General features: G+C 36.8%; 2 protein-coding genes and 1 long non-coding RNA gene across 25 annotated transcripts; 2 read left to right on the forward strand and 1 right to left on the reverse strand.

Moving 5' to 3' along the window:
* Positions 1-66,935: 66,935 nt before the first annotated feature.
* On the reverse strand, positions 66,936-107,161 carry Fam133a (family with sequence similarity 133 member A). Of its 22 annotated transcripts, none has more exons than XM_035449911.1 (6): positions 106,752-106,843; positions 105,907-105,957; positions 104,191-104,298; positions 102,183-102,218; positions 90,892-90,972; positions 66,936-69,880 (listed from the first exon to the last, which is right to left on the reverse strand). In XM_035449911.1, the coding sequence occupies exon 6, from the start codon at positions 69,808-69,810 to the stop codon at positions 69,064-69,066; it is 747 nt and encodes a 248-aa protein (XP_035305802.1). In that variant the 5' UTR covers positions 69,811-69,880; positions 90,892-90,972; positions 102,183-102,218; positions 104,191-104,298; positions 105,907-105,957; positions 106,752-106,843; the 3' UTR covers positions 66,936-69,063. The 22 variants fall into 22 exon arrangements, with proteins under 22 accessions (XP_035305802.1, XP_035305800.1, XP_035305804.1 ...); XM_035449909.1 differs by lacking the exon at positions 106,752-106,843 and adding an exon at positions 106,370-106,506; XM_035449913.1 differs by lacking the exon at positions 106,752-106,843 and adding an exon at positions 106,390-106,475.
* A 66-nt stretch (positions 107,162-107,227) lies between these two features.
* On the forward strand, positions 107,228-114,014 carry LOC113837685. The gene is made up of 4 exons (XR_003488384.2): positions 107,228-107,365; positions 110,532-110,651; positions 110,871-110,911; positions 113,356-114,014. It is a non-coding gene; the product is annotated as an uncharacterized LOC113837685 (long non-coding RNA).
* Nap1l3 (nucleosome assembly protein 1 like 3) lies at positions 107,364-109,968 on the forward strand. Of its 2 annotated transcripts, XM_035449908.1 has the most exons (2): positions 107,364-108,707; positions 108,750-109,968. In XM_035449908.1, the coding sequence occupies exons 1-2, from the start codon at positions 107,448-107,450 to the stop codon at positions 109,611-109,613; spliced, it is 2,124 nt and encodes a 707-aa protein (XP_035305799.1). In that variant the 5' UTR covers positions 107,364-107,447; the 3' UTR covers positions 109,614-109,968. The 2 variants fall into 2 exon arrangements, with proteins under 2 accessions (XP_035305799.1, XP_027288688.1); XM_027432887.2 differs by having other exon boundaries at positions 107,364-109,968.
* Positions 114,015-144,179: the final 30,165 nt, after the last annotated feature.

A 144,179-nucleotide genomic window follows, 5' to 3' on the forward strand; every position in this document is an offset into this window, starting at 1 on the left:
ATGCCCGTCTGCCAACATCCAGTTATGCCAGCACTAATGACCCAAAAAACTATACCAGGGAACTCCTACAGCTGATAAATACCTTCAGCAAAGTGGAAGTATACAAGATTATTACAAAAAAGTATCAGTAGCCCTAATATACACAGAAAATAAATGGACTGAGAAAGAAATCAGAGAAACATCACACTTTACAACAGCCACAAACAACATAAAATATCTTGGGGAAACAGTAACCAAATAAGTGAAAGACCTATATAGCAAGGACTTTGATTCGTTAAAGAAAGAAACTAAAGGGTCTGTACCAGGTTGGAGAAACCCACAGAAACAGTTGGCCTGAAAAAGGGAAAGCATATCAACCACAGACGCTCTTTGGGAGGCCAGTACAGGACTAATCCAGCCCCCCAATCATGGATGCCAATGGGGAGGCCCCTGCACTCCTGGGAGCCTCCAGGAGTGGACTGGCGTTTTGCCCTGGTGTGTGTGTGGGGGACTATGAGAGCCCAACCCACTTGAAGGGATGCGCTCTGTCTCTGGACACATGGGGAAGGGCCTAGGCCCAGCACAGGAAGATTTGGTGGACTTGGTGGAACCCCGGTTTGGGGCCCCACCCTGCCTGGGGAGTGGTGGGTGGATGGGGTGGGGGTAGGTTGGAGGTGGGGGAGAAGGAATGGGGGTGAGGGGAGGGAGAGGGAGAGGGGAATTACATGTGAAACAAGCCTGTTCCCTAACTTGAATTAATAATAATAATAATAATAATAATAATAATAATAATAATAATAATAATAAGAAGAAGAAGAAGAAGAAGAAGAAGAAGAAGAAGAAGAAGAAGAAGAAGAAGAAGAAGAAGTAGAAGAAGAAGAAGAAAAAAAAGAAAGAAACTAAAGAAGATACTAGAAAATGGAAAGATCTACCATGCTCTTGGATAGGTAGGATCAACAGAATAAAAATGGCAATCTTGCCGAAAGCAATCTACAGATTCAATGCAACCCCCATCAAAATACAGGCACAATTCTTCACAGACCTTAAAAAAGAACAATAAACAACTTTATATGAAAAAACAAAAGGCCCAAGATAGCCAAAACAACCACGTACAATAAAGGAACTTCCGGATGCACCACCATCCCTGACTTCAAGCTTTATTATAGAGCTATAGTCCTATAAACAGCTTGGTATTGGCACAAAAATAGACAAGTAGACCAATGGAATCAAATTGAAAAACCATGATATTATCCCACACACCTATGAACCCCTGATTTTTGACAAGGAGGCTAAAGTTAAACAATGGAAAAAACTAAATAATTAAAGAATTCTAATAAAGCTTTACAATCTATGGGTATCTTGCTGCTCTGTGTGATATTAGGGATATAAGAGGTATTAACAAGTATATTTTTTGAACACCAAATCGCTTCTGGTAAAATAATTTTCAGGTTTATGTCACTACAGACTAACTAGGTCAGTCTGTAGAACATCCTCTTTGATAGAATTCTTTACTGTTACTTCTTACAATGCAAACAAAAGGGTCTCCATCTTCTTTCTATGTAACAATGAATCGTATGTGTCACACATGACTAGGATGCTTGTGTGAGATATTCATGAACTATTTGAATGACTTGTACTAAATTAAATAGCATTTCTGGGCCTTGTGTCCATCTGTGAAATGAAAGTGTTATTAAATAATGTTGTTGTGTTATAAAAGCTATTAAAGATTAATAAAAAAGAATTACCTTAGTATACTAGTATAGGTGAATATAAACCACAATATGGCCACTATGGGATTATTACAAAAAGGCATATATTATCCCTGATTACTCACAATTTACTCTCAGTGTGTAAGAAGATATAAGACATTTATCTTCCAAATGACATTTTACCAATTTAATGAGTTTTAAATGGAATAATTCAGACATGATGCCATAAGGCACAGTAGTGCATGCTCATAATGTCCACAGTCAGAAAGTGGAGGAAGGGATAGCTAGTTCAAGGCAAGAGGAATGGAGATACAGCTCAGTGGAAAAGAACACTAACAGAAGCATGAAAACCTGAGTTCAAATCTTAAGACCCATGTAAAAACTAGGCATGGCTTAGAACATGACTATATAATACCATTGAAATAGAAAACAGACACAGGAGGACCATTGAGGCTTGCTGACAACCAGCTGCTTCATTAATTCCTGTCTGGTGAGATAGACTATCTAAAGAGAGCAAGTAGAATATTATGATAGAGTATGAAGCCGAAGTTCCTCTGCTAATATTTGTGTAGGCATATAAGCACAGACATTCACACACATGTTTTAATTATAGTAAAAAGCATCTTCCAAATGTAACAGGTACAGTGAGAGACAAGTGGTACAGAAACTCACCTGAGGAAACTTGCTCATTTGTGTAGGCATAAGTTACCCAGTGAGCCCCGATGACTCCTTGATTGTGAAAAATTAGCTGACCACGTCATTTTCATAACACTCACTTTTATTCCAACTTAACTCATCTTTTTTTTTGCTTTGTATGTTACGGTAAATTGATGATTTCAGAAGTTAAAAGGAAGGGAAAATGATATAACTGGTACTATTTACTTTTACTAACATTGGTCATTATTGCTGAAGAGACAAATTTAAAATGTTGGTGAAAACTAAAATGTTTGTTAACTTATAATGATGTTACCTAATTTCTTCGTGGCTTTTACTTGTACACATTCCTTTCTTCCAAGTATTAAATTGAATGAAAAATCACCCCCTAGGGGTCTTATATTTGAGTGCTTAATCACCAGGGTGTGGAAATATTTGGGGCATAAATAGGAAGTGTGTCCTTGTTGGAGAGGTGAGACCTTGTTGGAGGAAGTGTTGCCTTGTTGGAGGAGATATATTACTCAGGGTAGGCTTTGAGGTTTCGAAAGCCCACATCAGATCCCTCTTTTTCCTGCTGCCTAGAGATGAAGATATACAGCTTACAACTACTCATCTAGTTCTTTGCATGTCTGATTTCTGTCATGATGTTCATGTACTAACTCTCTAAAACTGTAAGCAAGTACTCTAATAAATGATTACTTTTTGTAAGTGTTACCTTGGTCATGGTGTCTTTTCACGAAAATAAAACAGCAATTAAGAGAGAATTTCCATGTATTATGGCCATCAATATTTTTTACTGGAATGCTCCTCATTTGTATAAAAACAATCATATAAGAAACCATGAAAAGTCGCTGCATTGACAGGAAAATTGAATGAATATTTAATGTACATATTTCATATAATTTTCCAATGCTTACCAAATTGAAAATAATCTCTTTTAGCTCTTTGTTGTTTGATATGAATGAGCAAATATGTGAGTGTATATATTTGAGTGTTTGTGGTGTGTTGGGCTATTTGCTGAGGGGTGTGCTGAATGAAGTGACAAGGCTGAGATATGCTTGCTGAACTTTTGAATGCATACAAGTCACTTTCTAATTTAACTTAAATACAATTTGCTGTTAAACTTTGGGTATTCATCATGTTTCACACACACACGTCATCCCTTCCTATCTTCTTCAAAATAGCACTTCTACATCTTTAGAGCATCAGTAGATCTAATGAAATAAATATGCAAACTGAATCTGAGAAATCTTGTTGACCAAAAAGCAAGGACACCTGTGGTCTTTTAAAGTCAAATTCAAAAGATTTTCACAGACAAGAATGAAATAGTATAAGCACTCATAACATTAATAAATACAATTTGCATACAAAAATAAGTTAAAAGTTGATGGCTTGATAATATATTATGATACAATGTATATATTTAAGCATGTAAATTTAAGCTAACTTTAACTGTTCAATCTAGTCTAGATTTATCTTCTTACTTAAAATTAAATATACACACAAACAAAACATATGAAATGATAGATTTCAAGATACTGAACATCAAGAAACAATATTATGTAATAAGCATTGAGAGACAGATAGCCTGTTTATCACAACAATTTCTTTCATGAGTTTTTAGGGCATAATGCAAGGAAGGTTGCTGTTAGCATTTAGTCATCTGTACTGGCCAGTCTTTGGGGTTCTGACAGGATAAGGCCCCAGCTGCAGCCACTAAGAGCACCACCTGTGCATATTCACCGTGTTCCCTTTAAAAAGGGCCCTGCCCACCTCCCATCCTTCCCTCTCTTTTTCTTTCTTCCCCTCTCTTTATTCCACTCTCCCTCCCCCTCTCTTTCCTCTCTCTTCCAATCTTTCCTCTTTCCTCTCTCCTGGTGTTCCTGCCTCTGGAGGCCATTCTACACCCTCCCCTTTTCCATTTTTTATTATCCCTTTCCCTAATAAAAAAAAGAAACCTCTGCTTGAATTCTGTCTCATAGCAACTTTCTTGTGAGTGCTGCTTCTCTTGAATTACAATATTTGCCACATACAGCTTGCCCAACTTTATTAGTTGAATCAATAAAATTTATAGGTAATTCCAGAAGGAAATAATATACAGCTAACTTCTAATGAATTGACTAAATTCTATGAAATAAGAACCTGGAAAGGTAAGAGTGACACAAACAAAACTCAAGACATATGCAAAGGGCTTCAGTGGACTATTTACATGTGTACCCATCACGCATATAAGGAAACAATTCAGTCTTGAGGAAGAGCATTCTACCTACTTAAAGGCACAATTCTTAATGCTAGCATATACAAGGGAATGATTTTTCCTCTTAATATTCAGATTGCAAAAAACCTCAAAATATTGAGGCATTGAACATCCGTAAATTATTTCCATAATAGTGAAATAATAGTAAATTAACTGACCTAAAAATTTAAAGACATGATAATCAGAATATCTACAAGAATGATGCTCACCTTCCATATATTAGATACACAAAATGCATATTTATATAAATATAGTGAACTTAGTGATATTCAATATTCTCACAAGATTATCAAAGAAACAAGACTTTGTTTACAATAACAAGGAGAAAATATCACTTGAAACTATGCCAGAACTAACACAGGCCTAACAGTTAACAGACAAAGGTATTAAAAATAGTTATTGTAACTATGTTCTATATATTTAGGTTGCTAAAGACATGGAAGATATTAAAGACACAATCCAATTTCCTAAACATAAATTTTACAATGTTTTATATTAAATATATATGTATATATTAAGATATAATATGTTACTAATAACATGTTTAATGTTGCAGAAATCATATTAAGGAACTTGAAAGTTTAGCTGGTTAGCTATTTGCTTGGTTTTGCTTGTTTCTCAATGTAACAAAGCTAGAGACATCTGAGAAGAAAGAAACTCAATTGAAAAGAAGACTCCAACAGATTGCATCAAAATAAGTCTGTGAAGTCATTTTCTTGATTAATGACTGATGTGGAATGTGGAAGTTCCAAGCCCAAGGACAGTGCTACCCCTGGGCAGGTGGTCTTGGGGTATATAAGAAAGAAAGATGGGGAAGCCAAGACTATAATCCAATAATCAGTGTTTTCCATAGTCTCTGCTTCAGTACGAGTCTTCAGGTTCTTCTAATACTATCCTCTTAGCATCCACATTATGGTTCACAGCAATCTGTAATATCAACTCTGGGGTAACTGATTCCCTATTCTGACTTCTGCAGGAACTGTACTCATGTACTTACATGCAAGTCAAACACGCATACACATAATTCTTATAAATGTAATAAAATAGTACTACTTTTAAATGTTTCAAAGGACAGTTAATAAATGAATAACTGTAGGTTGAAAACATCAACAAATTCAACTTTAGTTATCCATTAAAATGGTAAAACTCCAGGGCAAAATCATTTTTTGATAAGCTTATGTAAGAGTATCAAATTGCAATAGTTTTATTGAAAATAATTTTTCATATATTATATTTTGATCATAAATTCCATTTTCTCATTTTCTTGCACAGTCTGCCCTACCCATCCAACTCCATATATTCTTCCTCTGCCACTTTAGAAAGCAAACAGGCAAATAACAACAAATATCCCTAAGAAACCAGAATTTAAAGAGAAGGTTTGAAAAACTTATATTGTGCGGCCACGAACACACACACACACACACACCACAAATACACACACTCCATAAAAACACAAAATCAGAAATCATAATATATGAGCAAAGGACCAGTAAGAGTAAAATTTCCCAAGCAAAACAATGAGACAAACAACAACAAATGCCTCCAGAAATGACATTGAATTCACTGTGTGTTGTTCATCTGTGGATGGGTATGGAGCCTGTCCTTACTTGTGGTTTGTATACTCAGTGAGACACCCTTGGAGAAAACTAACTTTTTCTTTGCAAGCAGTTGTCTATTGGAGATAGCTTCTTTGTTATGGATGGGAGTTCACGCTCAGTTCCCCATCTCTGCACTGGGGTCCTATCTGGCTTGAACATGTGCACAGCTTTTTAGTACTTCCATAGGCTCTGTGAGTTCATATTGTACATCAGTCCTGTTGTGTCTGGAAAACAGTTTTCTTGGGGCCATTCTTGTCCTGTTGCTCTATTTTTATCATTACTAATATAATGAACTACTGAGAACTTATGACTTTAAAGTTTAATCATTACATGACTGAAATTGGGGTCATGGGAAGTTAGAGACTCGCTGATATAATGCAATAAAAAGTTAAAATGTCAATTAACACTCTTTAAGAAAAGGTCTGATAAATTTAAATCTGACGAACCTTCTAGATTAATCTGTCATTTTACATGCAGTGCAGAGTATACAAATCCACATTTTGAAAAATCCTATTGCGAAGTTGTACTGGCTAGTTTTATGTCATTGTGACTCAGGCTAGTTTTATGTCAGTGTGACTCAAGCTAGAGTCATCCCATTGCAAGTAGCCTTAACTAAGAAAATGCCCTCATTCGACAGGGATATAAGGCATTTTCTCAAATAGTGATCATTGGAAGAGAGCCCAGCCCATTGTGGGTTGAGCTATCCTTGGACTGGTGGTCCTGTGCTCTATAAGAAAGCAGGCAGAGGAAGCCATGAGGAGCAAGTCAATAAGCAGCACCCCTCCATAGGCTCTGTATCAACTCCTGTCTCCAGTTCTTGCCCTGTGTGAGTTCCTGCTTTCACTGTTTTTGGTAATGAGCTGTTATATTGAACTGTGAGTGAAATAAACCCTTTCCTGCCCAAGTTGCTTGGGTCACAGTGTTTTATCACAGCAATAGTAACCCTAACTATAACAGATGTGATCAATAAAATCTAGAAAATCTATTTTGTGTTGTTGTGTTTCTTTTGTTGTTTTTTGTGTTTTTAGAAAACTATAAGAAAAACATAATTTAAATGTATGAAGTAAATAGGTTTAAGAAACATGTAAAATTAATTTAATATTTGGATATAGTAATTTGAATATGGACTTCAACAAGCAATTGTAATAAAACGCCTAGTTGAAGAGAGGGAGGAATGAAGAACGAAGGGGTCTGTACCAGGTTGGAGAAACCCACAGAAACAGTTGTCCTGAAAAAGGGAAAGCATATCGATCCCAGCCACTCTTTGGGAGGCCAGTAAGGGACTGATCCAGTCCCCTGATCATGGATGCCAATGGGGAGGCCCCTGCACTCCGGGAGCCTCCGGAGGTGGATTGGCGTTTTGTGCTGGTGTGTTGGGGGGACTTTGAGAGCCCATCCCACTTGAAGGGATGCACTCTGTCTCTGAACACATGGGTAGGGCCTAGGCCCAGCACAGGAAGATTTGGTGGACTTGGTGGAGCCCCGGTTGGGGGCCCTACCCTGCCTGGGGAGTGGTGGGTGGATGGGGTGGGGGGTAGGTTGGAGTTGGGGGAGAAGGAATGGGGGTGAGGGGAGGGAGAGAGAGAGGGGAATTACATGTGAAACAAGCCATTTCCCTAACTTGAATTAATAATAATAATAATAATAAAAAGAGAAAATAAAATAAAAAGATAGAGAAAAAAAAGAAATAAGAATGTAAACCATATATTTAATATAGATTAATTTATTTTCACTTTTGCCTTGACAATTATACTTTATTTTTTAATTTATTCATTTTATTATTTTATCATTTATTATATCTATAAATAAATGTATACTATTCTTTGATTAAATTTCCTCAGATTATTCTCTCTGCTCACTTCCATGTCCCACCAAACCTCTTCTTTCCAAGTGCTAACTAGTACTGCTATATCTTTTTTTTTTTTTTTGACCCAAGGTATTTATTTGAGGCTGCTTGCAAGACTCTGGATGGGAGTTGTTTGCGGGGCAGAAATTTACCACTAGATACACTAATGAGGAGTATGACTCCCACTCCGGCAATGTTTAACTTTAGCTCTCCTGAGAAGAGTGGGGCCTTATGACACTTTCTCTCTTCCATAGTGGAATGCTGATGGACTCAATAATATGATAGTATTATGCAAACTGCTGTGAGTTAGTGGGTACATCATTCCATGTCTAGTAGATAACATTTTATAGTATTATCTGAAAAATTTTGTATGATATTTAGGGCTTTCTTTAAAATAGTCCAAACAGACTGAGTCAAGATGAGTTCTCAATCAATAATAGCTACTTAGTTGATTTCTGCTAAGGAGTTCATTATATTATATTATATTATATTATATTATATTATCTGCTTTTATAATCTTTAATGTTTTAAATCATTAAAAACATGTCCTTTTTAAAGTTTCATCACTAGATCATAGGCTTCTGAGGGCATTGAAGATAAGAAATGAGCAGCTTGGTATTCATATAGAAAATAGACTTTATTTACAAACAGAAAGAGAGAGAGAGAGAGAGAGAGAGAGAGAGAGAGAGAGAGAGAGAGATTAAAGCAGAATACCCTCAAAGCCCTTTAGCTTAGTTTTAAACTATTACTTTGGCAATAATTTTAAAAAGATTAGATCACAACACATTTAGGGTTTGATGAGAAATGCAGTATTGCCTACGCATAAATCAGTCACCAGCTTAAACAATTCATTTCTGAAAGTCCGTAAAGATACTTCTAAGGTTCAAGGATTATAATTGAAATGGCATTATTTGATATAGTATAGCTATGAAAAGAATAAATGAACAATCTATAATGTTTTGCCATTATATGAAAATTGGGTTATTTTTAACTGAATGCATGTCTTTTCATATTGCTTATTTTTCCTCTTTTGTTTTAATTAATCATCTTTTTCTGGAAATTTCAATATACTTCTGTGATACATGCCAATACCACAGAATATGGCATAATGAACAATATTAAGAACTGAAATAAGTAGGAACATATTACTTAAATCTTAGACCAATTACCAGATTTTCTAATTTCCAAATGTGTCCCTATTTAGTTTCTTTAATTCCCGGTTATATTTGGTGAAAATACAAAGCCAGGCAACAACAAAAACTAGGAAACGTCTGTCATTGTTTGATATATGGTGTATTAGAATTGATTTGAAACCTGGGTGTATTAATGTCAACCTGAGCAGCCAGCAGCATTTGGCCTATGGTGATAAGGAAATAAGTGCTCTACAGCAGAGGAGGGCAGTATATACCAAGACTAACTTACATCTGGCCAAAATTCCAAATAAGCAGAGCAAAAATGAAATCCACTGGGGTCTCACAGTGAGAAACATTCAGATATTTCAAACTCTCTGCAATTTTCACTTTGCAGGAGGATATTAGGTTTACTCAGCTATAACAATATGATTCTATAGATAAGTTCATGTGTCTATGATTTCATGCAATTTGTTTAGCTGTCATGACATGTATCTAAGTGACAGTTTTTATCACTAGAAATGGCTGTTGCCCATGATTATCTTTTGAAAGCAATGGAGCTTAGCAGGGTTTTAAAAAGAAGTAAATGGCATCTTTCAAAAAATGTGGACTTGGAACATAGAGTAGGAGAAAGAACAATGAAATGGCCATTTAGACATTTGGAATTTCACTATAATTCTACTATTTGTTAGCTATATGACCAAGGGCAGGTCACTTAACCTCTTAATCCATGTTAACACCTTCTTAATAATCTCCTTAAATTAGATTACTTGTACGATATTTCCAATTCTAATCATTCATTGAGTACATAATTATTAAATACTTATTTTAAAGGTACAACATAAAGCTAAGTTTTTGCTTCTGCAATTATACTTAGCTTTTAAGTTACCTTTTTACTTACTATATTTGTGTGCCAGTAGAGTACATATTTAACTTCTCAATGCTTCAGCGACCTTAAATATTTATTTTTTATTTTTATTGAAAATGAATTCTTATCTCATACAATATATCCCTACTACAGTTTCCCCTCTCTCCGCTCATACCAGTCCCACCACCACCACCTCTTCTCTCCCTCAGATACACTCCTCCATTTCTTCTTCAGAAGGAGCAGGCCTCCGTGAGAGGACAGCAAAACACAGCAAAACAACATACAGTTAGAAAAGACAAATGCCCTCCTATCAAGGATGGGCAAGGTAATCCAATAGGGCAAAAGTAATCTCAAGAGCAGGCAAGACATTCACAGCCAGACATACAGGGAAAGAGTTTAAATTGGATGTTTCCCCTGGGACCCTCCGCTAGGATATCAGGGAACTTCACGGAAGAGGGAGAGGAAATACTGTAGGAGTCCAAGGGGATGGAGGACACCAGGAGAAGCTGGACTTAATCAACTAAGCAGGGTTCACAATGGCTCATAGATATTTAAAGCAGCAAACACAGGCCTGTTTGGATGGGTACCAGGTCCTTTGTTTATACGTTAGGGCTGTTAGTGGGCATTTTTGTGGGATTCCTAAAAGTGACAACAGGTGTTTATCTAACTCTTTTGCCTACTCAGGGTTCGTGTTTATAAGGGTAGCTAATATTAGTACATAACTCAGAGACTTGTCTGAATCAAAAGAAACAATACATTTAATGAATTTAGAAAACTACCTGGTACTTAATGAATTTTAAATAGTATTATCATAAACTAAGCGATAGAGTCACAATAGAGGCTGGCTGTTTGAATGAAAGTGGCATAGGCTCTTGTGTAAATATTTGGTATCTTGCTGGTGAAACTTTTTGGAAAGGATTATGAGGTATGGCCTTTTCAGATGACATATGTCACTATGGGTGGGATTTCAGGATTCACAAAACTTGTATAAGCCCAGTGTTCTTTCTTGCTGGATCCTGCTTGTGGATCAATATATGTGCTCTCAGCTGTTCTGGGCTTCATGGATTCTAACTGTATGAAACTGTAAGCCTGATTAAATTTTGCTTCTTTTATAAGTTCTATTGCTCATAGCATGTTGTCCCAGCAATATAAATGTAAATAAGACCTAAGTTGTTTCCAGTAGTGAGAGATTGTTCTGATAGCCCAGGCAGTGCTGTTTTAGAAGGAATGTGGAAGACTTTGGGACTTGGACAAAGAGAATGCCTCAACATTGTAATCAGAGCTTTAAAAGCCACCCTATTAGGAGTTTGGAAGTTAATACTGCTGGAGAGCTATGTCAACTGTGGAATCCCAGCTCAAGAAATTTCAGAAGAGAACAGTGCTGAGACTGAAAGACCATGGGATTTTTAAAGTTCTACTAACTGTATTTTATATTATGATATAACCATGAGTTTATAGAGGGCAGAGGGTGGATCATGGTGATTTTGATGACAATTAAACCCTTTTGCTCTAATGTTAAATACTTGGTCCCTAGTGGGTGGAATTGTTCAAGAAGGATTTAAGTATGGCCTTGTTGGAAGAGATGTGTCATTGAGAATGGGTTTTGAGATTTAAAAAGTTTTGTGCCATTCCCAGTGTGTTCCCTGTCTCTCTTCCTCCTGTTTTTGGAACAAGATGTGAAATGGACTGCTTTTGCTATCACACATTTGCTATTCTGTCAAGAATTTTACCCCTCTGAAATGGTTAGCCCAATTAAACACTTAATTTTATTGTGTTGGTCATGATGTTTTCTCATAGTATTATTTGAGTTTCTGGGACAGAGACTAAGAAGGAAGTAATCTTTTTTGTCAGGGAACATCCAATGAAGAACAGAAAATGAAACAGCAGGGTAGAAGAAATCATATTAGAAGGAGTATCTCTCGATATAACAGAAAAATAAGCTAGGTTGCAAGCGGGCTGCAATATAATTTGTGAAGAATGCACAAACCAGGAGAAGAAAGATACATTCATACTACTTAAAGGAGAGAGGATTGATAAGTTTCAAGCAAAAGCTGAGTTTATCAATTCTGTAGAATAAAACATGGTATATCAATGAAACACAATCCATATGGAAACCTTCATATATGAATTCTGCAAACTTTACCATGAAAGTAACAGAAAGGTAAACAACTAAATTAGAAAAGTATATACCATGATACATTTAATCTATCATGGAACTTCTCAGATTATAAAGGGAAAAATATGTTCCTATTTATTAAAAAAATGTTTAGAAGATTTGAAAACATACCAAATAAAAAAGCTGTATGAATGGTACATAAAAAAGAAAAATCCACAATTTCCCAGTCTCTAGAATAATATAAATTAAATTACCTTTCATCAGTGAGAGATAAAGCATAGCATATTAAAATTACAAAATACTATGTAGCAACGATGATAGATTTTCACACAAGTATACATCAGAAAAACTCAGGCTTACACACATATTATGAAATTCCATTTATAAAATCTTAAAATCTAAAAATAATAGTCTATGCTATTAGAATTGGGGTTAGAATTTTCACTGAAAGGTTAGAAGTTACAGAAAAGGAGTGAGTAGTGAGTAAAAGAGAGTATATATTTATGGCCAACAGGTTGCTGTTAATATTCCGTAATCCAATGTGCTTGCTTTAAAGTACATTGAGAATCATGTTCATAGCAGCATTATATGTAATAGCCAGAAACTGTAAGCAACCTAGATGCCCCTCAAGTGAATAATGGATGGAGAAATTGTGGTACATTTACGAAATGGAGTACTACACAGCGGAGGGGGGGGGCAATGGATTCTTGAAATTTGCAGGAAAATGGATGGAACTAGACGAAACCATCCTGAGTGAGGAAATCCAGACACAAAAAGACAAAAAGGTATGTACTCATTCATATATGGATTTTAGACATAGATCAAATGAATACAAGCCTATAAGCCACACTGCCAGAGAAGCTAGGAAACAAGGAGGACCTTAAGAGGGATATACATGGTCCCCCAGGGAAAGGGAAAAAGACAAGATCTCCTGAGCTAATTGCAAGCATGGCAGGGAGGGGAAAGAGATCTAGAAAAAAGAGAAGGGGAGAAGAGGAGGGGAGAGGAGGACATGAGAGAGCAGGAAGATTTAGTCAGGGGAAGAATTGAGGAGAGCAAAAAAAGAGATACCATAATAGAGGGAGCAGGTTTAAAGAGAATCCTGACACTAGGGAAATGTCCAGATATCTACAAGTTTGATGCCAACTAACAATCTAAACAATAGTTGAGAGGCTACTTTAAATGCCCTATTCCATTAATGAGACTGAAGACTACCTTATATGCCTTCCTAGAGCCTTCATCCAGTAGCTGATGGAGTCAGAAACAGACACCCACAGCTAAACACTGAGCTGAACTCCTAGAATCCAGTTGCAGAGAGGGAGGAATGATGAGCAAAAGGGTCAAAACCAGGCTGGAGAAACACACAGAAACACCTGACCTGAACAATGGCTTGCTCATGGACCACAGACTGATGGCTGGGAAACCAGCATAGGACTGTTCCAGAACCCATGAAGGAAGATGTCAGTTTGGAGGGCTGGGTAATCTATGGGGCCTCTGGTAGTGGATCAATATTTATTCCTAGTACACAGTTGGACTTTGGGAGCCCATTCCACATAGAGGTATACTCTCTCAGCCTAGACACACAGGGAGGGCATAGATCCTGCTGCAAATGATATGACAGACATTGAAGATGCCCCATTGGAGGCCTCATTTTCCTTGGGGAGCAGACAAGGAATGGGATAGGAGGTCAGCGGGGGACAGGGAAGGTGGAAGGGGGGGGAACTGGGATTGACATGTAAAAGAAGCTTGTTTATAATTTAAAATTGGTCTAATTACAATTATATATATATATATATATATATATATATATATATATATAAGAAAGGGCTTTCGAAGAGGAACGGAAGGAGAGAAATTATATAATTAAAATTTAATCTTAAAACATAAAAGAATTTTTTAAACGTAAAAAAAGAATCATACTTGAGCCTTCTATTTCAAAGGGGAGCCATAATATTTGTTAATTGTAGACAAAATTGATGTTCTTCTTATAAGACTTTTAAAACAGAAGAGATGATCACAGCAAGTTCAAAAAATTCATAAATTTGTATTGCCGTCTCATTTATGACTATAGGAAGATTATGGTTTCAAATCTAGAACCATAACTAAAAGGCAATGAAATGTGGAGGGACCACTGATCATGTGTGTAATTTGCAATAACAAATATAATACAACAAGGTGACAGCTGATATATCAGGTGTTGTTAATAATAAATAAGCAGTTTCCCTTATGAATAAAATTGTGTTTTATATATAATATAACAATGTTGGTGACATATCCTTTTTATAACCCTATAAGTATAGTCTTTTAAATATGCATAATTTTTTGATTTCCCATTATTCTTTTTGTGCTCACCTGTCAGGACACACTGTGTATACCACACAGCCCAGCACACCCTAAGCCATTTGGGTCAGCAACCTTGTTTACAGGGATGACAGGAATCCTCTCATTGTCTATAGGGCAAATAAATTAATCAAGACATATTTCTTATACTTAAGTTTAAGGCTATGTCTCTTACAGAAACTATTTTTGGTCATAAATTTTCAACCAATTTAAGATCACAATTTAGTATACTGAGATTCTGCAAGTAACCATGTCACAATGCCTAGGGCCCATGAATGTTACATTATAGTTACTGGGATTTTGCAGAAATTTTGAATATTTTAACATAACAAGATTATTTTGAATTATTCAAATGGTTCCTTAATCCAGTTACATGTGCTTCACAGGAGGAAGATTTAAAAAAATCACCGATTATAAGATTGTATGAAGAGAGCTCAATATAAAGTAATGTAACCACTCACATGAATGAAATTCTGCAGGATGCTGGCAGCTAGAGGTAAAAGAAGAGTTAAGAAAGGACCACTACGCTTAGAGTCTACAGAGAATGTATCCTTTAGTGGTTCACATTTAATTAAACATTCCCTCTTGGTGAAAGACTTCAATGTTTAGGAAGTAAAAAAAAAGTACATGTATCAAGAAATTCCTGAAAATTAGAAGATTTACAAGTGCCCTCCCAAAGTTATATAAGAAATAATAACTGCTAGAAACCAATCGACTCTCCATCCAATCAAAGTTCCTAAAGTCATACAAGGTGTTTCAGGGACACAGCTTTCATGGGTTTTCATGCAAGATAAAGGAAATGTGCCTTAGGGTCATGGAGAGGATTGAGTCACCCTTACTCCTCTAAGGAGCCTCTTACTAACATTTTTCTGCACATAACCTCAATAAAATCAGTTTCACCAAGCTGGGTTTTGGCAGAATCATTATTTTGATCTGTTGCTAGTTCCTTGTCTGGGGTTGCTAGATATGTTTCACCTCTTTCTAGGAAAAGTTGCATAGTCAGTAAATTTGGCTCTGCAAAATTTGCTTCACACTTTTCATCTCCAAAACAGTGAGGGAATGAAGTTCTCAAGTCTAGCTCTAGCTGTATAATTTATGCTAATTTGTTATAGTAGTCACCAAAAGTCAATATACCACCTATATCCCAAAATGGGAAAATATACCATAAGTATGTGTGCATGTGAATGAGATAGACAGAGATTTAGTGTGGGTATATGGCTCACCTTTATTTTCTACCATACATGAAAGCTATCAGCCATTGTCTAGTGATGATGGGATTCTAAACACCACCAACTTCTCTGAAAACCAATGCCTAAAACAATGCTTTATATAAACCAAATGTTTTTGGAGTGAGTGAATGACCAAAATGATGTTTTTTTCTGACATTTAAAGCACATTGGTCTCTAATCTCTAATGTTAGAACTGTATTCTCACGTATGCAGCTTGAAGAAGTTTTTAAACCTAATTTTTGTCAACATTTAGGATGCAGACTAGAACATTGGCAACAATTGGGAATTTCTAAAAAATACAACATTATAGACTTCACCTTGTATCTCCTGAGTCTGAATCTCTTAAGAAAGTTTAATGATTCCTAGGCACATTAGATTTGAGAAGCAATGGAATATGATATAGTGAGGAATTCTGAACTTATTATTTGATGACATTAGGGACTTAATTTTGACATTTTAGTATTAGTGATGGCTTGGGCAGAGTTCTTTTAAAGATACATACAGAAATATTTATGAAGAAAATTAATGTATTGAATTTTCATCAAGCCACTCTAATATTAATAACAGGAAGCAAGAATATGCAAAGAACAATTTTGTCCATGGAATAATAACTTATTGAGGATGAATAATATGCACATGGAAGTTAATTATATTATTCATTCTATTGTTAGATATAGTTGAAGTTTGTAATAGGAAGTTTTTCTAAAAGTTCAAGTATAAAGAATGTTACTTATACTGCATGTCTTATATATGTGCATTAGTAACCTTACCTAGCGAAAGTAAATAAATGAATGTGATCGTTATATGGAGTAGAAAGGCATAATTCTAAACCTATACAATTTTTTTCTTCTACTACAACCATGATTTTTCTAGAACAGAGAATTTGGGAGTGAAATGTGTAAAACTGACCTAAAAGAAAGTCTTCATACAGGATTCCTGAGAATTTTGTGGCCTTCCTGATTTTAAGAACAGAGTTTTTCCGATGGTTATGCTGGCCGTCTGGACAGAATTCCCAAATGCATTAGGTGCTCAGAATGCTTGATTAGTGAGTGGAGTGCATTAATTGCACTATCATCATAAAATGACAAGAATGGATAGGTGTCTCAAAAGGTGACTTTCTAGTATCCCTTTAAGGAACAGTGAGAATGAAATCAAAGCATGTCAAACAGGAACAAGACATTCATTTTTGTATCCTTAGCATTATTTGTGTCCTTAGCATTATTACAGAGAAGTATTTTATTGATAAATGTGTTTCATTAACTGCTTCCCAGGCAGGATTCTAAAAGTGTGTGTTTCCAGGTTATTTGCTTCCATTTCTATGTTGAGGATTTTCAACAGTGCTTACCATTGTTCTCTTTGAAAGTCTACCTCTGTTGCTACTGTAGCAATGCTGTAGCACTAGTTTCTCCAGCAGTGCTTGGTAATCAGAAACACTGGTATTCTATCCTGAAACAGCACACTACTAATCTCTCTTTTACTGGGCAACAATGGACTCATCGTTGCTGAGGCTTTGGTTTATCTTTCAGTTATGATTCAAAATTTCACTGAATTATAATAAGCTTGCCTGCAGAAAAAACATAAGATTTGATTCCTCTCCTCACCTCTTCTTCCTTAATCCTATATACAGGCATATTGAGGAGGCATAGTTATGACAATGCTTTCAAAAGTGCTCTGAGGGTTTTGTGCTTGTTCAGGCCTAACTATTATTTATAACTTTTCAGGTCACACATAGATTGGAATTCTAAAAAAATAAATGAATAAATAAATAAATAAATAAATAGTTTTCAGCAATAATATTGACATAATTTGCATTCTTTTAGCTACTTTGGTCGCTTAGAAGTAGATGGGTACAGTGAGACATATATACCTTTTAAAAATAAGGTAATCATGTCATATAATTTAAAATTCAATTACACTCATTTTGAGATCAATTTAATGATACCAACTTTGTAGTCCTTTGAATGTCAAATCCCCTTCTCTCTAAAAGGCATTATAGATACTAATCTTTTAACTCAGCATATGAGAACTTCAGATTTTAACTCTATCTTTCTTATGTTAATCTCCAGCTAAAGATAGAGATCAGTTACTATGGAAGGAGATATTTGGGTCCAAAGATTGATGTCAGGCACATCTCTTATAATGTGAGGATTTCAGTTTCAGACAAAATTAATATTGTTGCCAGAAGCTTTGTATTATCTGTTACTGCCTAGAAGCTAATGGATCCTTATGGTAATTTTCACCCCCAGCCCCCAAACCCCAGGTCATTCCAATTCCCACAACAAAGATTTTGAGTTCAGCTTAAGTATCCAGAACACAGGACTAGATAAAGAAAATATGGAGTATATATGCACAACAGAATGGTTAAATCAATGTAAAAGAGCAATGCCATCTGCAGTAAAAATCTATTCAACTGTAGATAAGTATATTAAGTGACTTAAGTCAGTCTCAGAAAGACAAATGTTTCTTCCCATGTGTTTGTTAGTTTTATAGAGATATATAATTTCACTTATTTATATGAAAAACTAAAGGAGGTGCTGTATTCATTTTAAAGATCATGAAATTAAACTAGAAACATTGATAAGCAAATACCTTTAAAATCTTATATTCTTATCTATTCTGTTAGGACTTTCTGTGAATTCAATCTGGTTTTACTTCAAACTGGAGTGTATACAGCCCTGACAACATAAGTACATTCCAAGAGTATAGATACAATTTTTAATAATTGCCACAGTTTACTCTTTCCAGTGTATCTCTAACTTCTCCCCCAACTTTTATAAAGAAAAGAAATGGCTTCTCCTCATGTAGAAGTTGCCTCATGATGCTGTTCTAGAGTATACACCTACAAAGCAAGAAAAAAAGAATGAATTTCAAAAGGATTTAACATATTTAATAGTTGGTATAAACAATCCTAATTATTGTATGCTTACATTAACATGTAATTTCTAAAAATTTTCCCAAAAAGAAGTAGAATAAATGTTTCTGTTGACCTGGGGTAAGTAGGAATAACTGATGGCAAGCATAAAATGTGCCAAAAAATTTGGAGATGATGGAAGTGTTCTAAAATAGATTCTTCTAATGTTTTCATGAATGATAGGCATTTTTAAAGGTAGGTCATATATATTAGTTATCTCAGTGCTGTGACAAAATACTGGACATTATGAAACCTAAGGACTATTTTGCTTCAAGTCAAGGCATATTTTCCACCATCATAGGCACAGCAGGGTAGCATGGCCAGTTTCTGTCTGTTGCCATGGAAAATAATTTGCATACATCTTCATGGATCTGGATGTAGAAGAAAAAAGTGTTGCTACTTAGTCTGTCTTTCTTCTTTCTCTTCAGAGTTGGTGCAGGGTCACAGACCTTGGGATGATGCTTCCCATGCTCATAGTTCAGGGTGATTTTTTTGAAAAACACAAAAATAAAGACATGGTTCCCTAAAGTGCTTGGTCTTCCTTAAACCAATGAAGTTTCTGATTAAAATTGACAGTGTCATATTAAACAAATTATCATAAATGTACGTTAGTCTGATGATTCTTAACAGCAACTGTTTATACCAGATTAAAATGCAAATGTGTTTTATCTTTTTAATTATTATTACTATTATTTTCTCATATATTATATCCCGATTGCAGTTTCCCCTCTTTTTTCTCCACCCAGTCTCTCCCACCCAACTCCTCTCTCCCACAGATCCAACCCTACTATGCCTCTCCCTATGTGTATTTGCAGAAATTATAGTGGGAGGTTAAATATATTTATAAGATATTGGAGAGATATATGATTTATTTGAAAGCCATAATTGGTAGTGATTAGTGGGAAGAAAGCCCATGTTTTAAAGTAAGAATTTCCAACTTTCTGTCAAATGTGTCCAGACAATGTGTGCCTAACTATTTCTATCATGCTTGGCAGAGCTGTGCCACCAATTTTTTATTGATTTTTATTTAAATTAAAAACAATCCATTTTACATACCAGTCCCAGATCTCTCTCCCTCATGTCCTCCCATTCCCCCTACCATCTCCCCATACCACCACACACCCACTCCTCAGAGAGGGTGAGGTCTCACATGGGGTGGTCATCAAAATCTGTTACATAATTTGGAGCAGGGCCTAAGCCCTCCACCCTGTATCTAGCCTAAGAGAGTATCTCTACATAGGGAATGGGCTCAAAAAAAAAAAACCCTATTCATGTACCAGGGATAATACTGGTTCCACTTTCAGTGTCCCCATGGACTGCCCAAGCTCCCCAACTGACACCCATGTTCAAGGGGTCTGCTTCAGTCTTATGCAAGTACCCCAGCTGTCAGTCTGGAGTCCATGGGCTCCCACTTGCTCAGGCCAGCTGTTTCTGTGTGTTTCGCCAGCATGGTCTTGACCCCTTTGTTCATCACTCCTCCCTCTCACTAATTTAAAAATTGTGGTAATGTTTTCCACAAAACAGAACAGTAATAACTTCTCAATTTTTATTCTCTCTCTATACTACATTGGGAAATGAGAAGTACTGCAAAAAGATGCAGAAGAAAATGAACCTAACATTTATTGGGCATCTACTGCATACAATGCCATTAGGAAAATTATATGAATTACATACTTTGATTCTACACAAACTCTTTCATACAAATATGGGAACATAAGTCTCTATGAAGTAAAGGGTATTTATAATGTTTACTTTTAATTTTTATGTTGATTCAAATAAAACATGGCTAGATATTTTTGAAATATACTTCTGGGTGTGTCTATGATAAACTATACAGAGATAAGTAGATTATGATGTCTCTGAACTCACCAGCAGTTTAATCAGCAGCACTGTTATGTTCATAATATGATGACATTTTAGGGAAGTGGTGAAAAGATGGTGAAGTTTAACTGGAGGACATGTGTCACTGACAACATGCCCTTAAGGCCTCGATCTTTTTTTTTTTTTAATTTTATTAGTTCTAGTTAGGGAACAAGCTTATTTCAAGTCCCTTCTCCCTCTCCCTCCCCTCACCCCCAACCCTCCTCCCCCACCCCCAGTCTACCCCCCACCCCATCCACCCACCACTCCCCAGGCAGGGTAGGGCCCTCAACTGGGGCTCTGCAAAGTCCACCAAGTCTTCCTATGCTGGTCCTGGGCCCTTCCCCATGTGTCCAGGGCCAGAGTGTAACCCTTCATATGGGATGGGCTCTCAAAGTCCCTTCTTGCACCAGGAAAAAATACTAATCCACCACCAGAGGCTCCCTGGAGTGCAGAGGCCTCCTTATTGACATCCATGTTCAGGGGTCTGGATCAGTCTTGTACGGGCCTTCCGGACAGCATCTGGGGACAGCAACTGGAGGACATGTGTCACTGAGAACATGCCCTTAAGGCCTCGATCTTGCCCTGAACCCTTACTCTATCCCCATTTTTTCCTGTCCATTTAGATGCAAACAGACCTGCTGAGACACTCCTTGCCCATCAGAATAGATTGATACTTCTGTAACTATGATCAAAATAATTCCCAGGTATTTCGGACATGGTTAGGAGGTAAGTAATTAATGCAGTATCAAAAGTTTCATCATTTCTATATTGTAGAAAAATATCCAATCTCAGGTCATAGAAGAAAGTCATGCCTTCTTCCCCTTTTTAGTCTTTTCAAAGATAGGTTTATAAGATTGGACATGCTAACTTACTTGTATGTCAGTTTCTTTAGAATGAAAAGGAGAGAATTAGAGTACATATCTGCATTGAGTAGAGATGTTGAAATTATTTACACCATGTAATTATTTGTGTCCAATGCACAGTTAATATCAGCATTATTATTAATATTATAAACTAACAAATGTGTGAAAAGTTACTGCCTTTGGTTTACTTAAAATATTTGTCATTGCTACAGAGGTTGTGTAGTTCTTAACAGCATTTTTAAAAATAAATATAAATAACTTTTATTATGTCTCAACACAATTATAGACAGACATTGTTGATGAAGACATGAAAAAGAAATGAATGGGGTAGAGATAATTTACCTAACCTAGTAATTACAATACATTAGTAACATATAAATGTTATGTGAAATAATTACCCTAATGACAGTACCATATTCTCACTTGAATATTTCTAAATAGCACATGAACTAAGAATTTCTATTTTCCACTTCCACTTAGTAACAATTGTTTATTCACACATTTTAAATATTTCATTATCTATTGCCTAATGAAATGTTCATTCAAATGCTTTCATTTCCCAAATGGGAAATTGAGATTACTTGTGAATTTTTTTCTCTAAAATGAAGTGATATTAATTAGTTTCATCATGTATTTTTTGTTTGTTTGTTTGTATGTTTTCTTCATGAACTGGCTTACAAGAATATATCTTATGGGCATGAGAAATTTAGCTTTGCATTTCAGTTTTAATTATTAGTGCTTATTAATAAGAAAACAAAGGAAGAGCTCATGCAAAAGCTTTAATGCCAATCAATCATGAAAAACAACAGATAAATCTGTAATACGTTGTAAAATGAGTGAGTTCCACATGAAGAATGAGAAATCTAATTGCCCTGTTAATAATTAAAGTGGTACCCAGGGAAGTCTTGAACATTCCCTTTCCCTAAGTTTGATTTCAGTGCTCCCCTATGATCACTATTAAATAACACCTCTTAAAGGAGTACCAAATTATAGTATTTATGGAATTACTGTGCTCCTTTTTACTTCCATATAGATACTTATTTTTGAAAACTCAGTCATTTAGAACTTTCCTTATAAGAAATGAATTTGACTCTTTGGAAATTTCATCATTTGCATAGTTTGAAATTTTTTTTATTACCATCTGTGAAAGACCATTTTGTTTCATTTTTGTTTTGTGTGATTAGTATCTATTCAAAAACATCTCCCACATTCCTGACTTAGTCTCCTTGACAATGGAGTTTGTATAATGTGATATATTGTGTCTGGTGAGGTTAGAACAGAGCCTAGTAACAGTAACAACTCAATTATTGAAATAATTCTTTATTATCAATATACTATGAATTTTTCACTCTCTAAAATATAATATTTCTCCAATGCTTCTACTTACTTCCCATAATTGCTTTGTGACCTATCTACATTTCAGTCTTTGAAAATGTTGCCACCCTGTATTTTTATCCATTAATTTTCACTATCTTTTTAATTTTGGAAGTTCTGGCAAAAGATTCATATTGAAGTACATCTTCAGTGGAAATATTATCAGACTGGGAGTTCACAAATCATGATGAGGTTTCTGATTCCACTGACTATTCAAACTTTTGCCTTAGTGTGTTGACTAGGAAAATCAGTAGAACAATAGATTTCTTTCACCTTAGTTTAATGCTTTTGGAAATCAAAGGGAATACGACACATCATCTGTTTTTGGCTAGCATTGTCTCAGGTTATTAGATTATGTTAAACTATCTTCAACTTTCTGCGATTCTTTTCTGTGTAAAGCATTGTTAGTATTTGATTCAGAACACTAAATATTCTGGTATTTAATAGACATAGGAAAAAACGCTGGTCATTTTTATCTGTTTTCAACTCACCAACCTGCCATCATCCACACAAATAAATATTTTTATTCACAAGTAAATTAGAAGGAAGGTAAATACATACTTCTTCCTTCAAAATCCACACACAATGACACCACCAACAATAAATCCAAAACAAACAAGAACCAAAAATCAATGGACATAAATATCCAAAAATGTCAATGGTCTTAGCCTGCCCATAAAAACATACAGGCTAACAGAATGGATATGAAGACAGAATTCATCATTCTATTGTATACAAGAAACACACCTCACTTCAAAGACAGGAATTACCTCGGAGTAAAGGGTTGGGAAAAGATTTTCAAATCAAATGGGCCCAAGAAAAAAACTGGTGTAGCAATCCTAATATCTAACAAATTAGATTCAAACTAAAATCAATCAAAAGAGATGAAGAAGGGCATTTCATACTCATCACAGGAAAAGTCCATGAAGATGAAGTCTCAATCCTGAATATCTATACCCCAAATAAGAAGGCACACACATTCATAAAAGAAACATTAATAAAGCTCAAACCACACATAAAATCACACAAACCTAGTAGGAGACTTCAACATCCTGCTTTCACCACTAGACAGGAACACCAAACAGAAAGTTAACAAAGAAACAAAGGATCTAACAGAAGATATGACCCAATTGGGTTTAACAGACATCTCTAGAACATTCCATCTGAACACAAAAGAATATACCTTCTTCTCAGAGCCAAATGGCACCTTCTCTAAAATTGACCACATAGTTGGCAACAAAGCAAACCTCCACAGATACAAAATAATTTAAATAACCCCCTGCATCTTATCAAATCACCATGCTTTAAAGCTAGAATTCAACAGCAATACAAATTGTAGAAAACTGAAAAAATTGTGGAAATTGAATAACACCCAAATGTACCATTCCTGTGTTGAGGAAGAAATAAAAAAAAAGAAATTAAAGACTTCCTAAACTTAATGAGAATGTAGACACAGCATACCCAAAATTATGGGACACTTTGAAAGCAGTGCTAGGAGGAAAGTTCATAGCACTAAGTGCCCACAGAAAGAAACTGGAGAATAGTCACAGGAGAGAATTGACAGAACAACTGAAAGGTTTAGAGCAAAAAGAAGCAAACTCACCATGGAGGAGTAGATGCCAGGAAATAATCAAACTAAGTGTTGAAATGAATGAAGTAGTAACTAGGAAAACATTCAAATAATCAATGAAACAAAGAGTTGGTTCTTTGAGAAGATCGACAAGATAGTCAAACCTCTATGCAAACTAAACAAAAGGCAGAGAGAGAGCATGCTAATTAACAAAATCACAAACAAAAAGTGGGATATATCAACGGACACTGAGGAAATCCAGAGAATCATCAGGTCATACTTTGAAAACCTGTACTCCACAAAAGTCGAAACTCTAAAGGAAATTGACGGTTTCCTGGATAGATATCACTTACCAAAATTAAAGCAAGAACAGATAAGCAGTTTAAATCAACCAATAACCCCTAATGAAATAGAAGCAGTCATCAAAAGCCTTCCAAGCAAAAAAAGCCCAGGGCCAGATGGCTTCACTGCAGAATTCTACCAGAAATTCAAACAAGAGCTGATACCAGTACTCCTCAAAGTGTTCCACATAATGGAAGCAGAAGGGACATTGCCAAACTCTTTTTTACAAGGCTACAATAACTTTGATATCCAAGCCACACAAAGATACAACTAAAAAAGAGAACTACAAACAAATATCCCTCATAAACATCGATGCTAAAATACTCAATAAGAACATATGTTCCACCATGTTCATAGCATTTTTCTGTAAAGTGAGAGATACCCTTGAACAAATTGGCACAGGAGACTGCTTCCTTAACATTACACCAGTAGCACACACATTGAGATATTCAATTAATAAATGGGACCTCCTGAAGCTGAGAAGCTTCTGTAACGCAAACGACATAGTCAGTATGACAAAACGACAGCCCACAGAATGGGAAAAGATCTTCACCAACCCCATATCTGACAGAGAGCTGATTTCCAAAATATACAATGGACTCAAGAAGCTAGCCACCAAAACACCAAACAATTAAATTAAAAAGTGAGGTGCAGAACTAAATAGAGAATTCACATCAGGGGAATCTAAAATGGCTGAAAGACACTTAAGAAAGTGCTCAAAATCCTTGGCCATCAGAGAAATGCAACTCAAAACAACCCTGAGATATCACCTCACACGTGTCAGAATGGCTAAAATCAAAATACCAATGACAGTCTATGCTGGAGAGGATGTGGAGGAAAAGGAACACTTCTCCATTGCTGGTGGGAGTGTGAACTTGTAAGACCACTGTGGAAATCAGTATGGTGGTTACTCAGAAAAATGGGAATCAGTCTACCTCAAGATCCAGCAATTCCTCTCTTGGGCATATACTCAAATAATGCAAGTTCATACAAGAACATATGTTCCACCATGTTCATAGCAGCATTTTTCTGTAATAGCCAGAACTGGAAGCAACCTAGATGCCCCTCAACTGAAAAATGGATAGAGAAAATATGGTACATTTATACAATGGCATACTACTTGGCAGAAAAAAAGCAATGGAATCTTGACATTTGCAGGCAAATGGATGGAACTAGAAGAAGCCATCCTGAGTGAGATAACCCAGTCACAAAAAGACAAACATGGTATGTACTCACTCATATATGAGTTTTATACATAGAGTAAAGGAGTACCAGCCTACAATCCTCTTCAACAAAGAAACTAGAAAACATGAAGGACTCTAAGGGAAAACTGCATGGAACCCAGGAATGGGAAGGGGCAGGAACTCCTGAGCTAATTGGGAGCATGAGGGTAGGGCAGAGGGAGCTACCAGAATGAGAGGAGGAGAAGAGGAGAGGAGAGGAGATGAGGAAATAGAGGAACAGAAATATTGAGTTGGGGGAAGAATAGAGGAGAGCACGATGAGAGATACCATAACAGTGGGACCCATTATAGGTCCAAGGAGAGATGTGGCACTAGGGAGGTTTCCAGAGATTTACAAGGATGACACAAAGTGACAATCCTAGCAGTGGTGGAGAGGATAACCTAAACTCCCTTCCCCTAAAATGAGATTGATGACTACTTTTTATGCCATCCTAGAGCCCTCATCCAGTGGCTGATGAAAGCAGAGGCAGACATCCCCAGATATACATTGATCTGAACTCTGGAACTTAGTTGCAGAGAGGAAGGAATGAAGATAGACGGGGTCGGTACCAGGCTGGTAAAACCCACAGAAACAGCTGGCCTGTACAAGGGGGAGCACATCGACCCCAGACTGCTATCTGGCAGGCCTGTACAGGACTGATCCAGACCCCTGAACATGGATGTCAATGAGGAGGCTTCTTCACTCTAGGGCATCCCTGGTAGTGGATTAGTATTTTTCCCTCATGTAAGAAGGAATTTTGAGATCCCATCCCAGGTGAAGGGATGCACTCGGCCTGAACACATGGGAAAGGGCCTAGGCCCAGCCCAGGATGATGTGGTGGAACTTGGGGAGCCCCTACCCTGCCTGGGGTGTGGAGGGTGGATGGGGTGGGGGTAGGTCGGGAGTGGGGGAGGAGGGATAGGTGTGAGGGGATCGAGAGGAAAAAGGGAATGATATGTGAAACAAGCTTGTTCTAATTTGAACTAATAAAAAATCAAAAGATAAAGTATAAAAAGTTAAATGTATTAGAATTTTATGACACCATGAATCAATTTGTTTGCAGTATATCAAAAATATTCAAAGTGAACAATCCTAAAACAAATAGAAATTAAAATGCCTGGAATTTGAGTTAGAAAAATTCAGCCACCTGTTGCTTAGATTTGTAAGTCCATTTTTTAAAACTATGTCAATTCCCTTCACTTAAATTGAACGAGTCTCTGTGGGTCACTTCATTATCATTTTGTAAATTGCTAAGTTTTAATTTTGAGCTTATGAGCAATACTGTCAAACTGTCTTTGTACAAAAACTGAAATCTGAAATACTGATTTGCATTCTTTTATTTTCAATGAGATAATTATACAAATGTTGCTACATCTTTCTAATATGCCATGAAGAAGTATCTCATGGTTAATAATTCAATGGCAATCTATTCTTACATTTAGATTTCAGAGAAAATGTTAAAAAGTATATGAGGAAGTATGTAATTATTTTACTGTAGAGAATATGAGGCAAACGGGACTTCCAAACTTCATACAGAATCTCTCCTTTCCCATTTCAGCATGTATTATGGTATTCTCTTGCCTGATAGCTTGCTAGAGCAAGACACACTCAAATATTAGCAATGTATTTTTTTCATCAAATTTGCCATGCAAATCAATCTTTTTTCTAATTCAAATAAAAAATGATAAAAAAGAAACACTGAAAGAGGTACTGGAAGCATTTGGCAAAGCTTTTACAAAGAGGAAAAGTTGAATGTGATACATTATTTATTCACTTTATCGTAACACTTTAATGAAATATATAAGTAGTATTGAATGCACAGTAATTATAATTGTACCTTAAAGATGTTGCAGGGAAATTAAGAAGGTTGCTGATTTGAGATTGTGCTGCCACACAGAAATTATCTTTTAACTTTTTACCTTCTTTCTAAAAAGTATCCAGTTTCGTTTTTTTATTCCTGGGCAATATGAAATTTCAACTGGTTTAATTTTGGTCATGTCTTAATAATTATAGTACATTTCCATTGCAGAGATGGCATATGGTTTGTAAGAATGAGAAGCAGAGCTACAAAACATGAAGACACAAAGGTATTCTAGAATTTAACTAACACTTTCATTAATTCAATTGACACTGATGACTACATTATGAGAGGAAAAGTTTGGTTGTCTCAGTAAGTCCCTGATTTGAACAGTTTTATCTGCATAGGTAGCAAGAGACCATAGAACACAAAGGTTTTATATTCAAAGGCACATCTCACAGGCAGATTGAATAAAAAACAGGTAGTTGATGCAACAGAATAAATAATTGATCTACACAGAAGCTTAATTCCTGCTGGTAATCATTACTCTTTTAAGTAATAATGTAGCTGCCCATTCATGAAAGAAAATAAAAGTGGTAGAAAGTGTATATTTCCTTCCATCAGTAAATTCTGTATTCAATTTCCAGCTGAGAATTACATGAATAACATATATTATAAATGAAACAATAAATATTTGAGAAACACAGTTAGAATTTTCTATATTTCTTTGTTCTACCAATTAGTCATTTACTCAAAAATCATGAACAGTCAAGAGAGATCATCAAAACTTAGCATGGTCCAAAATGCCAGCAAGAATAGAAGCCCATATAGTATTACATGTAATAAAATAATTACTGAATTTTAAAATTCAGAAAGTAAAATCTATTATTAAAACATTTCCCTAAGTTATTACTAAAATGATGCTTTACACCAATTATTCAGTTTTGTACACTGTTTTCAAATTTTAGTAAAGGTCTGCATTAAACATACATTACTATTAATAGCCTTTTTATAAAGTTATATACTCGAAAATAAGTAAAATATATAAATTCATACAGAAGAGCCTCAAAATAATGTGAGGGACAAAATAAAACATAAAATATCATAATGATAAATCACCATTATGTCACTGTTCAATACAGCTTCACTTAAATCCAATGTTAGCATCCCTAGTTTATGTAATATATGATATGTATTTTTACATATTATATATTAATTTTCCCCTCAATTCTTTTGGATTTTTTCATGATAGGGTTTATCATTATTGCTTGGGAGGCTGTCCTGGAACTTGCTCTGTAGACCAGGCTGGCCTCAAACTCACAGAGATCCACCTGCCTCTGCCTCCTGAGTGCTGCAATATTTTTTTTATGTGTACATGATTTTTATGATTTATTTTTTGTTTAAAGTATATGGTGTTTTGCCTGCATGTATTTGTGTGTAACTACGTGCTTGGTACAAGTGGAGAAGACAAGAAGGCTTTGAGCCTCCTTTATCTGGCATTTGAGAGAGGTTTAAGCCCCCATATGGCTGCTGAGAAACAAATCTGGGGTCTCTGCTGGAACAGCAATTCCTGTTACACACTGAGACATCTCTATACTTTTGTTTTTATTAATTAGCATCTAAATAGCCACATAGTACTGACTGTGTTAGGTTTAAACTTATAGCCCACCTGCATCCTCCACCCCAGTTCTGGGATCACAGGCAAGTGCCAATACATCAATTTGTACATAATGTTTTATTTCATGCAGCTCTCTACTCCCTTTATTTTCTCTTTTTACTTTGTCATCGGCCACGTTTTAAGATTACCACTCTCTCTATTCTACTTTGACTTGTTGATCCATTTCTTCAATTATTGTCATATTAGTATCCTTTACTCTCATGTCTGTGAAATTTGCACTAATGACAAATTGCAAATTAGAAAACCTGCAACCAATCAAACTAACTAATATTTTACTTCTACTTTAGCAGATTGAAGTTAAGTATCTTCCTATAAACATGATTCTTGATAAATCAAAAACAGATTCCAACCACAACTGAACCCTCAGGAAGATAGCGTAATTTGTTCCAGCGACCTTTGAAGATCCTTTTTCTATTTCCTACAATGAGTCTTCCCGATGTTTTCCATAATGTACTCATGTGATAGAAAACCTGTGTTCAGGCAAGAGCTGTTGTGTTTTTGTGCTTCCAAGCTTTACATTAATGTTCACCTATATTTAACCTTATTTCTGTTGGTTCAGTCTCTTTCTTTCCAATATGCATAAGATTAAAATTCTTACATTTCTTGAGACCTTGCTGTAACTGTATGTTTCTTCTTTTACTAGATAGCTACCCTAACCTTCTCAATTTTTTTGGTCAGTTCATATTGCTCTATAAATGATTTAATCTCTCCCAGGTTAAAAATGAACAGCCTTTGATCTCTCAGTGTTTCCAGTGGTTTTTTTGAATAAGAATACCTCCCATAGGCCCAAGTATTTGAGTGCTTGCTCCCAAGTTGGTGAAATTGTTTGGGTAAGATTAAGAACTGTGGCCTTCATCATCACTACCCAGGTGTATTCTCCAGAACTACCTTGGCTATCTCTCTCAATGCAGCCTGCAGCAAGGAGGGGTGCCAGTTCTCCTGCTCTGGGGTGCTCGGATCAGGCTCACCTGTACTCACACTGGCAGGGCTGACTCTTCTGTTTTGTCCAGGCATGGTGCATGGTGCAGGGCTCTCTGTCTCTCTCTCTCTCTCTCTCTCTCTCTCTCTCTCTCTCTCTCTCTCTCTCTGTCTCTCTCTCTCTCTCTTTCTCTGTCTCTGTCTCTCTCTCTTGCTGTAGGGGGCATATGAGGGGCAGAACTAGCTCTCTCAATTCCATGACCCTAGGGCCAACTCTCTTGTCACAGGCAGCAATGGGCACATAGGGGAGGGCATCTGTCTGTCACCCATGCCATTGCTTGGCAGATGAGGGGGAGTAGGGTTAGCTCTACTGCTCTCACACCTTCAGAGATGGCTGGCTCATCATCGACCCCAATACAAAAGTCAACTCTAGTGACATTAGAAAGCCAGCTCAATGTGTGCTGCAGCTGATGAGTGTCAGGGCTAGCTTCCCCACTCTTATGACACCTGGGCTCGTTGACCAATCCAGGCCCAGAACCAGGGGTATGAGTTCGCCTACTCCAAGGTCCATCTCATCTATGAATTAGCATGTGAAGGGATGAAAATATAGATCCAAATCAGCAGAATATCCACAACACAGAACAACCGCAGGATATCCAAGAAGAGCCCCAGTGAGAGCCAAGTATTGATAGTATAGTAGAAGCCAGAGGCCTCCAGCCTTGCCAACGACTCATGGCAACAAACATTTGCAAGTAAAGATAAATGGACTAAATGGTAATCTGTGTGACTCAGTGGGCCACACTACAGCTTCCTTGACATGATTCTTCTCCTTTTTTGTTTTCTTTCTTTTAAATTTTGTTTTATTTTGAGGGAGAATTTTCAAAGGCAGAAGGCAGATGCTAGGTGATCGGCAGATAAATGGGATTGAAATTCATGATGTGACTGAAACCTACAACAAATAAATAAAAGCTAAAATGAATATTTAAAAAATAAATAAAAGTAAAAAGGGGTGCCTTGCTAGAGGAAGTGTGCTGACATGCTTCCTGCTATGATGGCCATCAACTCTAACCCATGAGAAGTATAAGCAGGCACCCCAATAAATGCTTTCTTCTCTAAATTTTCTTGGTCAGGGTGTCTCACTGCAGCAACAGAGAAGTCATTATGACATCTTCTTTCAAGTCCATTTATTTTCTCTGCACTTTCCTTACTTGTTAATCTCAAACAATGGGGGGTGTTCTTACCCTTTCTATCTTCTTACTTTCTACTTACTTTTTTATTTCCATCTATTCTGACCTCTCTTTGCATTACTACATCAAAACTGTGTTCCATGTACTAGTCAGAATGAATAGATGTCACAGAAAATCTGGTGGGTTTTTTTTGTGTTTTTGTTGTTTTTGTTTTGTTTTGTTTTGTTTTTGTTTTTTGTTTTTTGAGACAAGGTTTCTCTGTGCAGCTTTGGAGCCTATCCTGGCACTTGCTCTGGAGACCAGGCTGGCCTTGAACTCACAGAGCTCTGCCTGCCTCTGCCTCCTGAGTGTGAGAATAAAGGCATGCGCTACCAACACCCAGCCGAAAATCTGGTGTTTTATGAAAACAAATATAAGGAAACAACTTCAGAAAGAGTGCTAATAGGAGTAGGTCACTTTTATCACAGTAAACTCAAAGGAATAAGAAAACAAAGCATAAATTTGGAACCTAATCATATTGAATATCTAAACCTCACTATTCTCCTTCCTTTGGAAGTACTTGATCTCTTGAAACTACTCCCCAAAAGTTGTACCTAAATAGAAGTCTGTTAGTTATCTACCTATACTAAAAGCAGATCTAGCTACCATATTTCAATGTGTTATCTATTTGATATCTGTGATATTTGACATACTGTTCTCTCTGACCCCTTTAAATCACTAGTATTTTTCATACCATAGATGAAAACTACAGTTCAACACCTTAACTGCTTGCAGTTACAAGGCTGATGACTGGCAGTAGAAAAGTGTAATTCATAGCTTTCTGAACTGAAAATTTATGTATCTGCCCATATGCACAGGGCCTCAGGCCCTGAATTTAAAGCAAGACTACTTCAGTTTACTTCTCATTTTAGAAGCTTACTAGTGGTGATGAGGATTAAAAAGCTCTATCTATGTTGAACACTTTTGATAGTCCCTGACATTTAGTAAGTAGTTCCAAAATGTTAGCTTCTATTATTGGACACTAGGCTTTCAGAGACTTGAAAGAGTTAATTGCTTTCTAAGCCTCTACATTGATTGCTCCTCTCCTTTGATCTGCAATTGCTTTTCTGTAGGAAACTGGAACGAGAAATGGTGCTGATCCTCATTCTGCATACGAGGCAGATTTTGCTTGAAAAAGAACTGCAGTGTATTCTCATTAGAAATTCAAGACCACATTCGCCTGCAGCCTCGCAGTGAGAGCTCATCTTTTTGAGCAATCACTTTGCAAGACAACTTGAAAGGCACAAGTCCAGATATAGTTTCTCATTCTGTGGCAGTGGGGGAAGGGTCTGCTGGAGATTTTGTTTGTCATTGGGGAGAAAAGGAGAACCAAACTGCCTTTAGGCATGTTTGGAAAAAGTACAACACATCAATATTGAATTAATGTGTGTGGGTGTTATTGAATTTATAATATACACACACAACATACATACACATACACACTCACACACACACACACACACACACACACACACACACACACACACACAAACACACACATTTTTATTTCATTCTTTTTCCATACACTCTGCAAAACATGAGTGAGTCATCTAGTACCATGACTGCCTACACATTAAAGAAATAGCAGAAGCCTGTGTCTCTTTAGTCACTGCCAGCAACTCTGAACCCTAGTGTCCATTTTTACATGCCACCTGCTAAGCAAGAAGCAGCTTAACAGCACAAACATTTGTTTTTCTCTGTTTTTTTCTTACATAAACATATATGTAAACTCCTTTTCAGGATCAAGAACTGTAGTGATATATTGTTTATGATCTAATAAAGCTCACCCGAAGATTAGGATGCAAAGCTAGCCACAGACATAGAGGCCAGGCAATGGTGGTACACACCTTTAATACCTGCAGTCACACTAGTTAGTCATAGAAGCTGGGTGGTGGTGATGCACACCTATAATCTGAGAACTCAGGAGACAGAGACAGATGGATTTCTATGAGTCCAAGGCCTCCCTGGCCTACACCAGAATGAATCAGTCTAAAAGAGAAACTGAGCTCGCACAAAGGTGATCTTAGCAGTTGACACTCCATGCCTTTAATACAAGCACTAGATAGGTATACAAAACAGGAGCTCAGTGTATCATGCTGTATTTGTGGCATTTAGTCGACAGCCCCACTGAGGACTCATGAGGTCAGGATGGCCCCAGCCCTGGTAGAGGTGAAAGCTTTATGGTAGTTTGGCTGCTTTTCTTTACTGATCTTCAGCTTGAACTCCAATATCTGTTGCTGGGTTTATATTAATCTTACCACAAGGAGTCTTGTGATTAAACAATACATTGTTTTATACAGATAAAGACACATATAAATCATGTACTCTTTCATTTTATTTCCTTTTTCTTACTAGCAACTTAAAAATGCCTCATTTTCTTGAAAAACTCTTCAAATACTTTTATTGTCACTAAAATCTATAGCATTGATAAAAATCCCATTAGAATAATATTTTCTTTCAATCTTTCCCCTTCTTCCTCCTTTCCTCCTTATCTACCTATTCACCTATCTCCTCATATAACATAGTAAAAGAAAAACATACTCAATTAAAAAAAATATTTGACCATATCTATTCCCTACCTTGAAGAAACTCACATTTAAAGAAAATGATTTGGCATATATTTACAAGGTAGCTTTATTAGTGAAAAATACATTATGAAAACACTCGTAATTTAGGTAATGGAGATACAGCTACAAAAAGAACATTATTATTATTTTGTTTGTTTCTCAAAACAGGATTTCTCTGTGGCTTTGGAGGCTGTCCTGGAACTAACTCTTGTAGACCAGGCTGGTCTCGAACTCACAGACATACCCTGCCTCTGACTCCTGGGTGCTGGGATTAAAGGCAAGTGCTACCACAGCCTGGCTCAAACAGAACATTATTATAATACTCTGCGTTTAATTCATGATTAAAAATATTAACTAAATCCAATAGCAATGTAAAATATATCTTCACAAAAGAATCAATACCACAATGAAATAAGCCATATACATTTGTTTCCTTTTACGAGGATTTTAAATTTGTCCTCGTAAGAATCATTTCCAGTTATCTCAAGGAATCCAAAAAAGAGGAGATCTGCTAATATAGTGCTAAGAGAGCTACTAATACTGTCTGTCATAAGTTTTTGCCTCCAGTTAATGTTCATTCATTAGAAATCTTGCTTCTCTTCTATCTAGGAGCATTTTCTCTTTCATGTATAAAGATTGTACTAAGAGCCATTATTAGAGTGATTCATGTTTGAGTGGGGAGTTGAATAAAAGCACATAGAAATATCATGATTCTCATGCCCAATATACCTTGAAATTGAAATCAGATATTGCCATTAAATGTTTTGTGTTTCCTTTTTAACATGGGAGAGTTGGCTTAACAATTAAAGGCACTGACTGCTCTTCCAGAAGAGGTTAAATCGGGGTTCAACTCTGAGTACCCAAATCATGGCTCAGAACATGCAGGAAGAACACTGATATGCATAAAACAATAAACAAAGGGTGTATTAGTTACTTTTCCTGACATTGTGACAAGAAATTGAACCAAAACAACTTATGGGGGAAAGGTTTACTTTGACTCAAAGTTTTAAAAAGATTTTAATCCATTGCAATGGAAAAGCATAGGGAAGTGGTTCCATTTTATAGTTGTCAGCTGGTCACTTGTCTACATGGTATAAAGCTGGAAGCAGAGAACATGGCAGAAAGAATATAGGAGCAATATATTCTCAAGTACCTTTCCCCAGTGATCTTCATCCTCCTTCTAGATTCTAGTCCCTAAATATCCCAAATCGTTGCATAAACAATACCACTAGCTAGGAAACAACTTCTCAAAACATGAACTTGAAAAAGTCATTTAATCTCAAGCAAGAACAAAGTTACTTGTTGTGACTATAAGGAAAATAAAAGGTCCCCAGTCTCCTACTGGAAGTACTGCATTTCAAAGGAGCATTTTGAGAAAGCCAACTATTAGCTTAGAGACAATTGTCCTAATACTTATAATCTTGTGATTTCTAAATTCTGATCAGTAGTTATTTAGGAGGAAAAGTGTCTTGGAAATTGTGCTACAAAGTTACAGCTCTAACTAATTCCTAGTAGGATTGATTCAGCAAGGAGACAAATGAGTTCAGAATATATAAGTTCTTCAGGCCATATCAGTTCTTCATAGAAGAAACTATGTATTTGATGGTCATGAAGTATGAATATTTGGTTAAAATGAAGATATTTGAGAATCATATTTTCTGTTTGTTTTTTTTTTCATTTCTCTGATGTTGGGAGGTGTCACTCCAGTTGTAGGGAGCCTGATAAGCTATGAATCAATGTGTAAAGAAGAGGTGAAATTCTGAGTGAATGTGTATTATTGACACAGAAACAGACATGTTAAGGACCAGTACCTCAGACCTATGGTAATTTGGCAATGTCTTCCTTGCAGATAAGGAAGGCTGGAATGGATGGTAAAGTCATCCTCTGCCTAGAGTGTGGATATTAAAATATGTGCAAAATAAAAACTGAAACTTCCTTCTCCCAAGTCTTTACAACCTGAGACTGCCTATACACAGAAACCTCCTATTGAGACTGTCCCTGTGCTGTGTAAAATAAACACACCAAGATTCATTCAGATTATGTGGTAGTTCATTCAGCACCATCAGAGTGCTCACAGTCCACCTTACCACAGATCTTCTGTCTTTTCTACATTCTCTCATTGAGCTTAGCCAGGTTCAAACACCACATTATGAGGACATGGAAAGCAACATTCAAAATCCATTACCATATGTAGCATTGAGAGTGATTCTTTCAAACTGTTTTGACTTAAATTTACATGAGAAATATGTTTTATGTTTTAGCTTATTGAATATGCCTACATGCAACTCATACATTTATTTTCAATATATGTGTGTATGTGTGTGCATGTACACACATTTGCAAAAATATCCATGAATCAAAATATAAACAGTAAAACATTCTTTTGCTATTTGTCACACATTTTTGTATTCCTGTTCTGATACACTCTGTTTTTAAAGATTTTCAAAGTCATATTCTAAAAATAAATTTAAAATTTCTTCATTAAAATCAAATCATTAAACACATGCTCATTGAGGCTTGGGTAGGCTAGCTGGCAGTTTCTCCTACATATTCACCTTTTTAAAAATGTGACAGAGAGAGTTGAAGTTCTAGCTTTCAGCTTTGACCCCCCACCCCCTGTGCATCCAGCTTGATGGACCATGCCTATCTTAGGTTGGCTTGCCTCACAGGTCCTTACCATTGACTACCAGCCTTCAAAAGATGACATTTCTGGGAAGCACACCCAGGTGGGATGAGTCTGTTAAACTGATGCCTTAGGAATTTCTGTGAGCTAGCCAAAGAGACCTCCCATGGAGAGTCATGTTCTAGGTGTTGAAGTGCTGTGAGAACCTTCAGTGTAAAAATACACTGTAGGAAACACTTAAAGAGAATGATTAGTATTAAGAAAATACCCCCAATCAAAGCATAGGAAAAAAGGGGGTTATTCATGAGCTGATCTCATGCTTTCAGGCAAGAAAGAGCACATGTACCCAGAGGTCAGGCTCCTTCATGTTTCCAGGAGAAATCAGGGGGGAAACACCATGGCCTCATCCCCAAAATACTCCAAATCAACAGTCTTAACCTTAAGGTACCTGGTAACCAATATTGATATTAATGCCCTCACCTGAGGCTTTGGTAGGCTGGCTGTTGCTCCTTCACTATCCGATCCCTCATGTTCTCCTTCTCCTCCTATTCTACCCTCCTCTTTCATCAACCTCCAAACCCCACCCCATGCTCCTAATTTATTCAGGATATTGTGTCACTTTCCTATCTTCGGGGAGTCCATATACGTCTCTCAGAGCATCCTCCTTGTTTCCTAGCTTCTCTGGATTTGTGGATTATAGGGTGGTTATCCTTTGCTCTATGTCTAATATTGACTTACGAGTGAGTACATACCATGTTTGTCTTTCTGTGTCTGGGCACCTCACTCAGGATGGTTTCTGCTAGTTCCATACATTTTCTTTGAATTTCAAGATGTCATTGATTTTTATCACTGAGTAGTACTCCATCGTGTAAATGTACCACATTTCCTTTATCCACTCTTCATTTGAAGGATATCTAGGTTGCTTCCAGGTTCTGTCTATTACAAATAATGCTGCTATGAACATAGTTGAACACATGTCAATTTTTAATATGTATCCATTTCCTACTATTAAATAATTGGGATGTTTCCAGTTTGTGACTTTTCTTTGTTTTTGGTTTTTGGGTTTTGGTTTTTTTTTTTTTTTTTTTTTTTTTTTTTTAGGTTTTTCGAGACAGGGTTTCTCTGTGTAGCTTTGGAGCCTATCCTGGCACTCGCTCTGGAGACCAAGCTGGCCTCGAACTCACAGAGATCTGCCTGCCTCTGCCTCCCAAGTGCTGGGATTAAAGGCGTGCACCACCAACGCCCGAACAGTGCTGCCCTGCATAGTGATTTAAGGCCTCAATGGGAAGATGTATTTCTTCATATTTTGTATATCTTGCTAAGAGGACAATGACTTAATTACACTCCAGTCTCCGTATTTTGAGAAACCAATTGATTATATTATAGTGACCGTATCACTCGTCATCCTCCTAGACTGTTTGACTCCAGAATTGATTAGGGGTGATGAGTGAATGAAGAAGGGACAGAGAGAAAACCAAGGGTCATTGCTCTTCCAATGGACCTGGGTTCAGTTCCTAGCATGCACATGGCAGCACAGAATTCTGTAACTCCAAGATCTGACATCCTCACACAGACATACATGTATACAGGCAATGCATATAAAATAAATATAAATAAATGATTTTTAAAGGAAAGAAAGAAAAGCTAGGGTCAGGTGTGCTACACATGCTGATGGATCAACAAGAATTACCATGCAACCTGGAATCTCAGTGTGTTCACATGTATGGTATGGGGCACAGGGAGGAGGAGCAAACTGGTTTACATAGGCATTCTCTTTAGGTGAGCAGTCTCAGGGTATGAAAAATTGGGAGGAGAGAGCTGCTGTTGCCTGCTTTTGTATATACATCAGCATTTGCACTTGGGCCAGGGGAAGACTTTTAAATCCCTCTGAGTCTCACTCCATGGGGAAGGCAATGCCTTGGATCTGAGGCATTAGTCCTTGACACAGCCATGCCCTTGTCAACAATACACATTCACTCAGGACTTCATTTGCTTTTTACACATTCAGGCCTTCTTCAACTCCCCACATTTCCAACTGGAAATGAATGAAGGCTCTAAATGTTACTAATCTTCACTAAAACTTGGAATTTCTAGTTTTTCAATTTTCAGATATTCTAAATTTGTGTAGAATAATCTCACTAAGATTTTATAATAATTTTATATTGTTTGAGAGACTAAGCTAATTATTTGAGAAATTAATTAAACATATGTTGTAGCATGAGTTTCCTTTGATCTTAAAAAGAAAAACTTGGAGTCAGCTATCTGGGGGATGAAAGCTGAAGGGAAAGAGAAACAGAGTGGCCAGTCACTAGAGTTCTTATGTCTACCAATGCTCAGACCAAAGGGGCAATCTTGTCCTCAGACAGCCTCCTCAGACTACATCCTCGGACTGTTGCTTTACACTGACTCCTCAGACTGCCTCCTCAGACTTAATACTCAGACTCCTCAGACTGAATGCTCAGACTGCCATGAGCTTCTGTCTCCTCCTGCCTTATATTCCTCTCTAAGCCCAGCCATATCCTTTCCTGTCTTGACCTCCTCAGTGCTAAGATTAAAGAAGTGTGACTCCCAAATACTGGGATTGAAGGTGTGAGCCACAACTGCTTGGCTCTGTTTCTCTTTTAGACTGGATCGATTTCCTGTAGCCCAGGGTGGCATTGAAATGACAGAGATCTGACTATCTCTGTCTCCCAAGTGCTGGGATTAAAGCTGTGTACCATCACTTCCTGGCCTCTATGGCTAATTAGTCTGGCTAGCTTTTCACTCTAACCTTCATGCCAACTTTATTTTTTAGATCATAAATAAAATGTCACCACACTGTGTTACTATAATTGTCATATTTAAGTCCTTGCTTGACTCATATAAGACAGTATAGTAGCAGCACAGGAACTCCCCTGGAAACAGTTCACATTGCTAAATCATACTTCTGAATCTCCCTCCCCATATGATACATTGTCTGTGATGCCTTAAGGAAACACAGTGTATTATTTTGTATATTGCAGCATTACAGTTTACAAATTATTACAGGTATAAAATTGAATGCATAAATTTTCTGAGACTAATTTTCCCCGTTCTTGAGAAATACAATATCAAGACAATTTCTATTTCAAGAAATTTAAAAAAAAACTATAATAAAAGCAGGAGGAAAAAATCACAGGTTGTCAAACAATTCTGTTTTCTGATGAAACTACTGTTTACACTATAGAATTTGGGAATTTGAGGATTAAAGGAAATTATACTGGAAAAAAATTAAGACCAAAGATGATCCTTAATCTTAAATGCTGCCAATGGAGCAAAACATTAAGTGAATTCTCATTGTGTTTATGTATATGCACTCATACAATATCTTGTGTTTATTTATTTATTTTGCTTTATCATACATTTAAGAAGTTTTTAGTCTGGGGTCCATGAACTCCCCCTTGCTCAGATAAGTTGTTTCTGTGGGTTTCCCCAGCACAGGCATCACCACTTTGCTCGTCACTCCTCCTTCTCTATAACTGGATTCCAGGAGTTCAGCTCAGTGCTTAGATGTGGATCTCTGCTTCTGCTTCCATCAGCCACTGGGTGAAGGCTCTACGATGGCATATAAGCTAGTCATCAATCTCATTATAGGGGAAGGACATTTAAGGCAACCACCTTTGTTCTTCCCCCAACTGGACCTTCCTGGTCCCCCATGTTCTCCTCTTCTTCCCCTTCTCCCTCCTCTTTCTCCTACCTCCCTCCCCTCCCCCCATGCTCCCAATTTACTCAGGAGATCTTGTCCCTTTCATCTTCTAGGGGAGTCCATGTATATGTGTCTAAGGGTCCTCCTTGTTTCCTAGCTTCTCTGGGGTTGTGGATTGAAGCCTGGTTATCCTGTGTTCTATGTCTAATATCCACTTTTGAGTGATTACATATCATGACTGACATCTGGGGAATCAGCATAAGACCGAACCAGGCTCCCAGAAAGGGGGTGACAGTGGTGTCTCTTGGGCAGTCTATCTGGTCATATACACAATGAATGCTCTATTCTACCACAGGGACACTATGTTTTATTCATAATAGTCAGGAACTGGAAACAACCTAGATGCCCCTCAACTGAAGAATGGATAAATAAAATGTGATATGTTTATACAACTGAGTATTACTTAGCTGTGAAAATAAGCAATATCATGGAAATTGTATACAAAGGCATTAAACTAGAAAAAATATCATCCTGAATGAAGTATCTGAAACCAAGAAGAACAAGCATGTATGTTCTTATTTATGAATGGATATTAGTTGTAAAGGATAATCATGCTACAATCTACAGTCCCAGAGAAGCTATGTAACAAGGAGAGCACAAGGGGAGACACATGGATCTCTATGGGAAACAAAAATGGAATAGAGTTCACAGGTGGACTTGGGGTGGGTGGGTATGCTAACAGGAGGGAACAGGCTGGGGGAAGTAGAGGGAGAGAATACTGGGAAAATCAACCGGAATTTGGGAGCATTTCTGGGATGAGGTACAAACATAGTGCAAGAGAAACTCCCAGGAATCTACTGTAGATGGAGTTTCTGTCCTGCCTGGTCCCACAGCCATTTAGTCCAATATATACACACTGAAGCTTATATTAATTACAAATGGTTTGGCCGATGTCTCAGACTTGTTATTGGCTAGCTCTCTCTTAACGGTCAACCAATTTCTATTAAACTATGTATTGCCACGAGGCTGTGGCTTACCCATAATGCTCCAGCATGTTACTCCTTCAGCAGCCACCGAGTATCTCCCTGGCAGTTCTCTTTCCGTGTTCCTCTTCCCGGCATTCCTTGTTTGGTAGCCCCACCTATACTTCCTGCCTAGAGACTGGCAAATCAGTGTTTTATTCACCAACCAATAATAGAAACATATATTCACAGCATATAGAAGGAAACACACCATCAATCTATGAAGATTGCCTTAGCAAAGATTCCTAGTAATGGAGGATAGGGTTGTATACCTTGGTGTTCTTGTGGGATTCCTAACAGTGGGAGTTGGGTCTGTCCCTCACTCTTTCACCTTCTGTTGGTACCCTTTTCCTCCTACTGGGTTGCCTTATCCACCCTTAATATGAGATGATGTGCCTACCCTTATTGATACCTGATGTGTCATATTTTGTTGATATACCCACGAAGCCTAAACTTTTTCAGAAGGGAAATGTAAGAGGAGTGGTCTCAGGGAGCAAGGAAATAGGGGTAAGGGACAAGGAGAAGAGAAGTGAGGAGAAACTGAGTTCAGGATGTAATATGAGAGAAAAATATCTTTTTACAAACATTCTATCTCTTTTTTCTTTTGTCCATTTTTAATTTAAATTAGAAACAAGATTTATTTTACATGTCAATCCCAGTTCCCTCTCCCTCCCCTCCTCACCCACCCCCCACCAACACCCTACCTTGATAAGCCAATGACATGATTGGAATTACTACCAAGAACTTAGGTGATACAGGCAGCAGTATAGTCAAAAGTTTACCTTAATATTGGAGATGAATCAAGGAAGCTCTATTTCTGGTGCTCCCTCACTACCTTGCACCTGAGCACCACACTATTTGTTTTCTGATAACATAACCCTGAGAAGGAGGCCTCATGACTTTTGTAACTTTTGAGCTTCTTGAGTATTGTAACTTTTATTAAGTTCTTTAACTGGTTCTACTAGCTTTTGTAACTAATGATTCTCATGTGTCTCCTTCCTTGAGGTGAAAATGCTTCAGGTTAGAGTAAATATCTTTACAAAATATAGGAAGAAAGAGGAAGTATGAATCCAAATTCTTCATGTTTCTTTTTCATGTTCTAGTTAGCTTTTTTATTGCTATGATGAACACATTACTAAAACCAAATTGGGGAGGAAAGAGCTTGTTTTAATCTTACAGTTTATAGTCCATCATGGAAGAAATTCAAGAGAGGATCCTGGAGGCAGGAACTGAAGCATAGGTCATGGAGGAACACTCCTATTAGCCCCCTCAGCTTAAATTCTTTTTTATTCTTTAATTACTACTCATATTTACCCATCCATTCCCCCATTCCCTCGTCCTCCCATCCACCCATGTAACCCACCAATCCCCCCAAACCACCCCCCAACTCCTCCCCAGGGATAGTGAAGCCTCCCACCACGGACCTTCAAAGTCTGTCATATCATTTGGGGGAGGGCTTAAGCCCTCCTTCCTGTATCTGGGCTACAATAGTAACCCCCATAGGGAATGTGCTCCCAAAATCTATTGTGCTCTAGGGATAAATACTGGCTCCACTGTTAGAGGTCCCATAGACTGTCTTAGCCTCCTAGCTGGCACCCACATTCAGAGGGCTTGGTTTGGTCCAATTCATTTTCCCCAGCTTTATGACAAGGGTCTCCATGCTATCAGTAGGTCAGGTCCACTGTTTCTGCAAATCTCTCCAGCTCTGTCTTGGCGCCTTTGCTTGTCCTTCCTCCCTCTTCACAACTGAATCCCAGTAGTGTGGTTCAGTGCTTAGCTGTGGTTGTCTATTTTTGCTTCAAACAACAAGACTACCTTGGTGGCACTGCCCAAAGGAGGCCCAATGCTTCCACATCATTAATCAAGAACATATGCTATAAACTTGTTTATGGGCCAGTCTGTTGGAGGCATTTTCTCAATTGAAATTCCCCCTTCCCAGATGACCCTGGCTTTGTGTCAACGTGACAAAAACTAGCCACCACAAGTGACTTCTTTTATATTTGACATACGAATATATAATATTAAATCATAATTTCCTTCTTGTTTATCCCCAAATTCTCATGTTAATATTAATATCCCAATGTAAATCACAGTATAACTTTAAAAGTCCCATGTTATTTAAATATTTCAACATTTCCATATTCATTAGGCAACAGATGCAATCATCACAGCATGTGAATTCTTCTATCATTTAGGTGGAATCTTCTTTCCTTCAAAGAATTTTCCCCAACCAAATAACTGCCAAAAATCTGAGCTGTTGAACTAAGAGAAATTGAAAAATGTGTTATTCAAAAAGCAAAACAGAAAAAGACAAATTATACCCTAAAGCCACATGATTGGTTGGGAAATTGAGACGAGCATTTATTATGCAATAATTGTGAAGCATTGTCACTTCCATTCACGAAAGAACTCACATTATAAATATTTCTAAACATCTAAAAGTTGCAACTCACAACTAATTCTAATAAGTACTTTCCATAAGTTGTATTCAAGTACATTATTGTTAGTAGAGACATGTAAGAAGCAAAATTTATTTCCTCTTTCCAATGATTACATTGCTAAGTAGGATTCACCTTTGATATGAAAATGATTAGCTAACTTTTTGACATAAATCACTTCAAATAGTTATATTCCAATGTATTATTTATAAAAATGAACAAAGAAACAAGAAATTATTTTCAAGCTGAACATTAAAATAACAAATCACAACACAAGTAAGCTTTGTTTTGTACTTTCATGGCACATCAAATAAAATAATATCTCAGAGACAGCATGAAAATCAATCCATTATAAATCTGGAAACCAATATAGCAAAAAGTGCATATGTAGGCACAGGGCTAAAAAGGAAGAAAACAATTAAAATTCCTAAATAGATGATAAAGAAGGATTGCCCATGGCCATATCATTGGAGCAGGTGGCAATTGACTTTAGGGGATCAGACCACAAGCATGCAAGGCAATGATGGCTGAATCTCAGATAGACAAGGCCTTGAGGGCTTAGGCCCCAGAATATCTCATGCAATTGTTGCGTCTTTACATGCCACCTGATACCATTTTCTCTGGTATCTGGCAGGGTGTGAATGGAGGTGGGGAAATCCCCACTGCTTTTAATGTAGTATGATTATCTCATGATAATATCCTATTCTAGTGAGCATTTTTACCTGTGGATTATTATGAAGATAAATTTCTCCTTAGCTGTACTGTTTAAATGAAGCCATGATTTTATACAATGTCAGTGTTAGGTTAAATAGAATTTTGATGATTGAGGGTCTTTAATACAGGAAAGGGTTGTGATAGAGGTTAGCTTAATGGGAAAACTAATAATGGTAAAAAGCAATATATGGCTTTGCCCCTGCTCTTAATAAAGCAAGGGCTCCAGAAGATAGAAAATAAGAACAGGGCAATGTCACACTAATTTCTCTTGAGGAACTGTATACTTTGTGGCTTAGTTAATGGTTAAGAAAAACAATTGAGTCCCAGAAGCCCAGCTAGCTTATTTTAGCCTTAATGTTGAGAGATGTGTTCATAGATCTTGGTGTGTATCATAGCTAAAACAAAGCCTTAAATATGACTTGAAGTTAGGTGAAGATGTTTTTGTTAATGACTTTGTGGTCAAAAATCTTGGAAAATAATTTAAAGGTATACTTTTACTATCTGAGTGAATCATTGAGGTCATGAAACAAGAACAATGATAGTCTGTCTACTGCTGGCTGATGTACTTTTCTTGCTAGGATGTATTTTCTTGCTAGGATGTATTTTCTTGCTAGGATCAAGGGTGATAATTAATTCCTTGTATCAATTTCTGCCCTCAGCTTTCTGATGTAAAAACTGCTGATGAGTGGTTATGCAAACTGAGGATTTAAAGTAGAGATGACAGATTGTTTTTCCCATATAAAAGTTTTTGATGCCTTTAAGAATTTTTATTAGATTACCTTTATAGATAAGTAATAAAATTATTGGCCCTTTCTATATAACTGTAAAATAAAGCTTGCCAGCAAAAGAACTGGCTGAGGAAAATACCTTGCTTGCTTACAATCTATTAATCTATAGCAAGTTTCTAGAGTATGAATATATGTGGGTTCTTGAGACAACTTGTTTTTCATCTGTAATACATAAAATGTTTAATCTTGTAAGGGATAAGGTAAATATGCTGTTTTTTACTTGTATTAATTGTAAACATTCACTTAAAAATAGATTGCAATCACATTGTAAATTTCTACTGCTTAAAAGATTTTGCTGGTGTATATAAACTGTAAGGAAAAAATAAAGTTAGTTATAAGGGAAATACCAGGAGAGACAGAAGGGGTATATCTGGGTAGAAAAACAGAACAGAAAAGAAATAGAGTAGAACAAAAACAGTAAGAATAAGAAAATGAACAATGCTTTGGCCCTCAAAAAGTTCTCATATGTCTCGTCTAGTAGTTCACCTGCTCTGCATCTCCACTTTAGATTCTCTAGCCTGCTGAAGGCTTGCCATTCATCAGTACTGTAGGTGAGTGTGACACATTGTTGGTGTGTGTGTGTGTGTGTGTGTGTGTGTGTGTGTGTGTGTGTGTGTGTGTGTGTGTGTGTGTTTGTCTGTGTGTTTCTCTTTTTCACTGGCCCCAGGGAGTTAAGTTTCGCTTCCCTTGCTGGCCCCAGAGAATTAAGTTTGGCACTCCCATTAAAATAAAGTCAAGTTGAATGGTTAGTATGATTAGTCCAACCACTCCATAGTTCTCCTTCAATCCCTAAGCTGCTGGAGGCCGGTCCTCATGGCAGTGATCAACAATTGTATAAAATTAAAAATGCCAGGTAAGAAGTTGAAGAAAACAGTATTTATATTGAATAATTCAATGAGTTGTCCTAATATTGCCAAGATAAAAGATGAAATTTGAGCAAAGTGCTGTTCGAGAAAAAATTCACAATGTCCACTTACTAGCTCAAATATAGATGTCAGTTTTTTCTACTCACTATCAACTGCAGAAAAAAATCAGATAAAGAAGACAAGAGTTTGAGAAACACATGGAACCTCTTATCCACAGGTAACATAACATTTTAGAGAAAAATCTTGGCCTGGAAATTCTGGAACAAGCTATCCTGGTGTGTCTTGTTGTGAACAAAAGACCCCATGTAGAAGACTGTGGAAGGAAGGAGAGTCAGCATAGTTCCTCCTTTGTCATGTTCTGAAAGGTGCACTGAGGCACATATGTGCCCATGCTCTTACACAAATGTAAACTCGTGAGCATAAGCACTTACAAACATAAACATACACAGATATACACAATATGCACACACATAAAAAGAAGTAGGTTCATAGGATTTTACAATGGAGATTTGAATAATTTGAATGTTAGACCATCAGATCTGACTCAACATTTCATCTTTGGTTTTATTTAGGTCATTTCTGCTTGGCAAATACAAATATATTTCTCAAATATATTTCAAAACCTAAGCTGTACTATACACAATAGAAAAACTGAGATAGGTTAGATAGCAACTGCATGGATTCTGTAGGATGATACAACAGCAGAGCTATATTAAAGCAGAGCATCATGTCACATCTCTAGAACATGTGCTAGCCAGCTTTTCCTCAACTTGACACAAGCTAGAGTTACTTGAGAAGGAATTCTCAGTTGAGAAAAGTCTTCCATAAGATTGTTCTGTTGTATGTGGGGCCATGTTTTTGATTAATGATTGATGTGGAAGGTCCAGCCTCACATGGGTGGTGCCACCCCTGGGCAGGTGGTCCAGAATTGTATCTGAAAACAGAATGAGAAAGCCATGTGGAGGAAGCCAGTAAGCACCAGTTTTCTATGGCTTCTACATCAGTTCCTGCCTCTAGCTCCTTCCTTGAATTCCTAGCCCTGACTTCCTTCACTGATTCAGTAATGCCTGAAAGTTGTAAGATGAAATAAGCCTTTTGCTTCCCAGTTTTCTTTGGTTATGCTGTTTTATCCTAGCGATAGAACCACTTAAAGAAGACTACTAAGACCTCTTCTTCCTTGCCAGAACCAATGGGTGATTAAGATTACTACTGGCTTTTGTTTCATCATGATGACATCTCCATATTATTAGCATTACACAAACAACCTATTCTAGAATTCCCTGTTTGTATTCCTTCTCAGCTCACGAATAATCTTGCTCAAAAGACAAACTGACAAAATCATAGTGGCCACAACTCAATCTAATAGAGCTGGTACTTGCTCTGTGAGAGTGTATTCACACTACTCTAATAAAACTGTCAGTTATAAATTGCCTCACATATGAAATCCTTTCTGGAAAGTGACAGAAGGTAGAAGTCCCTGGCTGCCTTTCTGACTCTCTTTCTTGAGATGTATCCAGCCTTCAGCACAAACAGCAAAATCGTAAGTAAAGGCTGACAACAAGAATAGGCAACAAAAATGAGGGACCTGTAGGGAAAACTGAGGTATAGAGAGCCACACAGGGGTTAGAGGAAAGCTGCATTTTGAGAAAGCCTGCTGAACTAATAACAGTTTCCACTCAGGCTAGTCTGATATTCTCTTAACATAAGGATAGTTCAACATTTTTTCAAGTATTCTGAAAAACACTTTGAGCAAAATTGTGGTTTAAGCAACTTCAAACTATACAAAGCTGCCTAAAATGTCATAGTTTTCTGTTAAAATTAAGGTCCTATCAGACACCATTAGAACCCAATTCCTTTGTATACAATGCAGATCATTACCATCACCTAATAGGGAGCAGAGAACAACTAGTTGATTTAATTTATTCCTTAAAGACTGAAAATATATTTTTACTAAAATTTTGAAACTTTAAGTATTTTATGCAATTGCTTATTACTTCAATAGAGTTTTAAAAGATGTCACCTTACTCTAGCCTTGGAATTGCAACCAATTTTTGAAACATATTGAAATTTCACAAGGAGAATTGATTACTTTTAGAACGTTTTCAGGAATCTCATTTTTCCCTCATTGAGTTCTATTCATTAAGTTAACTACATGGATGCCAGTCAACACAGAAATAATCCATAAAAACAGTCTGTAAAGGCGCTCTATTGCATAAATATATCCGGTACTTTTTTCCTTCATGGAGCTTTTCAAACTTCATAACACTTTTGATTGTCGATTTACTCAATATTCTGTAATATCTATGTAGCTACAAACCTTAGTTTTACCACTGCATCACCAACACCCACCACAAACAATGCTTGGCATAAAGCTGAAAGTCACAGTTTTGTTACACTGCCCCAGTTTGCTTCCAGTTGTAGTGACAAAACACTGACTAAAGTCAACTTGTGGCTAACAGGTTTATTTGAAATACAGTTTACAGTCCACTGTTACCTGAATTCAAGGAAGAATCTCTTGCAGGATCACAGGAAGGAACATCAATAACCAATTAAGAAAATGTCCTGCAAACTTGCTTACAAGCCGAACTGATGGGGGCATTTTCCCAATTGAAGCTGCCTCTTCCCAGATAAACTCTAGCTACTGTCAAGTTGACAATCAACTATCCAGTATATATGTCATTGGTATACAACATGCTATTGGTGCTGCAATAGCATCCCCTGGCCACCACTGTCTCTGAAACTCACAAAAGTATAAATTATAAGTCTCCATGCAACATGAACTGAAGAACAATAGTCTTATCATAGCACATCATTTAGAAAAAAATAAGGAGTTAATGAATTCAAGGTCTGATTATTTTAGATGTGAAGACATCTGCATAATGACTTTCATTTTTTCTTTAGCTCCTAGTTAATGAAGCTAGAGCACTATTCATATCCACATATGAACAAAGGCTATATATTAGGATGTATGGTCATGGACTATTTGAAATATCAAAGTGCATGAGACAGAATCTGTTTAAAATAGGACTTGACATTTCTTAACTATCAGAGAGTAATATTACTGATCATTACTGACTAATTATCCTCACTAACTCAATCCCCCTACTGTTTTCCAATCCCAACATCATGTAAATGATCTAATATGTAAGATGGAATTGTCACAGTACTTGGAGCTTCTTTTCTCATTCAAACAAAATTTTGGTATTTTTTTTTTTTTACTCCACAACAGGCACTGGACTTGAATTCTAAAACAAAACAACACAACATGCCTTCCTTTGTGAAATTTGCCTTTAAATAAATTTTGGCAAATTTATTTCCCTTTCTTCCCTCTTTTCCTCCCTCCCTCCACATCCCCTTCATGTGTGTGTATGTGGTGTGTGTGTGTGTGTGTGTGTGTGTGTGTGTGTGTGTGTGTGTGTGTGATTTGGACTAGAATTTTTGTTTCATAGCTTATGCAGTTAGGACACTTTGAAATAATCTCTAATTTAATTTACTTCAAAAGTACCATAAAGTCATGCCTAATGTGGGGATAAGTCCTGTTGGTCGTAGGCTATCTAGTAATCCCAGAATATCTGGCATGGGCAACAATAGCCTGTGTTCTGAAGTTACACACTAAACCTAGCCTCTTGCTTGTGATTGTTGCTACCTGCAGTAATAGCAAATAGCATGGTGCTTACTGTGTCCTAGGTACTACTCTCCTAAGTACACATAAAAACTCAATTATTGGTAATAAACACATTACAACACAGATATTAAATACTCATCCAAAAGATTATAAAACTAGCCAGGTGTGGTGGTGCACTTCTGTACTCCAGTTACTTAGAAGGCAAAGGCAGGCAGATCTATGTGAGTTTCAGGTCAGTCTCATAAACATGGTGAGTTCCAGACCAATCAGGGCTATATAGTAAGCTACCGAATCAAGGAAAAAAAAAGATTAAAAAAGCAATGGAATCTTGAAATTCACAGGCAAATGGATTGAACTAGAAGAAATCATTCTCATTGAGGTAACTCAGTCACAAAAAACCAAACATGGTATGTACTTACTCATATATGAATTTTAGACATAGAGCAAAGGATTACCAGCCTACAATCCACACCGCCAGAGAAGCTAGGAAACAAGGAGGAGTCTAAGAGAGACATACATGGTCCCCCAGTGAAGGGGAAAGGGACAAGATCTCCTGAACTAATTGGGAATATGGAGGGAAGGGAGAGGGTGTTATGAGAAAGAGAAGGGGATAAGAGGAGGGGAGAGGAGGACATGAAAGAGCAGGAAGATTGAGTCAGGGGAAGAATAGAGGAGAGCAAGAAAAGAGATAGCATAATAGAGGGAGCCATTATAGGTTTAAAGAGAAATCTGGCACTAGGGAAATGTCCAGAGATCTATAAGGATGACCCCAACTAACAATCTAAGCAATAGTGGAGAGGCTACTTTAAATATACTTCCCCAATAATGAGATTGATGACTACCTTATATGCCATCCTAGAGCCTTCACCCAGTAGTTGATGGAAGCAGATGTAGACACCTGCAGCTAAACACTGAACTGAACTCCTGGAATCCAGTTGCAGAGAGGGATGAGTGATAAGCAAAAGGGTCAAAACCAGGCTGGAAAAACCCACAGAAACAGTTGACCTGAACAAGGGGGAGTTTATGGATCCCAGATTGATAGCTAGGAAACCAGCATAGGACTGACCCAGACCACATGAACGTGATAACAGTTTGGAGGTCTGGGCAATCTATGGGGATTCTAGTAGTGGATCAGTATTCATCCCTAGTACATGAATGGACTTTGGGAGCCCATTCCACATAGAGGGATACTCTCTTGGCCTAGACACATGGGGAAGGGCCTAGACCCTGCTCCAAATGATATGACAGAATTTGAAGATCCCCCTCAGAAGGCCTCACCCTCCCTGGAGAGCAGAAAGGGAATGGGATGGGGATTGGTGGGGGGTAAGAGAGGAGTTGTGGGTGAGGGTCCTGGGATTTACATGTAAATAAGCTTGTTTGTAATTTAAAAAAAAGAAAAAAGTAAGTATATGCAAGGTAAATTACCAGAATTTTTCAAAGTTGGTGGGGAATTAAGTTTCAAATCTCCATAAAGAGGTTGTGTTTTTAACACAAAAATGTTCTCTGTAATCTCTAAGGGCATTATTATCAAACAATTGTAAGGAAATCCTGAAGTATTCAGAATAGCAGCAATTTTCCCTTAAAATATTTAGAAGTGTGAGTCTTGTGTTTTGAATGAAAAATAGTCCCCATAGGCTCATGGGTTTGAACACTGGGTTCCCTGGTGGGTGGTATTGTTTGGGAGGATTATGGAAGCTCTCTTAAGTGGAGTCTTTCTGAAGGAAGGCCATTTCTGAAAACAGTTTTTCAGGTTTTGAAACCTGTCTGGGCCCCCCTCTCTCTAATTCCTGGGTGCAGATACAAAGTGATTAATCAGCTTCCCCAAGCTACCACTATGCCTTACCTGCTTGTCATCATGTTTTCCCAGCCATGATGGACTCTAAATCTCTAGATCTGTAGTAAATTAAATCTATTTCCTCTATGTGCTTTTCCCCCAGGATATATTGTCATGACAACAAGAAACTAGGGCAGTGAAATCTTGTGAATTGTGAAGAAAACAACCATCACCACTTCCATTAATGCTTTATCTTCCAACTAAAAGAACTAATTTTATCCTTAGCTAAAGTTCATCATAGAGTCATTCAAATTTTCACCATTTGAGTTCCATCTCATGCTTTCTCTCATTATTTTCCTTTATAAAATTTTACTTATACATGCCATCCTAGAGCCTTTATCCAGTAGTTGATGGAAGCAGAAGCAGACACCCACAGATAAACACTGAACTGAACTCCAGCATAGGACTGATCCAGACCCCATGAATGTGGGTGTCAGTTAGGAGGCCTGGGCAATCTATGGGGCCTCTGTCAGTGGATCAGTATTTATCCCTAGCAAAAGAATGGACTTGGGGAGCCCATTCCACATAGAGAGATATTCTCTCAGCCTAGACACATGGAGGAGGGTCTAGGTCCTGACCCAAATTATATGACAGACTTTGACGATCCCCCATACAACTCCTCACCCTCCCTGGAAAGCTGAAAGGGGATAGGATAGGGGGTTTCTGGGGGGGCAGAAGAGGACAGAATGGAGAGGGAACTAGGATTGACATGTAAAACAAGCTTGTTTCTAACTTAAATAAAAAAATGTGAGAAAAATTTTACTTATACTTTTGGATGTGTTCTCTTTCTAGTTGTATTTGCTCCTAATATTCACCCCCAAACTCATACAAACAACTTTTTTTCCAAATGGTGAAATAAGGGTGTTTCTATCACAGCAGTTTTCACATATCTTTGAGTTTCTTTTTTGTAATTGTTCCAAAGTTTTATGTTCCATCACAAAATCACATTGACTATTACTTAATATAAGAGCGTCATTATTCTAATTCTGATCAAATACTATAACTGAATTATATCCAGAGGACAGTGTCCATTTTTTTTTCATACATTTCACTCTTCAAAATAACATTATGGACCAGGTTTACTGAATCTCAAATTTTAATTGCTTTTTATTCTTTGCTGAAAATAGTATTGCTTATTTAATGCCAACAAAATATTTTGCATTTTCAATTTTTTGAGATAATAATGCCACATAAACACTTGGTTTTACATTGAGTAATAGAGGGCAGGGGAGACGGCACAGTGGTTAAGAGCAAATAGCAAGCCTGGTGGTGGTGGCACATGCCTTTAATTCCAGCACTGAGGAGGCAGAGGCAGAAATCTTTCTGTGAGTTCAAGACCAATCCACTCTACAGAGCAAGTTCCAGCTCAGGCTGCAAAGCTACAGAGAAATCCTGTCTTGAAAAACAAAAACAAACAAACAAACAAACCAAAAGAGTATATAATAAACTTCCAGAGAAACAGAGTTTGGTTCCCTGCATTCACATTCATATCAGGTGACTGTAATTTCATCTCCAGGGATTTCTGACACATGCGGCGTTAATATGCACCTTCACTCATATACATATATCTATGCACACACAGATTAAGTACACATATTTTAAGATAAAATATGTCTTTCATAAAAAGGAAAATAATTTAAGTATTATGCCCAGTTTGTGAGAGCCCCACAAAATCACCATGGAGCAGACTCACCAAATGCAAAAATGCAAGGGTTTTTAGTGAATACTTGAATAAAATCACAGGCAGGGACCTTGTCCAGCAAGCTGGCACACCAGATTCAGGAGAAGGCCCTGAGTTTCAATGACAGGGGATGTATAAAGGCAAAAACTACAAAGTTAACCATGCAGTTAATCAAGAAAAATCAAGGGTTATGGGGCCACAAGTTAGTTATTCTTTTAGGGGATTTTGGAGAGTTGCTATAGCCTTATCTACTGGTCCAGGTGTGCCCATAAAAATGTCAGCCAGGCAGCCTGTGGTTGTTATCTGTTTTTGTTGTTGTTGTTTTTTAAGAACAAAGAGCTGACATCTGGATGTTGACCTAGGCCGAGGGTGAGTATCTTTTCTCAGGACTAGGAGTTTCCTCATAAGCCATTTGTTATATAGATCAAGGGGTCAGGTTCCCCTAACCATTATTTGTTTGGACTTAGCAAGCAGCAGTTCTAGCCTTTCATTATGTATTATAAAAATCAAACATTAAGGAACCCTAGTTTTAGGTAAAATAGCTTTTCTTGTTCACTTATGACTCAAATATCTAGACAAGATATAAAAACTAACGGGAAGGAAGATACAATTGTCTCCCTTTCCCATTAATTTATTTAAAGTATTGCTGTAGATAGAATTGGACTCCCTAAATGTTCATGTGCAAATCCCACAAACATATAATTTTGTTATCAATAGTAGATATTTAATTTTGTGTCTTGACTCAAATGGAAGAACTTTGAGAATGATTCAAGGAATGTGAAGAATTTCACCTGTCCTTGCTGGAGTGGAAGACATGGAAAGTTTGTGAGGAAAGGTGAAAAGCACAACTTGCATATTAATCACTTAGCTGAGATTTTTTGAAGCATACTGATGAAGATGTAGGCTGGTGTCTTCCTACTGCTTCTCTTAGCATACTAAAGAGAAAGAAATTAAGGGAAGAACTGTGAAGCAAAAAGGGACCACATCAGATGCCAAAAATCATACAAAATATTCATTGCAGAGATCAAGAACATGACTCACAGATCCTGTCAAGGAAATCAAGAAATCCCTTGTTGTATTAACAGCAGATCTACAAAGTTCTTGAGAATTTTATATCAGTGACACTCTGTCAGCATGGCTTGAAAAGAACAGAGGAAGTACATAATTCAAGAAGGCTGGCAAACCTTCAAAATCCTGCTGGGAGTAACTAGACAGTTAAGCAGCAAGCACGCACAAGCTTCCATGAATAAAGAAGGATGACTGAAAAGGTCTCTGTGAACATTCTAGAAATTACAACAAGTATAGCTCATAGAATAGAGAGCAAAGATGGGAGCCACAGGAAATCATTTCCAGGCACTGAACCATAGTGAACCAGTGATTCTTTTTTTTTTTATTTTTTTAACTAACTATTTTCTCTTTTTGAAAATGGGATGTGTATACTTGCTGGTGTACTATGACATGACTTGTGTTTTAAAATACTTGTTCCCTTCTAATGCCACTGATTTCAGAATTTGTAAGTCTTAGCTGGCAGGTACACCATTTGAAGACAGGCATTTGAGGGCAAAAGGTTGTCCTGATTTTAATACCATTCTCCTCTTCTTATCCTGTGAGAATCTGTGTCATATGTTCCTGAAAACAAAGAACTGATAAACGATGTCTTTCCTGCTAAGAGGACCTGTATACCAAAGTTAAATTCTCCACCCTTAATTTTTTTGTGTCTGGTATTTGGGCACAACATCACAAAAGTAATTCATAATACACCTTCTATTTAATGTCTATACCACAAATGCATATTGGGAGCATATTCATTGATTCTTTAGATTCACAAGTTTATAAAGAGAGAATTACATTCAGTCAATTGTGTCTACTAAACAACTCTAGCTAGTTTTATGTCAACTTGACACAAGCTAGAATTATTGGAGAGAAGGGACCAACAACTGAGAAAATTCCTCCATATGATTGGGCTGTAGGCAAGCATGTAGGATATTTTCTTAACTAATTGATGGGGGAGGCAGCCTATTGTGAGTGGGACAACTGGGTGGTGGCCCTGAGCTCTACATATAAGCAGGCTGAGCAAGTAGTGGAAAGCAAGCCAGTCAGTAAGCAGCACTCATGCATAGCTCCAGCTTCCATTTTCTTGCTCTGCTTGAGTTTTTGCCCTGACTTCCTTCAATAAAGAACAGTGGTGTGGAAGAGAAAGCCAAATAAATACTTGCCTGCCGAAGTGTCTTTGAGATATGGTGTTTCCTTTCAGTAATAGGAGCTTTAACTAAGACATAGACTATATATCCAATGCCTTCTTCACATGTGCTTCAAAGGAAGATGCTTTAGGAATTTTTCAGCTGATGAAAATTATATGATATTTTTGTGCATTATTGATATTGTAATGGGATGATACTTTTGAAGAACTTAGGATTTACAGGGATGTGAATATTTAGAAATGTTTGGGAGTATTTGAGGTAGATAGAATGGTCCCTCAAATTTCCACAATCTTAATTCCAAATACCTGTTAGAATTTGACATTACATGAGGAAAAAAGAGAATTTTCAGATGCAGTTAAGGTCATCATTACTAATGTACGGAAATTGTGCTTGATTATCAAGTAAGGTCATTGTGAACCTATTCTCGGTGAAGGCAGAGAGATGGAGTAGTGGAAAGAATTAAAATAGGAAACTTCAGCCTCTGCCATTGTGAGATAATCTAAATGAAAGTATTTGAGAATTACAGAAAATTGCAGAACAACACAAGAAGAGCAGTTGGAAAATCTTAAGGTCAGAAACCCCTGAGGCAATGAAATTGTAATCTGAATCTCAGAAGAGAAAGGAACTGGGTGTAGTTTTAAAACTGAGGTCTATCAGTCACTAGTTAATAGCCCAAAAAACATTGTTTTCACATTAGTACTCTATGTAGATTATAGAAAAACAGATGAATGGGAAGGTAGTGATGGAGATAAGTAAATAGAAAAATGAGAGATATAGACAGACAGACAGACAGAAAGAAAGAAAGAAAGAAAGAAAGAAAGAAAGAAAGAAAGAAAGAAAGAAAGATTAAAATGTAATGCTGACTTTCTTCAAGGAAAAAAGCTCTCATATTCATAAGCATATGTGATTCTTTGAGCAGTATATAAAGGATGCGACTGGACCAAGTTTAAACTCTATGAAAATGGAAAAATTTGAAGTTGAGTATAAAAGGCAATTGAATATATTTGTTTCTGAAGATGTAATTAGTAAGATATATAAGACCTGGCAAATTTGGAGTTTTGGCAGAGCATAGACGCTTGGATGATGTACAGAAGGAATTAACAAAGTAGAAAAATAGAAAGATAGGACAACATGATAGGAAATAATATATAATTCCAGAATTTAAAGATTTATTTTACACAGATGTCTACAAAGGATAACCATGACAATAAATTGCAGAAGTGCTGTTGGGAATCCTGGTTGGAGATATATATATATATATATATATATATATATATATATATATATATATATCCAACATCATTAAGTGAGTCATCAACATTATTTTGCATTTTCTGAGAATATTTTCTCAGTATGACATATGAATAAATGATAATATTATGAGTGAAATTCTAAGTGCCTGCACATAGACAAGAAATGCCTGGTCCTACTTCCAGGGCCTCTCAGATAGTCCAAGCTTCACAACTATTTCCCATATATAGAGAGCCTAGTTTAGTCAGATGGAGGTTCCACAGCTGTCAGTCCAGAGTGCATGAGTTCCTCTGAGCTTGGTTCATGTATCTCTGTAGATTTCTCCATTATGATCTTGACCTCCATTGCTTATGTATTCTCTCCTCCCTTTCTTCAATTGGATTCCTGGAGTTCAGCCTAGTGCTTGGTTGTGGATCTCTGCATCTGGTTCCACGAATTACTGGATGAAGGCTCTATGATGATAGTTGGGGTATTCACCAATCTGATTACAGGGCCAGTTTGGGCAGCCTCTGCACTATTGCTATATATTCTGGTAACCTAGGCCCAGTCCAATTTCTCTATTCATAACCAAAAGTAATCAATGTTTTCCATGTTATGATTATCATCCTTTTGATAGTTAACTTTATCAATTTGACACAATCTTGATTATGATAATTCAGTTGGGAAAACCTGTCCACTATAGGTGGTACAATTCCATAGGGAGAGATTCCTGAACTGTGTGAATAAATAAAGTGATCTGAGCACAAGCATGCATTCAAAACACATTGCTTTCTCCTCTTGACTCTTGATTACCCTGAAAAGGATAGTGGGTAACCTAGAATGGCTATCCAGATAAAACTTTCTTCTTAAGTTCTTTTGTCAAGTATTTTATCACAGCATAAAAAAACACAAAAAAACTAATACAGTTCCCACACATAACATTTTCCTTCTACCAGCAATGAATTTAGTAATAAAAATGGAGTTTGTTATATTATTTTGTTGTTTAACCATATGGCAAGTTACTTTCCTTTTTCCTATTTATTCTTCAGTCTTATTTCAAATTGGAGTTTTAGTCTGACAATGCCATTCTCTCAACCCCAAGATCTCTTTTATTTTTCCTAAGTGGTTTTATTGCCTTTTGATAAGCCTGAAAGGCCCACAGTCTTCATTGTTGTCTCCATCAATTTTCTTAGTCCCTTCTAAACCCAAACTTATATGAAGCCCTTTGAGAATTACAATTATCATTAAAAGTAGACATGTAGGTTTTATATATTTAAAAGTAGAAATTGCACTCATTTTGTATGGAAAAGTTGGTATTACTCATGAAATATCAGAAGCACCTGTTTGAGTACAAAATTGGTCAAATCACACTTGGGAAAAATGTATCAGTGTAATCATACTATATATTCATAAGAAGTAAAAGCACCTTTTCAATTACACTAATGACTCCCACACCAAAAAAATGCATGAGGCAGTCAGCAGATTAAATAAACAGTCAGTGAATAGATGATATATCAAGTGGGATTTAGGATACAGGAAACACAACAGATATGATTTGAGAATACCCTGGAGAAAGATTAGGTTAACATTCAAATTTTTATACAAGTGAACTGATTACCAGTAGATGGAGTACCCTCATGGGGGATGTCCTTCTGTATGATGTGAATATGTCTTTGTCTTATTGGTTGATGAGTAAGTGTTGATTGGCCAATAGCCAGGCAGGAAGTATAGGCAGGGCTACCAGACTAGAATAATTTTGGTGAGAGGAAGGCAGGGAACAAGACACACACACACACACACACACACACACACACACACACACACACAGAGAGAGAGAGAGAGAGAGAGAGAGAGAGAGAGAGATGCCATATAGGTGCCAGGAAGGCAGGTTGCCTGGGCATTCTCCAGTAAGCCTAAGTCATGTGGAGATACCTAGATCAACAGATATGGGTTAGTAATTAAGAGACAGCAGCCAGTAAGAAGCCTGAGCAATTGGCCAAAGAGTTTATAATTAATATAAGCTTCTGTGTGTGTATTTAAGACTGAATGGGACCTGGCAGGATAGAATCCTCTGTCCACATTACCCATGCTTGTGGACAATTTTCCACTAACCTTCATATTTTCCCTCTCTGATTTCTGCTGTATGAATGACAATCATTGCAGTTTCTGTACATCAATGGGCTACAATACTTTAGGGCTTTTGGTTGCATGTAGGCAATTAAGATTCCTGGAAATGAAAGAAGGGGAACACAATGGGCTCAGAATATTTATTTATTCACTAGGATCATGTTAGGCATTCTGTGTCTCTTAATCTCTTACCAGCAAAGGGGATCTCTTTGCAAGTATATATGTTTTCAGTAGTAACATCAAGACTTATTGTGTCTTTACCTAAACTTTTGAGAGTCAAAACACTGTTGGTGCCATAAGTGAGTGTCCCCATAAGTGAGTGTCAAAGACACAAACTGTACTGGATTACAAAACATTAAACCAAAGCAGATAAATTTAATCTGAGAGAAAACATCAATATTTTCATCATACATGAGCAATATCTCTCAAAATGCAATCCCTAAACCACTGGTTCTCAACTTGTAAGTCACAACCCTTTTGACAAACCCATGTCTAAAAATGTTTACACTATGATTCATAATGGTAGCACAATTATAGTTATGAAGTAGCAGGGAATATAATTTTATGGTTTTGGGTCACCATGACATGAGCAAATGTATTAAAGGGATACAGCATTAGAAAGCTTGAGAACTATTGCCCTAGACAATCATTATTGGTTTGACTAGGGAATTTATTATAACTCTTTATTTTTGGAGATCATTCCTGAGCCACTTGAATTAGACTCTGGGATTAGGCCTCAGTAATGTGTTTAGCAACCCTTTCAGGTAGTTCTGACAAACACTGATTCTTGAGAAGCACTGCACTGGAAGAAAGAGGTCAGACATCCAGGACAATGAGAATGTCAAATGGCACCGATAGTATAATCTTCTCAACTCCATAGTATTTAAACCCCAGTCCATGGAACAGTGTGAGATGCTGTCATGGATTTGTGATCCTAATGTCAATCGAAATAATGGGATCCTGGGGTGTTAAAGGTAAACCAAGAGATTTTTTACTCTCAGAGATATAGTATGTATGATTTTTGAAACAAGACAGATGTTTTGTTGATCTAAGCTTTTAGACTTTTTTATATTCTAAAGGAAACTGGCAATAATTAATCAGTTTATCCCACATCCCTATAAATTACTTCAGTAGTAGTCTACCAAGTTGGTGATTGAGAATAGAGGCAGAAAAAGTCTGAATGAATTCAGAAACCCAATTTGAGTCTCTATAATCTTGCCTTCTTCTGAGATGCCAGGGTGAATCCAATCAAGGTTTTTCTGTTGAGGGGGTAAAGTATAATTACGGAGTAGTAGTCTGGAATGTGGTCACAGGCTTATAACACAAAGTTCTAACAATAGTTTCTTAGTGAAATAAGCAGTTATTCATTACTGAATATGCACCTTATGAAGAAAAACACTCTGATCTGAGAATAGCTCTGTGCCTGGAATTTGAGTTGTTTCTTGAGATTTCAGACTGACACTGTATACCACTGGCCAAAGACTATTTAAAGCAGGAGCTTGTGAAATGAGCTCAGTGATGTTCCTTCCACAACACATTCATTTGGACTCTACTTCCATTGTGAATCCCCACCCACCCCACACAGAGTAGCAGAATATGTACTAGGAAACAATATGTGAAGCAATTGGCAGGGTTTCCATAACTGATCCTTGTCATATGACAAAGAAAGGGGAGGGGGAACTTTTCATGACAAAAAACAAAATCTCTAAGGAATTTTCATGTAATCACTACAAGCAAATATTTAGGAAAATCATAGGAATTTTTTCAAGTCTTTGCTTTCTTCATTTTTATATTTAAATTAGAGACAAGATTATTTTGTATGTCAATCCCAGTTCCCTCTCTCTCCCCTCCTCCCCTGCCCCCCACTAACACCCTACCTATCCCATACCATTTTTGCTTCCCAGGAAGAGTGAGGTCTTCCATGGGCGTTCTTCGGAGTCTGTCATATCCTGTGGGATAGGGCCTAGGCCCTCCCCCTTGATACTCCCTCATCTTAGACACAGGGAATTTTTTATAGCATTCCCTTTATCACACTTTTCTGGATGGTACAAAAGCAAGGTGTGTCAATGAAAATAACAATATATCATCACAAATAACTAATAAGAAATGCAATGACAGCAATTGTATCAATTGTGAAACCTTTACAACAGAAAATCAACACAGACCCTGGAATCTACTATATAACTACAGATCTATAAAATTATTTCATTGAATTTTCACCAGCTGGGCTAAGATAGAAAACCCACTTTGTATGTGCATGACAACAATATGTTATTGATTGTATCATCTCAAGGCCATGAACTTATCAATTCTCAGTCAAAATATAGTCTGAGCATACTTTGAACAAATTGATATCTGTCAGAATATCACTTTGGACTGACCATTAAATTAATAATAGTTTATAAACTGGATCTATTGAGTAAAAAGCATCAAGCATTCTACATTTGTTCATATTAAATTTCACTAACAGTGTATCATTTTTTTCAGGTTTAATTTAACATATTTGGATCTTTTGTTATTCACCAAATATTCCTGCTTTTAAAAAGAAATGCAAAATTCAAGTCTGCCAAGTTTTCAGATAAGTTTGTACATATTTCTCTTTCTGTATTTATGTTGCTTTATACCAATATGAAACCTTTCAGGAACTGACAAAATTCCATGGAGCATAAAGTGAGCAACATTACCATAGATACTTTAGTAAGACTGATGAATGACATAGAGTATAAAACACATCATACACATATTCATAACTTGCAATATCAATGAATATCTGTGTGCATTGTTCTTCAATATATGTAGAAGGTCCCCTCCAAAATGTGAGCCAAGGTGGTGAAGTTTCTACCACCAACCATTAAAATTAATTACAATGCTTGGTGTATTTTTCATGATTTGGAAGGCACATATTGTACATTTGGTAGGCTCTTCTAGCACTTCTCTTGGTAACCTGTAAAGCTTCCAATTTTAATTTGATGATAAGAAAGAATGGGCTTTTCACCAGCTCCAAGTGAAAGTATAACTGTACTTTATAAACCAAAGGTACTGAAGGTATCAGAAGTTTTCCAGGCATATAGAGGTATATTCAATCTCTAAATCTTAAAATATAACAATATGTTTCCCTTGATTGTAGGATATAGGTCTTATTCTACTTTATTCTTGACATGAAAGTAGTTCCTGGTCAATGAATGAGTTCTAGACATTAGTATTGCTGATTATCAAATAGAATAGCTTTAAATAACTAGATTTGAATCTTCACAGTAACATTTAATTATAAAACAGAAGTTGTATATATTTGTCCTATATAAATCTGGTGAGAATTATAATAATTAGAGCAGATGATCCAGCAGTCACGCTTCTTGATACTTGGTATGATTTGGATATAAGTGCACCAGAAAAGCCCAAGTCTTTGGTCCCTAGTTGGTGTTGTTAGGGATATTCTTGAAACACAAATAGAGCACTTGGGTGGGTTCTTAGGAATACTTTCCTTTTCTTCAGTCTCATTTTGTATGATTTCTGTCTGAAATGAAGTAAATAAGCCCTCTGTCAGATATTTCCACTCTCTTGACGTTATGTCTAAGTACTTAAGGCCAAACTTTCTTGGGATGAGTGTAAGCCAAAAATAAGTCTGCTTTCCTTGTGTTGTTTATGTCAGACACATCTTGGCTATAATAGCACATCGCTAATACTGTATTTATCTATAAGTAGCTGATGGCTTTTGGTCATACACAACTTTGCACAATGATGTTATAGTACTTTTCTGCATAGTTTCCAAACTTGGATACAAAAAAGATATATTTTGTTAGTGATTAGATTAACTGTGGTACACCTCTAGAATGTTACTTGGGTTTCAAAAAGGAGTGAATTAATAAGAATGAAATACCAGACAGGAAACTTAATTGAAACTCACCAAGTCAAAGTAACCAGCATGAAAAGACTGTACATTATGTGACCATAAATAAAATATATTATTGAAAAAATCTATGAAGATAATAAACAGATCAGTGTTTTTCAGTATTTAAGAAGGAAGGGATGAGAGATGGAGCAAGGATTTTAAGGCATTAAAATATTCTACTTAATACAACTGTGGTGGATACGAATGATTATTCATGTGTTCAAAACCTACAGAATGTAAAAATACCAGGAATTAGCCAAATATAATCTATGGGCTTTAAATAATAATGTTCTGTCAAAGTAGAATACTAAATTCAATCACAGGTATCATTATTATACAAGATACTTATAGTGTTTGAAGGTGTATATAGTTAAAAAAAACAGGATATCTATATGTTCTGCTTAATTTGCTTAATTTTCTGAGAGTTTAACACTGCTCTAAAATAACACACATGGAAATTGATGAGCACACATCTTGGACTGTTATGGTGTCTTACAGAATTTCTCCCTCAAATAAACCTAGTATTTTATGAAATGAAATACTTAAAATAGTATGCTGATTGGGTGAAGGATAGGGTTACAAGGCCTGATCCCTAGCTGAGAAACTGTTGCTAATTATTGGCTGCTGAAAGAGGGAGAGTCCTTTTTCTTTGTGTGCATGGAGACTGATAAGTTGCCAATGCTCCAGAGGATGGCTCCATATTCATTTGTTAATTGGACTCAATAGGCAATTTTTAACAAAAGACAGGCGTTGGTGGCACACATCTTTAATTCCAGTACTAGGGAGGCAGAGGCAGGCAGATCTCTGTGAGTACGAGGCCAGCCTGGTCTCCAGAGCGAGTGCCAGGATAGGCTCCAAAGCTACACAGAGAAACCCTGTCTCAACCCCCCCCCAAAAATGAGCAAATGGAGTTTGCAGGAGGAAGTTTGCATGTTGTATGAGGGAGTCCAGGAGGAGTTAGACTGAGGTATCCAGGTGATGAAAATAGATAATATACATGTTTGAAAATTTCAAGTAATAAATAAATATTACTTTCAAATCAGTAGAAATATGCTAACTGAACAAAGCTAGACATAAAAGTCACTTGTGTTATCATTCTACACACATTAAATGCCTAGAACAGTGAAAACCACAGAGACAGAAGTTATATCTGTAGTTTCCAAAGGCTTGGAGAAGCATTGGTGGTAGAGGCAGGACATATAAGGAGAATGAAATTTAATTTCATTTATTTATTCTTTCCTTCCCTTCCTCCCTCTTCCCTCTCTCTGACTTTGTTGTTGTTTCTCTCTCTCTGAGTGTGTGTGTGATGAAATATTCAGTGTAGTGATTGAAATAGTCTAACACCGATTGTTCATGCAAATATATTTGTGAGGATAATTAACATTGGATTGAATGAAGAAGACACTCATGAACATAAAAACTATATCTCAAGTTGCTGTAAAAAGAGAGTTTATAGATAAAATTTAGTACACTGCATTTATTTAGAGTCTCCTTTCTTCAGTGACCTGATCAACTACTTTCATTAAAATGAGGAGCTCCCTAACACTATCCACCATCACTGTAAGACAAAAAAAATGAAAACTCTCCAGCTTTAAGAGGATAATAATACACTCCATGTGAAGCTATGGTGCAATAATAAAAATAAATACAATAGAAAATAATGATGATGTGCTAGGCATGGTACATATACCTTTAATACCAGCACTAAGGAGGCAGAGACAGGAAGATCTCTGTGAATTCAAGGACAGTCTAGTCTACATAGTGCAATCTAGGATGGCAAGGGCTATATAGTGAGACCATGTCTTAAAAATAAAGACAAAAAGATAAAAAAACTATCAAGAGGAAGAAAAAGATAACTGCAAATGTTTGCTGTATGCTGAGGACAGAATTAAATGCTTCAAGTGTTATGTGATTCTTGCAGGAGTCTTTGAGATGGTTCCTATTATTTTGCTGATTTTTGTATATGAGGGAGTTGAATTACAAACAGGTGAACCAATTTGCTGGAGGTCACACATCAAGAAAACTTAGAATACGGATTCAGTTCTGATTATCTGAGAGCCAAGATCTTAGTAACTGGATCTGCAAGGATATAAACTCTATAATACAAGGATACAATGCAAATTGGCAAACATGACTATGCTAGTAGTTTGTTTTTGTCAACTTGACCCTAGCAGTATCATCGGGGAAGAAGGAACCTCAATTACGAAGGCACTTTCATCATATTGGCATGTTACTTGATGTGGAAGGGTCCAGCCCTGTTAGTGTTGCCATGCCTGGGCAGGTGGTCATTGGTTGTGGAAGAAAGCAGGCTGAACAAGTCATGAGAGCAAGTCATTGAGCATCTTTTTTTCATAGCCTTTGTTTCAGTTCCTACCTTGAGCTTCACCCTTGACTTCTCTAGATGGATGATGGATAGTGATGTTCAGGTATGAGCAAAATAAACCCTTTCCTCCACAAATTACTTTTGTGTTGGGACCCAGCCCCCACGGGGTCTCTGTGAGTTGTTTTCCAGCATAGCCACAGGTACCTCCTGTTTTTCTAAGCCCCGCCCACTAACATCCTGTTATGAACCTTTCTTGTTATTGAAACATTATGCCTTGCCCCCATCCCCTTCTTGCTTAGTTGGCTGTGGGCGGGGGTTGTGGTTTCATTGTTTATGATGGGGCATGGTAATGTGTTCTGCTAGCAGGTGATGTTTTTCCCATCTCCCCTTGTATATAAGCTGCTGGCTGCAATAAACCGATGGCATTCACTTCTACCAAATGACCGGAGTTCTGTCCTTCTTAATCCGCGGACTCTTGCCTGGTTTGGTTAGTCAGTTGCTGGTGTTGGCAACAGTGACACTTTTGCTCTTAGTTTTCATCACAATAATAGAAAACAAACTAGAATAGTGCCACTGAAGTGTCAAGTAAATGTGCTACTCAGTCCTCTGCAGGCATAAACCTGTTATGGTGGTACATGCCTGTCTTCTTAGCTTTCCAGATGCAGGATGATGATGATCTTAAGGTTATTCTTGGGCTACTTGGTGAGTTTTGAGGCCTACCTGTGATATACAATATTTTGCTTCAAAAAAATGCTTCAAAAAGATAGCACGTGTTGATAAAACCTAATGTCCTATTTGCATCTCAGGAAGGAATAAAAAAAGTCAGTTCATCTCAAGTACACCACAAGAATGTTTCTGAATGTCAGCTTAAAATGAAGGCATAAAGTAAGTATAAAGAAACATGTTAAATAAAATAATTTTATGAAATATAGCTAAACAGAAATGACTACTGAGAACTCTGGAAATGTTGAGGTGGCAAAGTGTTTGTGATAACAGCATGAGGACCCCAGATTGGACCACAAGCATCATTTAAAAGGTGGTATATATCAGTAATCCCAGTGCTGGGAGTGGGGCAGGATAATTCTAGGAATTTATGGCTAGCTGATTTAGATGAATCATTGATGTTGATGTTCAGTTCAGTGAGAGACCCTGAAGAACACTGCCCCCCAGAAAAAGGAATGAAGGGTGGATGGCAATCTCTGGCTTCCAATCATGGTAACCCTCACACACAAATCCATCCATACATACATAAACACAACACACACACACACACACACACACACACACACACACACACACACTATTCACTATATTCACCAAAGAGATACAAAGTATATAACGTTGAGAGTGATTAAAACATAGTTTTAGCAAAGCAAGTCGGAATACAAACTGAAATGGGTACAACATATTGGATGCACCAAGATAGGATAGATATGGAATGTTTTCTTTTAATTTTTCAATTGCTAATGGACTACACATTGTTGATGCATTTATTGTATGTATATATTGTTTATAGCTGTTGTACTTATTGCATGTAGTTTTTCTTAAAAAAATAATTTAAGCCAGGTGGTGGTGGCACACACCTTTAATTCCTGCACTTGGGAGGCAGTGGCAGGTGGATTTCTGTGAGTTTGAGCCCAGTCTGGTCTAAAAGAGCTATTTCCAGGACAGTCTCCAAAGCCACAGAGAAACCCTCTTTCGAAAAAGAAAGAAAGAAAGAAAGAAAGAAAGAAAGAAATAAATGTCTAATAACGGTAATTGAATAACTTTTGTAAATGATTAAAATATGTAGAATTTTCTGTTATTCTTCATTTTAGGTAAGGTTGTGATACAAAAAGAAGAGGCCCAAGCTCTAAGTGGCTGAACACATAATAATTTATTTATTACTCTCATTACTCTCAGTCCACTGCAAGTTCATGAGTTTTCCAGGTCAAACTCCTTGTAAAGTGTGACATAAAGATACAGCTTGCATCATTCTTAGAGGCGTGCCTTCTCATTCCAGTTATGGTGGAATGTAAAGAGACAGTTGAAGTGTCATGCAGGAATTGTTTCTGCTCACAGGTGGAAATGACACATCACTTCTGTTTTCAGTTCCTCTGGTCTAAGTAGTCAAATTGGACCACCTAACTACAAAGAGCTGGGAAGGAATGGGAGCACAGAGCTATTGGATGAATTGTGTTTTGCCATATTCTACAAACAATATAAGTTTTAAAAACACTTAATGAATATTGTTGAAAAAACACTATATGGCTATAAAATACCCATTAAATACAATAATTTTATCAGCAATATACATATAGATATATTTGAAGAAACAGTTGTAGTTATGAAATCCCAAGGTGATCTGGCATGACATTACTAGAATACTGAAAGAACCACATTGAGAGAGTCCAATGTTGCCACTGAAACATTCTGCAGAGATGACAAGTCACTTATCTACTAGAGGTTTCCTCTAACTTTGCTTTTGACTCAGAGAATCTGAGGTTAAATCATTTGTTTGAAAGAAACACTGAGCCTCTCTCATCATGACAAAATACTTTATACCATGACAATATTATTGTATCTTCTATAATAGATGTTTTTGAAACATAAACTTATATTTTATACTACTATGATATAGAAATGTGAAGTAAAAATATTTTAACTCATTTTTAACATTAGTGGTGAATTTCAATCAGCAACAGACACAAGGCACCGGATCTTAGTAATATATGGACACAAAAAGATAAATTATATAATCATTACCTAAACTTAACTTCCATTATACTGCAGTGCTAATATTTAAGACAAGAAACATTTAATGGACATACTAATATTTAGGCAGTAGTTTATGTAACAAGACACACAGCATACTAAAAGTCAGACAAAACATGATTTTAGTAAACCAGCTTCAATATGAAGGCATTGCAATTTCCTAAAGACCTTCTTTTTACATGCTAAATATTTTGGGGAAATGTACAATTTAAACACAGTAATGAGATGAAAATAACACCCAAAGTTTAACATATGAAAAACTTGAACTTTATATCTTAACCATAAATTCTTTTTAAAAGTATTATGCTTGTCATAAAGAATATCACTGATTAATTAAAATGGCAGGATAAGGTACACAAAAATCCTAATGTTTATTCATAAAAAGCAAATAATCAAAACCAGGGACAGTTTTAAATGATTCTCCTTCAAAAAATAACAGTTAATTCAAATCATGTAGTCTTCTAATGTAAAATAGCATTTAGTCCTGGAGAGTGAATAGTACTGAAGTGGAGGTAAATGTCATAGCTTTGGGGGCTTTTATGCTGTAAACTGCTTTCTTGTTCTCTTGATCAAATACATAACAACATTCTACAATTTCAGCATGTAAAAAATAAATGGCTGCTGCACTGGCAAAATAAGATGTGTAAGGATTAAAGGCACACTATTCAGCTAGCCAGAGTAGCAAACACTTCCCCCTCCCACTCCCTGACTTGCGCCCTTCCCCAATGTAAACAAAAAATTCTTGAAAAAATGTAACATCAACAAATTATTCTACAAAATTAATTTTTGAACAACAATGCTGTCTTATCTTCAAAATATCAACCATAATTGTCAGCATGATTCTGTCTTTTAAAGATGTCTAAAAATCACATACATTTAACATTTGATATATTTTTGGTCAAAATTATTCATTGCCTAAAACATTTTACTTGAACTCCAAACATTTTAACACTAGTATGACAACTGAGGTTTGGTTCCAAGAGGAGTAACTATTAGGCATAAAGACAGACATTAAACAAACAAAATTTCACATATATAAGCTGCAGGCAACAAATACAGCCTTTTCTGGCACAGTGGCATTTTACTGGCAACTTAAAGTCCAGAATAACTCTATTAATAAAGGGAATCTCATGCATTTTGGTAAATGTGACCTAGCTTTTCACAGTTGAAGTTTCCTTTAGATTTTGTTTCATTTTAAATGTGGAAAGCCTGTTTGGTTTTTCTGTTATGCTGACTTGTGACTTGAACTGGATTTCTTCTTTTTCTTCTTACTGTGTTTCTTGTGATGTTTCTTCTTTTTTTTCTTTTTTAGCTTTTCCATTTCTCTTTCTTGATCATCATATTTTCTTTTCTTTTTTGCCTGCACCTCTTCTTCATAATCTGATTCAAATGAGGATTCTGAAGAGGATGGCTTTTCCTCAGAAGCTTTCTTTCTTTTCTTGCTGTAGCTTTTGGTATATTTTTCTTTATCTGTTTCATCCTTTGCCTTTTTCTTCTTTGGAGGAAGCTCCTTGCTTGGCAATTCTGATTCACAGCTGGAGCTATCTGACGACTTGTGGGAACGGTTCTTCTTTTTCTTTCTCCTTTTTCCTTGTTTCTTGCGCTCATCCTCAGAATCTGAAGAACTGCTGGATGAATCAGAGCTTGATGAAGAGGATGTGTACCGACAAGATTTCTTCTTTTTCTTTTTCTTTCTCTCTTTTCTTTTGGATGAATTGACATTTCCACCTAATATTTTCTCTCTGCTTTTCTCAAGCTCTTTCTTCCAATTTTCATTCATTTTTTCTTCAAATTCAGCCAATGCCTTAGATCCTTTCTTTTTATTTTCTAATTGTTTCTTTACTTCTTCCCAGGTGGGCCTTGGTCGATTCAGATAATCTTGTATAGTTGGGCCTGCGGATTGACTTGCACCCCTCCATCTAGCCATTGCTATAGGATTCATATATGCTACTCGGTTATCACGTTTCCCCATGGTGCCAGGTGGTTGTCAGAGAAGACTACCAGTACCAAGGTTACTGCTAGTTTAACAAGGAGTCTTCATTCTGTGAAAGAAGCAGATCAAAAAATAATTGAACACCTTTAAAACACAATAATATATAAGTTTAATTTCATTAATAACCATCACTGAAGAGGAGGGGGAAGATTGGATAAATGAAAGTTAGAGCAGGAACAGAGCAAACCAGTGTTTTCTGAACATGATAAGACTGCTGCCCTCATGAAGTCATAGTAGCTGTTGTTTCCTGGACAACATTAAGAAGTCACCATTCTTGCACAGAGATGGGAGGACTCCAATCTCTACCTCTAACAGAGGAGCTATTAACAGTTGACAGATTGTAGGGAGAGACAGCTGGTCTTTAAGGGAGTGGCTCCTGGTAGGATGGCCATGGTCTAGTGAATGACTCCATACCCATGAGAGTACATGAGTAGCACAAACAAAAATTCAGAAGATTATTTTAAAAAAAGAATACTCAAATTTGGGTGTGGGAGATGTAAGATTGGATCTGGAAGAAACTAAGGGATAAGCAGGGGTAAATATGATCAAATTACACTGTATGAGATTCTCTTAAGTATTAAAATGTTATACTTAATAGAAAATTTCAAAACTGTTGCATTTTAGGAAAAATCTATACATCAATTTACTTTTTTGCTTAGTACACACAATATACTATGAATTGCTATAAAGTTAAATGTATTTTATTGATCTCATGTAAGAGTCTGCCAGAGACCAGTAGTATTTAATAACCATTTTATTTTACTAAGAATCTTACATATCATTTTCCTTTCTTTCATTCCTGCCTTACATGGTAAAGACAGGAAAATTTACAGTTAAAATCTACCAGGCAAATAGATATTCTTTAACCTAGGTAAGTACAGAAAAATCTACCCCCATTTCTTTTGACAGAACCCCAGATGTAATATTTGGAAAATCGTTCTTTCTCATCTCTCATATCTAAACCATTACTAGACTGGGCTGTTTAAACCTTTATAATAATTATCATTCTATTCCTTTTTCACAAATACATTGTTATTGGCTTTGTCCATGCCACTATTACTTCCCATTTGATTTCACTCTCTATCATTTATTAAATATTTATAACCAAAGACTTTGTTAATCACTGCAATGGATTATCTCATTAAATCCTGAGCCTAAGCCTATGAAATTGAGCATATTATTATACCCATTTCACAGATAAACTAACACTTAGAAAATCTGACTATAACTTGTATGAAGAAACAGAGATAAAATTAAAATACAAACAGAACTTAAATCAAAGCTGCTTTATTTTCAAACCCTATGCACATAACACATTTTATTTAACCTTCATGACTACCTTTAAATTATTTCCCCTATTTCTACTTCCTGTCTTCTATTACAGGCCCACAGTAATCTGAGAGATCATGAAAAAAATTTAAAAGCTTAACAATTTATCAAAACGCAAGGAAAATACTATAAATGTATTATTTGAAATACCTTGAATTTAACTCTTATTTTAATTTGGTTACTAACTCTTGTTCACAATTTTCTTGGTTCATGAAACATGACAATTTCTAAACTTGAGCATTATAATTAAAATTCTTCTGGTTTAAGTTCAAGTATCAGTTCCTCAGAAATAAAATCTGTAGAATACATTATTTAATGTCCCTAATGTGATAAGACACAATGTTTAACACCAACAATTTTATATAACTCAAACTTATAATGAAGTAACTTGCTCCTGTCTAACCTTCATCCTCTTTTTCAACGTGTTAGAACTTATTTCTTAATTTATAGGACATATTAAACTGATAGTCATTTTGCTTCTGCATGTTTGTCGACTTCTAAACATAAGGCCAAGAGGGGTAAAGGCCATGTTTGAATTATACTATTTTTCATGGTGTTCCTAATATATAACATAATTTGGCTCATACTAAATACTCAAAATATTTGGTCATTTATAAATACAATAATTGATACATGGATTGGCTATGTAAAAGAAACATTCAGAAGGAAATCCCCAAATGTAGTCTTATTTATTTATCTATTTTGTTACAGTATTATGTTGTCCTTGGAGACCTGGAAATCCCTATGTTAAACAGGTTAGTTTGAAATTCACAGAAATCTGCCTGCTGCTGCCTCTCAAGTGCTGGGATCATAATCAATCTGAGCTAGTCATTTTTATACAGAAATCTGGAGAATAAACAAATTCACCTTGGAAATGAAGTAATGAAGGACATTTCAAGGAGGGGAAACAGTAAGCCAGGCGGTGGTGGCACATGCCTTTAATACCAGCACTTAGGAGACAGAGGCAGGTGGATCTCTGTGAGTTAGAGGCTAGCCTGGCCTACAGATCAAGGAAAGGCTCCAAGGCTACACAGAGAAACTGTCTCAAAACGACAAAGCAAAACAAAACAAAACAAAACAAAACAAAAGAATGGGAAACAGTATGTTAGAAAACACTGCAATTACAAAGCATGTCATGCAGTTACTGATGGCATAGCCTAAAGAGATGTTAGTATGGGGGAGGTGCAGCTTCATAGGCAGTTAGAAGCTTGGGGACCCTTTTAAAAATCTGACTTTAAAAATCTTTGTCTTACACTTGATAAGAAATAAGTGCAACATTTTAAGCAGAAGATAAAGATGATCAGACACATGATAGATTTTTCTGTTAGTCACTATCTTCACTTCTGACCTGTTAATTCCACCTATAATAGCTACCTATCACAATATGAGCTTTATGACATGTCAGTGACAAGGTGGTGCCCTCCTGTGTTTGATTTACTGTGTTCTATATTCCATTCTCTTATATCCAGATACTATCAGGTTTTCTGTCATCTTCTTTCTTACTTCTGCACCAAAAACATTATTGTTTCTCTGACCTAAACACCAGAACCCCAGAGCACTTTAATTTACACTGGATTTGATAGTTCCTTCTGTTATTCTATGCATGTAGTAACAAGATCTATTCTAATTTTCATTCTTTGAGCTTCAGTTCTGACGTCAGTTAGAAAATCATGGAAAGGTCAATGCAAACAGGAAGTGGATCTATGTTAATGAGGTTTAGTTTACTGAGGGTTACATACAGGGTAGTTCATGGTTAGATGCTATTTTAAGCAAAAGGTGACATGTTCATAAATATGAGCATTTAGGAGACCATTCTTTATAGAAAGAAAGATGGGTTGAAATCAGGTAAGATTGAAGGCAATGAAAATATTTATGTATTCATGTTGTTGAGAATGAAATATTTTAAACAAAAATAGTGATGGTATCAATTGTTGAACTAGCAAAATATGTGTAACATATTTGAAGGTTAATATACTGACTTAGTGAAAAATTACATATAATGAACAGAGAAGAGAAAGGAATTAAGGCAAGGTTCTAGTTCAAAATACAAGTTAAAAGCAATAGCATTCATGAGGTAACATAAAAAAATGAAATAGAGTAAGGCTCAAGGCTAGGTTTTACACTTATAGTCTATGAAGTGCTCCTAGATACCTGCATTAATTCACACGAAGAACGTTGGATATACTGGTGTTGGTACTCTGAAAATGAACTGAGTTAGAAGTATAGTATCAGCAGTCACTCAGTGATGATTGAAGCCATGAGAAAAAAGTTAAAGTGTACCTTTCAGGAATATTTCAAATTAAATTTTAGAAAATTGTGTCTTAGAGCCATCATGGTAAGGATCAATCCAGAGACAGAAAGACTAGTCTATAAGATTAGTCAGACTACAAGAGCTAGACAAGAAAAAGAAAGCAATATAAGTGTCTTACGGTTTCTATTGCCTTTAAGGGAGACAATGATCATGGCAAATCTTATAAAAGAAAATGTTTTATAGGAGTGGCTCACTTTTAGTTCAGAGGTTTAGTTCATTATCATCATGGCAGGGAACAAGTCATCATGCAGCTAGATATGGTGCTAGAGGTGAGAGTCCATATATCTTGATCCAATGACAGCAGTAAGTGAACTGTCTCATATGGCATGGCTTGAGCAAATATGAGCCCTGAAAGCCTGCCTCCACAGTGATATACTTCCTCCAAGATCATGCTTACTCCAGTGACTCTCCCTTTGAGGACTATTTTATTTCAATGTACCACATTCCACTCCCTGGCTCCCAAAGGATTGTAGCTATATCATAATGCAAAAATGTGTTCAGGGCCACTTCAAAAGTCCCCATAGTCTACAACAGTCACAAACTTATTTCAAATTCTAAATTTCAGTCTCTTTGGAGACTCATGCAATCTCTTAACTGTAATCCCCTGTAAAATCAAGACCCAAAAGAGATCACATGCTTCTAACATAATGACAGTGGATATATACATTGCCACTCCACAACATAGGGAAGGGAGCAAGTGAGGAAATACTGGACTAAAGCAAGATCTAAAACCAGATGGGCAAACTCCAAACTCTGCATCTCCATGTCTGATGTCAAAATGTTCTTCAGATCTCCAACTCCTTTCAGCTGTGTTGACTGCAGCAACCGTCTTTCTCTTGGGCTGATTCCACTCCCTGTTAACAGCTCTCCTCATCAGGCATTCCCACAGCTCTGGCACCTCCACCATATTGGGATCTCCAAGGAAATCCAGGCTTGACCTTCACAGCTTCATGCAATGACCTCTCTAGGCCTCCATTTAGGGACATTTCTGATACATGCCTGAGCTCAGACGTTTTCCTTTGACATGGAGGAAGCTTCCATAATGCCTTTCTTCTATTGTTGTAACCAGAACCATGTGGCCAAAGCTGCCAAGTTGTGCTGGAACAAGGCCCCTTCATTCAATTACATCTTCATTAGCTTTCAGATTTTGATAGTTTACTTCATTCCCATAGCTTGACTATCCTGAAACTAGATCTGGACACCAGGCTGGTCTTGAACTCAGATATCATTCAATTACACCTTCGCCAGCTTTCTGTTTTCCACAGTTTACTTCACTGCCTAAACTTGGCCATTCTAGAACTTGCTCTGTATACCAGGCTGGCATTAAACTCAGAGATCAGCAGCCCTCTGCCTTCCCAGTGCTGGAATTAAAGGCATGTACCACCACAACTGGCTCTGAGATTTTCCTTAATTCCTTTTCGAAAGTTGGAAACTTATCTGGGTGGGATCTTACCTTGAGGTCAAAAACCCTTTTATTCCATTTCTTAGTCTGTTTATCGTCTTGAACACAGACCTTAATTCCATTTCACTTCACTCTACTTCTGGTGCCCCCATTCTCCTCAAATTTTTCTACATCTTGTAATTTTCTTGCTCAGCTTGTTCCTTTTCATTATACATCTTCATTAGAGTTACCACTATTAAACACATGGGACAGTCTATACTAGACTGTTTTGAGATTTCCTCTGTCAGAAGAATTAATCCAAAACACTTCACTGTAGTTTCAGGCAGACTCTTCAGACAAGGGCAAATAGCAACTACATCTTTTACCAAAATTACACAAGAACGAGCTATAGGCCACATACTAATATTGTTCTCTTCTGAGACCTCTTGATCCAGCCCCCCCCCAATGGTTCAGATAAACATCAGCACTGCTGTCTTCAATGCTCCAGTTTGCATGGTCCATTTAGCTGTACTTGAAGCATTCAAATGCTTTTCTAATCTACAGCCCTATGATCCATATTCCTTCAAACCAAAAATATGGTCTGGTCTACTATAGCAATACTCTAGTCCCTGGTACAAACTTCTGTCTTAGTTATGGTTTCTATTGCTATGAAGAGACACAATGACCACTGAAACTCTTACAAAGAAAAATATTTAATTGGTGTGGCTCACTTAAATTTCAGAGGTTCAGTTCATTATTATCATGGCAAGAGGCAAGGCAGCATACAGGCAGACATGGAACTGGAGCTGAGAGTCCTTACATCTTGATGCAAAGGCAACAGCAAATGAACTGTCTCACTGGGCATGGCTTGAGCATACAGGAAACCTCCAAGTCTGCCTCCACATTAACAAACTTCCTCCAATAAGATCATGCCTACTCCAAGAAGGCCACACTTCCTATTTGGTCCACTCCCTTTGGGGACAATTTTAAATGTGTCTTGGGGTTCATCTAGTTAATATACTTATTGGATAACATTTCTATAAAACTAATGGATTTTGAAGGGGACATATTTTCTTGATCTTACATTTTGTTTGTTTTTTTAATAAATCCATTTTATTAATAAAACAAAACAAAAAAGATTAGTCTGATGTTAAAATAATTATTTAAATGCATACGTTCTATTTATATTTTTTATGGTTTAGTACATTGTTGTTTTTGTTTTGTTTTTTGAATATTTTTACATTTTAATTAGAAAGAAGATTATTTTACATGTCAATCCCAAGTCCCTCTCCCTCCCCTTCTCCCCTACCCCCAACTAACACTCTAACTATCCCAAACCCTTTCTGCTCCCCAGGGAGGGTGAGGCTTTCTGTAGGGGGTCTTCAATGTCTGTCATATCCTTTGGGATAGGGCCTAGGCCAACTCCCTTGTGTCTAGGCTCATAGAGTATCCCTCCATGTGAGATGTGCTCCCAAATCCATTCCTATGCTAGGGATAAGTACTGATCCACTACAAGGGGCCCCATAGATTTCTGAGGTCTCCTCACTGACACCCATGTTCATAGGGTTTGGATCAGTCCCATGCTGTTTTCCCAGCTATCAGTCTGGGTACCAAGAGCTCTCCCATGTTCAGGTCAGATTTTTCTATGGGTTTCACCAGCCTTGTATGGACCCCTTTGCTCATCAGTCCTCCTCCTCTGAAACTGGATATCAGTTCAAGGTTTAGATGTAGATATCTACTTCTACTTCCACCAGCTGCTGGATGAAGGCTATATGATGGCATAAGAATTAGTCATCAATCTCATTATCAGGGGAAGGCATTTAAGGTAGCCTCTCCTATGTTGCTTAGATTGTTAGTTTCATCTTTGTTGCTCTCCAGACATTACCATAGTGCCAGATTTCTCTTTAAAGCTATAATGTCTCTCTCTCTTGTCTTGCTCTCTTCTGTTCTTCCACCAACTCAACCTCCCTGCCCCATCATGTGTTCCTCACCCCTCCTCTTCTCTCCTCATTCTCCTAGTTCTCTCTCCCCTCCCCCCATGTTCCCAATTTGCTCAGGAGATCTCAGTGTCTGTGCTACTGGTGTAATATTCAGGAAGCCATCTCCTGTACCAATTCATTCAATAGTATTTCCTACTTTCTCTTCTAATAAGTTCAGTGTGGCTGGATTTATGTTGAGGTCTTTGATCCATTTTGACTTAATTTTTGTGCATGGAAATAGACATGGATCTATCTGCAGTCTTCTACATTCAGCATCCAATTATTCCAGCACCATTTGTTGAAGATGGTTTCCTTTTTCCATTGTATAGCTATAACATGTGAGTATAACTTTTGACTGGGTCTGTCTGGGCTGATGCACATGGGCATATTTACAGGAAATTTAGAACACAGATTCTTTATAGAGTAGCACAAATGAATGCTGGATCACAAAACACCTGACAACAGTAAGACATTTCTGAATATGCAGCAAAAAATTACTTTGAAACTAATATAATGAATTCATGGTGTTCCTACACATACTTGTCTGTGTTATATTTTGTGATTGTACTAAAATCTTGGTATGTAACATACAATGTGCCTACTTTGTGCTATACATATCAGCATGCAGTGCAATGCCAACAAATGCTACCTAGAAAACCACATATCAGATAAGAGTCTATTGTATACAATGTGTTTATTGGTTACTACTTTATAATCAAAATTTATCTAGCTTATAGAAATATAATGACTTAATTATCTTAAAATTTCTATTAACTTCCTACCATGATTCCTCAACATATATCCAGTCACTACTCAACTGTTTTGCTTTAGAATTCTCTTTTTCTTTTTTCTTTGAATTCTTTAATTACTACTCATATTTACATATCCATGCCCCCATATTCTAGTCCTCCCATCCTCCCATCCTCCCATATTTCCCACCAACACCCCAACCCACCCCTCAGTTCCTCCCCAGGGATAGTGAGACACCCCCCCCACCAGGGACCTTCAAAGTCTGTCATATCATTTGGGGGAGGGCCTAGGCCCTCCTTGCTGTATCTGGGCTGCAATAGTATCCCTCCATAGGGAATGGGCTCCCAAAGTCCATTGTGCTCTAGGGATAAAGACTGGTTCCACTCTTAGAGGTCCCATAGACTGTCTTGCCCTCCTAGCTGGCACCCACATTAAGAGGGCTTGGTTTGGTCCAATTCTGTTTCCCCAGCTTTATGGCAAGGGTCTCCATGTTATCAGTAGGTCAAGTCCACTGTTTCTGCAGTCTCTCCAGCCCCGTGTTGGCTCCTTTGCTCATCCCTCCTCCCTCTCTACAACTGAATCCCAGTAGTATGGTTCAGTGCTTAGCTGTGGGTGTCTATTTCTGCTTCGGACGGACAGCAACAGGATGAAGGCTCTCCTTCCTCTTCCTGCCCCTGGGCTCCCACTTTGGTCAGGGGTTCTTGCCCCTATCCCCTATGAGGGACTATGCAATCTTCTCTTGGGGTCCTCCTTGTTTCCTAGCTCCTCTTAAAGTGTGGATTGTAGACTAGTGATCCTTTGCACTATGTCTAAAAATAAAAAAATAGGTGAATACATACCATGTTTATCTTTTTGTCACTGGGTTACCTCACTCAGAATGGTTTCTTCTATTCCATCCATTTGCCTGCAAATTTCAAGATTCCAATGTTTTTTTCTGCTGAGCAGTACTCCATTGTGTAAATAAATGTACCACATTTTCTCTATCCATTCTTCAGCTGAGGGGCATCTTGGTTGCTTCCAGGTTTTGGCTATTACAAGTAATGCTGCTAGAATTATTAATTTGGGAAGGGAGATAGAGACAGGTTTTCTCTGTGTATAGCCCTTGGTGTCCTGGAATTCACTCTGTAGACCAGGCTGGCTTGAACTCATAGAGGTCTGCCTTTGTCTGCCTCCCAAGTGCTGGGATTAAAAAGCCTATGCAACCAACACCAGGCTTCAATGACTGATTTTAAATGTTGGTCCCAAGACTGATAGCTGGGAAACCAGCATGGGACTGATCCAGATCCCATGAACGTGGGTGTCAGTAAGGAGACCTCGGAAATCTATGGGGGCCCTTGTAGTACATCAGTACTTATCCCTAGCATAGGAATGGACTTTGGGAGCCCATCCCACATAGAGGGATATTCCCTGAGCCTAGACACATGGGGATGGGCCTAGGCCCTATCCCAAAGGATATGACAGACTCTGAAGACCTCCTTTGGAAGGCCTCACCCTCCCTGGAGAGCAGAAAGGGTATGGGATAGGTAGAGTGTTAGTTGGGTGGGTGTAGGGGAGGAGGGGAGGGAGAGGAACTGGAATTGTCATGTAAAACAATCTTGCTTCTAATTCAAATAAAATAATTTCTGAAAAGTTGCTGCTTTAGTTGCTGACTTGGGTCTCACAAAATAATTATGCAGTAAACTTTTATCTTGGGATTAAGACAAAACTTCCAATATTTTTTAAATGACTCAAAATATTTTGTACTATGAAATTCAATTTTTTGCATTGATAAATATATCAAAATATCAACCAACTTTAAAAAATGTCAATGACACTGAAATTTCCTAATAGCAAATAGCTAATATTCTGTGTTTTCCTAGAAAAATCAAAAAGTATACATATCTCATTAATAAATAGATTTTCTTTCAGTTTAATAAATGACAAAATTACATACATTACATACATATCAAAACTATTTAACATAACTTAATTTTGATTCATGGTCAGTAAATGTTTCATTTATATTCCTATTTTATATTGCTATCTCAGGTCATGTAAACTCAGCATAAATGTAAAAAAAAAAAGGATCACACGCACCTTTTTTTAGTGAAGTGTATTTTGCCATTTTCCACTTGTGGATAACAGAGGAAATACAAGATACAATCCAATTCACCAGTCAAATGAGAGATAATTAAGATTTATGGTCAAATTTAATGATACTATGAAATCCTTGGGAATCCTTAACTCTAGTATATATGTACTTATAATAGGATATATTTTCTATTGAATAAAACTGTAGCATAAACATGTGCTATTTTGATTATGTGTATATAATTGCTCTTGGCTCAAATCAGCATATGTGGTGATACATTGTTTATGATTTAATAAATCTTGCCTGTGGATCAGAATGGAAAGCTAGCCATACTAGTTCATCACAGATGTCAGGCAGTGGTGGTACACACCTTTAATTCCAGGACTCAGGAGATGGAGGCAGATGGATCTCTGTGACTCCAAGACCACTCTGGGCTACACAAGAGTGATTCTGTCTAAAACAGCAACAGAGCTCATGTCTCTAATCCCAGAACCAGAAAAGTGTATAAGGAAGAAGCAAAGGGTTTCCCGTGAGATTCAGTTTCCAGCCACAGGGATAACAGGATCTCCATTTCAGCCTTGGTAGAGTTGGTAGAGGTAAGAGCCACTGGCTGGCTGCTTTGCTTTTCTGATCTTCTGCTTGAAATCCAATATCTGTCTCTGGGTTTTTTATTATTTATGATACAAGCATACTAGAAAACCGCTATGTTAAAACCATTTTTCTCCAGAGAATTCCCTGTAGAATAACTCTGCCACTGAATATTTGGTAGTCATGGGAAACAGTATAGAAATTGAAAAAATGTTACTTCTAATTTCTTACCTCCTCCATAATTGTCAAATGACAAGGGATCAATTTCTACAATACTAAAAGTGATACAAGAGAGATTACAGTACTAATGAAAGATTGCAGATGAAATACATAAAATATAAAATAATGGCTGGGGAAGGAGTCCAAGTATACATTTAGACAGTTGTTAGAAATGAATAAATGAGTAAAACACCCTCTGGTGTTTTTGAACAAAGGAATACATTATAAACGTAATACTTGTAAGGTAAGTCACAGTATACTGTTTAAGTGTTTGAATTTTATGTTAATGAAACAAAGTCATTTCAAATAGTTTGTAAGGAATTGGCAAATTATAGTTGCACAAAATTTTAGAGCACAAAGTATTGTTATGACTTATGAGCCTATTGAAGAATAATTATGTAAATCTAATTAACTTGTTCATCACCTCCCACATAAAAGCAACACTTAAGATAGCTTTAAAATCATATAAAAGTTAAAGAATAGTACAAGAAATTTTGTTAGCCCCTATGCCTAGTTTCCCTTATATGATTAAATATACTACAATGTCATGGAATATCTGCTAATGGGTATTCATCATTTAAAGTGTCTTTGTTGTATGCTAGTATCAGTTTTTCCCCAGGAATACATAGCCCTTTCAATTTAGTTATGTTTCCCAGGATACTCTATGTATGCTTTTATTGCCATGTATAATTTTAAGAGTTATGATCACATGATTATTTGGTAGAATTTTATTTCGATTTGGAATTTTATTATTTTTTATAACAGTTAGGCTTGAGTTATATATTATTACAAGTAACACAGAAATTACTATTTCCATCATACCATATTCATGATATATATTATTTATAGAATTATCACTGATGTTATTGTCTTTGATCATCTGACAGGTAGTATGCCAGTTTTCTCTAATATATGATTTCTCTTCCTCCTTTTTTCATACTGTACTATTTTCCTGAGAGAAGTCACCATATTCAATCCATACTGAAATCATGGGAAGATATATTTCACTTGGCTGATGGAGAAGTAACTGTATAAATTATATATCTGTATGAAACACCTCTTTTCATCATCATTTATTTATTTAATAATTGTTCATTTAATCCACACACCTATGAACACCTGATTTTTGACAAAGAAGCTAAAAATACACAATGGAAAAAATGCATCTTCAACAAATGGTGCTGGCATAACTGGATGCTGCCATGTAATAGACTGCAGATAGATCCATATCTATCTCCCTGCACAAAACTTAATTCCAAATGAATAAAAGTCCTCAACATAATTCCAGCCACACTGAACCTCTTAGAAGACAAAAGTGAGATGTACCCTTGAATGCATTGGCACAGGAGACCACTTTCTGAATATAACACAAGTGGCACAGACACTGAGATTGACAGTTAATAAATGGGACCTCCTGAAACTGAGAAGCTTCTGTAAGGCAAAGGACACAGTCAACAAGACAAAATGCCAACCTACAGAATGGAAAATGTTCCCCAACCCTACATCTGACAGAGGGCTGATCTCCAAAATATACAAAGCACTCATGACACTACACATCAAAATACCTAATAATTCAATGAAAAATGGGATACAGATAAAAACAGAGAATTCTCAATGGGGCGATCTCAAAAGGCCAAAAGGCACTTAAGGAATTCCTGAACATCCTTAGCCATCAAGGAATTGCAAATCAAAAAACTCTGAGATACCATCTTCCATGTGTCAGAATGACTAATATCAAAAGCACTAATGAAAGCTATTCTGGAAATGATGTGGAGAAAGGGGAACACTCCTCCTCTGCTGTTGGGAGTACAAAATTGTACAGCTGCTTCAGAAATCAATATGGCAGTTTCTCAGAAAATTTGGAATCAATCTACCTCAAGACCCAGCAATACCATTCTTGGGCATATACCCTAAGGATGATCATTCATACAACAATGACATTTTTCAGCTATGTTCATAGCAGTATTATTTGTAATAGCCAGAACATGGAAGCACCCAGATGCTCCTCAACTGAAGAATGAGTGAAGGGAATGAGGAACATACACTCAATGGAGTACTACTCAGGGGTTAAAAAATAATCAATGGCATCTTGAAATGGGTGGAACTAAAAGAAACCATCCTGAGTGATATAACCCAGACACAGAAAGACAAACAAGGTATTTACTCACTCATAAGTGGATATTAGACATAGAGCAAAGGATAACCAGCCTACAATCCATAACCCCAGAGAAGCTAGGTGTTGCTCAAGTTTTTTCTTGTCCCAGCAGGTCCCACTGCCACTCTTCAGCCCCAAATAAACACATGGATGATATATTAATTATTAAATTGTTGGCCTGTGGCTAGAGCTCCTTATTGGCTATCTCTGTCTTAATTATTAACCATTTCTATTAATCTAAGTATTTCCACGTGGTCTTATCTTACCAGAAAATGTTCCGGACCTGTTACCCCTTCCTCCACTACACAGCGTCCCTTTGCTCTCTCTCTCTGCCTACCTTTCCAAGAAATCTCCTTGTCTCCTAGACCCACCTATTTTCCTGCCTCTATAGGTCAAACAGTGTTTTATTCATCAACCAATAAGAGAAACATATATACAAAAGGACATCCCCCATCAGCTGGGAAACAAGGAGAACCTAAGAGAGACATAAATGGACGACTGCCCCCCCACCCAGTGAGACTGGAAAAGAGACAAGATCTCCTGAATAATTTGGGAGTTTGGGGGGAGGGTAGGGTTAAGAAGGAGTGTTGGGGGGAGAAGGGAAGGGGGAGGAGAACATGAGAAAAAGGTCGAGGTGTGGAAAGGAGAGAAGGAGAGCAAGGTAAGAGACACCATGATAGAAGGAGCCATTATGGGGTTAACGAGAAACCTGGCATGAGGGAAATTCCAGGAATCTACAAGTATGACCCCATCAAAGTATCTAAGCAATATTGGAGAGGCTACCTTAACTGCCCTTCCCCTATAAGCAGGCTGATGAATACCTTAATTTCCATCATAGAGCCTACATCCAGTAACTGATGGAAGCAAATGCAGAAACCCACAGCTAAGCACTGGGCCATCCTCCTGGAGTCCAGTTGTAGAGAGGGAGGAGTGATAATATGAGCAAAGGGGTCAAGACCATGTTGGGGACCACACAAACAGACTGACAGCTGGGGAACCTGCATAAGACCGAAGTAGGCCACCTGAATGTAGCTGACAGTTGGTGGGCTTGAGCAGTTTATGGGAGCCACTGGCAGTGGAACCAGTATTTATCCCTAGTGCATGAACTGGAGTTTTGGAGCCCATTCCCTGTGGAGTGATTCCTTGCTCAGCCTAGATACATGGGGAAGTGCCTTGGTCCAAATAATGAGATAGACTTTGAATATTCCCCTTGGGACACCTTACCCTCACTTAGGGGTGGGTGGGTGGGGTGTGGAGAGGGTGGGGGAAGTGGGAGGATGGAAGGGAGAGGGGACTGGGATTGATATGTAAAATAAGATTGTTTTAAACATAAAAAATAATATCGTTGGCTATTAGCAGTTATTTAATTTCCCTGCATTTTATCTTATGAGAAGGTATTAAATTATTTTGTTGATTAAATAATTTCAGCATTAGCCATTGTAAATATTTGTCTCCTTCTTATATACACACACCATTGTGTGTTCTTCAGTAATCTTATACTTTCTGACTCTTAGCAGGCAATGCAGGGTATTTTATATATACTCTGCTTTATTCCCTGAATCAGTCACCTGTACATAGAGTTCTGGTTGTTTCACTTACAATAGCATTACAAAAATCAAGAAAAAAAAAAAACAATGACCAGGGTGCTGAGCATGTACTCACTGCTCTTTGTGTATTGTGATGATCAGCTTTATCAACTGGAAACAATCTAGAAACACCTGGGTGTCAATGAGGGCTTTTCTACATTTGGTTGACTTTTAAGCTTGTTTGTGCAGTGATGCCTTAATTAATTGATATGTAAAGACTGAAGTAACTCTACATACCAAAGATTTAGAGCGGAGACATTGAGCTCAGTAAAAACAGGGACACGAGCATGTATCCATTGGTTTCTCTAAGCTCTTGACTATAGATGTGATGTGAACTAGCTGTTTGAAGTTCCTGTTTTGACTTTCTCACAATGATAAAACTATAGCCTGGAGGTATAAACTGAAATAATCCTTTTCTCCCATAAGCTTTTCTTTCAGAGTATTTTTTAGCACAGAAATAGAAATCAAATTAGTACAGCTACTATTTCTCTTTTGCTGTCTAACTCACATACTGAACTAAGAAATATGCAAATTTTTTAATAACATATTTTATGTGCTACAGATATAAATTATTGAGAGATGCTGAAATACTGCTTTATTGTCTATAATGCAATACCTAAGTGGCAATATTGATTCATCTTAACTAGACTCAATATTTTAGTTATTACTAAATTAGTAGTGAGAGACTTCTGTGTGCATTTCTAAAATTGCTTGAAAAAGACAGGAGTGTAGACAGAAGCAAAGAGAAAATTACATCAGAAAAAAATAACTAATGCTTCTCTCCACTTTGTTTTATACAAAAAACCACTGACAAAAATAATAATAGCCTATATAGTATCAAAATGAATGTTCAAAGCTGAATATAGCTAAATTCCTAATTCAATTAAACATTTTCCCCAAATTACATGTATTCTGTTAAAGAATTTGACAAATTTTGAATATGCACATTTCCAGTCATTGACAAAATATATTTTTTAGAATATTGTCTCTATATGAAGTGAGATGTGGTGGCTATACATTATTGATTTAATATATTCTGAAAATCCTAGTTATTATTTTAATAGATAATCTAACATAAACCAAAACTAACTGAACACTAGTTACTTTCCATCTTTCCATCTTTGTGTCAAAACTACTAATACAAATGTGTATCTCAAACAAATAAGGTTTTCACATATCCTCTGCCCACTATGCCAGTTTCTAATTAACAAGTACTTCATAGCATAAATGTAGAAACCTCTCTCCATTTTATTGTCTGAAATGGAATTAATATAGGAATAATTATTTTACAATGTCACTATGTTCAGATAAAATACTCTTTGGGGTTAGTTTGGCAATTGAAAATGCTTATATAAATGTAGAGATGATATACCTAAGACATTTATCATCAATCATATATAATTGTAGCAACTCTCAACACTCATGGTGAACAGGCAGTGTTCTGAGTCTTTTGTATGTATTGTCTCATTTCACTTTCAATAATTCTATGGATTAGTTACTACTCTTTTCCTTAATTGAACAGTGAAAAAAGTCTCAGAAAGCAAAGTAATGTGCCCAGATTCCCATAGCTAATAAGGGATAAAGCAAGTTTAGGCCTTTAGCAGTGTTATTTAAAGTCTATGCAGTGTAGGAATGTTACAAATAGAAGAGTGTCTGTGTTATTTGTAGCTGTATATTGCACCTGGTGTTCAGTTAAAAAGTCAAATATTTCCTTGAGATGGTAGGAGACAGTTTAATGAAAGTAAAATATAAATTATCTGATGAAATCCATTTCTATATACTAAGACATCTTAAAGCAAATGTTTTTCAAATAAATAAAAAATTTCAGATATTCCTAGCAAAAAAAAAATCTCAGTGGTATGGAAGGACAAAGATGATACTTAATGCTAAATTATTCAATGAATTGTTCTACATTGTCAGGTGGGTACTTACAATTTACTCTTACATCACTCTGGATATTTTGGAGTGGGAAGAAGATAGATAAAATACCATTTATTACTTTTAAAGTTGGGGTGGGGCTGAGGGACTTGGGATTGTTATGGAACCACTGGCAGTGGAACCAGTAATTATCCATAGTGCATGAAGTGGCTTCTTGGAGCCCATCCCCTATGGAGGGATTCCTTGCTCAGCCTAGATATATGGGGGAGTGTCTTTGTCCCACCCAAAATGATGTGACAGATTTTTGATGATACCCCATGGAAGGCTTCACACTCCATGTGGAAAAGATAGAGGGTAGGGTGGGGAGATGCTGGGGAGTGTGAGGACGTGAGGTAAAGGGAGCAGGGACTGTTATGTAAAATAAGATGTTTTTAAAAGTGAAACAAAAAGAATTTAACTTGTTTTCCTTTATGGAATAAATTTTAAATTCTAATCTGAAACAATAAATATGAGCACACAGATAAGATATTTACTACTGTAAATATTCTAATACCTCTATGAAACTCTCACACTTTATTTGGTGAATGACTTCCAAAAAGTGTCAATACAAAATTCCTCCTCATCTAACATGGCTGAAAGACACATAAGAAAGGGTTCAACTTCCTTAGCCATCAGGGAAATGCAAATCAAAACAACTCTGAGAGACCACCTTACTCACCTCAGAATGGCTAAAATAAAAAACACCAATGACAGTTTATGCTGGAGAGGATGTGGAGAAAGGAGAACACTCCTCCACTGCTGGTGGGAGTGCCAACTTGTATAGCCACTTTAGAAATCAGTATGGCTTTTTCTTAGGAAAATGGGAATCAGTCTACCTCAAGATGCAGCAATTCCACTTTTGGGCATATACCCAAAAGAAGCACACTCATACAACGAGGACTTCTGTACAACAATGTTCATTGCAGCATAATTTATAATAGCCAGAACCTGGAAGCAACCCAGATGCTCCTCAACTGAAGAATGGAAAGAGAAAATGTGGAACATTTACACAATGGAGTACTACTCAGCAGAAAACAAAACAATGGAATCTTGAAATTCGAAGACAAATGGATAGAACTAGAAGAAACCATTCTGAGTGAGGTAACCCAGCCACAAAAAGACAAACATGGTATGTACTCACTCATATGTGTATTTTAGACATAGAGCAAAGGATTACCAGCCTACAATCCACACCTACAGAGAAGATAGGAAACAAGGAGGAATCTAAGAGAGACATACAAAGTCCCCCAGAGAATGCAAAAGGGACAGGATCTCCTCAGCAAATCGGGAGCATGGGGAGAGGAGAGTGGGAGCTAGGAGAATGAGAAGGGAAGAAGAGGAGGGGTGAGGTGAACATGAGGGAGCAGGAAGGCTGAGTTGGGGGAAGAATAGAGGAGAGCAAGATAAGAGGTACCATAATAGAGGGAGCCATTATAGGTTTAAAGAGAAATCAGGCACTAGGGAACTGTCTGGAGATCTACAAAGATGACACCAACTAACAATCTAAGCAACAGAGGAGAGGCTGCCTTAAGTGCCCTCCCCTGATAACGAGATTGACGACTAACTTATATGTCATCCTATAGCCTTCATCCAGCAGCTGGTGGAAGTAGAAGCAGACATTCATGGCTAAACACTGTACTGAACTCGACTACAGTTGCTGAGGAGGACTGATGAGCAGAGGGGTCCATACCAGGCTGGTGAAACCCACAGAAACTGCTTACCTGAACAAGGGAGAGCACTTGGTCCCCAGAAACTAGCATGGGACTGATCCAGACCCCATGAATGTGGGTGTCAGTGAGGAGACCTCAGAAATCTATGAGTCCCCTTGTAGTGGATCAGTACTTATCCCTAGCATAGGAATGGACTTTGGGAGCACATCCCACATAGAGGGTTACTCCCTGAGCCTAGACACTTGGGAATGGGCCTAGGCCCTATCCCAAAGGATATGACAGATTCTGAAGACCCCCTATGGAAGGCCTCCCCTCCCTGAGGAGCAGAAAGGGTATGGGATTGATAGGGTGTAAGTTCGGGGGAGTGCAGGGGAGGAGGGGAGGGAAAGGGAACTGGGATTGACATGTAAAACAATCTTGTTTCTAATTCAAATAAAAATATTTAAAAAACTAAAATAAAAAGATATCCATGGTATAACTCAAAATAAAAAAAAAGACTGAAATCCAGTTGCAGAGAAGGATGACTGATGATCCAAGGGTCCATGCCAGGCTGGTGAAACCCACAGAAACAGCTAACCTGAACAAGGGAGAGCTCTTGGTCCCTAGACTGATACCTGGGAAACCAGAATGGGACTGATCCAGACCCCCTGAATGTGGGTGTCAGTTAGGAGACCTTGGAAATCTATGGGACCTCTTGTAGTGGATCAGTAATTTTCCCTAGCATAGGAACGGACTTTGGGAGCCCCTCCCAAATGGAGGGATACTCCCTGAGCCTAGACACAAGGGCATTGGCCTAGGCCCTATCCCAAAGTATAAGACAGACTTTTAAGACCCCTTATGGAAGGCCTCACCCTCCCTTGGTAGCAGAAACGGTATTTGGTATGTAGGTTGTTAGTTGGGGTGGGGGAGCAGGGGAGGACGGGAGGGAAAGGGACCTGGGATTGACATGTAAAATAATTTTCTTTCTAATAAAAAAGAAACAAAATTCCTCCTTATCAGATTAAATTCAATAATTCAACAAATAGACAACACATATAGCAAAGGGTAGCAGCACAAACCTGTAATTCTAGCATGCAGGAGAGAAGGCTTAAAATTTCAAGGCAAAAATAGTATTTTTCCCTGGTGCAAGAAGGGACTTTGAGAGCCCATCCCATATGAAGGGTTACACTCTGGCCCTGGACACATGGGGAAGGGCCCAGGACCAGCATAGGAAGACTTGGTGGACTTTGCAGAGCCCCTGTTGAGGGCCCTACCCTGCCTGGGGAGTGGTGGGTGGATGGGGTGGGGGAGGAAGTTTGGGGGTGAGGGGAGGGAGAGGGAGAAGGGACTTGAAATAAGCTTGTTCCCTAACTAGAACTAATAAAAAAAAAATTCAAGGCAAGTTTCATCTTCATAGGGAGTTCCAGCTTACTCTGCACTATATAGCAACAGATTTTCTCAAAAGCCAAAGGTGAAATATAGAGAAACACTTTAAAGTTTTCTAAACAGCTAGTGTGGAGGACAATTTGCTTTTCATCAGTTTGAATCACTACCTTAAAAATGAATCATGATTGTGAATCATGATTATGTGACTTAAATACAACCATAATCTTTGAAAATGGAAAAACAAGTTGTCCCAAAGTTGATTGTGTATTGCAAAGCAGGCAATCAGAACTTGGGGGCTTAACTTTTCAAGGAAGGAACAAAAATTAGAAAAATTGGGTGATGCTTAAAATATGTCAAAAGAAATGGAAATGTCAGAAAATAATCAGGATGTATCATGGGAAGTAGAAAGAGAAACAACTTAAATGATGTAGTGAGGAAATATGACAAATACAGAATGTAGGGATATTCTGTGAAACCAATATTTACACAGAAAAAAGAGGGCTGCTTCAGAAAGGAAGTATTTAAATAGATATATTTAAATATCATGCTTTGTTTTTATTTGGTGTGATAAAAATGTACATATGAATAAAAATATTAAAACTTTATGACTTTACATAGTGCATATATAAGTGTAATAGCATTTAAAATAGTAAAAGCTCTGAGAGATACTATATATTAAGAGAGGGAAAAACCACTAGAGGATGTTAACTGATAGCCATAGTAATTTTTGTTTTATTATCTCTACAAATCTGTTTAGTGAGATTTGATTAGTTTAAAAAATATCTCAGGTGCTTGCTAATACTGGAAACAAAATAGTCCATCACAAAATAATTGATTAGGAAATTACAAATCTTCTTGGTAAGAAATTCATTGCTGCAGCATCATGAATAATGGCCACACATTTCACCTTTCAGTATTGCTTCCTAACTGTTCTACTTTTTACTTTTTAGTTTTAGTTTACTTTTCATGAGCTCAACAAGTACAAACAAAGACCTTCACGGCTCTCAGCAAACAATCCACAAACCTCAACTGAGTTTATAATGCCTATTTTGAACAACCTCGCCATTGTGTTTCTCTTCTACATTTCCTTTTAACACACTCATCCATCCCTTTCTCTGTATTTCCATATCAATAGCATTCCATCACTGCTTCAGATATACCATATTCTTTCCATCCTTGGCCTTTGCACATAGTATTTCCTTCTGTAAGGACAACATAATTGTGTTTATTTAGAGAAGCCTTTTTATAACCTTTTAAAAAGTCAGCTCTCATACTTTGATAGCGTTTTATACATTTTATTTTAATACATATAACATTTAAAAATTGGATATTAGTGTATACATTTTTATTTTCCTCAGCCTGATTATGTTTTGTTGTTATACTTATTTATTTAATTTATTTATTATTCAGTCATTTTTTTACATCCTGACTGCAGTTTCCCTTCACTCCTCTCCTCCCAGTTTCACCCCAATTTCCCCCTGTTCCCACCCTCTAATCCATTCCTCCTTTGTTTCTGTCTAGGAAAGGGCAAGTCTGCCATAAGTATCAACAAAACATGGTATATCAAGTTGTAGTAAGACTAAGCACCTCCCTAGTATTAAGGCTGGACAAGGCAACCCAGTATGAGGAGCAGCTTCAGTTGTCCATTTTAGCAATGACTTGATCGGCATTATTCTTCTCTTTAGCTTCTTTATCAGCAATACATGAAAGCACATCATTCCCTTTTTTCAATTACTTACCTAATTTGGAATCTGGGATAGCACACACTTCTTTTGTCTATCACCTCTCCAGATTTTTCCTTCCAAAATCCTTTTCAGGTTCTTTTCAATTTAACATATATGAAAGAAATGAGATTTATTTACGTCATTATGGTTGCTTGGCAACAAGATTTAGGCTATAGAATGAAAACTTAAAGTAGCAACAATTACAACTAAAATTGATGAAGAATGCTGACTAGGAAAAAATGTTCTTTAATTCACATAAACCCTCCAAAACTGTGGATGAGTGTTTTCTCAGTATTAGTCATTTATTCAGTTGTGTATGTCCTACTATAAACAAAGAGAAATTACTTCCAGTCCTCATGTTTTCCGCCCATACTTGTTTACCTAATATATTCCCCTTGACTCATTAAAACTCCTCTATCATCAATCTCATACATGTCATATTAAAATTCTTTAGTGCTTTAAAATTAAGAAAGTAATAAGATATTATAGGTATTTTTAAAGTTTTTATTAGTAAAAATTATATATACATAATAATGGATTTAATTATTACATTTTCATAAAGTCATTTTATGTATTTTGATTATACATTGCACACACTTGCCCCCCTTCTAATCCCTCTTACCCCTTTCTACTTCCCAACTAGTTTTCTTCTACTTTTATGCCTCTGTGGTTTTGTTAACCAGTAAGATTAGTTACAATTTCTTACAAGAGTGTGGTTGAAGAGTTATTTATAGAATGGGTAACTTACCAGGATATACTCCACTAGAGAAAATGTTTCTTTTTCTCATAGCAACTGTTAAACTTCCTAGAAATCCTCTTGGGCCCCTCCTCCCAGTTTTGGAATACCATGGCAATGTGTACAGTTACCATAGTGGAAGGAATGCTAGGAATGAGGGACTTAAGAATCACTGGGTGCTACAAAATATGTGAGCTGAAGGATTGAGGAGGAGGTTCTTTCCAGAAGTAGGGTTTATGGGCTGTGTGGGGGGGCATTCTGGAAGACATGTGTCCAGGATGGTAAATGTTTCTTGGGGTGGGAAACATAAAAATATGAGGGGCACCCAGAGGATAGAGGAATTGTAAATTTTGAGAGTTGACTTATATCCACAGAATGATGTTTAGAGGATTCTTGAAGGGGGGTGATCAGGGATTTCTAGCAGTGTGTCTAAAAGGGATACAATGCTTCAGAAGTGAAGGTAGTAGTATTACATGAGTAGGAGAAGGCATTTTCTAAAAGGTAGGTAGGTGGGGGAGATTGTGTAGCAGGAGTTGTACGCTGTTAAGAATGTGAGGAAGGGAGCATGGGTTTTCAGGAAGTAGATTATTGCAGAGGTGTTTCTGTGTCAGGGAGTGACAGGAGAAGCAACATTCATAGATTACATGGCCATGTGTTTTGTGAAGTGAAATTGGAGAGGTTAGGGTTGCAGAGGTGTTGGATTTTTCTTAGAGAGGTGTTCAGAAGTTACTAATCTAGTTTCCGGAGATGGCAGTCTTTGATTGTTGAACAGGTAGTAGTTTTACCTTGGCACTGGTACTTATTAGTCACTTCTGCTAATGAGTAGAAAAGGTTTACACACACACACACAAATACACACACACACACACACACACACACACACACACACACACACAGAGAGAGAGAGAGAGAGAGAGAGAGAGAGAGAGAGAGAGAGAGAGAGAGAATCTTGGGATTATATATAGTGTGAGACTATTATCATATGGTAATTTTTTACTAAAATTATAAAGAAAAGAGAAAATAATAGTCTCTCATGTGAAATAGTTTTTTATTGCTTACAAAAGCTGAATGTAGCAATATACATGAACATTTATGGAGACATAATGTTTACTTCCTTCCATGGAGACATTGATCTGTGATCTTATCAGTGTGCCAGTAGTAACCAGTATTATGAGGGCTAGTTCATGCTAGCTACCATGACAAACTATGGTAGTATAAGAAAGAGTACACTTTTCAGCATATAAAATAAACAGTGGGACACTGATGTAATCCCATGTGGAAGGACAAAGCAGGTGTATTATGTTCAAGGCTACCGTGAGATACATAATGTATTTCAAGTCACTCTGGGTGTATGTGTAGATATATTTATGTCAGCATGTGTATACAGGAAGAAAGAGAGAGGGGGAGAGGGGAGGAGAGAAGAAGAGAGGAGGAGAAATGAGAGGAGGGGCAGGGGAGGGGAGAGATGGGGAGAGAAAGGGAGGAGAGGAGATTCCAGACAGCACCAAAGACCCATTAATTCACATGAATAATTCAGCATAACCTCCAGTGATTCAGTAAACTTTTTGTTTTTCATTTCTCTAGTTTTTGTTTGTTTGGTTAGTTGGTTGGCTGGTTATTTTGAACCAGCATCTTTCTACTTAGTCAGGCCAGCTGTGAACTTGTGAACCTCCTATTTCAGCCACCCCAGTGTTGGGATTATAGCCAATGACTAAGCACTGAAATTGTGCTTGTCATACAGAGTGGACATCTATTTTATAAAAGAATGTTGGACATTTATCTATCTCATAGTATACATTTTCTTCTGACAATAGTCCAGTGAGATCATGACCAGAGGCTTAACTTACTGTAGCAAAATAGGAATTCATTAAGTTAAAATAAATGAAGTTCCAGTTTATTTCAGGCTTACCATCATGATTGTTTTATTATTACAAACTGATGATGTTCTCTACATGATTTTTTTTTCATGTTAACATATTATTTACTACCTTCCATGGAGACACTATCTACCATCTTATCAGTATACTAGCAGTAACCAGAGTATATAGGCTAATTCACACTAGCTATCCTAATAAAATATGATAGTATAAGTTTGAGTTTCTGTTCTTCAGTACATAATTGGAACTAGCACAAATAATGTAGCAATCAATTTGATTAGTGTTTTCATTTTGTAACATATAATATACATGCAAAACCTTAATCATATTAATGTTGTTTATAGCTAAGATATCCTGACAGGTAGTATTTCCCAAATTTGATTGATAAGGAGATATCATAAGGTTAATTGAGTAAATTTCTAAAACCACACATATAGCAAGTGGAACCTTTTCTGAGAAATTATTTTACTCTGGAATCTTAAGTTCCAAAATTTACTTACTATGGGCTTTGTGGCATGGACAAGATATAAAATCTAAATCTTCAGCCTGTTCTTTTTTCTTTAATTTGTTATTTTTCACTGAAAAGTCAGTGTACATTTTCTAGCAGGAAATATACAACATAATGATGATAATATTTTGGAAAGGTTTTCACAGCATTGCATAGCTTGTGAGTGAAGCAAAGGAACTGTAGATAAATGGACAAATGAAGAGGAGGTGAATAATATGGGTGGAATGTGACATATCTGAATAATGAAATGGAGGTTGGAACCCATGTGCATATAGAATGGAACAGCTACTTCGTCATTTGTCATCAGAGCTATCTCTTCAAAATGTGCATCCCATTAATGGCTCTTCACTGTGACTCTTTTTTTTTTTTCTGAGGCAGGGCTTCTCTGTGTAGCTCTGGAGCCTGTCCTGGAACTAGCTCTTGTCTACCAGGCTGATCTGGAACTCAACAGAGATATGCCTGCCTCTGCCTCTCCTGTGCTGGGATTAAAAGCTAAAAGTGTGCTACCACTGCTGGGCACTATTCATGGTGTTTTATTATGTCTTTGATCCAATGATTTCAAATTTCCGTCCAGTAAGCACTAGTCATATAGAATGTTTTTTAAAAAATCTTAGTAAGCATATTATAAACTTATAAGCAAGCACACATGATTTGCAGATCAGTAGGAGCATATCACCTGCAGAAAATTTCTTCAAATAATCCCCAAAACCACAAGGAAAGAAAAGATTTCAGAAAATTTAGACATATTTGTAGGCATTGGCTGACATATTTCTTAACAGAGTAAAATTAAACTATTTAGAAAAATGGTTGTCCCGTTAACAGTCATTATTTTCCAGGGAACAAAGGATCTAGAAGCAAAAGTAATTTTACATAAGAAAAATAGCTGCCCAACGTCCATTAAAATAGCTTAGAGTGTAAGGACACCTATTGTGAAGCCCGACAACCTGAATTTGATCTTCAGAACCCACCTGGTAGAAGGCAGAACTGACTCCTGCAAGTTGTCATCTGACCTTCACACCTACATCATGGAAAAGCATGCTCATGCACACATACATGGACACACACACACACACACACACACACACACACACTGACAAACTGCCAAAGTTACTAGAAAGTTGATATAATTTTGATCTAAATGAAAGAATACAATTGAAGAGATGAACCCTGCCTCTGGTAACTTTGTAACCATTCGATGAAATAGTGTATGTGGAAATGAACACTTACTTACAAAGTTTTCAGCTAACAACAAAAATAAAGCATGGACTCATTGACAAAAGGTAGCTGCTGAGTGAATCTATTTTTACAAAAGTAGCCATTGGACAACAGTTCTGATTCTTTGTTATAAACTGGGATGATTTCTATATAAACCATGATGTTATTAAAGGACAAAATATTTTATTTGAATCAAGTATGTTTTTAGCAAAGAAATTGTGAGATTAAAGGTTAATACATGAAGAAATGTCTTGGTCTTTTCCCATGGGAGTTGAAAATGTATTAGAATAAATACAGTTGAACAGATATGGAAGATAACCTATTCAGTTCTGTTATATTTACAACACACACACACACACACACACACACACACACACACACACACACACACACACACACAATGTAATGCAGTCCAAGAGTAAAATATATGAAAGAAAGGAAGAATGACCAAGTATCACTACAAAAATAGTAGCTTAGTAAGGACTGATTGAGGGTTCTCACTATTTTAAGAGTTTTGTATTTTGTATCATTCAAATCCCCCCAATGACTACAGAGAAATGGACACTAGTAAAATTGCGCTATCACATAAGTGGAAACTAGGGCATGAGGTACTGAAAATTTTGGACACATTGGCTGGCTCATAGTAGGGTAAAATTTCTTACCAAGTAACCCTAATAGTCCATGTTAAAACAGAATAAAGTCGGATGTGATAGCTATTAATCCCAGGGTAATCTTAGGGCTCCAACAGTGTGATGGAAGGCAGAGAGAGGAAAATCAGCAAAAACAGCCATATAAAAACTCTGCCTCATGGTGTAAGCAAAGAACCAATTCCCCAAAGTTCCCTGATTGCCAAATACAATGTGAAACACATGTGTATGAGGTATGAGTGCACACTGTATATATATATATATCACTTCCTGCAGATAATACATAAATCAGATAATAAATACATAAATCATTAAAAACAGGAATTGAGAAGTTTACCTATGTTTCCCACCAAATAAAAGGGTGGTTTATAACTAGATCTTACTCAGGACAGTGAAGTATTATTGGAAGTATAAAATTAGATGGGGCTGGAGACATGGCTTAGCAGATAAGAGCACTTCCTTCTCTTTCAGAGGATTGAGTTCAATTCCAAATGCTCACATGTTGTAACTCTAGTTGCAATGTCCTCTTCCAGACTCTGCAGGCACTACACACATGGTGCACATACATACATGCAAGACATATATATATATATATATATATATATATATATATATATTATATGTTTTAGAAAAACACATAAAATTGGAGAAGATATGAAATGTATTTTAGGATGATTTTTCAAAGACCTGCATACAGCATATTTAAAAATCTAGGGACCAACTTGGAAGTTTCAGTAACCATAGTAGTCAACAGTCGTGTAATTTTCTACATAGATCATATTTACTCAAACTTAAAAGGAGAACTAGGGACACTCTCATGATGTCAGATAAATAAATAGTATTAATTGGAGTTTCTGGCTATTTGCAATCAAAGAGCACTTCTGAACAGATATTGGTTATAAGAGCATGTTTATTATAATGAGTAAAATGGTTTATAACTGTCTTAAGATATTCATTTAAGAAGCAATAGATTCAGAGAGCTTTATGACTCTGTTTCACCTTTCTCAATACTAAATACATTTTGATGAGACCTGAAACAGTTACTAATTTATGAGACAATGCTCTTATTTGATGCCCTTGCCCTTCTTCCTTCATTACTGAGTTAAAGAACAGTAAAGTATAAAGTATCTTTACATTTAATGCACTAAGGCTAGATTGCTGAAACATTGCTATTCTCTACAGGCAAGAATATAAGAGAAAAGCCTGCTAGAGGATAGACTATGTGATCCAGGGATACCAGTTGTCATCTAATAAAAAATAAAACTTCCAGTTACAAGGAAAAATGTACTTATTCCCTAATTTGAAAGAGGTGGCACACTTGTAAAATATACCATATACAGATCAATTAAATTCATTATCTTTAATTCTGGATCATGCATAATTACCCGAGACAAGAATCTCTAAGTATCCCTGCAAAAGGCATAATAGACACTACATATTGGTACATAATTTACATAAACTATCAACATTTATTTTTAATTTATTTGGTGTGTATGGGTGTTTTGCCTGCATGTATGTCTATGCACCACGTGCATGCCTGGTGCCCACGGAAGCCACAAGAAAACATGAGATACCCAGGAACTGGAGTTACAAACGTTTTGAAGCACCATGTATGTTCTAGCAATAGAACCCATGTTCTCTGAAAAAGCAACAAGTGCTTTTAACCACTGAGCCATTTCTCCAGACGTCATCATTTTATTTCTTATAGAGTTACCACGTGATACAAATTCTATATTTATCTTTCTTTTATAGATAAGAAAACAGCTTTAGAGAAATATGGCTTATCCAGGGCCATAAAAGCAATAATGTGGTAAGAAGTAAATCCAGGCACTTAGTCTCCAGAGCTGTGCTAATGTGAAACTCAGGGATATGGATGATCATAATGCATCTTTCGAAATGAAAATCTTACACAGGAAGAAGAAATTTGATTTCGTATAACAACTAATTTGTTAACTAATATTAGCAAATTGTAGAAAATAATTCAAGCATTCAAAATAAATTTATATTTAACTGTGTAAATCTCAAAAGAAGTTTCACAAATTTTATAGGTAGCTTCATTTAGAGTAATGAGTCCTTCTGTTCCTAGGGATAATTATGGGAAAAAGTTTTGGGGATATTTTCATTTTAATTTTGAATAAAATTCTTTGGGATCAATTTTGGATATATTAGATTTAATGAAGCATCTTTTTTCTCTAGGTAACTTTGTTTTCTGTGTTCCTTGTTGGGTCACTATAAAACTTTTGTGTAAATTAGAGAAATTTGGGGACTGGTGCTCCAAAAGCTGATGATTCTATAGGAATAAAAAGCTAAGAATGCAATAAAAGAGTAACCATGACTGCATCTTCATGATTTAATTCTAGTTCCACCAATCCATTTTTGTTCATTAGATGTAATACTTTAACACAACATATAATGCCAGACCATCTGTTTTTATCTCTGGGTTCTTTTAATAATAAAATATATGACTTTGAGAAGTTAGAATACCAAGGAACCGTTATTGTGTTAACTAAAATGTTCCAGTTAAAATAACGCATTTTAATAAAATGTTATAGGAAAAATGATGAAGTTGGATATTATTGTGCAGTCACAGCTATGACTACTTTCTACATAATGTGGAGAATAAGTATCCACTATTAGTGCACCTGAAAGCTGCATTTATTCTGTGATCTACATTCAAACCAAAATCCTAATAACACCTATTGGATACACAATAATAACCATAATATAGTAACCCCCAAATTTTGTAGTTATGAGTACACAGAAACATTAGAATATCCACCAAAATTTTACTCAGTAAACATAATATTGAACTATGTATCTATCATATACCTTTCACTTCCAAGGAGAACAACTGATAATTACAAGGTTCATATAATCAAGAGAAAAATAAACGAAAACAAATGTACTTTCTGACTCTTTAAACTTTTTCTCATACAACACACTACATAGAACCCTAAACTGCTACGTGTGGTGGTATATGCCTTTAATACTAGCACTTGGGAGGGAGGCAAAATGAGGCCAATCTCTCTGAGTTTGTGGCCAGCTTGGTCTACATAGAGAGTTCCAGGACAGTCAGGGCTACATAGACACCTTGTCTTTAAAAAAAAAAGATACATAGATAGAAGCAAAACACACACCAAAACCAAAATATGATACACTTTAGCCATATAGACAAAGTTAAAGGGGGGATTATAAACATCAGGAACAGAAGTTACTGTTTCACAAATTTGGTCTTATTCTATTTTAAGATACAGGTAATTGCAACAAATTTCATGCTACATCTATATAATGGAATACAAATATACAGAGTCATGAGGTACAGTAAATTCATCTACATAAGACAGACTGTATAGCTTAGGAATATGGAATTCATCACGATGAATAGGGACAGCTTATAATGCACAGAATTAAATTAATAGTTATTTTTATTTTTAAATAATTTTATTATATTTTATTGTAAATGTGATTTTGAGGGTGTTGAAAGAGGACATTCTACAGGTAAATATTAGACAGGCTAACTGTTTAATGACCTTCCTTATAATTATCTGGATCAAATAATGTTATAAATATCAGGCAATTGCCACTATACATTGTATTTCTACCCTCAGGAAAATTACAGTTTGAAAGGCTTTTTTTTTATATGTAGAATTCTGTGTTACCTCTAAAACGTGAGTTAGAGTATATAAGGGAGAAATTGCTAGGAGTGTTTAAAATCAAATAAAAAATACAAATAAGCTTATAATTTAAAATATAGGCTTAATTGGAATTATAGTGAAAATCCTTTACGTAGGTATTATAAGAAAAAATATTTGAACACCCCTGTATAAATACCCCTCTGTGATATTTTACATTCTTGCAATTTTAATTTGAAAACTATTAGCAAAAATAAAAATAAACAAAATTGACAAATGGGATTACAATAACCTGAAACGTTTCTGCTCAGCAAAAGCATCAACAAAGTGAAGAGTCAAGCTGTAGAATGGGAAAATACATTTGCAAACCATTGATCTCCTAAGTTGTTAATACTCCAAATACATGAAGCATTTGATGAATCAAACCAAAAACTAGGCTGAAAAGTGGATAAAAGAACTATATATATACATTTTCAGAGTAATACATAAAAGACAACTGATACATGAAAAACAATGCTGTATATTATTGCTGTAATCATCAAGAAATAAAAATTAAAAACATAATGATATATCATTTCACTCCTATTGAAATTATTATCATGAAAAAGAAAGACTACTAATCTTTGTTAAGGATGTGGAGCAAAGGGAAACTTTTACCACTGTTGAAGTGGGTATAAATTAATAAGCCATTACAGAAATGAGTATGTTGGTGAAATGAAATCGGGATCTTAGGAAAATACCTGATGTCTGTATCCACTATACCATTATTTCCAATAGGCAATACAATATAGAATCAGTCTAAGTTACCATAAACATGAGGAAAGAAAATTTGGAATGCATATAAGGTTAAGAATATTTAGCATTTAAAAATGAAAAACATTAGGAATCTTTTCATTTGTGACAACACAGATGAGTATGGAAGACATATGTTAAGTGAACATTCACAAAAACGAGGCACCAAAACATGCAGAGATGGCCTAACATGTATAAAGTACATATGTGATCATATATACATATATATGCCTCATGATATGTGCTACACGTACAATTTTACTTTAAAATTCTTTTAAATAATCAATATATAAATTATTCAAATCATTGATTTTTATCTGCTATTGAATTAACTGTAACTTTAGCTTGTACACTTAATTGCATATTGACTAAAATGTAATTAATTCATAAGCTATTACTTTAAAAATCAAAACCTATGTCTATATACCACATTCTGTTCATTTGTATATTTTCTAAGGAATGAGAATGAAGTACAATATTATACTGAAAATAGTTTTGTGAAGTAGCAAACAACATAGTTTTACTATTGATTGCCAATCATAAGAAATATCATCTTTGAAATTGTATTTTAATTGAAGTAAATAGGTGTCTCTGTTGTAAAAATACAAAGGCCTTATTTACATTCCTGAAAAGTAGTAAATAATATTTCTACAGTTATGCTGAATATATCTATACACTGATAATACCATAACATCAACTTGTCTTTTTTTTTTATATTTGTTCTCTGGGTTTATGCTGCTATCTGTTCCTGTCTCTCAAACATTTGGAGCAAATTTGAAAGGTCAGTGATGAGAAATTTGCAGCTTTCATTGTAATGAAACTGTGTTATTCCACACTGGGGTTCTTACTCCCTCCTGAAGACATCTAATAAATGCACACCTACCAATTAGGGAATTAAAACCAGTAGACACTGGAACATAATGGTTTATCATGGATACATCACCTATATAGACAATTAATGTTTGAGAACTGTGGAAAGTCAAATAAATGGAGAAAGAAAAATCTCTTGACTTTGAACTAATTGTGTATCTTTATGAAAAATACTAAAATGACTTCAATCCATATATTTTGTGATACACCTAATCAGCAGGCTTAGTATCAAAATGAAAATGATTAATTTTCTAGAAAAGAATGATAATGAAAAGCATCTGTGAGTTTGAGTGTCATGTCATACTTGGAAGAAATATTACTTGGACTTCATCACAAATATAAAAAAAGCTTCTGCTTTCTGAAAACTATGAAGAGCAATGTTGAGAGAAGAAAAAGTAAGTTCAGAATGGATTTGCTAAAGTTTTAGTTGATGAAGGGCTCTTATGAATACTATAGAAGTCCACTCAAAGAATAAGAGGAATGCAAATAACACTCATTTATAAATAGGGAAAATATGAGTACATACTTCATGGAACACATGTGATTCACAAATCAGCATTTGCAAAGATGCTCAACATTAGTAGTCATTAGGGAAATGCAAATAAGACTGACAAGCCTGTGCCACCACATCTCTATTAGGATGGTTACATTTAAAAATATTTTGCACACCAAACATTTTTGCTGTTGGTAGCATTGAAAACAGCAACTTATTTGAGAAATAATTTATTTTTTCATCAATTTTTATTGAAATTAAAAACAATATTATGTTACATACCAATCCCAGTTCCCTCTCCCTCCAGTCCTCCCATTTCCCTCGACCATCTCCTCCCTCCATCCACTCCTCAGAGAGGGCAAGGTCTCCCATAAGGGATCATCAAAGTCTTTCACCTTCATTAGAGGAAGGGCTGAGGCCCTCTGCCGTCTATCTAGGCTGAGAGAGTAACCTTCCATAGAGAATGAGCTCCAAAAGCCAGTTCATGCACTAGGGGATAAATACTGGTTCACTTATAAAGGCAAGCATGCACCTACCATGTGTTCCAGCCATTCCACTCCTAGTAATGTTTTCTAAAAGAAATGAAAACATATGTCCTTACAGATACTTGTGCACAAAGGGATCATAGCAACTTTATTCACAAACTCAAAACCACAGAAAGAATAAGTTATTGTACTTACAGAAAATATATCCCTACTCAGTAAAATATAGGAAAAACTCTTTTGACATTTACAAAGTGGATACATTTCTAAATATTTGTGCCAGAGAAAGGATACAGGCCAAAAGTGGTGAATATTCAATAATGTTTATTTACAATTGAAAAAAATGAAAATTAATCTATAGGAATATATAACAGATTAGTGGTTGCCAAGGGACAGAGGGAGGAATCATAAATGTACAGACATATGAGAAAACTTTTGATATGACCAAAACTCCATTATCTGAATGGCAGAGATGATGCCAAATGTGTATAGATTTATTAAAATTTGCTGTGTACATTATGTTTTACTAGTTTTTTAAAATAGTGAATGGGCTGCTTGCTTATTCAGATAAAAAGGTCAGGCTGATCTGTCACCCCCAACTGAAACACCAATAAGAAAACAAATTATGAACTACTGTGTGTAGCATGGCTCAGTGGGTAAAGATGCTTGCTATGTAAATCTGGACACATGGAAGAAAGAGAGAACCAACTCCACAAATTTGTCATCTGACTTCCACATGCACTTACTTGCAGGTAGTATACACACACACACACACACACACACACACACACACACACACACACACACAGAGAGAGAGAGAGAGAGAGAGAGAGAGAGAGAGAGAGAGAGAGAGAGAGAAACACATACACTCACACACATGCACACATACACACAATTTACATAATTTTAACAGTTTAAAAGAAATAAACTGCTTATACATTGCTTTATAGACACTTTTAACTGAATACAACACTGCCACACTTGTCATTGTGTGTGTGTGTGTGTGTGTGTGTTTGTGTGTGCGCGCACACTCACACACATGTGTGAAGTAACAATATAAGGAATTATGTATATGTTCATATCAGAAAAGTTATAAACAATTCTCAAAAGGCTATGTACAGCCTGAATAACTAACATTCTGTGATAAAAATTATCTCATGTAAAGTATGAGAATTTACTACACACTAAAGAATCACAAAATAATAGAACAGACACAGAACTTATTGTGCAAGAAGTTTATCCATTATCATCTGAAAAAAGTAGGTATATAATGTATTGGAACTAAAGCATGTAAATATACTTACAGTAGAAAATATATGGTGTTTATGGTGTAACATAAATTTCTTAAATGAAGAGATACCTATGGCATTAGTATATATAATGTTTTATAAAATAAATAATAGACAAAATATTACATAATATATAAGGAAGAAAATACACACACAAAAAGAGTACTATGAATGGAAAATATCTAATTTCAAAACTCATAGTTTACAGAAAAATTCATAAAATCATAAAAATTCATAAATACTATTTTGCATGAGTTTTTACAGGTTTCTTTCAGATTTCTTATCAAAGAATTTCCAATATAAGTATGTGAATATGATTTATAATTTAAAATTATAAAATTTTTAAAAAGAGATAACTTTAAACTTAATCCTATAATAGAGTATTATATGGTATGTTAAAACAGTGATATTTCCTAAAATATTTATTGTTGCCTTAATTCGAGGCACAATTCACTTTACTTTTTGGGTTTCAACATTGATTAATTATCTTTTCATTCAACTGAGAAGATAACGAATAATTACTAAAAAGAAAATAAAGCTATGAAAATATATTAAATCTTACTAATATTCTAAGAAATGGATGTTTATAGCATTGAGACAATATTTAGGAAATATTAGTTAAAATGAGATGGTAATGATCTCTTGAAATAACTTGAGTTATATTTGATTTATTATTTGTACTTAGTATGTCAGTTTGTTTCAATCAATACATGTAATTTCAAAAAGTATAAATTGACCTTAAAAGTTTCTAGCTTGGCGGTGGTGGCGCTCACCTTTAATCCTAGCACTCGGGAGGCAGAGGCAGGGGATCTCTGTGAGTTTGAGGCCAGCCTGGTCTTCAAAGACAGTTTCAGGACAGTATCCAAAACCTACAGTGAAACCTGTCTCAAAAAAAAAAAAAAATAAAAGAAGAGTCTCTTAATATTGAAGCAAATCTGGGATACACAGAAAGTATGGAGGCAACCCTGGGACTCATAGTGTGACTGTCTCTAAAAACATCAACAAAAATTAGCTCCATTCCCTTATTTGCAGGAAAATCTGTGTTCAATAAATCAAAAAACAAACAAACAAACCAGAATGTAGAAATAGATCCAATCAATTCTGCTTACATGGTAAATAAGGGGATTCAGTGGGTACAGATGGAGAGATTACAAACTAAATGTTTCACAAAGAAATAGGTAGCTACTAAAATAACAATTTAAAATCTCTATGGTTATAGGTATAGCTCAGTGATAAAGCTCCCTTACATGTGTGATTCCTTGATTCCACACCCACTTCAAGAAAGTAAACAAGCAAATCTAGAACTTAACTCAAAACTGATTCAAAAATAGTAATCTCTGATGATACAGAAGTTAACATGTAAATTACACTATTAAATTACTATAAAATATAAGTATCACTAAAATATTTCTATTACTGTAGCTATAGATAAGTGGCATTGCAGTATTTATCATGCAGCCCATTGCATGTGTTTTGATTAAAATTACAAAACAATAAGGCAAAGGTAAGCATGTTCTACTTAGCATTATATTGTCATCCATCACTAATGTGCCTGTCACATAAAAGACACAGGCATTATTGGTTGAATGTTGGAATAGATGGACTTTTCTACATTTTAAATTATAAGAACCTTCATGGACATTTGTAATAGGTACAGAATTACAAAATACCATAAGGCTTAGTTCATGCTCTAATTTCTAGGAAAATATCCTATGTTTTGAAGTGCATTAGTAGGCCAGTTATAGTATATATGTATATGTAAATGTATGTATATCTTCCCATAGCAAGACTCTGGTTAAATATGCCAAGGCAATTATTATAACAGAATAGAGAACTATTTAAAAAAGGAATTGATTATTTCCCATGAAAACAACCATAAATCAGTAAATTATAAACCATCATATGATGTCACACAGATAAAACAGAAGCAGATGTATACAAGCATAAGGAAACTTCTGGAAGGAAATGCATCCAAATGTAAAAACTAGTTATCATTTGGTTGTCAAAATTAAACATTGACTATCATCATAATCTTTTATATTGAAGTTAATCTTTAAAATGTACACAAAATTTAATATTTACACATAAATACAAATTCATTTTCAAAATCACAATGCATTTCTTAACTTAAAACTGTATGACTGAATAAAAAGCACAAACTCTATAATAAAATCAAGTACTATACAAAGGCTAGTCTCCTTTTAATACATTTCTTCATTTGAAATTAATAATGGAGTATATTTTATATTTTAACATAGCACTAATAGTCTATGACCAAGTTTAGACAGTGAATGTGGTAAAGTGGGTTATTTTCTCATTTGTATGCCAAGTCACCTCTATGGATTTTTCTGCTTGTCTGCAAATATCACGATATTTTCCAATCAAATCTTTAACAGATTATAGCCTGTGAATTTTTATTTAAGTACAGATGAGCAATTCTGGTCATTCATAAAAAAAGGGGGGGGGACGGCTAGTAAGTATGTCCTTACCTTTCAATGAAAAGTAAACACTGGTCTTTTTGGTTGTAGCAGAACTGAATCCTGTAAATAAAAATAGCAAATATCTGTTTTTAAACTTCATTTAGCTAAAGTTTGTTTACATATTACTGGGCTTATAAATCAGCATTTAATATGGATACAATTTCAAATTAAAAGGAAATTGGTGGCAGATGACATCTTAAACACTTACGGATGCTGCACTTGCCTTAGAACAAATCCCCCCTCCCATCCCGCTGTTAGTGGAATTGAAACCTGCTGCATGAAAGTGCGAAACAAATCCTCTGCTTTAAAAAAATATTACCTTACATTTGAAAACCGCTTCGTTTTGTCTAAAATTTTGCTACAAGCATTGAAAAGGACTACGTGGCAAATTAGCAATAAGATTAGAGTACATTACATTATATGCCAAATTTAAAACAGAAATACGACTGAAAAAATGGTGTAACTGACTCACGGCAACATGGGTTCGCAAACCTTGTAGATGGCTATAAACCAGGCTTGCCAAACATCACAGACAGGACTTATTAAATCTGCTACGTGGAATGCAATATGCCTGCTGTCTAGCCCCTCCCCCCTTTGCCAATAAACGACTCCCCCTTTTCCAGTGTGAAAATACATGCTCATGGAATATTTAGAGAAAATCATGTTTGTTTGAGTGCCCCCCCCTTCAATCATCCAGTCACACTATCCAATGACGCCACTCAGAGCGTTTTCACCCCCCACCCCCGGTTAACAGTTTGTGGTGTGGAATTCAGCCAAATGGGGGATTCAGGATGGGCAGCTGAGCTAAAGGGATCCTCTGTTCCATTGCTAGGAACTATAGCTGGCGTTTTTACCTCATGGCTACGCATTTTTTTTTCTCTCCCTGTGAATTAAAAAACCACATAAGGAGAGAATTTTGGGAGGGGGAGGGAACCTGTCTTTCGGGGGATGGAGGGGGGGTTGGTGCCTCAGCCACCAAGGAGCATCTGGGAAGGGAGGAGGAGCCAAGAGGGGGAGCCGCTACTTCCGACCGTTCCTTGGCTGGAACGCCCGTCAATCGGGGCTGGCCAGCAAATGAGGCGTGAACTAGAGGCACTCTGGGAACGAAATTGACGCGAGGGGCGTCATCAAGGGGAGGGGCTCACCATCCTCAGCCAGACCCCAATCGCCGATCAGAGTCCCGAACTGCGCCATTCGACTGCGGCACGGCTCGGCCTCTGCCTGTCTAGGCCGAGACAAGGCCCCCGACCAGGCCTGGTCGCCTAGGCCCCGGCCTGTTTCCGCTGCCGCGGCTTCCTGCGCGCCCTCCCTGGCCCCGCCCCTGCCGCACCTCCGCCGCAGTAGCCACTGCAGTCCCTGCTGCTGACAGTCCCTGCCGCCACCGCCGCCGCCACCACCGACCACCACCGCCGCCACCGCCGCCGCCGCCTGTGCAGCCCGGGCCTTCGCAGCCGCCTTCAGAGCATCCGTGAGTCATTTGCTGCCGGTCCCCGGGGGCGCGATCTCTGTTGTCACCACTTGCAGAAAAGAGGTGTGCGGGGGCTTGCGGCATGGCAGACGCCGATCCTAAAATGGTCACAGAACCTGCCGCCCAAGGGGTTGCTGAAGAGGTCATGGCTAGCTCAGCTAGTGATTCCGGGGAAGAATCTGACAGCAATAGCTCTAGCAGCACCTCTAGTCGCAGCAGCAGCAGCAGCAGCAGCAGCAGCAGCAGCAGCAGTAGCAGCAGCAGCAGCAGCAGCAGTAGCAGCAGCAGCAGCAGTAGCAGTGGCAGCAGCAGCGGTGGCAGTCGAGTGTACCGAAGGAAGAGGGTGCCTCAGCCTGTCAGAAGGGGCCCGCGGCATCCCGCCGGGAGGTTTTTCCTGGATAAGCTACCGCAGGCAGTGAGAAATCGGGTGCAGGCACTCAGAAATATTCAGGATGAGTGCGACAAGGTGGACACCTTGTTCTTAAGGGCAATTCATGACCTTGAAAGGAAATATGCGGAGCTGAATAAGCCTCTCTATGATAAGCGTTTTCAGATCATAAATGCAGAATATGAGCCTACGGAGGAAGAATGTGAATGGAACTCGGAGGAGGAGTTCAGCGGTGATGAGGAAATGCAGAATGACACACCTGATGAAATGCCGCCCTTAGAGGGTGAGGAGGAAGAAGAAGCCCGTAAAGAAGAGGCTGGAGTAAAGGAAGAAGGAAAGAATGTTCCAAATGAAGTTCCTGACGCAAAACTTGAAGGTGAAGCTCCCAAAGAAAGTCCTGAGGTGAAAACTGAAGAAAAAGAAATTCCAAAAGAGGTTCCTGAAGAAAAAGTTGAAGCAAAGGAAGCCTCTGCAGAAATTCCTGAGGTGAAGGTTGAAGCAAAGGAAGCCTCTGAAGAAATTCCTGAGGTGAAGGTTGAAGCAAAGGAAGCCTCTGAAGAAATTCCTGAGGTGAAGATGGAGGCACAGGAAGCCTCTGAAGAAATTCCTGAGCCAAAGATGGAAGCAAAGGAAGCCTCTGAAGAAATTCCTGAGGCAAAGATGGAAGCAAAGGAAGCCTCTGAAGAAATTCCTGAGGTAAAGATGGAAGCAAAGGAAGCCTCTGAAGAAATTCCTGAAATAAAGATGGAAGCAAAGGAAGCCTCTGAAGAAATTCCTGAGCCAAAGATGGAAGCAAAGGAAGCCTCTGAAGAAATTCCTGAGGCAAAGATGGAAGCAAAGGAAGCCTCTGAAGAAATTCCTGAGGTAAAGATGGAAGCAAAGGAAGCCTCTGAAGAAATTCCTGAAATAAAGATGGAAGCAAAGGAAGCCTCTGAAGAAATTCCTGAGCCAAAGATGGAAGCAAAGGAAGCCTCTGAAGAAATTCCTGAGGCAAAGATGGAAGCAAAGGAAGCCTCTGAAGAAATTCCTGAGGCAAAGATGGAAGCAAAGGAAGCCTCTGAAGAAATTCCTGAGGTAAAGATGGAAGAAAAAGAAGACCCCAAAGAAGTTCCCCAAGCAAATGCAGAAAATAAAGATCAGCCTACAGAAGAATCTAAGCCAAGGGCTCCCTTAAGAGAGGCTCAAAAAAGAGTTCCTGAGACAAGGCCTGAAAGAGGGCATGTTAAAAGGGCTCGAAAGGGAAAACCTAAGAGAGAAGATCCTAAAGGTATTCCTGACTACTGGCTGACTGTTTTAAAGAATGTTGATAAGCTTGGGCCTATGATCCAAAAGTATGATGAGCCCATTTTGAAGTTCTTGTCTGATGTTAGCCTGAAGTTCTCAACTCCTGGCCAGCCTGTAAGTTACACTTTTGAATTTCATTTCCTGCCTAACCCATACTTCAGAAATGAGCTCCTGATGAAGACATACATAATAAGGTCAAAACCAGATCACTATGACCCTTTCTTTGCTTGGGGATGGGAAATTGAAGAGTGCAAAGGCTGCAAAATAGATTGGAGAAGAGGAAAAGATGTTACAGTGACAACCGCCCCGGGTCGCCCAGCTGCTACTGGAGCAATTGAAGTCCAGCCAAGATTGGTTCCTAATGCATCCTTCTTCAATTTCTTTAATCCTCCTGAGATTCCTTTGATTGGGAAGCTGGAACCAAGAGAAGATGCTATCCTTGATGAGGACTTTGAAATTGGTCAAATTTTGCATGATAATGTCATCTTGAAATCAATCTATTACTTCACAGGAGAAATCAATGATCCCTACTACCATGATGTCAGGGATTACGGAAACAGGAAGTACTACAAGTGAAAAGGGCAAGCTGAAAGATTTTTCAAGAATGTTAAAAAGTCAAGAAGCAAGCAGAAGTAAAACAGATTCACCTAACCTTGTAAAAGATAAAACTTGTCCTATAACCTGAACACTACTACTCCTTACTCCTTATAGTCTGGTGTTTTCAGTTTTCCTGGTAATGTCCTAAAAACTGTCTTGCCTGTTGTAATATTCTTCAAAATATGTAAAGTGCTGTTAATGTTCCAAAGCATGTTTTGTTTGGTGCTACAGTGTTGGTTTTGTGAAGTCCTTATGTCATGTTCCTATTAGATTGTACCTGTGCAAATTGTCAGACTTGTTAGACAAATCTTTGCCTGAAAAAGCAAAACTTAAATGCCAATGTATATGTGTTTTCTCTTTCTTTTTTCAGCCCAGAAGATTAAGGACTTAAATCTGCTTGCACTAGTTGTGCCTTCATTACTTTGCCATAGAAATGTAGTAATAATGCTAACTAAAACATTCTATTGTGAAATGTAGTTGCTTGAGAAAAAAGATGATAATATATTTAAAAATATCTGTCAGTACCACATTAGACTTTTGTGGGTTTGTTTATGTGATGTACTGGTCTATAAGCAAAAGTATTATTTAAGGTGTTAAATATGATACAGTATTTTAAAGAGTTGCATCATTGTATATTGTGTAATTGAAAAGAAAAGAAAGTATATTTTGTTTGTATTGTGTTTTACTTTGCCTTTTGTTGAAAATTATTACATTATTTGACTTTTTGTGTTCTTTTACTGCACAGTAAATAAATAAATGTCAAATAAACTGCCATGCTACAAAATGTTGCCTTTTTCTCTTAATTATAAAAACTGTGATTATCATAAAAAGTCTAGAATACTGAGATTTGACTGTTTAATAAATATATGACTATTAACATTCTGATATATTTCCTAGATCATAATTCTTCAACTTGAAGATAACCAATGGACATGTTGGAGAGGAATGGGACAGGAGAAGGAGGAGATCATGAGAGGAAGAAGAGGAAAGTGGAAGTAGATAAGGGAAAGAAAAAGGGTGAGAAAGAAGTGAATGGGAGGAAGAAGGGAGCGAACTAATGTGTATAGGGAAGGGGAAGGGAAGGAAGTAGGGGAGGATAACAGGTGGGAGGAGAGGAGGGAGAGTATTTTACCTAGAGAGATGTGAGCTGCCGATTTCAAATTCCCAGGGCCTGCCCGTCCTTTGATCTGGAGAAGGTCACACTATCATGACTTTTGTTTTTTTTTTTTTTCATAGGTGACAGTATTTTTGATCCATACATCACAGCTGGTCACAAGGTAATCACATCCACAAATTTGGGGTTGAGTCTAGTAAGAGGACTAGACTCCCTAAATTCAGTTTTACTAATGTGCTCTGCACCTGGTAGAAAGAACATAAGGATATAACAAGCACTAGAAGTAGTAAAGTACCTTATTTTGCATTTACTATTTCTCCATACAGATGTTTTTCCTCAAGATGGTAGGAAACGACTGTGACCGGAAGAAGAATTTCTGGGTCTTTGAGCATAAGCTTTGGTAATAATCATGCCAGACCCCACCATGTTTCTGTGTGTTTACTTTTTTCATTATGAAACACACAGAGAAATGGTGCTAAGCTTTAGTAACAGTTCTAAGAAGATTGTTCAATTCCAGGTAAAAGTTTTAAAGCTTCTGCTATCAGTGTTGCCTAGTGGCTACACAATATATCCACTTTGGAAACCTATGCTGCCACAAAACAAGGCATATTATATATATTTCGGTATGTTTCCTTTATTCTTGTTTAATAGCAATTTTCTATCGCATGTATTACATGCATAAGTACTCAAATGTACTCAAGTTATGATATAAATATCAAGAAGCAAATTGTTCCTAGGCAGCAAAAATGCCTCCTTTAATTGATATTTTTGCACTCATCAAGAGTGCTTATCACATAGATGACCCATCCTCAGATGAACACTCAAGAGTTATTTATAATCAGTACTTAGACCAGTTCTGGGTCTCTACATTAACTATTCTCCAGGGTACAAAGGAGCTTCTGTGATCAGAGTTGGGAGCAGACAAACTCTATGTGAATAAACCTTTACAACGTGGTTTGTCAGCATGACCAGTTAGCATGTGCATATGAACAACATTAACAGAACTCTGGGTTATTAATGTCAAAAATATAAAGTGTCTCCTCTCTCTCTCTCTCTCTCTCTCTCTCTCTCTCTCTCTCTCTCTCTCCCTCTCTCTCATGCTCTTACCTTCCTCTCTTTGCCCTCTTGCCCTCTGCTCTTCACTCTTACCCTCTCTCTGTCTCTCCCTCTCTTGCCCTGTAATAGGATGTGGCACCACCCCAGTTTTCTCAGGTCCCCCAAGATGATCAACACCCCCCAGGTCAGCAGGAAGTAGTCTTGAGAACTCGACGTCCTTATTCCCTAACCTGCCGTGCCTAATTCCCCACCTTTTTTAATAATAAGTAAAGGTAGGAATGAAAGGTTCATGCATTATGCTGGTCTGCCCCGGTTAACTGGCAGAATGCATTCAGGCAGTACTCTGGTCAGCCCAGGGTTCCATGGGTACTAGTCTGCACACAGGTGTAAAGGACCCCGTTAAAAGACAGACCCCCCCAACCATTTATGCTCTCTTACCCTCTCACTCTCTTACCTTCCTCTCTCTCTTTGCTCTCTGCTCTTCACTCTTACCCTCTCTCTGTCTTGCCCTCTCTCGCTCTCCTTTTCTGGCCCTGTAATAAACTGGTTAATGTACTCTCTAATATATATAAAGAAGACATGAAGATGGGCAGAAGATGGGGAGGTGTGATTTGGGGGAATTGAAGGGTGGTAGTGGTGGATGGCTATAGTTAAAATACATATAAATATATGGAACTTTCAAAGAATATAAAAATTATTTAAAAAAAATTATAGGGTGGGTTTACTTGTATGGCAGAGCCAAAATGAAGACTAATAAACAAATTTGATGTGCCTTGTTCTGTGGCTGCATAGGTTGGCTAAGTGGATATATTTTGTAGCTGCTAGTCAACAGCTGTAGCAGAACATTAGTTTTACCTGGAATGAACATCCTGCTTAGAAAGCTTGCTAAACTATCGCAGCTTTTCTCTGCATTTTTCATAATGAAAAAGTAAGCACACAGAAACGTATTACATTAAAGTATGACTTGCTTGCTAATGTTTTTTTTTTCTCCCAGTCCTTGACTCAAACCCAAAGGTGAATTACATTGGTTAGGTATAAGAGAAGCTAACTGGAGTTTCCTGCTATTTGTTTAACTTTTAAGTATAGATACTGGGGAAGGGATGAAATTACAAAAATAAAAATAAAAGATGTGTAATGGTGATATTAAGATTCATGAAACAAGCAGTCTGCAGCCTGCTTCAACTACTTGGGAAGATTAAGAAGAGCAGGAAAACCTATTAGCCTACAACTTTCATGGGCTTGCATGTTTTGTCTATTGCCAAAAAAAAAAAAAAAAAAATTTTGTCTGAAAGTGAAGCTCGTGTCACTATGAGAAATGCTTAGCAGGGTCTTCTATGGCTTTCTTCTGTTCTTTGTGCTTTTTTGTTCTCATTCAAACTTGAAATCTACTGCCCATTTTGATGCTACCAACATGAGCAAGAAAGTGGCCGCTGCCACTTCATCCTTGTGCTCTTCCTCAGCAGTTGATGCCATCTGCTCCATGATGAGTTAATTCCTGTTCAGATCTGGTCCACCTTGGTCAATCTACACATTTTCTATTTTCTTTAACAGGCCAGGCTGAGATGACAAGAGACTATCAACAGCAGCAGCCACAGCAGCAAAGTTGGCTAAAGAAGTCATAGAAGAACACTTAGAGGTTGGAGGCAGGAGGGTCAGGAATTCAAACTTATCCTTGGCCACAGAGCCAGTTCCTGGACAATAGCCTGGGATACTTGAAAACCTGTCTAAAAGATAAATAGGCATTAGAGTTGTGGCTCAGTGGTTAAGCACACTTGCCTCTGTTTCAGAGGAACTGGGTCCTGTTTCCAGCAACCATATGCCTATTCACAATGCTTTTTAAGTCCAGTTCCAGGGGGTTCCATGCTGCCTTCTGAATGCAGGAAGTGTACATACATACATGCAGACAAACACTATACACATGAATTTATTTTAAATCTTTAAAAAATAAGGTAATCGATAAATCATTGAAAAATCTAAACCTGAGGGGAACAAAAAGCAGCACAAACCATGGTAATGCCCCACTGGACTCACTGGCCATATCGGTATATTTTCACTTAAGATGCTGTAGAGGCATTCATTGGAAAAATAAAATTGGAGTTCAATTTTCTCAAGAAGTACAGGATCTGGGATGTGTTTGAAACCGCCATAAACAATGGTATACTATTAATAAATTATAATGAAATTAATTAAAAATCATTAAAATAAATGTGTACTGTGTGGGATTTGCTGTTATGACATACAAAAAGCTGAATATCCTGAAAGTCATGGATATTTAAATTTTGAGAGGGGTAGTAAACTTGAGAAACAAGTGAGAAAAATTATATACAAAATTATTAGGTGGAAAATTGTTCAGCTATACATTTATGTTACATCTGAACTTGTATATTTTAAAACAAATGTGTAGCAAATCTAAGCTAATGTTACAGTGAGATTTGATCAGAATATTTGGAAATTGACAATTGCAACAGTAGCAGGAAACCAGAGAGAAATAAAGAATACAATTCTAAAAACCAAGGTAATCACATTTTAAATGGGACATTCAACATAAAACGAGGTTCCATGCCTCTGTTCTTGAAATTTCACTGTGCTTGAAGAAAATTCTTGAAAATGAAGGAATGTTCAATTGTGTTTTTGTAAGCTGGGGTTTATTTTGAATGCTTTTCTAATTAAGAGGTGATGAGAATGATGCTAAACAGGAGAGAATGCAACTCTAGGATAAGAATAAAGGAAAGGCTAGCTGAGATCCTCACTCAAATGTTTAGGAGATCCATGAGGAGTTTTCAATTTCTCAAAAGGATACAAATTGGCAGACGCAAATTGCAATTTCTTGCAGCACAACTTCAACAAAATCGCACAGTATTTAAACGTCTTGTGTTTTTCACTTTGTAGCCTATATTTTAAACTAGCAAAAAAATGAAATGCTAAGTATTAAAACATGTAGGACTTACAAGAAATAATTGCAGCAAATTTCCCAAATCGTCTGCAGTCTTAGCTATGTAATTTAGTTATTACAGTGTTGGAAATCTGTGAGAGGAAAGCAGAAAATTCTCAGAACTCTCCATGAATATGACATTTCCTTGTGGACAGATATACTTAGAGAGCCAATAGAAAGAATTTAAGTCAAATTGCATCACATCTGCCTACATGGTTTTGCTTTAAAGGCATAAATGGTACTTTATTGTAGACATGCAATATTCTGAAAGTGTCTCATGTTCTTAACAAACTTGCTGGACCTCACAGCCACAGTTAATACACCTTGAGGTTGTGTAGGACTGCTAACCTGCTATGTACTCTAATTAGTTTTTAAGAGAACCATGTAACAATCAATCTTATTTTCCTTGAATTTCACATATAATCAGCTTTTGAAGGCTAATCTAATACACAGCTGTAATCTAAATTATATTCTTCCCATGCCCTTGCCCCAGAACAGTGCATGTATTTAATTTTCTGAAAACAGCAAATACAGAAATTGATAACAACTTCCTAAAGTCTACCATAAAGTTTGAAAGGAACTTTTCTGGAACTTTATCACTTTGCTAAACAGTGATATTTGTTACCTGCATCAATTATGATCAGTTGATGCTAATGTGAGTCCCTTGTAAAACTGTTAAAGATTTCTGTAAAGGATATCATCCTTTCCTATATGATACCTTATGCTTTTCAATGAAGATAGAGTGAAGTTCTTTGTTACGGACAGACACCTCTCTCTCTCTCTCTCTCTCTCTCTCTCTCTCTCTCTCTCTCTCTCTCTCTCACACACACACACACACACACACAGAGTCACAAGACAGCCTTATGCAGGCAGAGATTCACAGTCATAGAGACACATAGCATGTAAGACACAGGAAGTAAGAAGGATAGAATTCAAATCTGGACTCACTCCTGGCTAACCAAGTTCAAGGGTAAGTGTTTATATTTCTTTTATTAATGGGACACCAGTTCATTATCATTATTGGTGACTATGAGCTAATCACTAATACATATAATCCACACACTTTATAACTATTTGTCACTTGAATAAAGTAGTAAAATATGGAGTTAAGTGTGTTGCCTGGCATAATGGATCCTATGTATTATCCCAGCATTTAAGAGGCTGAGGAAGGGGGATTAGAAATTCAAGGTTACTCACAACTATGTAATGAGTTCCTAGCCAGCCTGAACTACATGAGACACTGTCTCAAAAATGATGATAATAATCATAAATTAAAAAGAATAATGAAAAACTTTTAGCAACAAAATAAGTTGTATATTATGTTTTTTCATTCAGTTCAATTTATACAGAAAAAAACTTCATAATAATGAATTATTTCCCACAGTGGTCTTAGGAAAAGTGTAAATATTTTTCTCTTTAATAAAGTAACAAAATTATTAGGCACATTTTCCTTTCAATAACACTTATTTAATTATGATTAATATGTTTAGCTGTGAAATTTGGAAAATGTACAAAGCAGTATAAAAATTATTCTCTTCATTTTGAGCAGTTTTGGATCTCTGTAGTAGTCTTCATCTATTGCAAAAGGAAGCTTTGATGAGCATTGAGAGGTATACTTATGTGGGCATGAGGATGAGTAGTTAGGATACAGTTAACAATTACATTTTTAGGGAAATAGAGGTTCTCTTCTAGGGTCTGCGACTTCTTCAGCTACAGATTGATGGTTTCAGTCCCATTGACAATTGTTGGTTTCTCACAAAAATGCTATTATATCATTGGGAAATATCTTGCTGGGCAAGTCACTGTTCTTTGTAAGCTTTAAAGCTGGGTAGTACTGTCTATTACTTCTTTCTGTGTGGAGTCTTCAGAAATCATGTCTTCAAGTTTGTTAAGACAATGGCCCAAGTGCCCATAGGGTACTCAAGCCTATTGATCCATTCCAACCCCTATGCCTAAAGCTCAGGAAACATCACAAGAGAGGTGAGAGAAAGATTGTCAGAGCCAGAAGACCAGGATGCCTCTTGCTAGATATTGTCCCCTACACATGACAATGAAAATGCACTGATAAACTCTCAAAAATATGGTTGCCTGAACAAGATTGGCATCATCCCAACATGAACTGGCATGCTAACATGGACATTGGAAATTCCACAAGTCCTGCCATAATATCTAGAGCCACAAGTGTTCTGGTGGCTGAGGGGGAGAATTAGTTTCCTTGAGGGATGAGCTCCCACACTGTTTATCCAATCTCAAGTGGTCAGCCCTGGAGACCTGTTAATATTGACATGTTCCATGTTTGGCATACAGTTGCTCTTAAGATTTGGAAGTTTGTTTTTCTCCTTCACTGCAGAAGGGTTTTAATTTGATATTGCCACATTTGTCTTTTCCCATTGTTGAATTTTGCCACTTCCATTACAAATATCTTATCACACCAAAATATTTTTATGTTTGTCTTTCCAGAACATTTTAGGTTTTACTTCCACCATAAAATCTTCTTTCAATGACCTTTATTGAATGTCAACTAGCAAACATAAGGAACTAGTTAATTCTGTCATTTTTAATTAATTTTTTTGGTATATGACCTATTTCTAGTTGCTCATCTTCAATTATTTTTGTGATAATATGCATTTTTCAAGAAATGAATTTCTGAGACCTACTATATGGTAAAAATATTTCCTCATAAAAGTTGTTTTGTAATATTATTGACATTTCAACCTACTTTTCCCCCCAATTGCATTGCCACTGGTTTTACAAGACTGGCTTCTTGCATCTTTTTTTTTTCTCTCTTTTTATTATTATTAATTCAAGTTAGGGAACAGGCTTATTTCACATGTAATTCCCCTCTCCCTCTCCCTCTCCCTCCCCTTCCACCCATTCCTTCTCCCCCACCTCCAACCTACCCCCCACCCCATCCACCCACCACTCCCCAGGCAGGGTAGGGCCCCCAACCGGGGCTCTACCAAGTCCACCAAATCTTCCTGTGCTGGGCCTAGGTCCCTCCCCATGTGTTCAGAGACAGAGTGCATCCCTTCAAGTGGGATGGGCTCTCGAAGTCACCCACATAGACCAGGGCAAAAAGCCAGTCCACCTCGAGGCTCCCAGGAGTGCAGGGGCCTCCCTGATGGCATCCATGATCAGGGGGCTGGATTAGTCCCTTACTGGCCTCCCAAAGAGCGTCTGGGGTCGATATGCTTTCCCTTTTTCAGGCCAACTGTTTATGTGGGTTTCTCCAACCTGGTACAGACCCCTTCATTCTTCATTCCTCTCTCTCTTCAACTAGGTTCCAGATTTCAGCTCAGTGTATTTCTGTGGATGTCTGTCTCTGCTTCCATCAGCCACTGGATGAGGACTCTAGGATAGCATAGAGAGTAGTCATCACTCTCATTCTAGGTGAAGGGCTTCTAGGCCATCCTCTCCTCCACTGCCGGGACTGTCAGATCATGTCATCCTTGTAGGTCTCTGGAGATCTTTCTAGTTCCAGATCTCTTCTCAGACCTATAGTGGCTCCCTCTGATATGGTATCTCTCATCCTGCTCTCTCTCCTCTATTCTTCCCCCAACTCAATATATCTGCTCCTCCATTTCTTCTCCTCTACTCTTCTTCTTGTGCTCTTATTGTGGCAGCACCCACTCCCCTACCCTCATGCTCTCAATTAGCTCGGGAGTTTATGCCACTTCCCATTCCTGGGGTCCATTTATCCCTTAGGGTCATTCATGATTTCTAGTTTCTTTGGGGAAGAGGATTATAGGCTGGTAAACCTTTGCTCTATGTCTAAAAATCATATATGAGTGAGTACATACCATGTTTGTCTTTTTGTGATTGGGTTACCTCACTCAGGATGGTTTCTTCTAGTTCCATCCATTTGCCTGCGAATTTCAAGATTCCATTGCATTTTTCTGCTGAGTAGTACTCCATTGTATAAATGTACCACATTTTCTCTTTCCATTCTTCAGTTGAGGGGCATCTAGGTTGCTTCCAGGTTCTGGCTATTACAAACAATGCTGCTATGAACATGGTTGAACATATGTCCTTGTTGTATGGACATGCAGTATTTGGGTATATACCCAAGAGAGGAATGGCTGGATCTTGAGGTAGATTGATTCCCATTTTTCTGAGCAACCGCCATACTGATTTCCAAAGTGGTCTTACAAGTTCACACTCCCACCAGCAATGGAGGAGTGTTCCTTCTTCTCTGAAACCTCTCCAGCATAGGTTGTCATTGGTATTTTTGATTTTAGCCATTCTGACAGGTGTGAGGTGGTATCTCAGAGTTGTTTTGGGTTGCATTTCTCTGATAGCCAAGGATTTTGAGCACCTTCTTAAGTGTCTTTCAGCCATTTCAGATTCCTCTGTTGAAAAAATCTCTGTTTAGAGATAATTAATACTATAACTGGTGTCTATTGGAATTTGTAATTTAATTTACAAAGAATTGGGGGCTTCACATTCAGTATTTTCATCCAAAGGCTGGTGTGCCTTGACATTTTAATCAAGTCTTTCATATGTCCTTCAGGAGAGTTTGTTTATGCTAAGTGGTTTGTATTTTTTAGAAGTCTGTTAGTGGGCCATTTTCCCCTTCTTGACTGCCTTTTGCTTGAACTATTTTCCTTCTTAATGTTAAATCATGTCTCGTTAGAAGCTTCAATACAGATTTGTCTCTTATTATTTTCTTTCCAAATGGTCACATCTGCTGAAAGCCATTTCTCTCTTCAGTCGTTGCTGTCCTTTACAGTCTCAGCCTTCATCATGAGCATAGTTCATCATAGTTCAGAACGATTCAGTAAAGTGCTGTGAGTCAGAGATTTTTCTTGGTGATATTAAAGTTAATTTCTGTTCAACTAAGCAGTCACATCCCTCAAGCTACTTGTCTCTTGTCTCCGGAGGCTCTCTCAGAGTGAAGATGATATGCTGCTCTGATTTCTTCTGCTCCCTTTCCAAGTTGTGAAACTGTTTCCTTAAACAGCTATTCTCTGCTTCCACAGGTCTTAATTAAATGGTCTTGGCTTAAGGTAAACTGTACCATACCTGGTATGTGCAAAAGGCATTGATTTGGAATTCTACATCATTTTGGCATAAATTTCACTAATGGGAAGAAAGTCACTAAGAGGAAAGTTTATAGTATTCTGCAAATGTATTAATCTGGAAAAAGCTTTGTGCAGCACAGTTATTAACACCTTATCTAACTGAATAATGCTGCAAAAAATAATGGTTTTGTGAACAATGGCTTTAGTCAACAAAGTAAATCAGCTGAATTTTACCTATAGTTAAAGCATCCTTAATCACTAATATTTAAAATTTTTAGTCTGAAACAAAAATTATAGAAGTTTAATAGAAAGTTCCTTCTTGTCCTTCACTCATCAAGCCCCTATGGTAGCATCCTGCATTACTGCATTTGAATACAAAAAGTAGAAAATTATCAATGGGCCAATATTAGTGTATAGTGATTACAATCACCTAAAATTTGACAAGTGTATATGTGTCCATATGTCTGTCATTCTAAGTAATTCCTTACCCATGTATATTTGGGTAATTACTATCAACATCAAAATTAAGAAATATTTTATTATCATAAACAAAAATGCCTCCTGATACTAACTTCTCTCCTCCTGTTTGTATTTCCTGCCAATTACAAATTTCTCTCACCTTCTCACTCAGCATTCCCTCCCACTTGCTCAATTTTGTGCTTGCCTTTATTCTTTTTTGAGTCAGGGTCTTATGTATCCCTGGCTGGCCTTGAAGTCACAAAAGGCCTTAAAGTGAACTTGAACCCCTAAGCATCTGACTGTAGCCTCCCTACTACTGGGATTACACATGTGCAGCACTATGCCCAGTTTCAAAATCATTCTTTCTAAAGTGTTAAAGTTAATAACATCAGTAGCAAAATTAATATGATGATTTCTGTATGAAGACATAAATATTCCTATTGCAGTCTTATCTACAACTTTAACAAATAAACTATTCCTATTATTTTTATTTTAACAAATTGGAAAGTAAAGTATATAAAATTTAGGAAATGTGTGCATGATCACTCAACTGGTACATATGAAAGCCGGACTATAAACTTGGCCATTTAGCTTGAGGCCATGCTTTTAACTATTATAACATGCAGCCATTCTTCCATACTACTCCATGTAGAAAAGCAACTAGCTATCCATACTCATTAAGGGTAAAACCAAGAGAAATAGCAGAGAAGTGACAGACTATAATCAAGGGGCAATTCTTGTCTAGAGGATATCCCCAAATTCCAACTTAGAACTGAATCCTCCTGTCACCCATGATATGCCTACCTCAGTGTGTAAACTTGAATGGCTTAGAGGTACCACTGAGTATTACATGGTGTATTACATGGGTGTATTACATCATCAGATACAGGAGCCTGAGAAATGCCTTGGCAAATTTGTATTTCCATTGAATACAGGAAATATTCTACCAATTATTATTTGTCTTGCCTTTCTAACCTCTTGTGTTATTCCTCACCTCTTTATAGTTATCAACAAACAGCAGTGAAGTCAAAGGATAAGCTTACTTTGAAAGAACTCTAAGGAAAATGGCAAGTGGTACATTTGGTATTGACTCCCACTTTTTCCAACTATTGGTTATGTGACTATAATGCTAATGTTAATTTTGAACTTGGTAATATCTGCTATTTACTTGGAGGTAGGCCTCTGTGCCTACCATGGAGGGATTGTCATGATTATGTTAATTGATATATGTAGGCCCTTGTTAGTTATGTACAGAACCAGGCCCTAGGTGGCAAATCCTGGGTTGTTTAACATATGGCAAGATGAAGGGGCAGTAATATGTATGATTTCTTTGTCCTCTCATTTTTTGGACATAATCTGGCTAGCAGTTTCAAACACCTGAAGCCTTGACTTCTCTATCATATCCCTTGAATAATGACCTAAAATATTCTTGTTAGTTGCTTTTATATAACTTCATCTTCTATACTATATGAAAGGGCCCAATACCTAAATAAATCATGGAATTATTATAATTGCTGTTGAATATAAAATACTCAGGAATAACAATGTAATAAGTACACAGTATGTTTAAAGTGATATTAATTCATTAGCCAATATTTTACTTCAAGAGAAAAACACCTTCTGTTTCTCATAGATTTTTATGTAAATATTCTTATCCTTTCTTGCATTTCTATTTTCCAACTCAGTAGGTCTTAACTAAAAACCTGGTCTACTTGTCTAAATTGTCAACTTTATGGGATGTAGAATCACCAATGACACAAATCATTTGCCGTTTGCAGGAGGGTACTTCCAGAGAATTTTAACTGAAGTGGGAGAAACACTTGACTGTATGAGGTAACATTCCATGGACTGAAGGATTCCTGGATGATAAAAGGAGACAGCAAGTTGTTCATCAGCATTCATTACATTTTGTTTATTTATCTATTTGGTTTTTTGAGACAGGCTTTCTCTGTAGCTTTGGAGGCTGTCTTGGAACTCCCTCTATAGACCAGGCTATCCTGGAACTCACAGAGTTCTGCCTGCCTCTGCCTCCCTAGTGCTGGGATTAAAGGCGTGTGACACCAATGCCTAACTGTATTACACTTTTAATAGTGGGTGTCATGTGACCAGCTGGATCACAGCCTCATCCCTATGCTTTCCCTGCCAGGATTGAACTATTCCCTCAAATCACAAGCAAAAATAAACCTTTCTTTCTTCAAATTGCTTTTTTGCCAAGGATTTTGTCACAAGGAGAAAAGTAATGTTCATGCTAAGCACTTAAATGCCTGTGTTATATCTTCAGCCTTTCAAAGCCATTTTGAATTTTGATGGTTTCCTTCAGTTGTTCAGGATTCTACTTAACTTGATATCCGACTGAAGTTCTACTATTTATACTTGTTAGCAATATGAAATTATCAAAGTACCTTTTTATAGCTCCCAGCTTTCATTTCTTTGTTTATATTTTTAGTAATAGATACCAATAAAGTGGTAATGCAAGCATCTGAAACTAATTTGCAGAAATAAACGCCTTTTCCCCAACCTATTCTAGTTCTAGGGGAACTGAATGGGTACATAAATTTCTGAGATAGATTTTAAAGGGGAATTTTGTTAAGAAATTAATATTAAAGTACTAATTTACATGTAGTACATGTAGACATGTAAGATAATACAGGAAGTGTAAGGCACAAATGTCCTACCAGATGATCTCTACTTAAAAGATTCAAACCATACCAAGTGAGAAAAGAAATGCCAGGAAAATAATATATTCCTAAAACTTTCACTGCTTTTTAAAACTTCAAGTAAAATATCACTATTATAGACTTGCTGAATTAGTATTAGCTCAACCTATTTTTACTTCAAGTGAGAAAAAAAATCAATAGCAAAAGAACTCTGTGAATCCCATATATTACTTATACATATCTAGATGTGCATTTTAATAAACCTCTTTAGCCTTTGAATTTATATACAGAAATAAAATGTGTGAAGACTGGTAAATTTCTTGTTTATTATCTTGATTTTTGCTGAGGTCTGGGTGCAAGGAAAGCACATAAAAACATGTAGTATATTTCCAAATGTTGAAAGAGTTGGATGTTCACACCACAGTAACTGTGTCAGATTGCAAGTTAATTGCTTGAAATTCTTCTCTAAAACCTGCTATATTTAACTATGCTGAATGACTAGAGAAAAGTTCCTATTTTTAAAATTCTGTGTTGATAATGAAGATGTAAGATAAGGAAAGCTGACGTTTTGCCATTTGTAGTAAGTAAAAAGTCTCTAAGTAAAACGTGGAAAAGAATCAGACAATTTGGTTGGGAAAAATCATTGGTTAATTTCTAAACAGAATTTGAAATGATATCTTAGAGTGTTGGTTTTGGGTTTCTTTAGCTTATTATTCATCATCCCCCTAAGAATAATTAGTACTGATTTAATAACTTTGTAACAACAGACAAAACAAATGTTATGCATTAAAGGATAGGGTTAAAGAAATATTTGCCAAATACTTTGATGATGATTTTTAATATATTTATGCATTTGTAGGTTTTAAGGTGATGGTAATCATACATGTGATTGTTCAGTATGTATCCATGGTGGAAATACATACCATGAATTGTTCATATCGCACAATGGTTCTTCTTCTTTCTCTCCTTTCTATACCCTACCTCTATCTTCAGTTACTACAATTCTACTTTCAGGCCAGGATTTTTTCAATTTCCACAAATGAAAGAGAATATAGGGTAATTCTCATTTACTAACATGTGTTCTAATTATACGAATTTTGCTCCAAGTGGCAAGTTTTAATAGCTCTGTGACTTAAGATAACTCAGATATTTATATAATTATATAAATATATATATTCCACATTTCCTTTCTTTAAAAAAGTACTTACCTTTATTTTTATTTATGAATGTTTGTCTGTGTGAGACTATGTGCAAATGAGGACATGTTCTTGTGGAAGATAGAATACAGTGTCAAATTTCTACAAATAACATTAGCAGACCTGAGAATTCACAGTATTTTATAGTAGGAATTTGCAGGAAATAAAATATAAAATATATAAATATAAATAAAATATAAGTGAAATATAAAATATAAACTTGAATATTAGTTGACTATAAATTAGAGATGTAAGACTTGAGTTCGCCAAAGGTTTGGTATAGCAAAACAGTTTTTCAGTTTTAAAGTACTTGTTGCATCTTGGATTTGTGATGGTAACATGATGCTTCTAATGCTGGGTTTTTGCATGTACTTAGGAAGATAGAACAGTTGTTTTGTTCTTTTTGCTTTGGTCATTTTAGTGGTTTGAAAAACTGGCCCCCAAAGGGATGGCCATTTGGAGATGTGGCATTGTTGGAGTAGTTGTGGACTTGTTGGAGGAAGTATTTCACTATGGAGGCAGGCTTTGAGATCTCATATAATAATAGTTGTTTAAACCTCTGAAACTGTAAACCACCACCTCAGTTATAAGAGTTGCCATGGTCATGGTATCTCTTCACAGCATTTGAAACCTTAATTAAGAAGTTGGTACCAGGATTGGGGTATTGCTGTGATAGGGTTTGATGATGTTTTTATTTAAAATAATATGGACCTTTGTAGACAGATTTTTCTTTCAGCGACCAGCTCATAAATAATGACACAGAGACTTATCATTAATTACGAAAGCTTGGCTTTAGCTTAGGCTTGTTTTTAACTAGCTCTTATAACTTAAATTAACCTATTGCTATTAATCTATGTCCTGTCACATACTACCCATTGTGCTTCCCTGGTGTCACCTGGCATCTCTATATACAAATAGGTGTCTTCTTTATGGCCAATTCCAGTCACCTAATCACTGGTTCTACCCCCAAACTCCAGATAGAACTTTATTGGTCAGTCTCAGGAGTATCACAGTTCAATCAAAATATGCCACAACAGACCTAAAGGCTGTGGATTAGAAAAGCAGTTGAATGTTTTCAGTACTGCTTAATGGGCCATACTAGTAGGAACATGGAAGATAGTGGTGCTGAATGTGATTTGATGAACAGTTGGGGGCTAACTCAAGAGTTTTCTGAGAAGAAGGATTTTAGTATGCAGCCTAGAGATTGTTCTTGTGATATTTTGGTGAAAAATGTGGCTGTTTTTTTGCCCTTGTCCAAAGAGTCTGTCAGAGTCTAAAGTGAAGAGCTTTGGATTAATTCCATTGGTAGAAGAAATCTCAAAGCAGCCTAGTGTAGAATCTGTTGTGTCATTATTAGCAATAACTCTTATGAATTATTTATAATGAAAAGCAGCAAGCAAGCAATTAAAAACACAAAATGTACAGTTTGAACAAAGGGGTACTAGGATGTGGAATAGAGCTAAATCCTCTGTTCAAGGAGATAAACAATTTATTAATTGAATGAAAACAGTAATGACCTCAGGGCAGGATCCCACCCCTTTAAGTTTTCAAATAGTGAAAAGAAATTAATGCTTAGAGACAGGTGTGGTGGTGCACCCCTTTATTTCCAGCACCAAGGAGGAGGAGACTGGCAGATCTCTGAGTTTGAGGTGAGCCTGGTCTATAGAACAAAAAAAGGATGGCCAACCTTAGGCAGTGAAGAAAAACTGAAAGCTGGTTTAAGATGTGATTAAACAATGGGGCCATGTTCCAAGCCCAGCGACAGACCATGGCAGCTTCAGCCACATGATTTGGAGTTACAAATAAAAGCAGGGGGCTATAGAGTTTGCTTCTGTAACTATATTAAGATGCTGAGGCCCTGCATGTTTCAGGGGTGTCCCAGAAGAGAGGCCTAGAGATGCCATTGTGTGAACTGTGATGTTGAAGCCTGGATTGCCTTGGAGAACTAGAGGCTGGAGATGCCAGAGCCATAGGACACCTGCCAAGGAGAGCTGCTAACAGGGAGTTAACCAGACCAAGAGAAAGAAATGTGTTGTAGTTAACAAAACTGAAAGGAATTGGAAATCTGAACAGCATTTTGGTATCAGATATGGAGATGCAATGTTTGGCGTTTGTCCACCTGGTTTTCAGCCTTGCTTTAGTCCAGTATTTCTTCACTATACTTATTCCCCTATGTTTTGGAAAAGTAACATCTAGCAAGTGCCATTATATTTTGGAAATATGTGATCTATATTTTCTTTTAATTTTGATTTTCTATGCTATTACAGTTAAAATAATTGGATGAATCTCAAAAGAGTCTTTGAACGATAGTCTTTTAAATAAGTTTGATACTGTTATAGACTATGAGAACTTTTGAAGTTAGACTGAATGCATTTTGCATTATGATGTGGCTACAAGCCTTTTGGGGCCAGGGAGTGCAATGTAGTGGTTTTAAAGAAAATGGGTCCCCAGAAGAAGCACATTCATACAACAAGGACAACTGTTCAACAATGCATTATTTGTAATAGCCAGAAACTAGAAGCAGCCTAGATGCCCCTCACCCAAAGAAGGGATAGAGAAAATGTGGTACATTTACACAATGGAGTACTACTCAGCAGAAAAAAAACAATGGAATCTTGAAATTTGCAGGAAAATGGATGGAATTCAAGAAACCATTCTGAGCCAGGTAACCCAATCACAAAAATACAAACATGATATGTACTCACTCATATGTGGATTTTAGACATAGAGTAAAGAATTACCAGCCTACAATCCACACTGCCAGAGAAACTAGTAAACAAGGACGACCCTAAAAGAGACAAACATTGTCCCCTGGAGAAGGGGAAAGGGTCACGATCCCCTTAGCAAATTAAGAACATGGGAAGTGGGGGTAGGGAGATACCAGAATGAGAAGGGAAGAAGAGGAAGGATGCAGAGGTCATGAGGGAGCAGAAAGGTTGAGTCAGGTGTAGATTAGAAGAAAGGATATGTGATAGGTAGGGTTTTAGTTGGGGGGTGGTAGGGGAGGAAGGGGGGAGAAGGGAACTGAGATTGTCATGTAAAACAATCTTGTTTCTAATTCAAATAAAAAATGATAAGAAAATAAAATAAATTACTTCCTTTAAAAGAAATAAAGAAAATGGGTCCCAAAGGGAATGGCACTTGGGAAGTGTATTCTTGCTGAAGTAAGTTTGGTCTTGTTAGAAGAAATGTGTCAATGTGGAGGCAAGCTATGAAGTCTCATAAATGCTCAAGCCATTCACTGTCAGTCAGTCCGCTTTATGTTGCCTTCAGATCAAGATGTAACCATCTCCTTGTCTGCATGCCACCATGCTCTCCACCATGATGAAAATGGACTAATCCTCTGAAACTGTAAGCTGCCATACCAATTAAGTGGTTTCCTTTGTAAGAGTTGCCATGGTCATGGTGTCATTTCACAGCAATAGAAACGCTAACTAAGATAGTCATCTTTCTTCTGTCCTATGGCTGAGTTGGGAAGTTTTCCACCTGACAGTGTACTTGAAGGGAGACAATAATCATTTTTACATTTGAAGCTGAGATTATTTTATATTAAATATATTTCAAATACCTGCTTTGTCCTATTATTAACATCTTTCTTGGTAACACAAAATGCTGTGTATAAACATTCAAGGAATTTTTTACCGTTCTTTATAAACTTTTGAATATAAAATATATTGATCACATTTCCCCTCCCACACTCCTCCTAGATCCACCCCACCTCCTTACCCAACCAACATCATGTTCTTCCTTACTCTCTAAATAATTTAAAAACAGGCACAACAGAACAAGAAATAATAAAAGCAAAACAAATATACTAAAAAAAAGGTACATTTACACAATGGAGTACTACTCAGCAGAAAAAAACAATGGAATCCTGAAATTGGTAGGAAAATGGATGGAACTAGAAGAAACCATGCTGAGCGAGGTAACCCAATCACAAAAAGATAAACATGGTATGTACTCACTCATATGTGAATTTTAGACATAGAGTAAGGATTACCAGCCTACAATGCACACTGCCTGAGAAGCTAGTAAATAAGGTGGACCATAAGAGAGACATACATGGTCCCCTGGAGAAGTGGAAAGGGACAAGATCTCCTGTGCAAATTGGGAGCAAGAGAGGAGGGGGGAGGGAACTAGGAGAATGAGAAGGGGAGAAGAGGAGGGGTGAGGAGGACAGGAGGGAGGAAAAAAGGTTGAGTCTGGAAGAATAGAAGAAAACAAGAAAGGACATATAATCGAGGGAGCCATTTTAGGTTTACAGAGAAATCAGGCACTAGGGAAATGTCTGGAGAGCTACAAAGATGACACCAACTAACAATCTAACTAACAGAGGAGAGGCTACCTTAAATACCCCTCCCTGATAATGAGATTGATGACTGTCTTATATGCCATCCCCTAGCCTTCATCCAGAAGCTGGTGAAGTAGAAGCAGACACCCATAACTAATCACTGAACTGAACTGGAATCCAGTTGCAGAGAAGAATGAGTCATGAGCAAAGGGGTCCAGACCAGGCTAGTGAAACCCTTAGAAACAGCTGACCTGAACAACGGGGAACTCTTGGTCCCCAGACTGATAGCTGGGATACCAGCATGGGGCTGATCCAGACCCCAGGAGCATTGATTTCAGTGAGGAGACCTCGGCAATCTACAGGACCTAGTGTAGTAATTCAGTACTTATCCCTAGCATATGTGTGGACTTTGGGAGCCCAATCCATATAGAAGGATACTCCCTGAGCTAAGACACCCGGGGGTGGGCCTAGGCCCTATCCCAAAGGATATGATAGACTCTGATGACCCTCCTTTGGAAGGCCTCACCCTCTCTGGGGAGCTGAAAGGATATATGATAGATAGGGTTTTAGTTGGAGGGGTAGTGGAGGAGGGGAGGGATAGAAACTGGGATTGACATGTAAAACAATCTTTTTCTAATACAAATTTAAAAAAATATAAAAAGAGAAAATAAATATAATAAATAAAAACAACAAAACAAAATGAAAGTACACACACAAAAAAATCAGAGTCGATTTTGAGTTAGCCAACTACTCTTGCACATGGTATAGGCCCTGGATATACCCAGTGACACATCATTGAAGAAAACTTGTTTTCCCTTTCCTAAAAGGTATCAATTACAAATAGTTTCTTTGTTAGGGATGGGACTTTGTGTCTACTTTTCCGTTTCAGTGGTGTGACTGACTGCATTTACCTTGAGCCTGTACAAGTCTTAGGCTTGCTGCAATAGTCTCTGGGAGTTCAGCCCTACTGTGACTGTATGATACTATTTCTTTGGAATCATCAACAACCTCTGGTTTTTAAAATTTTTCTATTTCCCCTTCTCCATAGAACCCTGAGCCTTGATGGGAGTGGATTGGTGAAGAGATCCCATGTAGGGCCAATTGCTTCAAAGTCTGCCACTCTCTAAACATGTACAATTTGCCATCTCTTGCAAGAAGAGACTTCTATAATTAGTATTGAGTGACATTCTGCTCTGAGTATTGAAATATGTCAGTAGGAGTCATTTTATTGCTATGTTCATTTACAAGTATAGTAGTACTAAGTTTCCCCATAGGCTCATGACCTATCTCTAGGTTCTTTGCCACTATAGTAGTATCAGGTATGTGTTCTATTTTATTAAGTGGACCTTAAATCCATTCACAAAGTGGTTGACTACTCCCATAATGTTTATATCACTGTTACATCAGTTTATCTTGAATGCAGGTCTCTGTTGTTGGTCACAGATTTTTGTATCTGGGTGAAATTGGAGATTACTATTCTCTTCTTTTACTATGCAAAGTATCTTCCAGCACCATAATCACTAGTCAGTAGGGATGAAACTTCTAGATGGGGACTTGCTGGATTTCTCCATATATGAAGACATTAGCAAGTCTTATCTTCATCTATGGAATCTTATCATCAGCTTATGGAGTGTAACTAACAGTTTGGGCAATAGCATTTGGTGTTTGATGAATCTATGGGAGCTCTTTGGGTAACAACTCAAAAAGAGATAACATATTCCTGGTGCTGAAGGTTTTACTTGGGGCATAAAATAACTCCATTTAAATTTAATTCATATGTATATATATTTGAGGAAGTTTCTACAGTAGTATATATTTCCATATGGTTTTTCAAAAAGTCATTTATGTTAGTTGTTCCACCCCGTATTTCATTTGTACCATGACTTGCTATTCATCCACTTACTTTCTAGTTTCCCCTTTATCTCTTTATAACATTGTAGCCTATTTCTCTTCTCTTGGAAGATCTCCACCTTCTGGTCCCTTAATACCTATATAACTTTGTGGTTATACATATTGAAACACATATATCTAAACTTTAATGTCTAACATCCACATATAAGGGGAAACATAAAATTTTTTCTTTGGGGGTCTGGGTTAACATATTCAGGATAATGTTTCGTTCACTGGAATGATTTCTGTTTTTGTAACAGCTAAACACTATTCCAGTGCATTATCCAATCACCAGTTGATGGACATCTAGGGTATGTGTATGTGTATGTGTGTGTGCACATTGTGTGTGTGTGTGTGTGTGTGTGTGTGTGTGTGTGCATGTGTGTTTCCATACAAAGGTAAAGATTATTTTGGCAATTTCCATGAGGATTTTTGCTGAAACTGTGATTGGAATTGCATTGAATTGCTAGATTTCTTTTGGTAGCATGGTAGCATGGCTATTTTCACTACATTAATCCTACTGAACCATGAGCTTAGGAGTTTAGTTCATAAGTTTTTAGACTTTCAATTTCCTCTTGGTGGACTTTTCCTTTAAGGATTATGTAGTATGTCCTGTGTCTTCCAATTAATTTTGATTTGTTACGTGTTTTGACAGATATTAAAATAGACACACCTTCTTGTTTGTTTACTCAATTTTCTTGGATTACATTTTCCCATATTTGTACTGTGTGGTGAATTGTGTTTTTTAGATGCTGGGCTTGGAGGAGGGCTCTGTAGGGAGGCTGCCGCATGGTTAATTCTAGAGAGACAGGAAGGAACATGAAAATTCCCAGAGTTCTAGCTTACTGTGTCAGTTAGAGGTGTTGGAGGTTAGTGGAGTTAAAGACTGGAGACAAGCTAGTAGAAAAGGCTAAAAGGGAGCACTGGGAAGAACTAGGGGAACCCTACTAGGCAAGATTTTAACTCAGATAACATATGTATATTTCTGTTTACCAAAAATACATTGTGTTTTCCAAAACATATCAAAGTTATATTTTAAATTGACATGGAATGATAATACTCCATCCAGGAAATTTACATATTCTAACAAATCTCCCTGCAAGGGACATCTGCCTTCATGTTGTTATGCAAAAGGATTCATGTGACCCCTGAAACCATATAGGACATTGCCATTCACCTCCATTTCCTCTAAGAACTGGAAGACTCTGTTGAGGAAGACTCCACAGCCTTTAGAAAAGTGCAGTAACCAAGCCGCTACCAATGCGGAAGCTTCCTCCTCAAGACTAGCTCTCATAAGTGTTGGTGAGTACTAAAATGATTATTTCAAAATAAAAACAATAAAAATTTAACACTAAGGAGCAAATCCCTAAGTCTGAGTTTATGTATAAGTTTAATGCTTAGCAAAAGTTTCCTGGTAATTAGGGGATAGTTAAAGCAAAATTAAAAGGTAGTACAAAGAAAAATTCAGACAGGCTCTCAGAGATCTGTTGTCTCTATTTTCTCACACACGTCCCTTAATCTCAGCATACCCAATGACATTGACACTGCAAGTAGCAACAAGTTACTCCACACTCTGAATTTCTTGATCGCTTTTCCCAATTGTCAAGAGACTTTGCTATTTGTGGTTTGGGAACAAAGGAGGATTTCAATACTCTATGTTTAAGGATTGGTTTCTCAGTGGGAAAATGAAAACATTATACATTTAGTTCAGCTGAAACACACCACTCTTGCTATAGAAGGTCAACTCACTATGTTCAAGACAAAAAAATTGCAAGACCATGTTACAAAATTTCGAAGTCTGTGTTACTTTAATACATGCATAGTGTGTGAATTTCCTTCAGTGGGCTGACATGAGGATTTTAAATTATACAGCATGAACAGGATTTCCAGATAGCTCCATATTTCTTGCTGTCTCTATTTCACCTGATTTCTTTCATGTTCCTCCAGGTTCCACTTTCTCACTAGCATTATTTGTCTTACTCTTTGTCTTCCTTTTATACATCATCTTGTCTTTGACTTACCAGACAGATGGTTAAGTTCATTATGCTTTGACTACTGTTTTTTTCTTATTTCTATGCAAAGTTCAGTGTGGTGTACTATATAAAATATGAATTGATAGTAAAAAGCATGGAAGTTGTTTTACTTCTAAAGTGGGTAAGGTAATACATCTATCAGTCAAATTAATATGATTCTGTGAGCATCAGCTGAGTAAACATTTAACAAAGACCAATGTCTTCATGAAGATAAAAAATAAATAAGCAGCAAAAGAATAATATGTACATAATGCCTTGGAAAGTGTAGTACTCAAGAAAAGAATAAATGTTCATTTTGAACATAGCTCATACTTTATTTTCACATTATTTATTCTGAGACTTCAAAGCTCTCATCAGCTACTGGCTACATATGGTTTTTCATTTGCTATATATCTGAAACAAGTCTATGACATTTGATTTTTAAATAATTCTGAAGTATATACCTCTATGAAATGAAACCAACATTGAGAAATGTCACCTACACTTCCATGCTTATCACAATACTGGCCAGAGTTCCCAAAATATAGAGTGATATTTTCAAGTCTGTATCCTGAAGAATGGATTTAAAAATGTGGTGCATGTATGCAATGAAATAGTTATTTGGCCATTAAAAAATGCTTTACCATTTGCAACAGCTTAAATGTAACTAGAGTTCTTTATGTTAAGGAAAATAAACCAGGCACAGAGAATGATAAGTATTATATGATTTTACTGAAATGTGAAATATAAAAATTTTATTCAAAGAAGTTCAAAGTACAATTGTTGTTACCAAAGGGTAGAAATAGTAAGAGGAAAATATTATTAGAGACACATTTAGTTCTTATGTTTTTGTTTACGATAAATGTGAAATAAATTTTGAGTGTTGTAAGAATCAAAGATTGTTTGTCTTGGGGATGTACAAAAATCATTTGTTGAAAAGAATATTTTTTCTCCATTGGACACTCTGATGCCTTTGATGGCTTAGTCTTGTTATCACCTGGAATAAATCTGGATCTACCAAGAGGTAGATAGTTCATGAAAATATTTCCCTAGAAAAATTAACTGTGGGTAGAGGAGCAGACACTCACTAGGAATCCTTCAGACTTCAATCCCCAAATGGTATCCTGAGGCATCCGACCTTGTAGATTGGGCAGCTTCTGCTTTTAATCATCCAAAATGTACATTCATTTTTGTACTATCCAACCCATATTAGGTAAACCCATTTAATTTTTTATTTGAAATATACATTCACATTATTGGTTCTATTCCTCTAAAGAACCTAATTAAAAGAGCACTCTTAGCTGGGCTTTGGTGATGTACTCCTTTAATCCCAGAACTCAGGAGGCAGAGGCATGTGTATCTCTGTGAGTTCCAGGCCAATCTGGTTTACAGAGTCAGTTCCGGGATAGGCTCCAAAGCAATACAGAGAAAACTTGTCTCAAAAAAAAAAATAGAGCACTCTTGACAAAAATCAATTAAGTATGTAAGTATTTCTGGACTCAGTTTTCTTTAACTGATTTATATGTCTTCCTTCATGTCACTGGTACAAAACATTTATTAGTGTGTTTTGTCATAAGATTTAAAATCAGAAAATTTGGGTGAGCCAACTTTTTTGAAGAATCTCTATCGATTTTGGTTTCTGCTGCATAGTAATTTTCTTTTTTTCTTTTTTTTCCATTCATTTATTTAGCTCATAAAGTCATGCACAATTGTGATACACAATACAGTATATTCACAATGGCATGGCTAAATTAAACCAATTAACATGTTATATCACACATATTCATCATTTTTGTTTTGAGGACACTTAAAGTATGCTATCTCACAACTTTTAAAATATAGGATATTGTTATCAACCATATTTATCATGTTCTCAGTAGACCTCAAGACTTCACAGAGTCCATGCCTCTTGTCCAACTGTAGTTTTATATCCTTAAACCAATCATTTCCCCATTGTTAAAAGTCCCACACTGAAGCCTAATAGCCACAATTCTGCTCTCTGTTCCCATAAGTTCATCATTTCTAGGTTACACATAAAATTGAAATTGTGTGACATTTGTCTTCCAGTGTGTCACTTTTTTTTTTGGCAAGCATATAACTATACTACTTACTAAAGATGAAATCAAATTTGCATGCACAGGTGAGCACTCACTGAAACACCTTGGATTCATCACATATTTGAATATGTTATGCATCAATAGCAGCAACAGCTTTTCCAGGTTCTGCAATCATTTGAACAAAATGGTAGAGACATCCAGCACACTCCATTAAAAAAAAAAACAAAAAACAAAAACAAAACAAACAAACAAACAACAAAAAAAAGTAAAAAACAAAATACTCCACCAAAGAGTAGGACTAATTAACCCTTAGGAAGTAAAGGATTCACAAGTCTCATGAAGTTTCTGAAACTTAAAAAACTTAAAAAAATGTTAAGTCCTCTCTCCAAAGTTTATATAAACAATAACAACTGCTAGAGAGGAGAGAATTTTTTGAGACAGCATTTCTCTGTGGCTTTGGAGTCTATTCTGGCTCTGTATATCAGGCTGGCCTCAAACTCACAGAGATCCTCTTGCCTCTGCCTCCCGAGTGCTGGGATTAAAGGTATGTGCTACCAATGCCCAGCGAGAAGAGACTTTCTAAACTATCAAACTGCCATGCTGGTGAGAGGTTTTGGGTTATGTAAACTCCTTGAGTCATCCATGCTCCTGTAGATAACGCACACAGAGACTCATAAATAATGTCAGTAAATTCTTTGTTTTCTGTGGATGAACTTTGGTGGATTCATTGCTTTGTTCTATCTAGAACAATGGTTCTCAACCTGTGAATTGTGAACACGTTGGAGTCCATATGATTCTTTCAGACTGGTTGCCTAAGATCATCTGCATGCCAGGTATTTACACTGTGACTCATAACAGTAGCAAAATTACAGTTATTAAATAGCAATGAAAATAATTTTATGTTTGAGAGTCACCACAGCATGAAGAACTGTATTAAGGGGTCCTAGCATCAGGAAGGTTGAGAACCACTGCTGTTAGAATAAGTAGACATTTGTTCATATCTCTCCAAGAAAAGTCAGACATCTCTTTCCTTGATTTTCTCTATGAATTTTAAGATAAGCATCTCAAATGCGAAAAGTGAAGAAACTTGCATTTACTTTATTTTTTATTGAAAATAATTTCGCCCACAGTGTATTCTGATTACCATTACCATTTTCCCTTCCCTGGAATGCCTTCCTCTAAGATCCACCTCAGCACTCTATCCCCACAACTTCATTCCTTCTCTCTCTCTCTCTCTCTCTCTCTCTCTCTCTCTCTCTCTGTCTGTCTGTCTATCTCGCTCTCTCTCAAAACTAAACAGGCAAACAGAAAAGAAAAATAAATATATTAATGCAGAATAAAAATAGTAGAGAAAAATAACACAGAGAAAGCACAAGAAGCAATTAAATAACAGAGCAAACACAAACAACACATTCACACACACAATAAAAACACCAGAAATCACAATATACAAGCAAAAGACCAATAAGACAAAATTAAATAAACAAATAAATAAATAAATGCCCAAAGCGATATGTGAAAAAAAATCTGTGAACGTACAATTGAGTTCATTTTGTACTGCCATAGAGGTTACAATTTAGTGTGGTTAATAGACCCTGTGAGACTCTTTTGGAGAAAATTAACTTTCCCTTTGTGAGCAGATGACAATTGCAGATAATTTCTTGTCTAGCAGTGGAAGCTTTGTTCATTTCCCCATCTCTGTGTTTGAACTCCATATGGCTTGAATCTGGGCAGGCCCCAGTCTCTGTGAATTCATATATATCCTGCTTCTGACTGGAAGAAACTGTTTTATTGGTGTCATCCATCCCCTTTAGCTCACAATCTACTAGCCTACTATTTTGCATAGTTCCCTGAGTTTGGAGGGCAGGGGGAAACATATTTTATAGTAGAATACATAGACTCATAAATAATGTAGAAATTATTGATGCATTGACAATCTGAGTTCCATACATGCTCATAAATCCAAAAACATGAAATTATTTCCCATTACTTAACACAAATTTCTTATTTTGCCTTTTTGGTTGTTTTATTTTCCTATGCATTTTATTCTACTTGATGCTATGATAAATTGAATTAAATTGTTTTTAATTTTATTTATTTCATACTAAAATTCAATAACTTAAATAAGTTATGTTATGTACTTTTTAAGAGTCTTACACTTTCTCTCTTTTAGTAAAGCTTCAGGATTTTAAACCTGTTTGTTCTGATTAATAGCATACATTAAACCCCAATCTGTATAATACTCACTCTTCTTTGAATATTGGTATAATACAGATAGAGGTTTAGTTGTTCAATGTATACAAATTGTACATATAAAGAAAGTGCAGAATATACAAATTTAACAGTGATGGAAACTGAACTCTATTTAGGCATGGAAATAGAATCTGTCATGCTTCACTAGTATATTTTCCATAGTTGCATTTCAAAGTAATGATTAATTAGTGAACTTCTGGAAATTACTTTTATCTAATTATTTTCATTTTCATGAAATACTTCTTTTAAATGTTTCACTTTACATTTTTTTCAACTTTTCAAATTTGAATTAGAAACAGGATTGTTTTACATGACAATCCCAGTTCCCTTCTCCCTCCCGTCCTCCCCTATAACCCCCCCCAACTAAAACCCTATCTATCATATATCCTTTTTGCTCCCCCTGGATGTTAAGGCCTTTCATAGGGTGTCATCAGAGTCTATTGTATCTTTGGTGATAGGGCCTAGGCCCACCCCCATGTGTCTTGGCTCAGGGAGTATTCCTCTATATGGAATGGGTGCTCAAAGTCCACACTTATGCTACAGATAAGTACTGAGCTTCTATAGGAGGTCCTGTAGATTTCTGAGGTTTCCTCACAGAAACCCATGTTCCTGGAGTCTGGATCAGTCCCATGCTGGTATTCCAGCTGTCAGTCTGGGGAGCAAGTGTTCCCTGATGTTCAGGTCAGCTGTTTCTGTGGTTTTCACCCGCCTGATCTGGACCCCTGTGCTCTTCACTTGTTCTTCTCTGCATCTGGGTTCCAGTTCAGTTTGGTGATTAGTTGTGGGTGTCTGCTTCTACTTCCACCAGTTGCTGGATGAAGGCTATAGGATGGCATATAAGTTAGTCATCAATCTCATTATCAGGGGAGGGCATTTAAGGTAGCCTCTCCTCTGTTGCTTAGATTGTTAGCTCGTGTCATCTTTGTAGATCTCCAGACATTTCCCTAGTGCCTGATTTCCCTTTAAACCTAAAATGTCTCCCTCTGTTATGATATCTCCATTCTTGTTATCATCTATTCTTCCCCTGACTCAACCTTTCTGCTCTCTCATGTCCTCTGCATCCCTCCTCTTCTCCCCTTCTCATTCTCCTAACCCCCCCTCTTCCCGTGCTCCCAATTTGCTCAGCAGATCTTGACCCTTTCCCCTTCTCCAGGGGACCATGTATGTCTCTCTTAGGGTCCTCCTTGTTTTTTAGCTTCTTTGGCAGTGTGGATTGTAGGCTGGTAATCCTTTACTCTATGTCCAAAATCTGCATATGAGTGAATACATACCATGTTTGTCTTTTTGTGATTGGGTTACCTTGCTCAGAATGGTTTCTTTTAGTTCCATCCATTTTCCTGCAAATTTCAAGATTCCATTGGTTTTTTTTTTTTTCTGATGAGTAGTACTCCATTGTGTAAATGTGCCACATTTTCTCTATCCATTCTTCAGTTGAGGGGTATGACCCAATTGGGATTAACAGACATCTATAGAACTTTCTATCCAAATACAAAAGACTATATCTTCTTTTCAACATCACATGGAACCTTCTCAAAAATAGACCACATACTCAGCAACATAGCAAACCTCAACAGGTAAAAAAAATTGGAATAATCCCCTGTGTCTTATCAGACCACCATGCTTTAAAGTTAGAAATCAACAAAAAAACAAAAGTGCAGAAAACCGACCAACTCACGGAAATTGAACAACATGCAATTGAACCATTCCTGGGTCAAGGAAGAAATAAAGAAAAAAATTAAAGACTTCCTAGAATTCAATGAAAATGTAGACACAACATACCCAAACTTATGGGATACTTTGAAAGCAGTACTAAGAGGAAAGTTCATAGCTCTAAGTGCTCACATGAAGAAACTAGAGAATAGCCACACCAGTGAGTTGACATCACAGCTGAAAGCTCTAGAAAAAAATGGAAGCAAATAAATTATCTTACATTTGTCTGCCTCCTTTCTATTATTTTTGTATATGATGTACATTTCCCACTAAAAATAAGTTACTACTTACTCATTTGCTTCTGTATGGGGAAGAATAGGAAATGGACCCAAATGTGGTTCTATGTGAGTTCTCATTCAAAAGATCACTTTTTATTTAATTCAATCACAGAAATTGTGATTATGATATTTTAGATGATTTTCGCTTTGTGGGTTCCTTAAATAATGCTGGACTAAGAAGAGAGAGATGAGTGAAGTTACTATTTTACTGGCCAGTATTTTTTTGTGCAGTTCAATACTGACTTCTAGAAGCAATGCTTAAGGATTATGTTACCTATGCTACTCTACAATTTATACCACTCCTGTGACTATTATGAATACTTGAGTTGTACAAATACTTTAAGGAAAATATTTAATGTCAGACTCTTAAAGTTTTACATACCTAATGGAATTATATTTTATGAGACTGATGCGTTCTCTACTGTGCTAACGAGGCACTGTGGAATCATATTTTAAATTATCTATCAGCTGGCAGCTTCAAATTTATAACGAGGATTCCTTGCAGCCCCAGTAGTGATATTTTAAGAGGATTAGTTCTAGCAAACCACTATTTTAATGGTTTGTAACCAATGTTATCATTAATTTAGTAGTTCATCTTGTCTATGCAATGGGGTGCTCACATACTTGATGAAACATTATTCTAGGTTTATTTGGTTAGTATTCTTGAATAAGGCCAACATTTGGATTGACAAAATAATTACAATGTATTGTCCTCACTAACAAAGGGAGGTTCTATTCAGTCATTTGGAGACCAGAGAAAAACTGAATTTCTGACTCTAACAAGAATAAGAAAAAAAAAATTCTTCCTGACTTTTCCAAATTAGACATCAGCATTTTCCTGCCTTCACACTGGAACTCAAGAATTGACTATTCTTTTGTCTCTAGCCTGCCAGAATTTGGATGTGAGCTACATCATTTTTTTCTTTTGTTTTTCCAGCTTGCTGATCACAGATCTTAAGACGTTTCAACCTCTTTAATTATTAAAACAAATCCATTGAATAAGTATCTCTATTTATTTCTTCCTTTAAATACATTTGTTGTGCAATTACATAGTTACTTTAACTATGCAAAGATGAGTTGCATTTGTTTATGCTGCATTTGTTTAACTATGCAAAGATGTGTTTTTTGCTTTGCTTACTTAAGGCACCTGATTGGTCTAATAGAAACTTGAATGGACAGTGGCTAGGCAATAGAGGCATAGCTGTGACTGGTGGGCAGAAAGAATAAGTAGGAGGAGGAATCTAGGCTGGAGTGAAGAAAGAGAAGGGAGAGAACAGAGAAAGAGAGAGAGAGACACCCAGGGCCAGCCAACCAGGCAGCTGCCAGACAGACAGACACACAGACACTGAGTAGGACATACAGAATGAAGGAAAGGTAAAAAGCCCCAAGACAAAATGTAGATGAAGAGAAACAGGTTAAATTAAGTTATAAGAACTAGCAAGAAATGAGTCTAAGCTAAGGCTAAACATTCATAACTAATACGTCTTCATGTCATGCTTTTGAAGCTGGTTGGTGACCCTAAAGAAAGCCTGCTAAAAATTTCTTATGGATTCTGATAACTTGGAAAAACATGATTCATAAACCTTTATTATATATTTTATTCATATTATGTCTATGGAACAGCTATACCTACTGTGGTAGACTGAATGTAATTGGCCTCCATAATCTCACAGAGAGTGGAATTATTAGGAGGTATGGCTTTGTTGGAGTGGGTACGGTCTTGTTCAAGAAAGTGTGTCACTGTTTGGACAGGCTTTAAGGTTTTCTGTGCTCAGGATATTCCCACCATCTCAGTCAATGTAGAACTGTCAGTTACTTCTCCAGTACCATTTCTGCCTGCATGCCCTCATGCTCCCTGCCAGCATGATAATGGACTGAACCTCTGAACCTATAAATGATCCATGGCAATTAAATAGTTTTCCTTTATAAGAGTTGCTGTGGTCATGGTGTCTCTTCATTGAAATAAAAACTCTAAGAAAGAAAGAGACCTTTGGGATTTTTGAGCAAGCATCTGTCATTATCTTCAGACAAATATTCTCCCTTGGAAAGACAGCTCTTGGCCTGCTGTTGAGTTTTTGTAGAAACTGTACAAATGTCCACCAAGCTACTATGCAACCTGAATTGCCTGCCATGAGCTTGGTGTTATCAGACCTACCAAGACATAAAGTAGGGTGTTCACAGCAGCAATCTGTTATCAAATGCAAGTTGTATATAAAACATTAGGGTTGACTAGATCTTGAAGACTACATGAAGAAGTACCCCAAATGCCTATGGTTTCCACATACATAATGTCAGACCTACTGGCATGGTTTCTGCTGATAGACATGCATGCCCCAGGAGCAGAGGGTGGCAATTGAAGTTCCAGGTGTCAGCTCACCAGGAGAAAACTTTCTGATGGGCCAATCCTGTTTAGGCAATGCCAGGGGACTGCAGACCCTGGATGGTCTTTTGGTTCTGTTGTGCTTTTCCATGTTTGCTGCAGCTTCATTCTCTGCTATCTAGCTAGCCTGGAATGAGTGGATGTAGGGAGAGCTCTACTGCCAGTAATTTAGTGTGTTTATCTCTTGGAAACATTATGTTCTACTGGGCATTTTAATCAGTGAGTTGTCAAGAAAATGATCCCTCCCTAAGGCATACTGTCTAAATTGATAATAATGATGATAGCCCATACAGAGTTTTGATGAATAAAGGTAAATACAAGCATATGTTTCATGGCCAGGGTCTGTGAGTTTCACCCAAGGAGCTGTATAGATTGTTTTTCAAGTTAATAATTAACAATTGAGTCTCAGTAACCCAGCTAGTTTAAATTCCTTTAACCTTAGTGTTGGGAAATGCATTCACAGGTTTTGGAGTGCATCACAGTTGAAACAAACTTTGAAAATAACAAAGTTAGACTATGACGTTTTTGTTAAAAAGCTTTGAGGTGAAAATCTCAATAACATGATGTAAAGTTTTAGAAAGGCACATAGTTTAATTCAGGACTTATTAAGGTCAGGGAACAAGATCAAAGCAGCCTAATTATCATAGTTGATGTGTCTTTCTTGCTAGGATTTTGTGATGACCAAAGGTGATGATTAATTTCTTTTACCCATTGCTGCCTTCAATTATATCAATCAGTGGGTGTATACCCTAAAGATTTAAAGTAGAGTTGAATCATTCTTTTTGATATATAAAATTTTAGTTTTGTGATTTTTTAAGATTCCTCATAAGATTACCTTTCAAGATAAGTAATAAAGTAATTGGCCCTTTCTTTGTAACTGCAAAATGCAACCTGCCGGTAAAAGACCTAACAAGAACATTTTGCTTGTCCACACAATTAATCTATAACAAATTGCTTGTTTATGAATATATGTGGTTTTGGGGGATAATTTGTTTTTCACTTGTAATATGTAAAATGTTTAATCATGTAAGGGATAAGGAAACATGCTGGCTTTTTTTAATGTTTGTTTTGTATTCATTCTAATCATTTAATTGAAAACCAAAATGTAGCCACTATGTAATTCCTGTATTTCCTGGAAAAAAAATGTTGGGATATGTAAGCTCTAGAGAAACAGTATACAGTAGAAAGAACAGAGGAAAACATAAAAAGAATTTGAGAGAACAAAGAATAAAGTGCTTGTAGAGGGTAGAGGAAATTCAGAATAGCTATTAGAGATAGGTACTTCTAAATACCTCATAAGGCCGAATACCAGTGGCAGGATAACTGACGTGAGTACATCTCTTGTATTTTGTTAAGAATGTATTTGAATATATATTTGTGTTTTATTTAAATTTCATTATCATATGTTATACCATCAATTCAAAAAATATCAGTGGCTATCATATGCAAATTTGAGATACTAGAAGGAAGTCTCCCAACAGACATTGCCAATATTCTAAATTATAATGTGTTTGTAGTTGTACAAGGGATAGATATGTCAGGATTGTTGTACTTATAACCTAGTTAAATATATGATGCATTTACAATTTTACATGGGATAGTTACTTTTAGGCATAATTATGAACTGGCTATTGTTTATCATTTGTAAATTAATCATGACATATGGAGGTTTGATTGTGTGTCAAGTTGACAAAGGGTGGGTTATTATGGCTATTCTTGGTTGTCAACTAGATTATAACTGGAATGAATTACAATCCAGTAATGGAGGGCACACTTGTTATCTGGACATTGAGGCAAGAACACAGCATACCTTTGATTCAGATCTTGAAGCTGGATGATACATGCCTTTTCAGACCTTGAGGCTAGAAGGCAAGTCTATAATATGGGCCATACCTTCTGTTGGATGGACAAGGGAAAAAGGAAGGGTTTGTATGCATTCTTTGCTTGTTTGCCCTGCCTTGTCAGCACATCTATTTCTTCACTGAAATTGAAATCTGCTTCTTTGGGATTCCAGAACATGCAGACCAGCTGAGACAGACAGCCTTGTAAGACTGAGCAACTCTAGATTCCTGAACTTTCCATTGACAACTAGACATTGTTGGACCACAGTATATAGTAAGTAATTCTAGTAAATTCCCGTGTGTGTGTGTGTGTGTGTGTGTGTGTGTGTGTGTGTGTGTGTGTGTGTGTGTGTTTCTCCCTCTCTCTCTGTGTGTGTGTGTGTGTGTATGTGTGTGTGAAGAAGAGAGAAACAGAAAGAGATTCAATCCATAAATTCTGAGACTCTACATAATCATGGCTAATACATCTACTTTCAGAAAACTCTTTGTTTTGTTTTTGTTCGTTTTCTTTTTCATTTTTTATTTAAATTCTTTAATTACTACTCATATTTACATATCCATCCCCCATTCCTTCACCCTCCCATCCTCCCATGTTCCCCACCAACCCCCCAACCCATCCCTCAACTCTTCCCCAGGGATAGTGAGGCCCTCCACAGTGGACCATTAAAGTCTGTCATATCATTTGGGGAGGGCCTAGGCCCTCCTTACTGTATCTGGGCTGCAATCGTATCCCTTTATAGGGAATGGGCTCCCAAAGTCCATTTGTGCTCTAGGGTTAAAGACTGGCTCCACTTTTAGAGGTCCCATAGACTATTTTGGCCTCCTAGCTGGCACCCACATTCAGAGGGCTTGGTTTGGTCCAATGCTGTTTTCCCAGCTTTATGACTAGGGTCTCCATGCTCTCACTAGTTCAGGTCAACAATTTCTGAGGGTTTCTGCAGCACTGTCTTGGCTTCTTTGCTCATTTCTCCACCCTCTCCACAATTCCAGGGGTATGGTTCAGTGCTTAGCTGTCAGTGCCTGTTTCTGCTTCAAACAGATACTGAATGAAGGCTCTAGGAATGGTAACCAAGGTAGACACCAATCTCATTATAGGGAAAAGGCATCTGTTACCATAAATCTTTCTGCCTAAAGCTGCCTGAGCCCCACCACCACGTATGAGCTTTACGACAGCCGCCTGCCCGAGTTAGGCCGAAATGAATACACAGAAACTTGTATTAGGTACAAAGCTGCTTGGCCAATGACTAGGACTTCTCATCTGCTAGCTCAGTCTTAATTATCATACATCTATATATTTTATAAGACTTATCTTATCGGAAGCCTTATTGGCATCCCTCCTTGCCTGTGGCTCACATTCTGCCACTGGAGGAGGCAAACGGAAAAAAAAAAAAAAAACGT

This window comes from Cricetulus griseus, chromosome X (assembly GCF_003668045.3).
Source record: "Cricetulus griseus strain 17A/GY chromosome X, alternate assembly CriGri-PICRH-1.0, whole genome shotgun sequence".
NCBI lineage: Eukaryota > Metazoa > Chordata > Mammalia > Rodentia > Cricetidae > Cricetulus > Cricetulus griseus.

What these genes read in the sequence shown, in the direction of transcription:
- Nap1l3 (XM_027432887.2), top strand. Translation starts at nt 107,448, where the DNA reads ATGGCAGACGCCGATCCTAAAATGGTCACAGAACCTGCCGCCCAAGGG.
- Fam133a (XM_035449916.1), bottom strand. Translation starts at nt 69,810, where the DNA reads ATGGGGAAACGTGATAACCGAGTAGCATATATGAATCCTATAGCAATG.